This window comes from Zootoca vivipara, chromosome 2 (assembly GCF_963506605.1).
Source record: "Zootoca vivipara chromosome 2, rZooViv1.1, whole genome shotgun sequence".
NCBI classification, from domain to species: Eukaryota; Metazoa; Chordata; class Lepidosauria; order Squamata; family Lacertidae; genus Zootoca; species Zootoca vivipara.
In genome coordinates this window covers 90,821,010-90,942,910 of record NC_083277.1, presented here as the reverse complement: position 1 = coordinate 90,942,910, position 121,901 = coordinate 90,821,010, and the positions used below count along the sequence as shown (strand labels likewise).

General features: G+C 44.5%; 2 protein-coding genes across 7 annotated transcripts; both read right to left on the bottom strand.

Moving 5' to 3' along the window:
* Positions 1-20,482: 20,482 nt before the first annotated feature.
* On the bottom strand, positions 20,483-34,139 carry FOXJ1 (forkhead box J1). Of its 3 annotated transcripts, XM_060271834.1 has the most exons (4): positions 33,927-34,139; positions 33,712-33,796; positions 31,915-32,497; positions 20,483-24,600 (listed from the first exon to the last, which is right to left on the bottom strand). In XM_060271834.1, exons 3-4 carry the CDS (start codon positions 32,434-32,436, stop codon positions 23,782-23,784), a joined length of 1,341 nt encoding a protein of 446 aa, XP_060127817.1. In that variant the 5' UTR covers positions 32,437-32,497; positions 33,712-33,796; positions 33,927-34,139; the 3' UTR covers positions 20,483-23,781. The 3 variants fall into 3 exon arrangements, with proteins under 3 accessions (XP_060127817.1, XP_034960424.2, XP_060127816.1); XM_035104533.2 differs by having other exon boundaries at positions 33,712-34,139; XM_060271833.1 differs by lacking the exon at positions 33,712-33,796.
* A 4,153-nt stretch (positions 34,140-38,292) lies between these two features.
* RNF157 (ring finger protein 157) lies at positions 38,293-113,974 on the bottom strand. Of its 4 annotated transcripts, XM_035104536.2 has the most exons (20): positions 113,607-113,974; positions 88,316-88,434; positions 73,449-73,537; positions 68,814-68,960; positions 66,272-66,389; positions 65,863-65,929; positions 65,246-65,289; positions 64,242-64,289; positions 62,871-62,942; positions 62,403-62,562; positions 61,533-61,645; positions 59,066-59,304; positions 58,724-58,832; positions 58,012-58,123; positions 57,222-57,406; positions 56,309-56,374; positions 54,901-54,949; positions 51,325-51,435; positions 44,371-44,411; positions 41,346-41,456 (listed from the first exon to the last, which is right to left on the bottom strand). In XM_035104536.2, the coding sequence occupies exons 1-19, from the start codon at positions 113,692-113,694 to the stop codon at positions 44,371-44,373; spliced, it is 1,977 nt and encodes a 658-aa protein (XP_034960427.1). In that variant the 5' UTR covers positions 113,695-113,974; the 3' UTR covers positions 41,346-41,456. The 4 variants fall into 4 exon arrangements, with proteins under 4 accessions (XP_034960425.1, XP_034960426.1, XP_034960428.1 ...); XM_035104534.2 differs by lacking the exon at positions 44,371-44,411 and having other exon boundaries at positions 38,293-41,456; XM_035104535.2 differs by lacking the exons at positions 44,371-44,411; positions 113,607-113,974 and adding an exon at positions 113,202-113,444 and having other exon boundaries at positions 38,293-41,456.
* Between the last annotated feature and the right edge of the window lie 7,927 nt (positions 113,975-121,901).

Here is a 121,901-nt window from a genome sequence, read left to right as displayed (position 1 = left end):
AAATGTGGTGGCTATGATAATTATCATATATCATTCTAACACAATATAATCTTTTGAATCATGCTTCGCATGTCACACCAATGCCATCTAAGAACATGGGCTATTGCAACATAGTATGCAACCCAATACATTTTGCTGCCTGAGGCAAAGGACAAAATGGCGCCCCTCCACCATTCCATTTACAAAAGGAACCAGACAGTTGACACTTGTGGCAAGACACCGTCCTCTGCTGAGGGCATCAATCTCATTTTTAAATTTCAGAATTTATACGAACATAAGAAGAGTCTTCTGGATCAGGCCAGCAGGCCTCCAAGTCCAGCTTCCTGTTCTTATAGTGGCCAACCAGATGCCAAGAAAAGCCTGCAAGCAGGACTTGTGCACAACAGCACTCTTCCCCTTCCATAGTTTCCAGCAACTGGTATTCAGAAGCATTCTGCCTCTGACAGTGAAGGTGAAATATAGCCATCAGGGTTAGCAGCCGTTGATAGCCTTATCCCCCAAGAATTTCTCTAATCCTTTTTTAAAAGCTATACAAGTTGGTGGCCATCACTGCCTCTTGTGGGAGTGAATTCCATAGCTGCACTCTGTGAAGAATTTATTTCTTCTGTTCAGAATCTTCCAACATTCAGTTTCAATGGATGTCCCTGAGTCCTAGTGTTATGGTGGGGCACGGGGAGCCTTTCTCTATTCACTTTTTCCACACTGTACATATAAACTGCTCTGCAATCAGAGAATACCTGAGTAATGTACAGACACAGAATATAAAACGTAATACAGATCACAAAACTGTATTGAATCAAGAATGAAAAGCTGCAGAAATAAAATAGATTTAAATCAAATAAACAAGGAATTTTCGGTGTTATGTTGGAGGGGATGCCAGGAAACGGAATTATGTTCACATGTGGTGGGGGTGTAAATGTTATGACGTGGGGTTTGTGATTTCAGCTCTCTTGACAAAACATGCTGGAGACAGTTCTCTAGTAACAGCTCTTTATTAAAGTGAACAAGACTGACTGTGAGGGCAGGAAGGCTACATTTATAGGGACAGGGAACTAGCTAGAAGGGCATACATTTTGGAGGGAACAATATCAGGCAATCACAGTGCTGCCTTTTGGAGGGAACCAATAAGACAGAGGATCCAAATACAGCAGCTTAAATGAACCAATAGTAGCTGTACCCTCTGGAACCAAAAGGCAGTTACTTTATCCTAATGCAAATACAGACAATAATAATACAGAGATAAAATCCTTTGACTCAATACACAACAGTAAATATGTTCAATTTTTCTGGCAAAGGGTGTTTAAGGAGATAACAGAAATCACTGGGTTAAAGCTGACCGAAAGTCCAGAGGTAGCATTATTATCTATTTACGTTGTGATGAAAGGTTCACAAACTGTGAAGGACTTGCTCACAAATTTATTGACAGCTGCACAAATTACGATAGCTAGGAAGTGGAAGGGGCAAGCAGAATATAAAATGGAAGAATGGTATAAAGAGGTGTGGGATGTAGCTATTAATGATAAATTAACACGTGCCATTAAGGTAAGACGGGGAATATACACAGAAGAAATGATTTTGAGGAGATGTGGAAGGTGCTTGTAGAATATGTACTGTTAAAATGGAAAGGGGTCAAACCAACTCAAGAGGTGTTGAAATTTTTGGAGGTTGGATAGTTACAATGGAATAGTCTCGGTGGTGGGGTGCACATTTGTATTCTTGATTATTACTTTGTCAAAATAAAAAATAAATGGGGGGGAGGAGGGGAAATGGAAAAAAATAGATAACTGGGGAGACTTGCAAGAAAAGCTATCAACTGATGTCGAAAACGTAACAGCTCTGGGGCTTCCTTCACCAGAATTCCAGAGAATTCCAGAATTCCACAGCATCTTGGGTCTGAACTGCTTGCTTCATATTCAGTTTGATCCCAGTACGTCCATTTCTCCTCCTCCTTGTCGCTGCTGTCCTTATTTGCTCTCATGACTACCTTTCTCCCTCTAAGCAATGGTGAAGATTGGGCTCGGAGGGAGAGGAACAGTTGCTTCGTGCAGATGCCACCAATGGGAACAAGGAGAAGATAATCCCACTGAGAAAGTCTTGCTCAGGGAGACCCTTTCAGAACATGTTACCAGCTTGACAGCATCCAGAGCCTATGGCCTTGTCTACACACCCATAGCACTTCACAAATATCGGTAGGACCCTCTCTGCTTTCCCTCTGCCTCCAGTAAGCAGCCAAAGTGGTTTGGAGGGTCCAGAGGTTTTCAGAGGGCCATAAACACCCCACTGTGACACGCCCCAATGATGCCACGGGAATCACAATGGAGCCCAGAGGACGTGGATTCAGAACACGCCCTCTTTATATAAAAAACAACAACTATATATATTTAGGCGGAAACATTTCTCTAGAACCAGGCCTTTTAACATTATATGGCCTTTTAAAAGGTGCTTGCAGGAGGGGGGGGGTCTATTGGCTTGTTTTATTCTGTATTTTGTGTTCTCATTTTGTATGTTAATGTTATGAACTGCCAGGAGATCTTTCGATGAAGGGTGGGATACAAATTTAATAAATAATTATAATTTTATTCATTAGGCTCAAGGTTTTTAGAGGGAATATGAAAGTAGGGTGGAGCTTTTCAGTTCCTTTCACAGCATGAAGCGAATAAATTTGTTAGACCACCAGACAGCCTTACAGAGAGGCCAAAGCATACTTCATATTGTTTCAGAGAGCCAAGGAAGGGCATGCCTGATGAATATCTATTAGGGTGTGCCTGTACTTCTTTGGTTCTCATTCAAAGAGCAGCAGTTTCATTTGCCACCATGAGAAGTGAATTGTAGGCAAGTGTATTTGCATGCCACCACATCTATACAATGACTAGGGAACCTGTTTGTCAGTACTGTTTGGCCAAAAGGCACTGCGTTGTGCAAGAAAGAAAATAATATCGTTGGGGTGTTTACTGAGACTCTTGTCATTTGTGGGCGATGCTGCGTCTTCAGATCAGGATTGCGTGTGACGAATCCCCACATGTTGTCGGAGGACAAGGGGGCCTTTCTGGCTGACTCATTCACTTTGATCTTATGTGTGGCTAAAAATAGCCACAGTCATTTGATCCTCACATTTGGGATCCTATTTTGCTGCAAAATGAAATAATTATGGAGGCAAGATTTAATCAAGATAATTAGTAGATCAACTAAAGCATATAATCACAGATTGAGAATTTCCCCCAGTTAATTGACGCAGCTGAGATTGATGGGCACACAATGGTGAAGGCACAGCTGATATGTCACCGTATTCCACTTTGTTGTGACAAATAGAGTAATGCAGAAATTGAAAGATGCTTTCTTTGCCTTCCATTCCTATCCAAAGCTAGCAGATAACTTTGCATTTCAAGATGAAACCATAGCAGTTCATATCTGAAGCTGGGAATATTTAGATGAAACCAATGTCCACAAGTCATTTAGATCTGGGTCTTCCACAATACACAGGGTCCTGTTCTCTTCCTGTGCAACTAGCACCTAGAGCAGTTTTCTATCTCCCAACCTGTACGGTTGTCATTTTCTACCTCAGCTCTGCACATGGTCCAGGGCCCGGTCAAGACTTTTTGCTGCCTGAAACTTAGGGCATTTTAACTTATAGCTACAGCTTATACAGCAGAACCTTCGTTAATTGTCTTCTAACTTGTGAAAACCTAAATTGACCAGCATGCTCATTTGCTTTGCAAATGCCTCTTCCTCTTTTTGCATTAACAATGATTGGGCTTGACAAATAGGAGGGAGAGAAGCTCAAGAACTATTTAAACCTCACGTGGCTTAACACAAAATCACAAAACCTTCATTATTGGGCTGCAAGCAAGGACACATCAGTCTGCCTGCAATCCCCCCTCCTTGCGTGACCTCATGACGCCTCCCCCAGTGATACAAAGCGTGAGAACAGGCTGCCTGAGAGCCCACTGTGCCACATTCCCATCTCCCCCCCCCCATGCAATCTAATCTTATCCACCTCACCTGGGTCATCATCTTTTAGGGCAATTACTCTTTACCCAGAAAATCATGAGCTCAAGGTTTTCAAAACATTGGAAAATTTCAGTTCTTCTCTCCCATGTGGACAATAACAGCATCCCTGATTTAAGGGAGGGAAAAGAAACAAGGCTCAGAGTTCAAAAGCCACACCAATATAATACAGAATTTTATCCCTCTTGTTATGATAAATACTAGATCATCCTTCACCAGCCTGGTACACACTAAATGTTTTGGATAACAACTTGCAACAGAATGGGAAATACAAATGTTTATTGAACACTGGGGATTACGTTTGCTGGAGTTGTACTGTTTCTGTTGCTGGTCCTCCAGACTATCATGGAGAAATGGACAGAGCTGTCAAAACACCTAGCTTACAGAATCATATAATCTTAGAGTTGGACAGGGACCCTGGGGGTCATCTAGTCCAATCCTCTGCAATGCAAAAATCTCAACTAAAGCATCTCTTCAAAGAACCTCTTGCGGCATCTCTATTGTTCCAACTTGGTTCCACCAGTAAACTGCCATGCGGTGGGAAGTATTCCTGACAGCAGCCCACCTGCCCACATTAAACTCACTTGTTTGGGGTTTTTTTGTTCGTTTGTTTTGGAGAAAGTAGACAGAAGGAAGTTTTTCTCCCTCTCTTTTTTATAATTTTTTAAAAAATAATTTTCCGATTTTGCAATTTACAAACAATTGTCAACCAACCAAAACAGAAAAAATGGACAACTTGTATGAGTAAATGGATGATGATTGGTTGAGCATTTATTTACTGCACTGCGATATCTGCGTGCAATTTCCCCAGGTTTTTCCAGCTCGTGCCCTGCACAACCTGAGTGTGTGGCCAGATCATTCATAAATTGCGAATGGATCAAAGCAGATGCTCATCATATTCTGATACAGTGGAGCAAAGTGACCTTTGGATATTTATACACTCTTCCTTGTTAATGTGTCTCATGGCGAAAGTTGCCGCAGCAAGGCATTGCCTCCTGCAAACCAAGCAAATGAGGCATGCATGCCTTACAGATTCCTGTAGCCGAATCCCTGCAGTGACCCTCTATTGCACACTTATCCTTTGTCGGCTTTGCTAGTGAGCAGAGGAATAGGCACACTTACTCATTCACAGAGACCCCTCTTCAACCCCCTGCCTTAGAACAGGGGTGGGAACCAGTGGCTCTTCAGATGTTGTTGTATTCCAACTCCTGTCAGCCCCAGCCAGTATGGCCAATGGTCAGGAATGATGGAAACTGCACTCTGGCACCATGTGGACGACCATAAGTTTCACAAGTTGTGGCATCTCCTCATCCTTCAAACCCTGCATGAACTAAAAATGTCAGTTCACCATTTTCCTTCTGTATTCTCCATTGCTACTTACCCAGATAGCAAATGTTGGTAAATGTGTTTTGAGTGCCTGCTATTGTGTCATAAATACAAGCAGATCCACTGCAAGATTAAACATTCTTAAGAAAGTGCATGCATTTAAAGAGACTTCCTTTGGAAGCTGGTGAAGGTCAGGCAACATTGCAGATTAAATAAACACAGCATAAACCACGAGCCGAGAAGTGCCTTCAGCAACGTGTAACGCAGTGGGGGCTCAAGCAATAATCCTTGAAGTGAGAATACCAACACACACACAAGTGTTTCTATTTTCATCTTTGAAACCCTGCAGGGCAGATGTTAATACATCCATGCTGAGCATATAATAATGTACCAGAACCCATTTTGCGGGGTGTGTGGAAAGATAGGAACCACCAGCAAGCAGACTTTTTCACCTTGAGTGTTCCTCAATCTCAAGATGGGCAGTTCCAAAGAAAGTCCATCTTTCACACAAATTATCACATTTCATCTCTCTTTCGTTCTGGCATTCTATATGTAACACTCCTTTGGATCGTGGGGGGGGGGGCCTCCACGAGGAAGACCATTTGTCCTTTATGAAGAAGGGCCTTCCCATCTACAAATGCAGTGACAGACAGTGACGTCGGGGCACATTTTGGAAGTGGGGAAAATATTTTCCTGGGACTGGTGGTGAAAAATACTGTTCCAGAATTAACATTCACTAAAATTCAGTACTAATTTATCTGTCGGGTCAAAGGATTTCCTCCCTCGCCCCCTAGGAACTACCGTTATCCTGAAGGGGCACCCAGTAGACAGCTAACAGTTCTCACCATAGAACTGCTGAAAGTGGCTATACCACAAAGACAGAGTACAGACAGATTTAATGCATTCTTAGCGAGATGAGCGCTGCAACCCCAGAGTCGGACACGACTGGACCTGATGGTCAGGGGCCCCTTTACCTTATTGTTTTAACTTCGCATTTATTATTTCTCTTTTGGCATACCACCACAATATTTCAAAACAGTGGGCAGTTTATAAATCTCATAAGTAAATAAATGGAGGAACCCGTCAGGGTGTTGCCAGTGTACAAGGCAAGGGGGAGGGAGGGAGGGATAGCTTGAGACCCTCCTCTAGAGCAGGGGTAGGCAACCTAAGGGCCGCGTGCCAGATGTGGCCCAATCGCCGTCTCAATCTGGCCTGCGGACAGTCTGGGAATCAGCGTGTTTTTACATGAGTGGAATGTGTCTTTTTTAAAAAAAATGCATCTCTGGGTTATTTGTGGGGGATAGGAATTCGTTCATTATTATTTTTTTCAAAATATAGTCCAGCCCACCACATGGTCTGAGGGACGGTGGACCGGCCCACGGCTGAAAAAGGTTGCTGACCCCTGCTCTAGAGGATCTGATAATACACTGGCCGCCACACACACACCTACTGAGCCAACAGGTGCATGAGATGTTCACTACAACTGTGTCTACCAGGGTGTGGGCAGAGGGAGCTGAAGCTGACAGGAATTGTTCTTCTGGCATGCTGGCTGTGAAAGGGACAGGCTGCACCTGTGGCTTCAGGTCATTGGTAGCCTCATTCTCCCCAGCCCCTTCTTCCTTTCATGGGCATGCCCTGGCCTGCCAGCCTCATTGTGCCACACATTTGCCTCTGCCGAGAAGCACGTCGGGTGCCATGGATGTTGTTTATATTTGTTTACCTCTCTGGCCTCCCAAAGGTGCGCGGAAGGAAGGAGGCGAAGTAATTAAGGAGCCAGGCTCCCTAGGGCAGGTCACTCTGCAGGACGTGCATCACAACTACCGCCAAGCAGGCCAGCAGAGCACAGTGACGTGGCGGAACCTCACCTGGCTATCTGTCTCTCAACCCACCTTGGTTTTAGCCCCTACGCTCAGCAGTTGATGCAGGAAGCATTCGAGTCACATTTGCCCTTCACTTGTTGAATCCAGGGTGCTCACAAACAGACCATAAATAAGGAAGGCTGTGCGGCAGTGCTGAAAGTCTGCAAAGGATAATAATTACACTGGCGAATAGCATGAGAAGGCAGGTGCTATAATGGATACTTAGGAATGAGGGGCACCAAGAAGCCAATAACTTGAGTGGTTTTTATTTGCTATCGTGAACAGAAGGCCCCCTAGCCCCCTAGCCCTGAGTGTTGCCTCCCATGTATAATCAGAATACGGAATACAGCCAATGATAATCTACGTAGTTTGGTGTGCCACAAACAGGAGAGATCTCTCACAGGCTTGAAGGCAATACCTCCATATTGAGTTGCCAACAGTGGGGGGGGGGGAAGCTTCTGTGCTTTTAAAGAGGTTTGGTTTGCAGTCATTAGCAGGTACCGTAACTGTGCCTATCACTTGCCATGAATTTCTTTTCACCCACTTAAATGGTTTTTTTTTTTTTGCCATTGTCACAGGAGCAATCTTGCTGGGCCTTTTGGAAGTGTCTGGTGCTTTGTATTTGAATGGAGTGAACTTCTAGAGATGTCTTGCTGCCCATAAAAGTTAGCACTGCCCTTGGCTACGCAAGAGAACTTCAGTATAGGAAGCCTAGATGGTCCTAGACTGCCATCTGGGAATCAAAGGGCTAATGTCCTCTGGTGTTGCATAGAGACTGAGTTGGCAGAGCTAGGAACCAGACGGAGGTTCCCTGCATCCAGAGCCTATCAGCTCACAGCTGGCTTCTTTTCCAGAACACTGTCATGTATTAAATCCTAGATCAGGCTGTGACAGTAAATCAGTCTTGTCCTCTTCACTCTTTATGTCTATTTCTCCTCTGTTGGATGGCATTAACAAAATCTTCCTAACAAGAGGGATACTTTCCCAGTTGCTAGTTCCCACATAATATTACTTCTGTTGCAGCCTCTCAAGGGAACAATGGAAGTTCCTGATTTTCCACATGCACACATACCTGTTTATTTGCTTTAAATTGGCTCCATCCCCACTTCATACAAATTCAGGGGCAACCCATGACCTTACACAGTCTGTCACTAGTCCCAAAATCATAATAGAAGCCTTAGCCCCCCAAATGAGAAACCCCAACCTGATTCTTTTAAAATTCAGGTATGTATGCATGATAATTATTTTCCGACATCATGTTATACATGTATGTCTGAATGCTTACAATGGCCTCCACAGGTGCCCCATGCTGGTGGCATTTCATTTTAATTTGGCCCTTCAAATCAAAGCTACTAACCTGCAGCTTAGGTTCAAGTGTGCTTCAGATCTGCAGTTTACAGAGCCTAGCAAACTTGAGCACGAGAAATAACACCATCTGCTGTGGCAAGCGTGTGTGCTCGACCCAATCTCAACATCATTAGCTCAGAGCACTGTCTCCAGATAGGGAGTTTCCAACCCAGGGGATTTGCAGAGAACACACTGTGCCAGTGCTTGTGTGCTAGGCACTTTTTTGTCCCTATAGAGAGCAGTGTTTCGGGTCAAAGTATTTTCTCCAAAGCAGCTGTGGGACGTCTGATTTTGTTTTCCAATGCCCTGGATCAGTATGCGTATTTACAGCTATGATTTGAATCCTTCTTGGAGGAAAGAGGGCCTAGAAATTTTGAAGCTACCTATCTGAAAGGTTGCCAGCTGACCATACTGGTCTGTTCTCTGGTGCTTAACAGCTTTAACTGCAGAAATCAAAAGGTGACACTTTTCACAACACTATACGGATAAGCACCACCCCCTGCTGATATCTATACAGCAAGCTGCTGTTAAAGGCAAGGCAAGGGCAATTTAAAAGTTACTAACCCTACCCATGCATGTGTGTGCTCCATCTTCATTTTAATAGATGACTTGTTGTTTTAGGCTTCGGATGCATTGTAACAAAACAAGCTGCTATTTGGGCATATATCTTAACATGTCAAAAGAAAATAAAAAAATTCCTTCCAGTAGCACCTTAGAGACCAACTAAGTTTGTCATTGGTATGAGTTTTCGTGTGCATGCACACTTCCACACGAAAGCTCACACCAATGACAAACTTAGTTGGTCTCTAAGGTGCTACTGGAAGGAATTTTTTAATTTTGTTTTAACTACGGCAGACCAACACAGCTACCCACCTGTAATCTTAACATGTCATTAACCACCACCTTAAGCAATTGATAATAAAATAGAAAACACTAATAGATCCTTCCTAGATCCGCTCTCCAGCTCTGACAACAGTATGAATGGCCTGGGGAAGTCACGAGATCTTTTTCAGTGCTGGGTCTTTTTTAGAAGTGGCAGGATAATAAACATGGTTCAGTGGTAGATTATTTTCAAATCAGACACCAAGACAGGTCACTGAGGCTGCAACACTGCACACACTTGCCTGGGAGCAAACCCACTGAACTCTTAGGACTTGTACTTCTGAGTAGACAGACTTAGGATTGCACTGTCTGTCTCTTGCGCTAATTGTGTCACTTGCAAAGGTTGTGAGCTGATACAACACCGAAAATAAGTCAAATGTATGTTGTATCCGAGGCAAGCTATATTGTTGCTTTACAGACCCAGTTTCATTTTGTAGCTGTATGCTGTTCTATATCAAGTCAGATCATTGGTCCATCTTGCTCAGTAGACGAACTGGCAGCAGTTCTCCAGGGTTCCAGATCCAGACAGACGTCTTCCTCAGTCCTATCTGGAGATGCCAGGGAGGACTGAAGCTGGAACCAGGTGCATGCAAGGCATGGGCTCTACCACTGAGCTACAGGAGTTGGGGAAGATAGATTCCATTCGGACCCTGCCTCAGCTAGAGTCAACTAATGAGTCCCACTAGCAGAAGCCAATGCAAGGACTTCTCCTAGTGCAATGGGGCTTTCCCATCTCTTCTCCCACCCCTGCACTTTCCCATTGGCTCAGTGTATGGGTCAAGGAAACCCCCAGAACACAGCACGTGAGTAGACAGGAGATCATTCCGCTTGCAAGCTGAAATCCTTATGCTGGTGGAACAATCTCCTTAGTGCTAGGTTGGATTCCTTCCATAGCCACCTCCCCTAAGTTAAGATGTAACCAGTACATTATCTTGCAGGTGTACTTGTTGGGGAGTTCTGCCTGCAGCAATCTGTTGAGCACACATTTAGTGGCCAACCTGAGTTTGCTTCTGCGTAATGTGTGAAATGGCCTTCAGCTTCAGATATGAGAGCAATTCTTATCTAGTAAATCCTATGGCAGTTGCGGGCGGGCAGGCTGGGCTAGAACGCCCCACCAACCAAAATTGGTTGAGGAACAAAACTGAACAATGAAGCTATTAAGCTTCAACATTTCCCGTTTGATCCTGGATTAGAATTGTAGTCCAAGACACTTGCTGCTTTTTTAAAGAGCCTAAAATTTCGACTATCCAACGGATGAGAACAAGCATAAGTACTCCCAAAAAGAACAAAGGGGAATGAAGAAAAGAAAAGAGCCCATTCCCATGAAATCTCTGGCTTCGTTTTGCCAAGCAAAGGGGCATTTGAACAACATATCTGAATTTCTGGATTCTTCTCCGCATTGGAAGCTGGATTCCTCAACTTTGGACACTTCTTCATTACTATGCACCATGTGTCCAGCCCTTCTGCTCCCCTGCACCATTCCTTATTTTTTCCCACCCTAGTGAGTAATGTTAGAAGGGGACAAATTTTCAGGATGAGAAAAAAAAATGTAAAGGGGGGGGTAGGGGCTGGGGAACCATCAGCTGTGACCTGCTCAGAAGGCAAGGCGTCAAATCCTCCTGAAGGAAACAAAAGCTGGGCAGATTAGCATTTCCAAACTGAGCAAAGACTGGGCCCCATTGCAGAGCTGTTTATTCTAGGCGTTGATTTTCAATATTTAGAATGATTAGCAAGTGAAAGCAGGTTGTTGCCAAGATGGCTCTGTGCCAACCCCTGTACTCAATGGAAGAGAAAGAGCAACAAATAAAAGGACGGCAAGAACCAGAGAGGGGGAAAAGAGGAGGGCTTATGTGTATATATTTCCTCTGAAGGGGAGAGCAGTTTGAGGTGTTGCTGTTTGCCCAGCGAGAAAGGAAGATAGTTTGCAGGACAGCTGGGGGAATATGGTAAACAAACAACAAAAAAGTAATAATCATGCTGTTCCAAATGACGGGCCATTGTATTATGTTGAACCTTTGCTCCTCAATAGTCCTCTGCACGGTCATTATTTTCCCAAGAAGGAGCAAACCTCTGAAATGCTGTAGATTTGTTGCTGGCTCCAGAAAGAGCTACACAGCACTTGGATGGCACGAAATGAATCTTACAAAGGGAGCTATGAATTGGGGGGCCAGAGAGGGTTGTCCCTAATGCGTGCAATTCATACATGTTCAGATTTAAACCTCTTGTTACAGCTGCAGCAAGCTTTTATTTACGGCCATATTCAGATTTCTTACATCACTAAGATCAATAAATTTTGATTCTACAAATGCACTCTACCTCATGGACTGGGAAGTCCTTTAGATGTTGTTGACTCCAGTTCTGACCATCCCTGACAACTGGTCCTGCTGAGAGTTGGAACCCAACAACCAAGGGCGCACCTAGGGGTTGGTCAGGTTGGTACCTGCAAAGGGTGCAAGTCCAGGTGTGTGTGTGCAAAAAATAACTCTGGCTTGGAGTGGCTAGGAGCACACCAGCACGCTCCCTGGATCGCTCCTCCACTGCTCAGGACAGCCAGGGGAGGCATGCAGGCTCCTCTGAGCACCTCGCAGAGGAATGTGGCTGCTGATGTGGGCCGTTTCAGCAACCCTGCAGGGCCCCTCCCCAATCACCCAAGCGCCCATTGGGCCTCCAAGGGCACATGGGACGGCATGTGTGTTTGTGCCGGTACAGTTCCTTCCGTGCCAAGGATGCAAGGAAGCCATGGAACACCTCTGCCAACAACCTCTGGAGAGGCTCCCTCCCCATCCCTGATCTATCTTCTCCCCAGCTCACCATATAGACTGCATCCCAGGTCAGGTTTAGCCAATCTTCTGGCCCAGGCCCCTCCACAGATTTCCACTTACCAGCTAACTCAATTCTTGCAGCTATAATTAAGCCAGGTTGTTCGAAAGTGAATAAACCACACCCCGCTAAGCCTGTGGGCACCCAGATGACGACCAGGAATGGCCAAGTTTATCCTCATGTGATTCCATAAGTAATGCCACAGAATCCTGGAACCACATCTGGAGGAGTCCTGAACTACACAGACCAACCCCTTTGGGTTTCAGCCATTGCTAGTTGCTTAGGCAATGCCACCAGCCTGCTGAAAGGCGTGAATGGGCACCACTCCTGCAATGGTAGCGGTGAAAAGACGGAGAGCACTCAGGTGCTTCAGCAGTCTTCTGCAACCTGGTGGTGGCCTCTAGATGTTTGGGACTACAGCCATTCTGGCTAGGGATGAGAGGAGTCATAGCCCAAAACATACGGATGGCAGCACCAAGTTGGCAAAACTGTGCTACAATACTAAGAACAAAGAGAGGCATCCTTCCTGGCTAACAGGATCTTGCTAGTACATTAGTTGTCAGTCGGGGCACCGTTGAGAGACTTGAGCAGGCATCCCCAAACTTCGGCCCTCCAGATGTTTTGGACTACAATTCTCATCTTCCCAGACCACTGGTCCTGTTAGCTAGGGATCATGGGAGTTGTAGGCCAAAACATCTGGAGGGCCGCAGTTTGGGGATGCCTGGACTTGAGGAACATTCAAGGGAGCCCCTGGGGGGACATTGTTTCATTAACTTGCAGCCCATATCTTTCTGTATTATCTCTCTTCCTCTCCAAGGAACTTTCAGGGGAGCCGGTGGGGATAGAATGGGGCAGGGCGAGGGAATCCCCACTTACGCGCTGACCAGGAGTGATGGCGCCTTGGCCTGCCAGGAGCAGGATGCTGCCGGCCATGTAGAGAGCTACAGAGAGGTGAGGGAGTCCTGCCCAGGTATAGGGGGCAGTACAGAAGGGAGGGGGGAAAGACCTGGTGCCAGCCAGGCCCACGGAACTCCTCCACAACCATTGCCAGCGTTTGGCTTCTTGGGAACTGGCTTCCTTTTGAGAACTCTGGTGTTGCAATTCCTGCATTGCCAGGGGTTGGCCTAGATGGCCCTTAGGGTCCCTTCCAACGCTATAGTCTGTGATTCTTGTTTTTATGGAATCAAAGTGGCAGGTGCAGGGGTGTGAGAGAGGAGTGTGTCCCTCACCCCATAGGGCACCCCAGCCATTTTAAGGTGTTCTGGAGGCAGGAAGTGATTGCACGCGCACCACGACAAAACATTCTCATTTGTTGTTGGGGGAAATGCAATTTCTGCTAGCCGAGGCCCGTGGGAAAGATGCTCAGGGCCTCTACCAACAAGAAGCCTGCCTAATCCAAAGAAGCCTGCAACTAACCCATTGTCTAGAAGGGTTGAGTTTGCCTCAACTGGAGGCTGGGGAGCAAATTGCCCTAACCCTAATTAGCTGGGTTCTCCTGCACGGCTGTGGAAGAAAAAGCAGCAGCAAGCAGGGTCGATGGCCATTGCACAGTTTGCGTTGCACAATTCTTGTTTGATCTGCCAAACCGCAATGCATTTGCTCTGCTCGCGCACACAGGGAGGAAAAAAACCCCTCCCTTTCTTCCCCGCTTTGGAGAATAGCCCTCAACGCTTTTTGTGAAACTGACTGGCTTAAACAAACAAATAAGATTCCACCATGTCCCTCCCCCCCCCCTCGCTCGTGGTTTTGCAGTTAGGGAGGGAAGCGCGCCACTTCCCCCGGGAATGGAGCGAGGCCTTGAGGTGCCTGGGTGGGGAAGAGTCCTGCCCACAAGCTTTGGTGTTGGAAAACTCCTGCTTTTACCAGGCAAGCCCGGGCAGGCCGAGCAACGAAAGGGCCGTGACCTGCCTTTCTCGGTGCTTCTTCCCCCCCTTCTTTTTTTTCTCCCTGAGTACACATAGTGCTTTGTAAGAGGTGCTGTAGTCTCCCCCCAGCTCACGTTGGAGGGCAAAGTTGACAACCCAGGGGGAGAAAGTTTTATTGTCTCGCATTCTTTGCGCTCAATCTCCTCCTTGTTGGCTGCTGGAAAGCGTCAAGCTCGGAGGGAATAGAAGTTTAAAAATAATAAGAAAAAGAAGGAAAAGGGGAGGGAAAAAACAAGACCCCCGGCTTCAGTCCCCCCCCCACGCTCGTCCTGGTTACGCCACCGTTGTTCCCATCTACTCTCCCCGCCATCCCCGTTACAAATGCATCTTGCGGGCTGCTGTTGCACACAAATGTTTGAAAGGGTGGACCCAACCCAACCCCTCACTGGTGGGGTGGAAAACCACTCAGAAATTTGTTTCGTTTTTAAAACTGGACAAAAGGAGGTGATTTTTTTCTCTCTCTCTCCTTCTCTCTCTCCCCCTTTCCTCCTAAGCCTCGTATGACGATGCGGCTTTTATTTCGCTCTCCCTCCTGGGGCCTGGCTGACTCTTTGCTGCTGCAAAAGTCGTCAGAGGGTGGTTTTCTTTCACCCGCTTCCTTGTTTCCCTTTTATATTTCAAAGGGTTTCCATTTTGCAGGGGTGGGGGAGAAGCCGAAGAGAGTGGGCTGGAGGTGGGGGTCTTGCTTTAAAAAAAAAAAAAGGCGCTGCTTGGCACAGCTGTTTTTGACAACTGCCCGGGCTAAACAACACATAACTTGGGAGGCCTGCTGTTCCCCTGACAGACGGATTTGTACTTACTTAAAAGCCATGGGGGTTGAGAGCTGGAGCAGCATTGCTGGTGTGGGGAGGTGGTTGATCTGCCGGCAGTGCCACTTCCCCTCCCATTTAAACCTCCCCAAGCTCTTGGTGGCCCCATGGGAGCCAAAAAATATGCAGGTACCTAAGATTTCCCCAACCCCAGCAACTTCAAGGTGATGGAGGGGGTTTTATATTGTGAAAACAGAAGGGGGGGGGAGGAGGATGAACACACACACACACACACACACACACACACACACACACACACACACAAAAGGCTATCACAGGTTTCTCTCTTGTAACTGGGTAGTTTGGGCTGCGTACAACAAGGAGAGCTGAAATGTCCTATTGTGGGGGAATTGATGTCCTTTCTACCTCAGTTGATGCCTTTTCTGCATCAGTAGATTTGCTATGGAGCCCCCTGCACAATGTGCACACATGGCCTCTTGGATGCTGGCAAGTGAGATACCCCAGCTGTGGTACATAATAGGAAATAAAACGAAAGGGGTCTGAGCATCTCAGAATTCACTCAACAGTACTGTGGTCCACAATGATTATTATTTTTTTAAAGGATAGTTTGGAAGACACTTGTTGCGATGCCTCATGGATACCAGTCTCTCATCTGGTGAAAGGCTCTCTGTGGGAGTGGGAATACTAAGAGTTGGAGGGGAGAGAAGTTGAGGGTACAGGCAGGGGCCGGTAAATGGGTGAGGAGGGAGGAGATGCAGCACCCTTTGCTCATGTACAACAGGAGTGGGGAACCCCTTGGACTCCAACTCCCATCATTCCCAGACCACATGGCTAATAGGATGGTGCAGAGATGATGGGAACTGTAGTCCAGCAACATCTGGAGGGCCACAAAAAGTTCAGATAGATAGGTCAGATTGTTAGGAGTTGAGGCAGGCTGAATCCCTGTGCCCCCTTTTTAATTCTTGGGTTATCTGAGCTAGCTTCCTGGTGAGGTGTTGGGACATTAAGCGGAACAAAGGAAGGGGCTCTGTACGAGATACCACACCTCCATGAAATAATGGTTTTAAAGGTCTTGTGCTCCTCACTAGCTTCCAGGTTCCGCTTTCCCTATGGCTGTACCAAAGGTGAAGGTTTCCTGAACCAATGCAACTTCTCTAACATAAAGTTAAAGGGACCCCTGACCATTAGCTCCAGTCGTGACCGACTCTGGAGTTGCGGTGCTCATCTCACGTTATCGGCCGAGGGAGCTGGTGTACAGCTTCCAGGTCATGTGGCCAGCATGACAAAGCCGCTTCTGGTGAACCAGAGCAGCACACGGAAATTTCCGTTTACTTTCCTGCTGTAGCAGTACCTATTTATCTACTTGCACTTTGACATGCTTTTGAACTGCTACGGTAGGTTGGTAGGAGCTGGGACCGAACAACGGGAGCTCACCCCGTCGCGGGGATTCAAACCGCCAACCTTCTGATCGGCAAGCCCTAGACTCTGTGGCTTAACCCACAGCGCCACCCTAGCTTATGAGACCACTGGAACTCCCTTTTTAAAAAATACATGGATGCCCCCTATTTTGAAGCTGCCATGCCCCAATGAAGCATGGTGTTCCATAAGCTCATAATTTTGACCTCTCTACGTGGCTTGACCAGTGCGTGGCTGGCATTCTCTCCTGTACTGTTCCTCAAGTGCCTTTGTGCCATTCAAAGGTCATTAGTTCACCCTCCCTAACCTTTCATGTTCCCTTCCCCCTCCTTGCCTCCAACATCTTCACAGAAGCAATTGCTTCTGATCATAATTAGCCTCAAGTGGATTCATCTATTACTGTCTCTTTTGTGTGTGCTTCACTCCTGTGCTTTTCTCAGGGTACCTGGGCCATCTCTTCTCAACACCAGAGCTCTCTACCTTGGAGCGAGCACAAGATAGTTTCCACTACAGAAATGGACTGAATTTTCTTCATTTCATCAAGTCCCGCCCCCAGAAGGGGTGGGGGATCTTTTTCCAAATTAAGGGACACATTTCCTTCTGTGCAACCTTCCAGGGGCCACAGGCCACTGAGGCACCTGGCCAGAGGCAAAGGTGAGCAAAGGAACTACGTAAATCTCACCTCTGTACCATAAACTACTTTCTATACAAACACACACCTCTCTCTGTCCTCATCCAGAGGGCATTAGCAGAGCTCAAGGACACATTCCAAAGCAGGGCAGGTGAGGGGGGTGGCTGAGAAGGGGGGTGCAGCTTGGGGAGAGGGGTGTGGAGGGCCACAATCAGTCCCTAGGCCTAAGGTTCTCTACCTCTGCTCTAGAGTGTGAAGTGCTATCTCAGTCCTGAAAAGGAAAGGATACTAATACAGGATCTACGCAATACACCTTTTCAGCTATGCTAAATGTCTATATCTTGAACTAGTCCCATTTTTCAGGTACCATAAACCTTTATTTGGAACCCCACGGTGCAAAAAGAAGGGTGGGGGGGATGACTAAGAGCAGGAGCGAAGCGCCCCCCCCTCTCTCTCACACACACAGGCTGCTCCTGTCCTCCTGAGTGTCTTTTCCTTGCCTTGTCTTCATCCTGAGAGATAGCTCAGTTGGTAGAGCATGAGACTGTTGGTCTCAGGGGTGTGAGTTTGAGCCCCACGTTGGGTAAGAGATTCCTGCATTGCAGGGGGTTGGGCTAGATGGCCCTTGTGGTCCCTTCCAACTCTACACTTCTGTCCTGGGTTTGTTAAAGGGTCCGTCAGAGTAATGTAACATGCTTCTGCACGTGATATCTAATGTGATGCTAAAATACAGGGAGCAGCTTATCCTTCCCAAAGCAGAGTTTCCAGGCAGCTGGTGGTGCCTGCAAATCCCACTTTTAGTAGGGTCCTCTTGAATTCAACCTGGGCTGCCAGGGGGGGGGAATCATTGGCTTTCCTGCTGTCAAAGTGACACCAGGTGATTGACAGGTGGTGGCTCCATCCACCTGTCGAAGTGAACTTCAGGGGATGGGGAAATTCACCCTTGCCCTGAATCATTGAGGTCCAAAATGCTGCTTACTCCCTGTTTTTGGTCTTGCCTTCAGGTTGCCTAGTACGCCTGGGTCGTTCCTCTGCACTACTGTAGCTCTGTTCTTCTGCTGTCTGCTGCTTGTGGAATTACAGCTAAGGCTCCGCAAAGGAAGTAGACATTGCAGAGGAGGTTGCCTTGCTGGGAGGACGTGCAGGGAAATATAAGAAATGAAGTGCTGAGCCTCATGTCTCCCTAGTAGAAATCTCACTGGTTATATAACATAGTTCTGGAAAGCCCTTCCCATAACCCCAGGTCTGGTTGCATTGTGCATCATTGGTGCAAACTGCCCAAAGCCATTTCAGTCCCCAAAGTAGGCCTATACCAGTTTGAAATGAATCCAGATGTTCTGGGGAAGTGTCTGTAGCAAGCTCTGGCCATGTTTTATTGGATGAAGGTCAGTTGTTACAGTCTGGAGAAGCGAATAAGGCACTACAAGTGTGCTGACTACTATCACGTTGGCTTCACGTTTGTCTTTCATGGTTAATATTAAGTTGAATAGGATCTGGATCCATGTGGTGGGCAATGCCACTTTACAAGAGGAGGTCTTGAAAGAGCCAGCTTTAAGGTTTCACCTGGAAACTTCTTAGCACTATGTTGAATTATACCCAGTTCATCAGTAGTGCTAGAAAGCCCCAGTCTGGAAGCAGTCCATTTTCACTGTAGCGGTTTCCATTAAAGCACTCGTGGAATTCACATTTTGCATTGCTACAGATAATTTGTTTTTCAGAGCTTCTTGGTTGGAAGTTTAGCAAGTTTGACCATAACAGAGGCTTGGAAATAGTTTGTATTTGAAGTGTGTGCATTTTGAGAGATAGTTCCCACCTTGTTTTATAGCACAGCCTTTGCCAACCTTGTGGCCTCCAGATGTTTTGGGGCTACAACACACATCAGCCATAGCCTGGAGCTGCTCAGAGCAGTGGTCTAAAACATCTGGAGGGCAGAAGCCTGATGCAGCAATTGGGTTTTGTGAGTAACTTTATGCCATGTTCCTCCTTAGATCCTGCGATCAGCAGGTGGGCCCAGTTTGCCATAAAGAAGGAGGGGAAACGAGCATAATTTGATTTTGATACAGTATCTGGTAGGTTCACTAGGAGGCAAATTGGATTGATTCCATTCTCTCACAACTTGCCCTTTTGTGCGCAGATGAGTAGTTGGTCCAGTCCAGCCAGACACATTTGCCTCTCTTGTTAGAACTTCCATCTGCTGATTCTCCTCTAGACTTTGCTATGTTTTCTGAAGCCATTGATCTCTAGAATTACAGTGCGCTCCTGAAGCTTCCTGTATGGAGACTGGGACCACGCTTTCAGCAGCAGGCAGTCCAGAAATTCAAACCAACTTCCATAGACCTAAACTGATCTGTACCTCTTGAGAAAAGCTTGAACAAATTCACTATCCTAAACGTGCAAGACAAACATGAATTTAAAAACCTCCTGATGCTGGTCATCCTGATACTGGTCATTGACTGCAATAAAGCAACTTTACTCATTAGGAGAACACTGAAATTAGATTTGCAGCAGTATTAGGTTTTTAAAAAAATAAGTTGAAGCAAAGTCACTGACTGCAACCAGAACCCATTGAAATCAAGGACAAAAATCTCATTGATTTGTATGCTGAATATTACATTTAGGTTGTGAATCTAAGAGTACATATTTAGGTTTTTCAGATATATACCTGTGCTTCAAATGCCAAATCCCAAAATACAAAGAGGCATAACAAAAATCCATTGGATTTCTATTTAGTCCTACTGATTTTGGTGGAAGAGAGTTAAAGCGCAAACTTAATTCTTTCACTGAACAATAGGATTTTAAAATGCTGGACTCTGTATGCCTCGTGCCCATTGAAAGGTGAATTCCAAATCTGAGTGCACTGAATTAAAGTTCCAAATTTTAAATCCAGCAAATCACTCCGTTTTGCCTCGATTATTTGTTTCAAAACTGATGCTGAACACCTGGTCCATTTTGCATATAAATCCCCAGTTCATTTTAGTTCTGAAATATATGCTCTTCCATAATTTAAAATAAGGGCTTTTCTATTCCAGTAGTTACCCAAACTAATTTTTATTTTTCAATAAACAAGCAAAAAGGAGAGAGAGAGACATGTACACATATCTACGGACATGATTAAGGTTTCTAATATTGTTTCCAACAGCAACAGTTCCTAGCTTGCTATTTTTCATTAATCTAAACACACTCCAAATAAAATCTAGTATTTTAACTCACTGTAAATTAACAACATTTCCAACAGCAAAGGAGTGGATTAGAATCTGAATTGCTCTTATTTCAGTTCCATGTCGGTGGTACCCCACTTCCCCCATTATATTTAGGTGATCCATATGGTTCCCAGATACTCTTCTACACTCCCACTACAAATCAAATAGAGGGCTGAATCCTGCTCAGCTCCAGGAAGCTCTGTTGATTTTTATTAGCAATATTAATACCAGCTGGTCCCAGAATATGAACATACTTTGCCTTCCATTACTCTGCTTTTTCAGGTACTCATATGCTTGTGACTTTTCCAGGGTGTGTGTGTGTGTGTGTGTGTGTGTGTGTGTGTGTGTGTGTGTGTGTACCTCCAGAGCAGTCTTCTTACATTGACCTTTGGAGGCAATATATTTTAGACTAGAGATGGCCAGTCTTTGGGCCATGTGCTTTAGCACCCAAGTAATGAAGACTAGGCAGGTGGTGGCAGTTCATCTGTGAATGTCACGAGGCAGAACATTTTTACTACCCAGGAGGCGCGGCTCCATTCCCCTTTAGGAGTTCTAGTACTTGGCAGGGTGGGAGCTGTCCATGCTCTTGGGGAGTTTATTTTATCTGGGAATTTATGTCCTACATTCCTGCAGACGCTTCAAGGAATAAATGGCGTCCATCCCCATCCCAAATATGGGACTACCTTGGTGCTGCGCAGAACTCAAACTCTCGATTACACAAAAAAATCGTATCGGAGGTTGGATGTAAACCACAGGTTGTCCTTTCTAGACTGTGTGCACTCTGCATGTCCCAAGATAAAAATATATATATACATTTGGGTCAAGTGCTTGGAAAATAAAATGTGCAGCCGATGTGTGTAGACAGTGTGCAGCAACTCAGAACCAAATGCACATTTACTGCACATAAAAACACCCCAGGCCATTTGGAATGGCCTTCAGTCTTCTGCCTATAGAGAGATTCAATGGCCTACCTTTGAGGGATGGTGTGAGGATGATTGTAAAGCACACTGAATACTAAAAGTGCTAGGAAATAAAAATGCTTCATTGCCACATCTCTCCTTGCGCACTATTGTGAGCACAGGACTAATATTGGTGGCAGAAAGCAAAGAGCTATGCTTGGATTCTCTGCAGTTTCATCTGTGTCCATGATGCGGTGTTTTGTTTTTTTAAAACTGTGAATAAAGAGAATGTAGCATGGGAAGCAGCCATCTCTAGGTGTCAAATTATTGTCCCTGGAAGTCTAGCTCTTTTGTTAAAATAAACTGATGGGCGGGCAGAATACTCTGATGTGAACAGATGCGGTTCTAAAGAGGCATTTATCACAGTTCATCATATTTGTCACACAGAAACAGAAAGCCTGCACTTTTCTCCCCAGGTTGTAGCCTCTCCCCACTTAAAAATCATTGGGGTGGTCTGATTAAGGGGATGGAAACATTAACATTTCAAAACATAATGCACATGGGTGTACATTATTCAGGTAGGTGCAGAGAAGTAAAGGAAAAAAATGATTGATGTTTGCTCGATGAACGTTCTGTTTGTTTCTGAATCTGCTAAATGCAGACAGTAGAGCTTTACCATTCCAGTGAACCACTATATAGCTCTTTAGAAAGGTAAATACCTATAAAATATCATCATGTTCCAGACAAGACTGCCAGGTTCCCAGGGGGGATCTCCATAACTATTGGGAACATGCAGAGTTTACTTTATTTGAATGCACATAAACCTTAAGATGACTATTGGCTTAACATTAGCTGTGGGCTAAACACCTAGCTGGGTAGCAACTTCAGTTCTAGGATGAAAGCTAAATAAAAAGGCAGGGGGGAAGCTTTCATTTGCAGTTTCCACTGCATATACAGCCTTTGGCCTGTAACCATCCACTTAAGGCTATGGGCACACGTACGGTTTGAAATGCACAGGGCTTGCTATTCCACAGAGTGCTTTTGTACATAGCACTTTGCCATTGTACATAGCTTTGCACAGCAACGTTGCCTAAAGCGGGAGTTAGTCTCTGTGCTATCTGTACATACAGGTAGGAGGAGTGTTTAAGAAGCAGTGAACTACTTCCCTCCATTCACGTACTCTAGTCACACCCCCTAAGTGCTGAAATAAATGGTGCAACACCTCACTGCACTTGCACATGTGTAGTTCCTTCCTCACTTTGGGGGGAAAGTGCATTTTAAAAATATGCAGTGGGATGTTGTTGGTATGTATGGCACCTCAAAAGTGCACCTTCATCCAGCATTGAATACAAATTATCACACACTGTGTACATACCATGAGTCTAGAGCCACTGATTAACATGCCAATTCTGAGTTTTGTTTTAAACTCTCGCTGGCTAGAGACTCAAATATACGGAGACATTAACTAAAGCAGAGGAATATTTTAGAAGTACCCACCCAGGTCCGCTTGGCCAAAAGGAGAGGAAAATAATAGCCCTTCATTACTGATCAGTTGTGTTGGCAACTGATTTGTTGGAGTCTGTCTTTTAATCACACAAATTCCTTCATATCTTCCGGCTAGGAAAGGGTACAGCACTTTGTTAGTTGTTCAAGACTTTAGAGGGCCTGCCTGCCATGACTTCAAATGTCTAGGCTTTACAGTATACACAGTCAAGATTGCAAAAATGTAAAGAATTTAAGATACAAAAATAAGTAAAAAGGACCGTCTAGAGAATGCCAGGTCCCCATTCGTGGATTTTTAAAAATCCTCTACTGGCAGGAATTCCCACTTGCATATTTTATTACATTTCCCCTCTGTATAACAAATGCTTGATACACTTCAATCTTAATTAACATCATTACAAACAATCCTCATTTCCCACCCCCGCTGTAAATACTCTACTGATTGTGCCCTGTAGCTAAAAATATAGGTTTTGTAATAGATATATAGATATATAGTAGGCTCTCTATTTTATAAGCCTGAAAGTTCTTGCCTTGTTGATTCATTTCTGAATATACAGATGTCAACATCTAAACTAGTCCTAGATAGACTGGTGGTTGAAATTCATAGAATACAGATGGGAATTGTATTTGCCTGCTACGTAATTGTCCCATGTTTTACCGAGAAGAAATTTTCCCTGGGTAGAAACAATGCAAACACACTCACATCAAAGAGAGGGGTGGAGGGAGAAGCCAATGGACAAAAGAAGGAAGAGGAAATTACAGAAATCACAAATCTAACATGTTTTTAGTAATCAGAAAAGGCCAGCTCTTCCATCCTATTCCATTCTATTCAAATGTCATGCCCTCCCCTGCAAGGAAGATATGCCCTTTTCAATTCCCTCCACCCCCAAAGTAGAAAAATTCCATATTTCTTTAAAAGAACACAAAAATAAGTACTGTATTATTATTATTTTGTTGTCTTTTGGGGTACAGAGTTCCCCATGTGTTGCTTTCAGATACATCCTGCCAAATTCTCCAGATCTTTCCCTCCCCGCGCCCGACGCCTCTGTGATCCATGTGGTCCCAAGAATGAAGATGTCTTGTTTGCTAGAGGATTCTACTGTTAGTGTAAAGTCCCGCAGCACTGGGCCAATCTTGTTCATACAGCAGGTCAATCTGGGGTGATCTTGAGCCTTCCATCCAGGGCTCTTGTCACTCATTAAAGACACCCAGCATTGCTCCAGTCATTCATTTCCGTCTGCAACGAAGGATCGTTGAGTTCAAAGAGCGGATCTATGTTGACAGAACTTGAGAGGTAATCGTTTCTCCCTTCATCCCAGGGATGCTGAAGGAAAGAAGTGGCAATGAAGGTCTCATCAAAGTCCAAGCTGTTCTGGTTGGATTCGGTTAGGATGTAATCCTGCCCAGCAGGGCACCACTCCTGTGGGCAGTCAATATGTCTTCCATGCACAGTCAAGTCTACATCCCTGGTTATTGGGCTAATAGGAGGAGTGATCTCCAGATCCTCGAAGGTGGAGAAGTCACCATTTAAGGTGGTGTCGAAGATAGCTTCCCAGTCAAAGTCACCTTTCAGAGACCCAAGCTCTGTCTGCTCTTCCTGAGTGAGCAGAGGGGAGCTGGAGAGACGGGCTGTCTTGCACATCCGTTTGGGGAGTGGCTGCTTGCGTTTATGGCTCATTTTCCCATCTGCCGGGTTCCAGTTCTGGTCGCCAGTGGCTTCTTCAAACTCTTTGAGCAGCTGCTGAGACTCCATGTTGATTTTCAGGATGCTGTTGTTTTTCCAAGATGCTGCCACCTGCTGAGCCGATGAACTTGAGCCAGCATCCTGCTGGAGTCTTCCGGTGAAAGCTGGGTGGATTTGCACGGGGGGCATCCTGCGCTTCTTGAATGCTCCGTTCATCAGCCTGTCTGCATACTGGGGGTCGATCTTCCAGAATCCACCTTTCCCTGGTTCGTCCTTTTCTCGTGGCACCTTGATGAAGCACTTATTCAAGGACAGGTTGTGCCTAATGGAGTTCTGAAACCAGAATTAAACAAAATGGAGTTTTAATATAAGTAACCGCAAACATAAACCCACATTGTAGTGAATACAATGAAGGCGGCTGAATCAGCTGTAAGTGTGAAGGTCTTTTCAGCAAGGAAGAAGGCTGAAGTGGCTTGCCACAGTGAAACTGAATCTGGAATAGAATGATGCTTAAATGAGCCTCATGGCCAGGCATATTTCTACAGATAAATGACCATCCTCATTCCTATACAACTTTGAAATATATGGAGTCATGCCTCAACTCCCATCATGATATTTTAACCATCATGATCAACCAAGAACTTCATATCATGTCACATGAGCATTAAATTCATACAGGAGCGACATTCATGAACCAGAATATTTACTGGAAGTATTTTGTAAGAACCTTCATTTGAGATGGCCTATAGATGTCAATGGCAAGTGTGGAGAGATGAGGGGTGTTAGTACCCTGTCTGCTTTTTCTAGTGCATGCATTGCATACTGTTAGGGGACATTCAACACACATAACTTCCCAGAAAGAATCATGGGAACTGCAGTTAAGGTTGCTGGGAATTGTAGCTTTGTAAGGGGGAAACTACAGTTCCTGGGACTCTTTTGGGGAAGCCATGTATTGGATGTACTTTAAAATGTAGGGTGTGGATCTGCCCTTAGTTTCAAGGTTTGATTCTTTTAAAATATTCTAAGTTGCCCTGAGCTTTCAGGAAAAGATAGGTATCTTGTGCCATGTGTGTCTATACTACAAGTTTAAACAACTCTCAAAGCACAACCTGGCTTTCAAACTGCTGTTCTGTGCAGAAATCTCTAAGAAATAATTCTCAGCACTCTTGCAAAGCTACCATTTCCAAGGTGTTGTCAAGGAAGTCAAGAAGAGAGCTAAACAAGATTAAATCTGTTTAAATCTGAACTTAAAACTTTTCATAAATAATAATACTTAAAATGTGAAAAGGGTCTTTCATCTCCCTCATAGTACACAAACACTTGTTCTCTTATTGTCATACGTTTTCTAGTCTGCTGCCCTCCTTCCGTCACTCCTTTAAATAACAAACATGCTAGCAGAAGTGGAGCCAAGACTGAGCCACCGAGAAACTAGCGTAATTAGGGGGAATCCCAAAATTTCAGAAGTACAGGACGTCATTAAAAACAACAACTGATGTGGTTTTTTTTAAAAAAGGTGATACTAGATAACCAAAAAAAGTTTAGTTTTAGCTGGAAAAGAAAACCAAGGTGGAGTAGCCTGAAGACAGGTATGGATGGATGTACAAGATAATATAATGATCCAGTCCAGTGTTGGCATGAGAAAAAAAATATGAATGGTGGAAGAGAAAGTGCAAAGAGAGTTTTGATGGAGGCATACAGTATGTGGAAGATTAAGAGGAAAAGTGACCTCTGGACATAAGCCACCCCAACAATCTCTGCAGGTGCAGGGCAAAGAAAGAGAAGTAATTTTTAAGCAACCACATGCCCAGCCTTGCTGTCCTTTAGTGATGCTTAAGAAAAGACATATTCCCACAAGCTCCAGCTCATTCAGAATTACTGGAGGGGAATAACACCTTAATACAGGCATCCCCAAACTGTGGCCCTCCAGATGTTTTGGCCTACAACTCCCATGAGTCCTAGCTAACAGGACCAGTGGTTGGGGAAGATGGGAATTGTAGTCCAAAACATCTGGAGGGCCGAAGTTTGGGGATGCCTGCCTTAATATAAGGAAAAGCTAATGCAGATGCCCTCCATTTATACTGAGTGTCACTCATCATAAGATCAAGTGTCTCCTTTAATATGCCAATAATAATAATAATAATAATAATAATAATAATAATAATAATATACCCTGCCCATCTGGCTGGGTTCCCCCCAGCCCCAGTTACAATGAATAGTTTCTTTCAGTCTAAAAGACTGCATATTAGGTCTGGACCAGAACAGATTGTAATGCAGTGAAATAGTGTAGTAGAAATAGTGCCTTTTTTCCTTCCATGGTACTAGAAGAGACAGTTTCTGTTTTACTGGTTTTGGTCAGAAGTGTTCACAGAAACTTTCTGAACAGTGAGATGAAGAAGACAACCATCTCACAGCCTCAAAATCAGAAGAGAACAGACCTCCTCCTCAATGCTTCAGGAGACCAGAAAGTTAAGCCAGACATTTTATGACCCTCATAGTTGGATTGTTTTTAAACCCCATGCTAGCCGGAAAACTGATTTTGACCTGGCTGATGTGTCACTTAAAAAACCTATAGTTTAAAAGTGAACATGCAAGGTACTTTAGGCACTGTTAACATCTCAGCTGCTGTGCTCTTTCTTCCTCTGCTCATGCCAGGCTGCTAGGATTATGTCTAAACCTGGGCTCATTGTTTTTTTCCTCCCTCCAAACAAACCATAAACTGTAAATTACCTAAGTTTGTTCTTGGCTTCTGGCTTCTGGCTTGCTTGCACAAAACAAACAGTGAGCTCAGGTTCTTAAGTGTCACTAATCCAAACCATGGTTTCATTCCTGGCAGAAGTAGGGGAGGAATGAAGCAGCTGCGGTTTTTGCTCTGTGCCACCAGCACACTGCAGCCGGTGCACCTTTTAAAGCACAGCTAAGCTTCAAATAATGAGTGAACCAACATGTCTGATGCTCAAGGATTATCCCAGAAACCACAGCTATCATGGTACCCTATGGTGCTAAATACAACACCAACACTGTGAAAAAAACCACTTCATTTGACAGAAATGGAATAGGAGTCATAACATAACTCCGCCCCTTGCTCTGCACACTCACTGGCCTCCTTGGTATGGATTGCTTATATTTACACACCCATGTGAGACACACATTTGTGCACCCATGGAACATCCTTTGGCTGGAATGGACTTTTTAAAAAAAAATCAGAAAAGCTCTAGAAAAAATAGCAACAAAGAGAGAAACCAAAAGAAGGGGCATTTACTGTTCCCATAGAGCTACTCCTCTGAAGAATGAATGTGCGTGTCTAGAGTGATGTGCACAATCAGAAAGGAAACTCTGCTATTGGGTAAATAACAGCCTCTTATAAAGCACAAAGCCAGAGGAGGGTGTTAAGAGATTGGATATGGTAAAGGATTGTGTGCAAGAGTTTTTCTTTTCTTTTTTTCTTAAAAAAAAAAATGTTGCCTGGATATCTTTATGCTTATTCATCCATAATCCGTATTGCCAAAGAGCAAAAGCAAGGCTTGAATGCCTGTAGGGCTAAATAATAATAAGAAGCGATTCCTCTAGGCTGAAACTCCCTGGGCATCTTGGCTCCTTTCCAAAGCACACAGCTCCCACAGGAATCTCTCCCCATCCCCCCCACCCCCCTGCTTATGGGTGGCATGACATTTTGACTTTGTGTCTGCACTTACAGGAACTGGGGTTGACGAGGCGGGTGAGAACATGGGCACGATGGGAGAAAGGGGAAAGAAAGAAAGAAAGAAAGAAAGAAAGAAAGAAAGAAAGAAAGAAAGAAAGAAAGAAAGAAAGAAAGAAAGAAAGGAGAAAATAAAGAAATTCCTGTGAACGTGCTGGTCTCCAATGAGTCAGAATTTACTGTTTAATGAAATTTTACAAGGGTCAGAGAATAACCCTCTCCCCTGCTAGAGTCAGTTTAAATCTGCTGGGCTTGCCTACAAGCTGATTATTACCCAGCTAGTTAGCATATTTATCATTCTTCCCTGCAAGGATCCATCAAACCACCTGCATCACGATAAAGAGGGAATGAATACTGGGTTTTTGTTTTTTAAAAGGGGGGAAAGAAAGAACAGGAAAGTTTGCACCAACTACATCAATATGCAAGGGGTTTTCTTTCTTTCTTTTTGTACTTATTAATCCCCATGTTGTTGTTAATTCTGTAAAACATAAAATGTCCCAGTCTCATAGGAAGCCTAATGGATTTAGTTTTGGTCAATATCTTTACTAGGATTTAGGACCACTAGAATGTGAGAAAATAGTGAGCAAGCTTTTGAGTTCTCCAGAAGTCTTTATCAGGTTAGATGTTACACTTGTTTTATGCATTGTGACCATGGTAGGAATCAGAAACATCCACTACACTGAGCAGCGTCATTGTAGTGACTGTAAGCAATACTGTTTTGGCACATCAAGAGACCTGGTTGGTGATACAGTCTACCAGGAGGATTGGACACAAGCTTTGCTATGTGTAGTGGCAGCCTTTTGACAGGTGATGGAATGACAATAATACTATGTTATGTCACCACCATCATATCCAGCCACCCAGAATCTAACTCATTAACTAATCACTTTGGATGGAGAGGAAACTCTTTGTTTCACCTTAAGCCAACTTCAATAAAATACTGGAGGGCCCAGATAAGCCCCACCCCTCATGATTGATCACATGACATGGTGCACACACACCATTTGAATGGCAATGCCCATCAACTTAGTGGGGGGATGGTCCCCTCAATTTTTTGGGGGGGGGTGTCAATTGCCTTCAGCCCCTAGGAGTTGGCTCTTATGATCTTAAGGATGATGTGGCAAGGAACATCTCAACAGGGTTTTCCTCAAGGATTCAACACTAAAACTACCCATGAATATCAAACTGTCACATCAATTGTCAGAAACGAATGACATGTACTCATCATTTTCCTTTGACTGAGATGATGATGATTGTTATTATTTTTAGAAAACAGTGCTTCGAGAGCAGAAGGGAAAGTCCAAGGTATAGAAATAAGAGTGGATGCTTGAAATATGCTGACTTTTGGGTCTCCGTCTATTGGTATGGGGCTGAAGATTCACTGTCTTACCAGGACTATTTGAAGGACACAAAAAATTACAAGTCATATAGATGCTACAGTAATAGAGTCCAGTAAGTACCTTATAACCTGTTGAACAAATTTTATTTGGATTTTCCGAAAGGCAAAACTTTCCCTCTTTTTTCCTACCCAAACTCTTACTTGTCCAGCCTACCATTGACTCAAATATTTTTAAACCTCAAGGAGCCAAAGACACAAATGAGTTTACCATGTATCACACACATTGGGAATTGAAGGAGGTAGTGCTCAAGGACAGAGATTCCTCCTTGCACTGTGGTGTTTGCTAGGGGATGGAGAGAGCCTCAACATGCATTATTTCAATATTGTTGTTAACATGGTAACAAAAATGAATTTATTCTCATTACAGGCCACAGCCTTCATTGCAGGCTGATGTCTTATGTCCAAGGCTGTTCAGCTGGTGGTCATGAGACTTTGGCTCTTCATATGCTATTATTGGTATTCAACTCTCATTACCCTCAGCCAGCATGGCCATTGATCAAGGATAATGGGAAATGTAGTCTAGCAATATCTTGCAGGTTACTTACACCTCTCCAAGAGGTTAGTGAAAAGTTATAATATTTCTGTCTTTGACCATTTGAGGTACTGTATACTTCTGATCCAATATCCCAGCCATTCTACACTTAGATGCACCTCTTTCCTAATAACCTCTCTGAAATCTTTATTTTGCCTTCTTTCAAATGCTTCTCCACAGTCCATCTTGGAAAGCATCAGGTTGGGTGGAAAAGACACATCAATTTCTTTGGCACATGTGTTCCCTCCTCAATGGATCAAGGGGGGGGGGGAAGAGAAGTTTATAACCCTGACTTTTTCTCCTCTTTCTCCCTAGAAGTTGCTTGTTTTAAATCTCCATGCATGACACAAATTGGCCAAGTATCTCCCACATGTGTGACCAACTAAATTTTGGATACGAGAAGTTAAGCTTCCAGATAATGAATATGGAAGATAGTTCCATATTCAAAGGGCTGGTTTCCAAAGCCCTCCTAACAAGATTGTTCCCACTGAAATCTGGGGGGAGGGGGGGACAGAGACATTTCAGGGTGGAGCATTAAGATTTACAGCAAAGTGTAAGGCTTATTCTTGGGTATATTCAAGATAAAAATTATTTTAAAAAACTAAGCATCCTGAGAGCATTTGTTGTGGCTATTTTTTTCTACCTCATCGTAACCAGAAATATAAACACTTGTGGGGAATAATCACATGTTATCCACAATGAAGGATGGAGTGGGGTTGACTGCCCCCTTCCTTCTCTAAATGTTTCCCCTGCTTCCCAGTTGTGCAGTTAATTGACTCCAAATGCCCATTTATGACCGACTGGATTAGCAGCATTAAACATCCAATGAAATATTGGAGGAGAATCATCTCTAGGCAATGCAACCCGCCTCTTGGCTCCTACTCTTCCTATTGCCATCTTTACTTTTCTTTCGCCCTCCACCTGTTTCCTTCTCTCTTCCCCTTCACTGCCCCTCTGTTGTTTTTCTGTACTTTCTATGGCACTTCCTTTAGGTTTGTTGGATCCTCAAAAAAAGGACATTCTCTCAATCATCCACAGCCTTTGTTAGATAATTGCTACCTTCAAAAGGAGAAAATGCCTGTTTACATTGCTCTGCTTTCTCATTTACCACAACCTCCGTGTGCTACTAAGTGCTTACTCCAGGCAAAACACCTTGATAGGAAACATACCAAGCAACAGTAATTGCACCCTAGGGAGAAGGAAGCACAGAAAGGAGCTGCAGCATGAATATTACAAACACTTGGTTGCTTTCTAATGTTATGGAGGTTGACAGGAGATCTGTTCCTCATCTCGTGGCAAGAGGAACGTACAGCCACCTGACCACAGACATAGCTGGTTCTCCTGTAAGGTGGCACAAGTGACATTGATAGAACCTTACATTATGTATGTACAAGGAAAGATGATCCAGGAAAAAGGGTGCTAGTGTCTAAATTTGCACACCCACCGTACATTTAAAGCACATAACACACACACACCCTTATAATATTGGGAACTGTAGTTTGTTACAGCTGCTGGGGATTGCAGTTCTGTCTGGGTAAGCTACAGTTCCCAGGATTTATTTGGGGTGTAAATGCTTTGAATGTGCTCAAAAGGTATGGTGTGGTCCAGCTCCTGGTTGCAAACCGAACTCTACTTAGCTGGGAGTAAGTCCCATCAAATTCTATATGGACATGATTAGGACTGTGCTGTGTGTTAAGAATGTAGGGAGCGGTTTGCTGCTCTAGCCATGGCCATTTTTAAGGATTCTGGCCAAGTAGCTTTGATTTCCTTCATCAGCATATTAGGTGTACACAACACTTGCCTCACATGGAAATTATGAGAATTTAAATAGTGGTGAGACTGTCAGATAATGCAAGTCATAAAAGCATCAAGGTTGATTTGGGAAGATGGCTGGTCATGAACTGCAGTGGATAGCCAACAGAAAACATGGGGACAGTAGCAAGTGCACTATAACCTCACCCACATGACTGGGTGGCCAAAATGCAGAGAGGTATGGGCTGTCCCATCCTAGGCACCTACCTGCCATGTGGGGTCTGCATGGCGGAAATAGCAGAAATTATCTGTAATCCATTTATAGATGTCTGAGAGAGTGATTTTGGTTTTCTTGCTTGCTTCCATCGCCATGCAGATTAGCGTGGCATAGGAGTAAGGAGGCTTCACATGGGGATTAGTCTTGTAATCTATGTCTTCCAATGGCTGGCCTTGCAGGTGTGCAGTCCTGGATGTGGAAGAGGAGATTGGCTTGCCAGGGGTATGGGGCATCCCCATGCAAGCCGGGTCACCAGCTAGAGGGGAACACGGTGCAGCAGAGCCAGGGATCTTATGATAGCCGTGAGGATCTGTGCTGCAAGGGGAAGAGCTTGCCTTGCCCATGTTGGCGTTGATGATGGAAAATTCTTGAAGCCACTGTAGGCTGGTCAAGCTGTCGTCCAGGTTGCCCGAATCTGCCATGCCGCTTTCCTGACCTTTCTCTTCTTCAGACTGCACGTTCAGCCAGCTGTCAGTCATGTCAGGGGAAGCCAAAATAGGCAAATCCAACATTCAGGAATTGTGGGAGAGCAGGAAGGGGGAAGAAGGGGGAAGGGCAGGGGGGGTGACAATCCTGCAACAATAACACAAAGAAGTTCAAGGCCCCTAACAAATGGGCAGCTCACAAACAAACACTTGAGCAGGTTGTTTTCTAGCCAGACACTCTAAAAGCACTGGAGCCAAATATACCCTTGAGGTAATCCCAAAGAACTGAGCCATCCCTGGGTGTAGGATCCCCTTCTCAAACCAGCCTACTTAACTAGCCTGCTTTATGCAGACCACAGCCTAAGATGGGTGGAATTCACCCAAATGCCCTTTTTTTTCTTTTGTGGCAAGATTTTTCGCAAAACTGCCAAGAATCTAAGTAGCATTTGTTCCTATTGAAACACTTAAAACCCAGCTAGAAACATGCAACTGAAACGAACATGTTAGTATCTCCTTCTAGGTAAATAACAATTTATTCAGCTTCATAAATGCTTCGGCTTGCAAACCTGATAGTCCCTAACCCTTTTACTGATTCCATCTTAGTGATATGAAGTAGCCTCTGTTTTAAATCTGTCATTGATTCCTCACTAAATGTACAACACCACCAGTTTTTGTTTTTGTTTTCTTCAACAGTAGAGGTATGAATACTGCCATAAAAATGGTTAAGATGTTGGGAGTTTCATGCCATTTCATAATGCCTAGAATTTCCAAGGCTATCTTGGGGATAAACATGATTCATTGTGTTTTTTTTAAAGGAAAATCTACCTCCAGCAACACAATCCATAACTTGAAGCACTTTCATTAAGGCAAGTGGCACCCTAGTGCCAAACACATCATGTGATGTACTGTATATCCCATTGATTTCAATGGAACCTACCTTCAGGTAATGGGCTTAGGTTGCAAATTGCTCCCATTGATTTGGCAGGGAGCTAAATCAGTTTAAGCCTGACTGTTTTGGCTCAGCTGGTTCATAGAGCAGAGGTAAAATCACACCTAGGCTGCTCGGCTGTAATCCTGAACCCAGAGAGTAAGCCCCATTTACCTCAATGGGGCTTAATGCCCAGTATATTATGCACAGGATTGGGCTGCTTTGAAATCCTATGAATCTTGTATGCCGCATATGTAAGCATAATAAGACAGCGTTAAGGATGGAGAACCAGAAGAAGAGTGGCTGAGTACCTGTATTTAAGCTTTATGCCCCCTGAACTACTGGTAGTACATGAAGATTCATGCCAACCATCTGCACATGAAACACACAGAATTCAACCAAGCCCCTCAATGTAGTATACAGAAGGCTCTTACCATGAATTATTTCTTCCCGCTTTAAATGAAAGCTTTGTTACATTTGCGTTGATGGGTTCATGAGAGGGTCCCTCTGCATTCACGTCTGGCCAGAACCATAAAATAAAAATTGTGTGCTGGGGGGATTCCAGCCTCCCCAGGATAACGTGGCGGATAAATAAAGCTGGCCTGCCCTCCCCGCCTTATTAAGAAACAAATAATTCCGTTTATCTTACCTGTTCCTACGAAGGAACCCCACTACCGCCAAGTGTTTACTACTAAGCGCCGAATATTCAGTGGGGTGAAGTGTGTGGCGGGTGGGGGCCGGGTAGGGAAATAGGGTAGATTTCTACTGCTCTCCCGTTGGATGAATTATTACGCCCCTCGCTGCCAGAGCCCTTTTATTCCGGAGCCGCTGTGATTTGTAAGCAACAGAATGACTGTCAATAAGTAGCTGCTCCGAAAGGCTTCTCTGGATGCTATGGAGACGCTCCGCCCCTATAAACAGCTTCTGCCCCTCTCATTGGTCCTCAGATCTCCATGGAGAGCGCAATCACTTGACAGGGTCTCTCTCTCTCTCTCTCTCTCTCTCTCTCTCTCTCTCTCTCTCTCTCTCTCTCTCTCTCTCTCTCTCTCTCTCTCTCTCTCTCTCTCTCTCTCTCTCTCTCTCTGCGGTTCTGCTACTTTGCACAAACTTTGTTTTGCCCCCTATCCATCTCTCTCCCCCCTCCACATCGCACCCCCCCCACCTGCTTCATTTGCCACCAGTTAATTTTTAGTCACGGATCCTGGCGGCCGAGGTGGGAAAAGAGAAGCTTATGAAACCTTTAAAACCTAAGAGCTTTTAAATATCTAATGAAGCGCAATCGCACGCATTATTTGTTTTTTTAAAAAACCGACCTGGCCCGAGCGGGGTGGGGGGTCTTTTCAAAAGCGCGTGCTTGTGCGCGCGCGCCCCGTCGGCTGCTTTGCTTATAAGGGTGGCTCGGTTGGTATGTGGCCACTGCCCACACAGAGGGGAGTGGGGGCTTGGGAATTATTTGCTGTGAGTTTCATTAAGACAAATTAAAGTCCACTTGAAACAGCTCCCAGATGCCCATTATTCTTCGGGATACTAAAGGAAAGCTGGAGGTGTTGGGGGGGAGAGAGAGAACCCCTCTGCCAAGAAACAAACAACCCAGCAACCAGAAAGATTCCAGGCCTTGGAAAGAAAGGGAACGATTTCAACCGCCTGCTCCTTCCTTTCACTGGGGCGATTCTACCCCTCATCTCTTTAGCTTGGCGTTGCTTTTGTCCACTCTGATCAGCAGGACAGGGCAGTTGCTGACTCTTCCCCCACCTCCTTCAGCCCCCCCCCCCAAATCGACGAGGCATTACCTCTGCTTTGAAGTTATATTTGAGAGAAAAACGATGAAGAGTCATTGCTTGCAGTTGGAGGGGTGTGGAGGAGGAGAGGGCATTCATGTGCAAAGGTCTTGGCTCTCCTTGAACCTTGGCCATGGCTGAATTAATAGTTAGCCTTTCATGATGCTAAGAAATTCCGGGGGCCAAATTGACCCCACGTGCAGCTTGGGCCCAGCGAAGGCAGCCAGCATGACTTTTCCCTTCTGCTTACCTGCTTCAGTTCTGAAAAGTTTACCTTCTCCCCTTGACCTTTGTGTAACCCGAAGTAATTAGATGAAAGGGGATAGGGGGGAAATTTTGTGTGGGTAGAACTGCAGACCCTGCATCAAAAAGGTTGCTGGATGTGCCCCCCCCCTATTTAATTAAGAGGCTACAGTCGCAGCCCTATATAATAGGATGCCCCCTCCCTTCTTTCAGAAAAAAGGGATGATTGAAATGGATATTAGGTATTTATTACATGTTCATGTTGTTCTTCCTCCAAAGAGTTCATCGTAGGTTATATAACTCCCTGTCTTTTTATTCTTACAACAAGCCTGTGAGGTAGGCAAGGCTGAGAAGTACTAATGAGCTCAAGGGGAGCTTTATGGCTAAAGCACCATTCTGCCTACAATTCTCATTCTCTCTCTCTCTTTCTCCCCCCCCCCACTGAAATCAATTACATTTCCCACATGGAAATCTGTCTTAGAAATGGAAGGTGAGCCTACCTCATGCAGGTCAGCTGATGCTCTGAGGTGTGTTTTATTCTGGAGAGCTTCAGCAGAGTTTTGCTGGGCAGAATTGAACTGTGGTGACATCAACACACCTGGCTAGCAGTGTCCAAATATTTCTGTTAATCAGTCACTTCCCCTACAGTCTTTGAAAAATTAAAACTGTCTGCCGTTAGGTATGGGCAGGCAGGGGGGAAATGGACAGAAACCCTCCCCGTGTCAAAAGGACAGCAGAGATGTGAAACAGTTCTCAAAACCTTGTTTTGATTTTGCCCACAGCCCACCAAGACAAATGAGTCTTCTACCACAGCTGCTTTCGACTGTACCAGAGTGGTGGACTGGCTAGAGTCTCAGACTAGGACATGGTCAATCTTGGATTAGCCAGTCAGTATCCGTTAGCCTAAACTACCTCACAGGGTTGTCATGTGGATTGAATGAAGCAGTGTGCGTTGTGTGGAAATCAAGCACACTTCCTTGGGCTCCTCGGAGGAAAAGCAGGATACAAATGAGACCAGTATCACTCCTACACACATAAAGCCAATCTCTTGCCCTTAAAGATCTTTTCTCTCTCTCTCTCATATTGTTTATCTGACATTTACATTCCATTGCCCTCACAAAAGCATCAGACAATGCCCCGCTAAGACAGTTTACCCACTTTGGAAGCAGGCCCAGAGCCAACGGTAGAGGTTGCAACATACCAGTTGCTCACTCACAAAGAGTGGCGCGCATCGCGAGTTAAAGGGTGCTCTCTGCCGTTTACACTTCTGCTCTGCCAATCTCAGAATGGAAATTATATTGGCACAGTTCCTCCTCTAATGATTTTAAAGCACATTGTCTCCAGTGCACCACCCATTACCTACTGTCTCCAATCCCCCAGTTATCAACCGCCCTGTTAAAATGTTCATGCGGTTAGCGTTACCGCTGTGAAACCGAAACACACACATTAGGGTCCCCCCCCTCTTCCTGGCAAGTAGTTAATAGGGCACAGTTCTATTTGCTGGCAGAGTTAGAATTACATGGTGAGCATTGTTTAATTTTCAGTAGCAAATGAAATAGCTGGTACATGTGAGAATGTGGAAGGGTGAAGGACAGTTGCAATCTGAAAGGACAAACTTAGTTCTAATTCACGGTCAAGTTAATTTAACAATCTGTATTAGTTATTGTAAGAATAATTGTTGCAGCCATGTAGCTTGTTCTTGTAGAACAAAAACTGTCCTGTTTCATCATGACTATGCTCGTTTATAAAGGCAAGGGGTACAGAAAATGCTGGAAGTTGTCTTCCTTGAGCCCTTGAACCACTATTCAGGGGTTAGGGTCAGGGAGGTGTGACTCATGAGGTAAAAAACACAGCAACCCCAAACCTTTTTTTCCCTGTGCTATATCGGGGGATTTTAGGAGGGAGGAAAGTAACGGGGGCACTTTTTCTCTCTCTCTCACCCTCCAGAACATCTCTGTCCCCCAGTCTGCATAGTAACACAATGATTGGCATCCTGTCTAAACTTGAGCCCTAGAATCCACCATCCCAATATTTTGCCAGCAATGAGATACTATACATTTTGGAAACATTAAAAGAGTTTGCTATTTTTTAAGGAAAAGTTTTGATAAAGAAATAGGGGAGATGACAAGCATTCTGGAGCTCATCTTTATACACCGTGTTCATCACCCTACAAGAGAGTTACCCCTGTCTTGCAGGGACAGATGACGCTCCAATTCTAGAACTGAAGCACACATTTAACTCACAAAATCCAACTTGCAAAATCACAAGGCTGAAATTCATCATTCTGCAATATTTGGATTTGTAGTAACGGACGTTCTGGTAGTGGAATTCAAATTTGGGTAGCAGAGACATTCTGCTGGTCAGACCTTGTTTGTGACCAGACTATAATTTAGTACAGTGGTACCTCGGGTTAACAACTTAATTCACTCTGGAGGTCCGTTCTTAACCTGAAAGTGTTCATAACCTGAGGTACCACTTTAGCTAATGGGGTCTCCTGCCACCGTCACACAATTTTTCTCATCCTGAAGCAAAGTTCTTAACCCGAGGTACTATTTCTGGGTTAGCAGAGCCTATAACCTGAAGCATCTGTAACCCGAGGTGCCATTGTACTGGCAGATTTCTCCCAACCATTTCTTCTAAAAAAGCTTCTCATTCATGTAATTTCTAGCTCTTGTGTAATTTGCAAATCCCTTTCTCTGGGGTATTAAGAGTGTGTTTGGCTCTTGCATGCCATCTTCTGATTTTAAAGATTCACTACACCTCCCATACACTCTTATTCAACTCACTGGCCCTATGCTGTTGTTTTAAGTGACGCAAAGAATCGTTCCGGCTTCTATAGATCTGTTACTCAGTTCCAGGTACATTGATAAAAAGATGAACCCTTACCATTTTAAAAATGGCTTTTGTGTTGCTGAGATGTAGCTGTCTTAAGAGGAAGCAAATAGGACACTATGTCCTAAGGAATGTTAGAACACCCCCCCCCCGGCCCCCATCAAAATTCATTTTTAAACCAATGAGACTCTTTCCATTGACAGGCAAGCAGCAGCCTGCCCCTCAAATGACTTAAACTGCTGCCCATAATAGTGTGGCGGTAACACATCTTTTACCTCAGAAAATGACACACACAAACAATTCCAGGGAACAGCTGTCCATCCCTTGTAAACAGCTTTATTCACTCTTTTAAAGAGTCATGCAGTCATAAATACATATTGCATTGTTGCCACTGAGGTGCACACAAGCGTGTCTAGAAGGTTCCATAGTCCCATGTTGTGGCATGTGCACCCATTAAGAACAGTCTGACTGTACTCTTGCATGGGGCACAACTTGCTTCCCGGCTGCACGTGCCTGCTTCACAGTAACAAATTCAGATGGACACCATCCTGCACCTGCAATTTCTGTTGCCTTTGACTTTCCCCCACCCCTGTAAAGGGGGGGACGGACAAAAAGAAAATACATTTCTCCTCAATAACCCACCCCACCCCACATTCCATCCACGTTGCCACTATTACAATTTTCTGAGAAATCTCTGAAACAAACAATAGTTTGCTTCAGAGGGGTATGTGAGGGAACTGAGGAAAAACACACAACCATGCTGTCTATGCCAGTTCTATTTTTCTTGTTATTGCTTTCCCCAGTCTCCAGGTCTTGCTTCATACAGCGTTTTGAATGCTGAGGTAAATCTTGAGAAAATGCACTTTATCCTACAACAGGCTTACTGGTGGACCAGTGGGTGAGGAGAGCTTGATTAATTTAACTAAAGCTTGCAGAACAGCATTTCTGGTGTTCACCAACCCCACTATCCCTTGTAAGGACTCCCAAGAGCACACGGCCATTTCCCCAAGACTCCCATACTGAAAGCTCCTCCATGTGGTAATTGGCAGGTTAAAGGCTGTATCCAAGGTCTCCAGTTGTAGAGTTTTGTCATGACCACCAGTCAATTACAGTAAAGGCCAGAGCCACATGACAGGCATTTCACAGTGGAAGGTGTGTACACTTTGTCTCTTGTAAACAGATTACACAGAAAAACCTGACTGACCAGCTGGGGTGGGGGACAAAATAACTATGTGCACACTTGGGATGCAATACTTCTTTGTTGTTTCTAAAGACAAAACCAATGTTCTCCAGAAAAACTGAAGTGTCCAGCATTCTTCTTAATCCTCTCATTCCCCTCTTCAAGGAGAAACAAATAGTAGACAGGGAAATGGAATATGGAAGTGTGTGTTGTTGGTGAAGACAATGCAACACAATTGTTTTCTTGCTTGACCATCACAGGAAGATGCGACCGGAAGGCCTGAGACAAAGTCTTTGTCTTTGATGATGGGGGCCAGTTAACACAAAGCTAAAGGTGTGACCTGCTCTCCTCCTTCTGGAGGATCAAAGGAGTCTGCCCAGAAAGACTTGGGAAGCCATCTTTGTGCTACACCGTTAATTTTGCTCTACAGTAGGAAAGAGCTAAAGGAATGGAAGTGGTAGGAGGCGAGAGTAGTCAAGCCCAGCTCAAAAAACCCACCACCAATCTAACCTTACCTGACCTTCACTCATCCCCACTCCATCCCCCACAGTTGCAATTGCTCAAATGCCACTTTTTGTTCACTCTTATTCAAGAACAGCAAAACTTCCCATGGTTTTAGTGCAAATATTCCCAAACAGCAGGTTCTAAAACGACTGTGTTGGTGATTCACCAGACTGCTGGCAACTAGCCTGTGCATGGTAGGGGGAGGCTTCACAATGCAGCACAAGGAAGGATGAGAATTTGACTCAACAGGTGGGCCCCAACCAAAGACCAAATTCGACTGCTGGGATGGACAGCTTGTTAAAATGACTGGGGAACTGTTGGCTTCACCAGGACTTGCATACACTCATCACCAAGGAAACCAAGATCATTAACAGTGAAAAAATGCATAGTTAATGATGCATTTAAAAGGCCTTTATCACATAGGGGGAAGACTGCACTTTTATGTAATGCCATGCATGAAGTTTAAGGGACAGTCTGCCTTAATAATATCACTTTACAAGTGCACTTACTAATGCTCCTCTAACTTTGTGCCAGTTAATCTTTTCCCAATCATAAGACCGCATGCCTAACTTCACATGTTCTGTCATCTTCTGATGGGATCCAAAATTAGCAGAAAACAGCCACTAGGGCGGTGTTGTATTTTCACACAATGAATCTCTTTTGTCATTTTCTCTTGACTGGCTGTCTGCTTACCATTTCTCTCCCCCATTTTAAGATACAGCTGCTAGATGTTCCATATTTTAAAGGGGGGGGAACCCTTTGTATTAGATCTTGCCACTTCTATGCAGCATAGAATTCAGCCCAGCTCTTGAAGAATAATGGATATTACACACACCCAAATATTGATTGCTTAGTTGTGACCTGGAATCATTATCCGGGCAGCTCAAATGACTTCAGGGTGAGTGTAGAATGGGTGAAGGAACTATAATCTCATTTCTTCTGATATCAGGTCTGCTGCATGTATTAGGTGGCATCAAATACATGTCTTCCACACTGCGTGGATGTGATAGGTAGCTGTGCCAATACATTAGTTTGCAAGTATATATTTGTCCTCTACGTACATTACATTTTTACAGGTACACATTCTACATGCACCTGTTAAGAATTATAAATAAGTGAAGCAGCATTAATTCCTTGATTTTTTAAAAAAGGGAAACGGGTGTTATGGCAATCACCAAACAATTATTCGGTTACACCATAAAGACAAAGATCAGCAGAGAACAGGGAATGCTGAGTTGACAAGATGATAATAGGAGACAAAGCATCAAAGTTTATGGAGGTAACCATCATTTGAACCCTACTCAAGCCATTCAGCCAATCCTACTGTGTGTTCGTTTTAACATAGAATGATTACAAGGGTAATGTGGATTCTTGGCTACCAAGTGTGGTGTTTAAAACAATGTCACATCATCTGCAGGGTTTGACAGGGGTAATGCCCACAGCTTAGCTGCTTTAAGTGTTTTAGGGAAACGTGTTCAGTGCTGTGATTTCTCTCTCCACACAATGCAACATCATCGAGGACACAGAAGTCCCAGCATGCATTGCATATCTTCATCATACTCCAGGTTGATGCTGCTGGCAGAAAAGTGGCGCCTCAGGGTCTGGCTGTGATTCAGAAGATTGTCAGCTGACGCCTGGATACCTATGAGAAGAAAAGTAATGGATAATACTGTTGGGTAGAGCGTAGTGGGATAATAGGAAGCAGAATACCAGTGCCAAAGAAAGGAAAAACAAGAGGTTTGTGCTTTAAAATTTAGGCAAGTAATAGATGTAGTAGCCTACAGACTCTGGCAAGAGTACTGGAAGACTGGTTCCTAATAACGGCCAAAAACTAGGGGTGGCAGTTTTTACAGAACTCATTTTAGGTCCTCATTGAGCCCTGGGTTCATTCTATAACATTGACATTTGTTACAAGGTATATCTGAAGTTTGGTAAAACTAATTTATTTATTTATTTTAATGTATTTACCTTTTCCTACCTGCACTTAAAATATAGTAATGGAGGTTTGTCATAATTTCTTCTACCACTTTAACCATCCACTTAAAGAAAAGGAAACTTATCATGCTCTTAGGTCCTCCATGAAAAATTGGACAAGCCAGCCAACATAAATAGCTGTTTATAGTATCTTCACTGTAGGTTTGACAGGTTACCCATACAAGTGTGAATATGGAAGCTGCTGTTGTTGTTTCAAACAAAATGAAAGTTTCTGAAAGTACACAAAGCATGCCTACAAATGTCTTCCATATAAGAAACAGGCAGATGGTGTCTGGAAGTATCTTAGGTCCCTTCCTAAATTTAGCAGCCTCGCACTGTGAGAAGATCTTTAAATAGTTGCTGGATTTAGTAAAAAGAATTGCCCATAAGGCTCTTCATTCTAGGAACATTTTGATATCTTCCATTCAGTAAGAACAGCCCTATTGGCCCAGGCCAGTGTTCTGTGATCGCAGACGGACAGACTCAGGAAGTTGATAACATAACAGGACCATTTTAACAGAGTGCTGTACATCATTCCCTAAAACTCTAACTTATCTTAGTTTAGCTATAGCCCAGGCATCCCCAAACTTTGGCCCTCCAAATGTTTTGGACTACAATTCCCATCTTCCCAGACCACTGGTCCTGTTAGCTAGGTATCATGGGAGGGACCCAGGTGGCGCTGTGGGTTAAACCACTGAGCCAGGGCTTGCTGATCAGAAGGTTGGCGGTTCGAATCCCTGTGACAGGGTGAGCTCCCGTTGCTTGGTCCCAGCTCCTGCCAACCTAGCAGTTCAAAAGCACGTCAAAAAAATGCAAGTAGATAAATAGGAACCGCTACAGCGGGAAGGTAAACGGCGTTTCCATGTGCTGCTCTGGTTTGCCAGAAGCGGCTTTGTCATGCTGGCCACATGACCTGGAAGCTATACGCCGGCTCCCTCGGCCAATAATGCGAGATGAGCGTGCAACCCCAGAGTCGGTCACGACTGGACCTAATGGTCAGGGGTCCCTTTACCGTTTACCTATGGGAGTTGTAGGCCAAAACATCTGGAGGGCCACAGTTTGGGGATGCCTGCTATAGCCCAAGCATGAAAATAGCTGCCCTGGGCACAGCACAGCTATTTATATTCTCATCTTTGATGCAGTGAATAAAAAGTAGACATTTTAATTATTTGGCATCTATGGAGCCTACAGTCAAGAAATGCCATAAGTTATAAGCTGGGATTTTCATTTACTACAGGAAGCAACTAAGTACGTCTTTCATGTGCTTTAATTTGACCCCAAGGCATTATATTTGTACTAAACAAAAAAGAAAAAAGAAAAAAAAGAAAACCACTTGCCAGCCTACAGCATAGTTATATGTTAAATGAGGCAATTAACTCCTGCAAAACAGCTCTAAATCTCATACACTTTGCAGGGATTTCATTAGGAAATCATTGCTGTGTAGAGAGAAAGTGCAACTATTATATAGTAGCCAAATATCCAGCAACGGTTATCTCCCTCCCTCCTGGACTTAATCTTTGAAGTATGAGAACTCCCCCTTCATTCGGGAATGGGCCCTTGCTGAAATGTAAAGTTAATTGCGATGTGATAGCACAAGGAATGAAAGTCCATTGTTTACAGCAACCTTTTGAATAGTCAGATTTAGTCAATTCAGCAGCATTAGTCTTTTTGCACTCTTGCGAAGGAAACATTTTATGGGCACTTGCTAATCAAAGTGGCTGAGTGCCCAAGACAAAAACAGTAAATATATTTCTGTAGTCAGACAGATTAATAGATAGATATAACAGAGAGGGAATCTAGTTGATATTGTGCACTTGGACTTTCAAGAAGCTTTAGACAAGCAACCTCACCAGCAGTCACGGAATTAGAGAGGTCCTGTTATGGAGCAAGAAACAGGAAATAGAGAGCAGGGATAGAGGGATGTAGAAGCTAGAACCCCCCCCCCAAAGGATTGGTACTGGGACCTGTATTTTTTAGCAGCCTATCCTACGGCAAAAGAGAGTCAAGAGTTGTGGTGGGTAATAATTGCCTCAGTACATGTGAGCTAAAATCTATCCCAATACACCATTTGTAACATTTGTGGACTTAGTCCCTGAACATGAAATAGCCTGGGTATAGACACACCCATCTCACAAGCATGGTAACCAGTACATGGCTAGAAAAATGCACCCGGGCACTGGTCATGAATAGATACAAACGGTTTGCCTTACAGTGTAATCTTGTGCATGTCTCCTCAAAAGTCAGTTTCCCTGGGTTCAATGGCAATTACTTCTAGGTAAGCATGTGTAGGATTGCAGCCTCAGATTCTGTAGCTTGGCTTTTAAAAGTCATTTGCACCAATGAGTTAAGAAAGCCCATTCTGCAGTTGTGTTTCGGTACAAGAAGTGATAAGAATCACTTGCCCCTGCCAATATTTCATGCGCAAGAGGCAATCCTTCATATATATTTTTTTAAAAAAAGTGTGTAGGGGGTGGGGACTGTGTCGATCAAAACAAAGCCTTACAGAGAAAGATTATACTGCAAAATGAAATCTAGGTTTATTCAGACGAAGTGAGCAGCAGAGGACTTCGCAAATCTCATACCTATTCCTCAATGCTTATGGGGCAGGATTCCGGAACTGCAGCTGTTTAGTAGGAAAGACCAGAAGCAAATGGTGAACAAGAGAAAGGACAGACAACACAAATGCAAATGCATGCAACGGGGAGAGAGAGAGAGAGAGAGAGAGCACAAAAAAGGGACAAAACAAAAACTACCTTCTACATTGTAATCCCTAATGCCAATCTAGGAGATTTCACATAGAAGCCTGTGTGCTTCAGCACTCTTAGGAATCGTGTTCCAAGTCAGTGGCCATTTCCAAGCATGTCTTGGTTACTGTGAGCAGCCTATCACAAAGGGATGGAACCTAACCCAAGGTGTCTACAAGAAGCATGGGACAGAGCATAGGTTCAACTCAAAGTCTGTTTTATTCCACAGAAACATTTCTAAAGCAGATGGGATGGGAAGCAGGGGTCCTTGATTAATGGATGTTCAAGAGAGGGCTGGGTGCTCTAGAAGGGTGCTGCAGCAAGCTAATCCTTGCAGCCCAACTCAATTTGAGCTCTACCGCTTTAAAACAGCTCACATGCATCATAGATATTGTTGGTCCAGACCACAGTTTGGTGGCAAGCTAGGCCATTAAACCTGTGTAAAGCATGCCAAGAGGAGAGCCAACAATTCCACAGAGATTCCTTGCCTCTTGCATGGCCAATGATGTCACAATATAACATTGTTATACATTCTATAGCACAGAATTGGCAGCAGATTGCAGGGTGGGGGCACAATCCATCAGACATAGCCCCCAAAGGCAGACATGGGAAATAGCATTTTGAATGGGCAGAGCTAATTTTCACTGGGCTAAATGTTAGGTGGTACGGTTGATGCACAGAATACCTACTCTTTCCATGAGACCCCAGAATTATTCATTTAGTAGTAAAATCTATGCCCTATGTTCAAAAGGGATTCCCAAAGCAGCTTAAATTAATGTTGGGGAAACAAATTGCAAGACCAAAGTGTTACCATCCAAAATTTAAGGTCACTACACTTTGACTTTTGCACAGAACATAGGGCAGTTTTCAATAAGCATTATGTTTTAACTCAGAAAGAAGCAACAGCTAAGGTGTGTCTGTCTGGTCATAACTGGAAAGCACAGTTGTGTAGCCTCTAGAATGCAACAGATGTGCCTATACCCTGTTAACAATGGCTCAGGGGTGTCCATGTTAAGAGCTCAATAAACAATCCCCCCTGAGTATTCTGCCTGTAGCTGGGAGACTATCTCAGCAGAGCAAAATGCGTAGCTGGAGACACACAACAAACTATAAACATTTACCTATTACTGGGTACCAAAGGAACACTATTTGGCCCTGTGATAGCTGCAGCAGAATCCCTTGAGATGGGCCAACATGATCATTGCCAGCTAGCCATGCTCATCAAGCTGTCTGAGTGAATCACCACTTGCCCAGTTGCCAATTTACTTAAAGGCCCTGCTTGTACCACTTTTTTTTTTTTGCTACTTGGGGAACACAAAACATGCAGAGATTTTTGAGTAACAAATAGTACATGCATGGACTGGTTTGCTGCCTTCCACCTCCCATATATAAATGACCTTGGTGGATATTTAGAAGGGAAACACACAACAGTATTTGACACCATTTCTGTATTTTGCTCTCTGGCATGTACACCTGAAAGAAGTGGTTTTTATTCTCTTATACATCTCTTATGTTGTTTTTATCAACATTTGAGAATTATTTAGCCCCACAGCTGGGCCACTACATCTGGCTATTAACCATATCAGTAGGCATTCCCTTTTGAGTTTGTCCCTGCCTTCTAATTTGTTGGTTCTATTATGCCAATTAAGTGCCGATAGAGCATGTGCACAGAAAGCTGTGTGTCCACCTCATGTTTATTCCCCACCCAAGAAGTGTGCAAAAGTACTTAGTCAAACAATAGTAAATTTGCTTGTGCAGTTTTTCAGTTTGTGGAAATCTTGAGTGATCTAAATAATACATATATACATAGATGGCTAAGTTCCTGACACACCTTTATTGGCATGCTAGAAAAGAAATGAAGGCAATTGTAAATTCTCAAACACACACTTTTCAGATTGTAGCCCAATAAATCTGGTGTAGAGATTTTTAATGCAGTTTGCTTGTGCAGTTTTCTGGTTTTGGGCAAATCTGAAAAAATTGAAAAAATACTACCAGAAATGGTTACAAGCAAGGCCAGAAGAGAAATGAAAGCACTAAAGAAGTAGCGTGCATAGGAAGGGGAGTAGCAGAAAGTGACAACACAGAAACAAATGGTCTGTGACCCCAAGTTGAGTGGCTTGGAACCTGATTTCCCCCAACTTACTGGATTTATCCATGTATCAAATAAGCCAAAATTTATAAGGGAAAAGCATCAAGACTTGTGTTGTGTGAGGGCAATGTCATGTGCACTATATGCAAATCAATTGGGAACACAAACAGCCGCAAACCCACATTAAAACCCAGTGCGGACAAGCCCTAAGCCAACTATCGCACATTCAAAATTAATACTTTGCTTTTCCATCTCCCGTACTTACCTTTGTACCTATTCACTCTTTAAAAAGGGGAAGAGAACCCAGAGACTAAATGTCCTTAAAACAAAGAGAATGAGCTGGGGTGGGATTCCCCTCCTCAAATAAACTGAAGTGGAGTACCTAGAAGTGCTTCGTTTTTTTGTTTTTTTTAGGAGTTCGAACTTTGAGGTGAAGGAAATGGAGTGTGAGGGAAACAAGAGGACAACTTCAGAAACGCACCCCTGCCGTTAGATCAGCCAGGCACATCATTACTCCAGCCATATACCAAAAAGCTCAAGGGCGCAGCATCTGCGAATAAGCAACTCAAGAAGTCTCATTCCCCATTCTGTTTTACATATCTAGCTTGTGCACCATGGAAGCAGGTACATGCTGCTTCCTGACTGGCTGCAAAGCAAAGCACGGGTTTGCACAATAACACACTGCAGCTAGGGGAAAAAGAGGACTTGCCTTCGTCTGTTACATAGAGTGAAGGGTGGGGGATCTGCAAAAGATTCCTGCAAGCAGCAAAGGGTATGCAAGCCAGAGGAGGTGATGACACCTCTAGTGACTGTATAGTAATTTATTCCACAGGCCTCCTGATGCCCAGCTTCCATTCCTACAGTTAAATAAGCACTGCAGGCAACGCTAGGGAATACTTCCTATGTCAAGCAGATAACAGCTGGGATGTGATAAAGATGTGATCTTTCATTCAATGCAATTCTTGAATTTAGCCAAGGTTCTGGGTTTGGAAGCTTATGTACAACCAGGTATGCTAGGGAGTAAGTTCCACTACAACACATTTAGAGAAATATCTCATAATGCAGTTATGTGATGAAATAACGAGACAGGAAGAATAAGAGACACTGCTATATTAAGTTGGTCAGTAGCAAACTCATTGACTACTGCCATACAGTAAGGTAAAGGGACTCCTGACGATTAGGTCCAGTCGTGACCGACTCTGGGGTTGTGGTGCTCATCTCGTGTTATTGGCCAAGGGAGCCGGCATACAGCTTCCAGGTCATGTGGCCAGCATGACAAAGCTGCTTCTGGCGAACCAGAGTAGTGCACGGAAATGCTGTTTACCTTCCCGCTGGAGCGGTCCCTATTTATCTACTTGCACTTTGACGTGCTTTCGAACTGCTAGGTTGGCAGGAGCTGGGACTGAGCAATGGGAGCACACCGCGTCGCAGGGATTCGAACTGCCGACCTTCTGATCGGCAAGCCCTAGGCTCTGTGGTTTAACCCACAGCGCCACCCGCTACTGCCATAGTATATGCCTTTAAATATGAGAAAGTTTTGCTTTCCTAAAAGTTTCCTGAAAAGCAAAACCAAAAGTTTTGCTTTCCTAAAAGTAAAACAAAAACAATCAAAAAACCTGACAACAAGCGTTATGGGGATTTATCTGCAATGATGGACTTTTTGGAGGTGGCAAGAGGAAGGATTTGCTAAAAGTAATATTTTGCATGATAGTTCATATGCTATCATTAATGCACACTGTTCTTCACTTTAAAAGCACAGAGATGCATTACAAAGCCGTTTTTTTTACCAGTTTGCACCATATTGCACAGTATATATTAGCTACTGTTCTATAGGTGAAACTCGGAAAAGTAGAATATCGTCAAAAAGTGCATTTATTTCAGTAACACAACTTAAAAGGTGAAACCAATATACGAGATAGATGCATGACATGCAAAGCAAGATATGTCAAGCCTTTATTTGTTGTAATTGTAATTATTTGTCATTAGGCGGGTCAATTATAAATGGAATGTAATTAATGAAATGTAATAGCGATGTTTATTTTTGCATTATTGTAACTATTTGTTTTATTACTGTGGAATTTCCAAAAGAAAGCATTTGTAAAAATTAAAAGGAAAATAAAAAATAATAATAAGTTGCGTTACTGAAATAAGTGCACTTTTCGACGATATTCTAATTTTCCGAGTTTCAGCTGTATATCTTTCCTTATTCAAAAACCCATTGACAAGCCTGCTACTTCACAGGTTCTAGGCAACTTTAAATAGCTCAACTGTGGAATATGTTGTGGAACATGTCATTCCTCCTCCCCACTTCTTGTTCTTCTGATAGAACTGCAACCACTGTTCTGAAACCTGATGCTATATTTGGAACACTTATCCACTACACCAGGTATGCAGTTTTCCTGAAAGTCAAGGACATTCTTCACATCCATACTGGTGACTTTATTGAATAAGATGGGTTGCATGTGTCAGCCTCTGTTCTCTGGTTCCTCACTGCCCAATAGCCATTTTAAGACCCCTGGGGGGAAAATGTGCCAGTGATTTATTTTACTGCCCTCCAATAGCTTGCTTGACTGAAGCAGGATTTCCCAGTTTAAAAGATCACAGTTTGAAGGGTTATGGATAAGCACTAAATTGTACTTAGCAAGGCATTTGGTTAAGATTTTGCTCGGGTCTGGGCTTATACACAGAGCCATGATGGCTTGAAGGTACCAACACTGCAAGGACATAATATGGTGCAATATTTTAATCTCGTAACTATAAATGACCTTGCATGTGGCTGTGTTCAAACAATTCCCGCCCCAGAAGAAAGATGGCATTTGCCACTATTGTTAGAGGGTCTCTTATCTGCGGGCACATATGCTTTTGCAGAGCAAAGCTTGGATTAACTGCAGAATTTCCCAAGTGAAATAAATTACACAGAGGGACAGCACAACAGAGGAAGTAAGCTAGCTTGCTAGCAGCTATGTGAGAAAGCTCTCCCTCTCCGAAGCAGTGAATTAGACCAACCAAGAAAGATTCTTTCAGGTATCTCAAGTTTACAGCCTTGAAAGCTTTAGCGAAAGGCAAAATAAGCAAGGGATGGGTTGCTATGGTGTTACAAATGACAACAAATTTACTGACATGGGAGGATGGGTCTGATGCACCTGCACTTAAAAGATTTGGGGCATAAGCCAGAAGAGGTTTGGAACACTTAAATCCTATTAAAATAAACAGAAATGAAAAAACACACACTAGGTAAGTGTTCCAAGTCCTCTCTGGGTGGGACACATGAATGCAATCCATCAAGGGCAGAGGTGCACAAGTCCCTTATATTTCAATGGACCAGCACAGAATTGTGCCGATGGTTTCCAACCATTGGAAATAAAAACCAACAAATCTTTAATTTTCATTAATCCTGGACCAGGCAAGGCCAATTTGCTCAACTATAATGAATGATTCTATTCGCCCCCCTATTCAGTTTTGTCCAGACCCCTAAAGGTCAGTCAGTAAAATTTACAGCCATTTCAGCAACCCGGAGAAATGGAAAGGGTGGAAGCATGGGCTAAGAAAAGAAAAACAAGAAATTTGCTGGCGTAGAGTGAACATGAACTTTCACACTGATGAAACCCAGTGGGGCAAAAGGATCAATGAAACAGCAAAGAGACACACAAGACATACCCGGGATTAGTAACAAAAAGTAAGGTGGGGAATGTGATACCAGGGCTAAGCCAAGGAATTTTTAAGCATGTCTCTAACCTGCTTTTTCATTATGTCACTAACCAGGCTAGCTATGTGTAAAGAAAATAATTAAATCTGAAGGACCTTTACATATTGGTTAGAAATAGAATGAGATTGGGGGCGATGGCTGGATCTTATTTTAGTGCAGGAAGAAGTCCCCCAATAGAGCATCTTTTCCATGGAGTCACTAAATTACATATCATGGAAGAAGTGTGGTTCCTTCTGTACCCAACAGATCTAACCAACGCTTTGACTTCTATAAGCATATCTAGGAGCTGACAATTTATTCTGCCACTATGAATCTTGCCTGGAAGAACTCTGCACGCTGAATCTTGGGCTCAACTTTAAAACTTGACCCTATTTCCTTATGCCAGGTGTACGTGAACGTATCTAAACTGCACACTTAAAACTGCTTTCACTGCCGTGGCTGAAGGAGCTTGGGCACTGGTCCTCAACAGGTGGATGAGGACACCCAGGTGGGTTACAACCCAACCAAAAGTGGGCTGCACCAGCAGTGCTTTCATTTCCTTTCCACCCCTGGCTTCAAAAAGTTTTAAAGATGCGAAAAAAAATGTGGAGGGGGAGAGAGTAGAACACAGAAGGAGAAAGAAGGGGATGAAAATATTCAGTAAGAAATAAGAGTGGGCACCACGCTACACATTGAATTAAATGTGGCTCCCGTGTCTTATGGGCTATTAAAAACTTGCCTTATGTTAGGAAACCTAAAAATGATCTCTATATTGTAGTGCGATGCAGGGCTGGTCAGGGAAGGTAAGTGGGCATGGTTTAAAATACCTGGAAGATGCCATAGCTGAGCACCTTTATTTTTGCCTGTTTCAACGTGGAGTATAGCTATATGTACATGCAAGTGTTACGTTATGGCTTCTGGCGACAGGTGACAGGGTGGGGTGGGGGGGCTATGTAAGAGGCTCCCCTCCCACCTCCACACACCCACAAAAGTTCATGTTCAGCAGACTGCCACTCACCAGGTAAGCAGGCCTCAGAGCACAGCTTATTGTCCAGTGCTTTCACGCTTGCGTTGCCAATGTCATTGTTATTGTCACACTCCATACCTAGGTATGCGCCTGTCCTTTGGCCTGTAAGGGAGTTAACGTAGTTAGAGAGGGGATGGGGCTGCGCTTTGACATGCGTATTCTTTCTCCTTAAAATATCGGAAGGCACAAACAGTTCGTATCAGGAGTTGGGGAAGAAAACCTCAACAGCAGCCCATGGGGGCATTGAGAGTGGACAATAAGGCGTTTGACTGGGATGCGTCTGCAACTCTGCATTAAGCCATCTTGGCAGGTTTCCTCAACCACTTCCATTTCTATCCTGGTTTTCCAAGAAAAAAAAATATTGCCAGTGAGGAAGGGTACAGGCACAGGAGGATATTTAACCTTTTCTGCAAAGGCAATACATAAGCAGGCACAGAAAGGAAGATTACAGAGCAGCAGGGGGAAAGCTAAATGAACAGCAGAGAAGGCCATCACCAGCTCATGCTTTTGCAGGTCTCTGGCTGGTGTCTGAAGCCTTGTGGAGGAAGCTATATGAATGCTTCAAAAACCAAAACCTTCCCCCAACTTGTTACCTCCCCGGCAAACACAACACAACAGGAACCTCAGTTGGTTGCACAAAGAAAGCACTATTAATTTTGTATCACAAATGAGCACCGTTGGACAGATCCCTCTCTTTGGGTAGCTCTGGGAATGGTAGTTCTTTGTGACAGGGGTGGGGAACTTGACGCCCTCCCGATGTTCCTGGACTCCATCTCCCATAGTCCCAGACCACTGGCCATGCTGGCTGGGGCTGATGGGAGCTGGAGTTCAACAATGTCACCTGGAGTTCAATGAGTTCCCGTTTCCTGTTCTGTTGAGTGGGTGCTAGGGATTTCTAACAGAATTCTTAGCCCCTTCACAAGAACGACAGTTCCTTGAATGATGCCTTGCACTGGTATAAAACAGATACAGAAAAGTCTGCAGCATAGATTTGCTTTGACACAGCTTAATGTTGGAAAGCAAAAACTGTGATTGCCTTAGGCTACCTTTTTCACATTTCTCCAGTAATATTCTAAGAGGTGCTCACACATATCATAATTATTGCGGTGAGTTTTCATTTTTAACAGTTAAATGAGAAGACTAAACTGAGTCAAAGGTCTGTTTAAATGGGGGCATCTTCTTTTAGCTGAAGTTCTCAAGAACAATAAGTGATGCATTACTTCTGAAAATGCCCCAACGTAACCAACAATGGCATCTGTTTTAACAAGATCTGGCTATACCCCTCTCCATATCTTACAAAAGCCCTTAGGCTTATTCATTATTTTTCCTTGCAATATTCCAGATTATATTTAGACTGCGTGGGTACTATTTCATTTTTTGTTTTGTTTTTGTTTTGTTTTTTTAAAAAAGACAGACACATATATGCGGTAAAGGAAGAAATTTACAGGACTTCCATATATTAACTCTGGAAAAGTTAATAGAAATCTTGCCATTTGGTTTTTTAAAAAAGCAAAAGACATTGCAAGAGGAAATCTTTTCCATTGTTTTCTGGACAAGTGGTTTTGGGGGCTGGAGCAGAAGACTATGTTTTAAAAAGTCTTTCTGTGACAACTCTCTGAAGCCCTGAAAGAAAAGTATTCCACACAATAATGTGGGTGGTTCTTTACTTAATCAACCACACAGACTATCCATCGTACTCTGGACTCCCTGCTGGTTGGATGCGCAAGTGTGCAAAAACTCGCAAGTCCTAAGAACACCAGAAGAGCATTCCTGGACGTCTAAATAAGAGTGCTATTTAAAAGGCCTCCTGCTATTTCAAGCTTCAAAATAAAGTAAGTATTTATGGTGACAGAATCCATCAAAGCCGCTTTGGTTGACATGCTAAGAAGCAAAACTGACGCACAGTCAAGTACTCCGGCATGGCTGGTTTATGGAGTGGGCTGCTGGGCATGTGCTACATGACTGCTGTACAAGGCAAGCATGCAATCTCACTGAAATCCCAGAAGCGCAGCTGGCACTAAAGCAGAAGCCCCAGCCATGGGAGGGGGGAAAGGGAATGGCACCTGCTGACCCATGGAAAAGCCACCAGGTTTTGGTGAACACGGCCATTATACTGCTATTTAAGAATGGGTTCTCTGCCTTGCTGGTGCTTACTGAGGGTGTGAGAAGTGTTGCGCATGAAAGAGAAAAAGATCACATGATCTGTCACCCTCCCCATCATCCAGAACCAGTGGCATGCCACAGAGTTTAACTGAGTTACAATTTGCTCCAGTTATTGGTAAACTTGGCCCAACTCCTGCTGCAGCTTTCAAGTTAACCCTCAAATGTTAGCAAAAACACAGTAGCATGAAACATTCTGCAAGCATACCAGAAGCCCGAGGCTAATTGGCATGTTCCATTGAAAGTGATCTATACATATGCTTTGTGGATGCCAACTTCCAGAATCATAATACACATGTGGGTTTAAGTTTTGCTTTAACCTTCCAATTATTAAGCATGCCTTTGCGGTATTTTCAAGCTTGTCTCCTTGCTGCTGACCACGAGCACCTGAAACTTGCCTTTTAAAAATGAGATGCTCAGAGTTCACAAGGAAAGTCCATGAGTCAACTAAAAGCTATTTTACTTGGGGAGGGTTGTGTATGGAAACTCTAACAATGTTTATTACAAAGTTTTACAAAGCGGGTTGATTTCTAATCAGCCAAACACACCAAGGAAGAAGAGGAAGCCCATTTTACCTGGCTTCTCTTCCCACCACAGTGAGAGCTTGTCTCTCCATCTTCCGAAAGTACCAAAGAGGGGTGTCGTCATCTGGGGTTACGGAAGTGTCACAGATCCCTTACTTTTGGGGGAGCAGTCTTCCATCAGGGTCCCTATGTCAGTGGCCCAAGACCTAGCTCCCAACACGTGATACTTTGCACTGACCTATACTTTGCTGCTGCAAAGTTCTGGTGTCAATAGCCCTCTAAGTAGCTAAAGACTGAACCTAGTTGGTCATTATCTGCAACAGTGAAGATTCCCCCTTCAGTTTTGCAATTTTGCACCAGAACATCCACTGCTAAGGGCATTGCCAAAGATGCTCCAGCTATCTGAAGATTGCTCTCTGCTTCACCCTTCCCTCCCTGCTCCATTTTCCAGAGAAGTGTTTGGAATTGCTATTGCTTTAGTAAGGGACCCTGGCATTTTGAAACTGAAGACTTTTCATTTATGTCTCTACCTTGCAACATTTTTATAATTTGACTTGTGAGCGGCATTACTGAAACTCCTGAAACCTGTTTTACACTACTTTGCAAAAACTAGACCTCATATTTTGGCATCAAAAACACATTAACCCACAATATACAGGAAAAGCCATCAAGTAGCTTTATATTACAATCCCCCCCAACACCTCCAAACTCTTTAGACCATCCATCTGCTACTACAAGATAAACAAGGCTGAGCTTGTCCAGAAGTCCCACCCCCGCTTAGCCTTGCTTTTCCTTATCCACCACTGTGAACACTGCCAGCTGGATGTGATGAAACATAGCCAAAAAAATATGGGGAAAGGAGTAATGGTCTGTTCTCCGTTACCATCTTCTTGTGTGGGGGAGCCAGCCTCTTCCTCCATGACGTCATTCCCCTGCCACAAAAGATGACAAGGTGCGAATGTTAAAAGTGAAGGACTTGCAATGCAAAGAGGAAGACACAAAAGCTCAGTCATCAGAGCTTGGTTCCCTCCTAAAAAGGGTGTCAAGAGAAGTATTCTCCTATGTATTTTCTCCACAGATGAAACCTGAAATTGGCTTGATCAAATGAACTGAGCTAGAGGCTCCCTGTGAAACCTAGTGCGGTGGTGCTTTGACCGATCGGAAAGCCATGGATAGATATGAAGTTTAGTTTGCTTGTTTCTAGAGCTGGAGTCCCAGTCATATGGGCACACTAGGTTTCACAGGGAGCCTCTGGCTGAGCAGCTGCTTTGGCTGGGCAGCAAGGAATAGAAAAGTAAGAGAATATGCTTAGCTAACAGCAATCCACAAAGACTCAGATTAGCCAGAAGAACCTGTTCCCTCACCGATCCAGAGTATTTCCTCCCCCCCCCCCTTTTTTATAACTTTATTTTTTTTGGCAAAGTTATAATAAATAAATAATAAATATTAAAATGTGCACCCCACCCCGAGACCATTCCATTGTAACTATCCAACCTCCAAAAATTTCAACACCTCTTGCGATGGTTTGACCCCTTTCCGTTTAAACAGCACAAATTCTACAAATACCTTCCATATCTCCTCAAAATTATTTCTCCTGCATATTCCCCTGTCTTACCCTAATAGCACCTGTTAATTTATCATTAATAGCTACATCCCACACCTCTTTATACCATTCCTCCATTTTATATTCACCTTGCCCCTTCCACTTCCTAGCTATAATAACTCGTGCAGCTGTCAATAAATTTGTGAGCAAGTCCTTCATAGCCTGTGAACCTTCCACCCCATTGTAAACTGATAATAATGCTACCTCTGGACTGGTCAGCTTTAATCCAGTGATTTCTGTTATCTACTTAAACACCCTTTGCCAAAAAAGTTGTATGTCACTTTGTGCTGAGCTACAAACTGCATCACAGACAGAGGGCCTTCTTGGTAGTGGCACCCGCCCTGTTCCAACAGATGTCAAGGCAATAAGCAGCTATCCTATTTTTAAAAGGACATCTGAAGGGAGCCCTGTTTAGGGAAGTTTTTAATATTTAATGCTGTACTGGTTTAATATTCGATTGGGAGCCGCCCAGAGTGGCTGGGGAGACTCAGCCAGATGGGAGGGTTCAAATAATAATTATTATTATTATATTATTATTATCACTGAGCGGTTCTCAGCTTCCCCTTTATCAACTACACAATTTACAGCATTTTCCATCTACAGTATTTCACTTTTTTTGGCTTTTACCTCCTATCATCCCTCCCCTTCAACCCCCGTGTTTAATAGGCTTTCAAAGATGGAACTTTACCTCTGCGTCTCGTTCCTCTGCTGACATACTGACAAAATTTTCATCTGGAGATTCAACAGGGGTTGACTAAGGGAAGAGAAAGGGGAAAGGGCAGGACTTGGACTTAATGGTGCAATTCTTGTAGGGGCAGGTCACGATCACTGGCAAATTGCATCGGTGGTATCAACCCCAACACACGTTGTGAATTTTTTTAATGTCTCGCTGGCTTTCCACCTATTCTCAAATGAGTTTTTGCAACAAGGTACATCTGGCCAGTGCTTTTTTTTCCTAAAAAAAGGTTTAGGGGTACTCTCATTTTGACTCAAGAAAATCACCATTTTATAGTTCAAATTGGGGGAAATGAATACAGTAAATGGACAAAAGTACGACGATTCACAAAATGTTTAGGAGTCTGCATCCCCCCAGAAAAAGAGCACTGCACCTGGCCGCCATATTGGTCAATTTCTGCCACACCTAGGCGATGGCTGCTTAGCCACAACCTACAGTGTTGTGTGTTTGCTGCCATATTATTATTATTATTATTATTATTATTATTATTAGAAATTAATGAACCTGACTTAACCATGTTCATTAATTTCAATGGGTCTAATCTGATTAAAACAGTTGAATCTCTCTCTCTCTTGGTTTGAGAATTTTAAAAAGGGGGTCTTGCATTATATGAAGTGCTTTGCCTGCCCCGATGGTGAACACATCCCTCAGAGTAGGGATGGGGAACATGTAACTCTCCAGTTATTGTTGAACCATAACCCCATCATCTCTGGCTGGGAGTGATGAGTGTTGAAGTTCCACCACATCCAGAAGGCCACAGGTTTCCCACCCCTGCCTTTACAAGGGCGGCTGTCGTAATAGAAATGAACTATCCCGCATCACAGTTTCTGCTGCTTGGTCATCTGAATAGGCTTGCCATACTTACATCTCCTTCTGAAGGTACCCCACTGGCAACAGCAGGCGATGGGATCATGTCCCCCTCTTCCTCAGTGCCAGGAGCTATATAGGAGCCTGACATTGAAGACATGGTGTCAGTGCTGATCTCAGAGTGCTGGCTTTGAGAGGAAGCCATGGACATGACCGACTGGGCCAGGCTGCTGCTAACAGGATCTAAGGAAAGAGAGGAGGGCGCAGGCAAGACATTGCCAGGGAGGCTGGTTATAAAGGGACACACAATAAACTAGCTGAGATACGAGTTTAGCAAAAATATATATTAAAAAACAAGCTTTTTAAGAGCGTCCAAGATCCAACCCGAGTCTCAGTCCTGTGCCAGGAAATGGTCCAATCTGCTATGCTCTTAACTCATCACACATTTTCCTTACTGCATCCGGCTCCTGATCACGTGTCTTTTATGAGCTGCCTCTTCTAGCTCAAATCCTATGATAAAGCTACTCACTGATCTGCCTGCTTTCCAATTGTATAGCAGCAGCATGGGTTAATCAACCCATTAGTTAATCAACACAATATCCATAAAAGCAAGGAGGCCAAAAGGTGGCACATCGACAAAACCTTTTTTTTTAATTTTAAAGCCAAGGTTGTGCATTTTGTGGTCTATCCCTGTGCACTGGTGTTCAGCCTATGTCCTCTGCCAAGGCGTACAAAAAGGTGGTATGGGGGGAGAAGTGTGGGATTGAGGAAAACCACGAATATGCTTGCCAAAGGGTCTTTTGAAGATGTGCCCCCAGAATCAAAGCAAGTCAGCTTTCCTTCTATACCTTCTGGAGAAGAGATGGTAGAAGAGAGAGGTGTCCCTGTACATGAAGACTGGTCTATTGCTCCTGAGGAGGATAAGGTAAGGTTTTCACTTTCTGGCGTCACACCACATTCCTGAAAAAAATGCATCAGATGTTAAGAGGGAAACATTATTTCCAGTGATGGAACTACTGCCATAAATTGTGTGCTTAGCCTTGTCATTACAGATAAGCAAACTCCCCCAAACCTGCAGACATAAGAGTTGAGGTCTTCTGAAAACAAATGAGAAAGCTCTCAGATCATTTTACCAAGGCAACCAAAGTTCCAGAAAAATTAGCCCCTTAAAACAGGAAGTGATCTAGTTCCTTGGCAGTGTTCCCACAATCTCTGGTCAAGAAACACTTTGCTCAATCTCTCCTGGCCTAGCAAAGCATTTAGCAACAAGGGAAGCCAGTCATTCTTCCCTGGCTCTGGATTTCAATCTGAGCCAGAGGAGAATTCCTGAGTTAGCAAAGCTCACTTCCTCTTTGAGGTGGACTTTTCCAAGCCAAACCTGAACTTTCCTAAACCAGGTTCAGGAGAACTCCGCCAGCACGCTTGCTTAGCATGAGCAACAAAGACATCAGGGTTTAACTCCTGGGATCTCTGGCAGGAAAACACTATAACCCTTCTGTTCCCAGGAAGCAGAGGTGGTTTATTTAATATAAACCCAAGACCTTTCAAACAAACAATCACCTCTTCCTGAGGACGAGGAGACTTCCTCCTGGAAATCCTGATTTCAGATTCACTGCCGGTCTTCTCATCCTCTTCTTCATGTAGTACTGAGGAATTCTGGGATATTGACCTGGTGGAAAACAAACCACTTAAATAGTGACTTCTTTCTACTAGAAACCAAAGGAAAGGGGGGCTCTAAAGAGCTACAAGCTGACAACAGAAGACACATCCACACGCAGCTAGATACATCTGCAAGGCAGCAGAAACATCAAGAGACAGCAGACAGGTGCCAGCGATTGTAGCTTAGCCATTGCAATTTGGGAACAGCCACTGCAGGGCAGGAGACATCAGCAAGCTACTTACTTGGACAGGCTCTTCTTCAACTTGAGTCCTTGGCTGCCGCAATCCGACAAGCGGTCAAGGGGAGACAGGGTCCGGGCGGGAGGCAGGTGGCCGTCACTGCCATATGAGGGCAGCATGCCCGACACGTGGCTGTCCCCAAGTACGTGGAGCGGAAGAGCTGCTGGGGATGGAGTGAGAGGCCCATTAAGGGCTTCCAGAAGGGAGACCACCTCATAGCCCGGAGGGATGTTCTCTGAAGACTAGAGGAACCAGGGAGACAGGTGTGAGAAGAACACTCTCCTCTGTATCAAAGATAGCTTTTACAAGAGAGCTCAGCACAGAGGAGTAAGCTCCACCCCCTCCAAAGTAATCTGGCTCATACATAAAAGGAGCAAGAGCAGGCATAGGCAACCTTGGCTCTCCAGATGTTTTGGAACTACAACTCCCATGATCCCTGACCACTGGCCCTGTTAGCTAGGGATCATGGGAGTTGTAGTTCCAAAACATCTGGAGAGCCAAGGTTGCCTATGCCTGAGCAAGAGAGAGAGAGAGAGAGAGAGAGAGAGAGAGAGAGAGAGAGAGAGAGAGAGAGAGAGAGAGAGAGAGACTGAGATCACCGATGGGAGACTTGCTTATTTCACATAAAGTTGCTAATATTTGCATGCTTTATTCTGGACCAGATCGCTTGGATTTCTTAGCCTGAAATCTTTTAGCTAGAAGAAGTTGCGACCGTGTGACTGTAAAATGGGCAGAGGAACACCCTTGAGTGCTGGAGCCATTCAGGACACAGAGCCACACAGAGAGAAAGTGAGGAAAGGGGGGGGGGGGCGGCGGCGGACTAACACACAGGAATCATCCAACACACAACCTGCTACTATTCTAACAAACTTTCATAGTCAAGAGGATACGGTGCACACTTTTCTGTTCTAAGCTTGACATTTCAGGCCTAGTTCCCTGACGTTGCAGGGCTCAGATCTCTTCAGACTGCTCACTGTGTGGGAAAAATCACGTTGTTAAAATAATTTATCCATTGGGTGGTGGTGGAAGTCCACATGCACTCAAAACTGAGGTATTGGGGGAGAAGACTAGCATTCTGCTCTTCTCCCCAGTATCTAGTTTTCTAAATGCAAAGCTGTTTAAAAAGAAACCAGTGAAAAAGGAGGAGAAATTGATATTACCTTCCTCTTGCAGTCTGAAGCACTATTTCCTAGAAACCTTAAATCTACTCTGCATGTGGACCTAGAATGAATCCCAGCTCTCCCTTAGATTGATACCAGATCTGCACTAAATTATGGACATGCAGACTGGCAGGAGGTGAACAACTCACTCTATGTGGGTGCTGCTGGGGCAGAGTACCGTATTTCTCACTCCATAAGACACACTTTTTTCCTCCTAAAAAGTAAGAGGAAATGTCTGTGTGTCTTATGGAGCGAATGCATGGTCCCTGGAGCCGGATTGCCCAGGGGCGAAAAGCATTTTGTGCTTTTTTTTTTTTAGGAAGAGCTAAAGGCTAACAAGAGGGAAAGAGGGAGTTAAAAGAACCCGCTCGGCAGCTAATTGCAAGAGATTGGGGAGGGAGATAAGGGAAGCTAGCTCCCTTCCAGGCGCCGCCCCCTTGCCCAGGCCTCCATTGTTGAATGTTCTGCAGAGGGAGGCTGCAGCGACATGTGACTGGCTGATTAGATTATCTGTCTGAAAACTGTAGAAATGGCTCCCTTTCCTTTCCTAAAGAAAATGCAGAACTGTGAGTTGAAGTCCATAAAAACAGGATTTTTTCCCTTTGCAAGGTAAGCTCAGCAAATTTGAGCTGATCCTCAAAAATGGAGCTTTCCCCCTTTGCAAAAAAGCTGCAAAACTGTGAGCTGATCCCCGCCCCAATGGGGCTTTTCCCAATTGCAAAAGAAGCTGCTCAACTTTGAGCTAATGCTCAAAAAAATGGAGCTTTCCCCCTTTGCAAAAAAGCTGCACAACTCAGCTGATCCACCCCAAAATGGGGCTTTTCCCATTTGCACAACTTTGAGCTGATGCTAAAAAAACCAGGGCTTTCCCCCTTTCCCCCTCTAAAAAATTAGGTGCGTCTTTTGGTCAGGTGCATCTTATGGAGCGAAAAATGCAGTAAATTGCTGTAAGGCACAAGTGCCTCATTTGCCAAGAAAGCTTCCAGATCCCCAGCTCCTCTGTCTTCGACCCATGGCTTCTGGCTCAAGGCTGATTCGCTTGATTTTGCATGGAATTTCCTGCCACGCTACCTGAATCATCTTGAGGAAAGCTGGTTGCCTTTGTCATCAGTGGCACCTTTTCCTTGGCCCCCCAAAGCCACTGGCTATATAGCTGTCCTGCAACAGGCTCTGTGCATACGATACTACAGGAAAGGTTTTTAAAGAAGCCTTCTCTGTGCCCGACTCTTCTTCGGCCCGCAAGACCTGCTCAGCAAAGACAGCAGGGCAGTGTCAACATTGGGACCATCAGCACACCTATACGTACTAACCGAGTGCTCCTCTGAGTCAGATGTCTGGGAGGCGATGATAGGGTTGAAGTTGGTCGGGGAAAGGGGTCCAAGCTTTTTTCTCATGGCTCGGATCTGTAGCAAAGCCCGAAATGCTGCAGGGCAAGAGATGAAAGGTAGGAGGAATAAAAAACAGCTTCCAGCAACAAATATTAAGGATGCTCACTGCCAGACAGGAACTCCTCATGCACACAATTTTGTGTGGTTTCCACAAAACTCCAGAACGCAATCCCATAAATTGAATCCAGATTTACCCTTACTGGGTGAAATTTGATTTGGAAACCCCTGTTATAATAATAATAATAATTTATTATTTATACCCCGCCCATCCATAGCTGCCAAGTTTTCCCTTTTCTCACGAGGAAGCCTATTCAGCATAAGGGAATTTCCCTTAAAAAAAGGGATAACTTGGCAGTTATGCGCCCATCTGGCCGGGTCTCCCCAGCCACTCTGGGCGGCTTCCAACAGAAAAATAAAACACAATAATCTATTAAACATTAAAAGCATCCCTAAACAGGGCTGCCTTCAGATGTCTCCTAAAAGTCTGGTAGTTGTTTTCATCCCATACGAGATATTTGAATGACTCTTTATAATAATAAGCCCCTGCCTGGAAGCTCCCTCAGAAGACAGGTGCAATATAACAACATACGCTATAATTTGCCCGTGATGACAAAAAAAATTAAAAAATTAAAAAATAAGATACTGCATGCAAAATCTGACAGGATTTTGTCAACAATTTAAAAAATGAATGTTAACTTTCCAAAGTCAGAGGAACAAATAGGATAAGCCCCAGATTTTTCCAGAAATGGCTACCTCTAATTTGGACAAACATCAAGATGTAAAGAAGCTTACGCAGCCTGCAGATGGGGCAGTTGTTGGCTTGGTAACGCAAGGTGTCAGCGCAGGTATTGCAGAGGCAAAGGTGGCGGCAAGGTAAGATCAAGGTGTCCCGGACATCAGAGAGGCAGACCACACATTCTGCACTATTGTCGCTCACCTCATCTTCTGCCACCTGGAAAGCAAAGCAAAGCAAAATACAAAACAGGTAGGTGAAATATGATGTTCAAATATTTCCTTAATGAGTTTGAATAACTGGGAATGCTGTTTTGCTGTGTTTGCACAGATGTATTAGAGGGGGGAGAGAAGAGAACTGTGAATATTGGGCAGTAACTAAATGTTAAGAGGTCCTCCCCTTTTAAATTTTAAAATTTCTGCCACAGCAGCTTTCCAAGGCGAATTCTCTCATACGAAAACAAACCCTTCTTGAGTCTGTTTCATGTGTATTTTTACTTGCCCTGCAACCTCTGCTTCAGTACTCACCTTGGAATCCTGTGTATTGTATTTGTTTTCTATCCCATAGATCTCTTGAAGGAGGTAGCTCACTCCATCCACCTACATGGGCAGGGAAGGAGAATCAACACATAAGTAATTGGAGGTAGGTAAGAGTAAAAAAGGGGACGCGGGTGGCGCTGTGGGTTAAACCACTGAGCCTAGGGCTTGCCAATCAAAAGGTCGGCGGTTTGAATCCCCGCGACGGGGTCGGTCCAAGCTCCTGCCAACCTAGCAGTTCGAAAGCACGTCAAAGTGCAAGTAGATAAATAGGTACTGCTACAGTGGGAAGGTAAACGGCATTTCCGTGCGCTGCTCTGGTTCACCAGAAGCAGCTTAGTCATGCTGGCCACATGACCTGGAAGCTGTAAGCCGGCTCCCTTGGCCAATAACACGAGATGAACACCACAACCCCAGAGTTGGGCACGACTGGACCTAATCGTCAGGAGTCCCTTTACCTTTACCTTTAAGAGTAAAAAAATGGGCTCCTTCGGGAGGAGAGGGAGGACTACAGACAGCTTCTATGAGAAATAAGAACTTCTCTAATCCAAAGATACCAGTCTGCTTCAGCCCACCTAAACACACATACACTAGCCCATATTGTGGGGAAGCAAACTCCATGCTTCTCTGCAATACTTAAATGCTATGGGTGACTTGGGCATGCTGAATTTTTCAAATTTCAAATTCCCAAAAGGAGGGTGCTAAAAAGTTGTAACATGACTTGGGAAATCAAAAGATATTTTGGTTAAATTCATATAATTTAGTTTTGTTTGGTAAGTAAAATGTGTGTAAAATTGCATAGAATTTTTTTAAAAAACGATTGCCAAATTCTTGTGGTTTTATTATATGTTAGCATTGCCTGACATTTTTGGAAGGTAAAATTAAAAAAAATTCTGAAAGCAGATTATGTGCTTCTTCATCAGATGTAAGCTTCCAAATACATAGTTTTATGACCCCCCCCCATGGAAGAAATTTGCAAAAATTAAGTTTCATTCCTAAAATGACATGTCCTAATGGCGGATCATCCATTGGTTCTAAACCATCCTCTAATTTTTCCTAATCCATGGCTTCCCCGTGCCTTTTATCTAAATGCTCTCTGCAATAGGCACGGATGGTTGACCCCAACTCATATACCCCCTTCCAAAAAAATTGGGCAATATCCAACTTAAGAGGTAGCCCACTGAAATAGATGGGCTTAAAATGGATCTACTCTGAGTATGACTATATGTTAGCTATCACCCAAATATACTTGTGTCTCAGGGGTCTTCAGTGATTCTAGGCAGCTTCCCCAGAAAAGTAACCAGGGACACACCTGAACTAAAGCAGCAGGCGGCCACCACCAAGCACCAACCACACACTCACCACTTGCTTCTGTTTGAGGGGCTTCACACAAAAGCTGCCGTCGGCATGCTGGGAGAAAAACATAAACGATCAGATAGGGCTTTAGTCTGTCAAAAGAGGCTTCACAGAATACATTTGTGATGAAACAGAATTCGCCTACTGAAGGGCATCCGCTTTAAAAAAAGAACGCGTCCGCCTTGTAGCAGAATGCAGAAGGAATGCATCCTATTCATGTTGTGCCTTGTGCCTCAGGAATCTTCTAAGACTCACTCCCCTTTTAACTCTCCTAGCACTCTTCTTTACTATTCAAACGCTCACAAAAGATTGCTATAGTTCAAAAGCAGCCTCTAATCCATTATATTTATTTCGCTGTGTAGTCACGTGAATATTTTTTACATTCACTCAGCCTGCGTACAAGGTGTGTGTGTTAAATTTAATTAACTGAAGGAATTGGGGGGGGGGTGCTTGAGTTGTTCTGGTATAAGCGAGTTTGGGTTGTTTCCACAGGCATGTCTTCTGATTATATCCCTGTTGAACATTAATGCCCCTCTTCTTTGGTGTTTGGGCGTACGGCGAATGGACAGTGCTACCAATATCACTGTGTAGCAGAGTGTCAAACAAACAGTGTGCAAAGCCTTCAACCTCAGGTGCTCAGTAGGATCAACATCCTTAGATCCCCTCCGATTCCATGAAATCCTGTTATATAGAAGAGGGCCCAAAACTTCTCTTATTCTACCAAAAAGGCCAACATTGTTCAGAGATCATGGCTGCTTCTTGGAAGCTTGGGCAGCTCTCCAAGCCATTCCTCATGATACAAAGCCAAGTAACTTGGAGAATGTGGTGGGAAGCAGAGGCTGGAGAAGTCTACGGAGCTTGCCCCTTGCCAATTTACCCAAGTGGCTCAGCAGTCTTCCTAACCCATTGACCATGGACTTGCTTTCAGAGCAAGTCCCACATTTGGGAGCCCAGATTTCTGGGCATAAAAGCTAGCTTGGACAAGAAGTCAAGAGAAAGACCACACTCACCTTCTCAAACGTTGCCAGGAGTACATGACAATGGCCTATATGCTCTGCAAGGCAACAGGCAAGAATGAGAGTGATTGACACACACATGCAGAAGCCTGTATATAGATGCTAGAGGTCAGGGATGGCCTATTTATTCATTCATTTATTTATTTATTTATTTATTTATTTATTTATTTATTCATTTTACCCTGCCCATCTGGCTGGGTTTCTCACAGAATACACAGACACAGTTGCACTTCAGCTCTCATCACCTCTAGCCAGAAAGGCCAGGGATGATGCCGGCTGCAGTTTGCCAACACGTGGAGGATGATAGGTTTGTCACCCCTGGCACAGGTTTTCTGCAATTGCAGGTGTCCACTGACGAACACAATTCAAGTTGGTAAAACCTACAAACAGATCAATTAAATGTGTACTAATAGCTCGTTACAGGCAGTTTTCAGAGTGTACTTGTTTCCTAATGTCACTCAGCAGGGCATCTGATGGATAGCTGGAATGTGGTTTTCTAAATAGAAGCTGGGTTGCAAAAAGTACAGTTACAGCTTGCCCGGCAAAAATCATTTGAGCATCCTTGTTAACTCAGTGCCAAAAAGAATCCAAACCTTAAGAGCAACGCTTACCGTCTCCCTCATCTACCACTGCAAGAACCACCATGGGGTAGACTTCACGGTCCAGATCAAAGGCCAGCTGCAAAGAACAAGGAGGAAGAAAGGAATATATACAGTGGTGGGCGAAGTTTGCAGGGGCATTGGTCCCTAGGAACACCTAGAGTTGCTAAGTGTTTCCGTATCAATACTGCATTTTTAAAAGAGATGAATGGACTCAGATTCCCTCTATACCACAGTATAGCCTGCTTGCATCTTTTCTGTTTGTAAATTCCCATAGGGCAGTATCCTGCCACATTAGTATTATCAGGGTGGGTCCTTACAACTTGGTACTAAGGACTCCTTAATTATTATGCCTCCCCTCCAGTGCTGAAAATATCCCTTAAAACTCCCTTCCCACATTTCCAAACCCACTTCGCCTTACCTCCTCTTCCGTCCATTCTGAGGGATCAACAGTGTGGGAGGGGAGGCAAAACTGCTGGCACACCCCTCGCTTGTAGTGGACAGTCTCCGATTGCAAACTGTTGTCTTTGGGGATGTAACTACCATGGAAAGGGGAGACAACAAAGAGTGAACAGCCACAGAACGTGTGCTAATTCTCCTTGAATCCCAATGTTATAAGAATTTTGAGGTCATATATATATATATAATAATTGTTCATAAAACATGTACATGAATGTACAGAAACATGTCTGAAGCAGCACAGGAAGACAGGACTGACTGACACCATTTTGACTCTCTCAGACCTGGCGTTCCTCTGCAAGGAAGAAGGGGGGGGGAACCTTCTCATTGTCTCAGGAATTAAAGTGATAATCCTAGGCATCCTGATACCTGGGTGCCAGACAAAAGGGTGTGATTAACTTGGCTGGGAAACGGAAATGTAAATATCTCTTTTTTGTTGATTAGGTTTTGGGGGCAGGGTCCAGGATGCTCAGATTACTGCCACCAGACCTCCCCTTTCATGATGTACCTATGATGAATCTAGGGAGGGCGGTCTTGGGCTACACCCCTTCTGTGACATATGGATGATGCTTCTGGGGGGTGGGCTGAAACCAATTTCAAATTTCTTTTTAAGGGCAAGACACCTCTGTTTGGGGTTCCTTCCTTGTTCTCCTGCGTGAGAGGAAGGACCCTGTTGCAACAGCGAAAATAAAAGTGCCTTGCTTCGTACGTCCTGGTTTGGTCTCTGTTATTTGGTGGGCAGGAGACGCTTAAATTCGTCTGCTTGCCTGGATCCTTGGGCTCTCCCTGGGTCAGGATCCATTTCTCTTGGTTCATAGGAACCAGCTTAAATTTTACTACACCAACATGTAGCATTCCCCAAATGCACTCCAAGACAAAGCTCTTCCTCCATGCAGCAAACCAGCTTTATCTCTAAACAGGCACATTCTAGTTCAAAGGGATTTCAGGTCTGCATTGTATTAATATCCCCCCACAGCCACTTCCTCATTATCCAGACTATCAAGCCTCCAATCAAGATTCTCTAATGGTATCCTCAAGGCCTATTTCCAGAACAACCCCAGCATGTGGCAGCCCATGCTGACATCGATCCAAGGTGAGTCACTCATCTACATCCTGATACCATCTACATAATTCAACTCAGATTGGCTTCGGCATGCCACTGAAATATTGCCTTTTCTGCAAATATGCAGAGATGCATCAGACGCCATATTACTCTTGATTCTGTGGATGTTGTCAAATGCTGTTCTAGGGTGAATTCTTCCTTGCTACAGGCTGACATTGATTCCAAGATTCCATAGCTCAAACTGCAACACACAGACCCTTTCAGGTAATCTTTCTGCCCATCCATTAACTTGTGTCTAGTTGGATTCTTCCCCCTGCACATATAGCAACCTCAACACAGGGCCCTTATAACAAACCACTTCGCTTTTTGTTGCTGTTTAGGTGCTTTTAATCTATTCTGCTTCTGGGCCCAATGTGTATGGCCATTTCTCTGGTCACCTGCCCTTGCTCTTCCAGAATGATTTACACATGTTGGCTCCCTGCCTGAACCTACAGTGATTTGCAGCCTCGTCCCTTCGGTACTCTGCCAACTCAGCTTTACAGTAGCATACAAGAGAACTGCAAACTACATGCATTTTATACTAGTGTTTGCTCTATCCCAGAATGGATGTTTCAATTAGCTTAGCAATGTCAGGATGTTTGTGTTATCATTCACACTGCTTTGAGAATGGTCACTGCACTTATTTTACATGCTTATGCTGTAAAGCAATTCCCGTTTTCTTATTTTCTTGTATTTCCTTATGGCCTCACTGCTAACATTTTCTCTCCCTTTCCACCTATATGTATACAAAAACACTCATTAACTAAGGATACCACCACACATCTGATGAAGTGGACCCTGGCCCACAAAAGAGTACACCATAATTAACCGTGTTAGCTTTAAGGTGCCACTCAAAATACCCAGAGTTCTATTAATTCCTAGCCATTGGCAGATTAATTCATTTTGCACTATGTGCAGCTGTTTCCCAGGAGTTAATGCTTCTGAATACCAGTTGCTAGAAACCAAAGGAAGGGAGAGTACTTTTGTGCTTGGGTCCTAGTTGAGAGTTTTCCACAGGCATCTGGTTGGCCACTGTGAGCACAGGATCCTAGACTAGACATGGCACTGGCCTGATCCAGCAGGCTATTCTTATGTTTAAACCAACATCTAACACCAAGGTGGGACTGGGGGAAATGGTGCAGGCTTCCCAACTGTATGGAAAGCCCATGTGCTTTCCTATGCACATGTGAATAGGCTCCCCTTTCAAATGTTGCGCTGAACATACGGATGCTGTTGGCAGAGCCAGGAGGTGCAGTCCACCTCCTGCCTCCATTCACTGGTGGTGCAAAAAATTCGGACACCCTGTCTGAGTATGCAAGAAAAATTTCAGAAATACTATTATTAAGCCGTCTTGATTCTGTGGGAAGCAAACGCTCCCCAACCCAGCTTTCGTTATATTTACCTCACTACTCCATTTTGGAATTCTTCAGTAGCCTGGTAATAAATTGTTATAGCCACGCGGGCGTCAGTGTCAAATGTGAATTCCACATTGTAATGGACTTTGGCTTTGCTGACTTCTTCCCCTGGAGTCTTCACTTCCTCCGCACACCTGGCAGATAAAGATGCAGGCAAAGAAATTAGTCTAGCTCTAGACCAGGCACAGGCAAACTCAGCCCTCCAGATGTTTTGCGACTACAACTCCCATCATCCCTTACCACTGGTCCTGTTAGTTAGGGATTATGGGAGCTGTAGTCCTAAGATACCTGGAGGGCCGAGTTTGCCTATGCCTGCTCTAGACCTTGCAACAAACAGAAAGGACCCAACTCAAAATGCCCAAGAAGTGACTTGACCTCTCTTCTGCTAAAACAGGTGTAGCCCTCCAGATGTTGTTGGAATACGACACCCATCAGTCCCAGCAGGCATGGCCAGCATTCAAGGACGGTGAGTCCAACAACAAATGCATGGTGCTACATTGGCTACCACTATGCTAAAGTAAACATTAAGAAAGTAAATGGCTTGTGCTGCAAGGACACATGCAGCAGAACTTTAAAACATTTAACCCCTGGAGGCAACTGTATGCATGCAGCCCATCTAGCATTGACACAAACTCCAGGTCCTCGATTAATTAATCCTGAAGCATCCCATTTGCTAAGCCTGGCCGGACGTCCGCACCCTCCTGCCACAGTAAGACAACAGAATTCCAGACACCCATTTCATCCCTGCTACATCAAGTGTATCAAAACAAACCTCTACCCAAAGCTGATGCTCCTGGCCACAGCCCTCTGGGGCAAGGGGCTGAGCTGGACCCTGAAGGTAACTATTTTGGAAATGAAATCCTGTGTTTCTGTGGGGCTTTGGTGCCCCATGCTATGTTTGCAGAGTCAGTAAGTGTGGCAAGAGAAACCCAGTGTTCTTGCTGTTTTATTATTATTATTATTTTGTTTTAAATGGATTACTATGCTGTGGGTCAATATTATCGGAAATGAAGTTGCCGGATGTGTGAAATTGATTGTAGCAAGCAGTGCAATGAGTTAAAAGGTGGGTGGGAGTCAGATAAAGAACTGAGGGTTTCGGCTGTGGGTAGAAGTACAGCATCATCTAGATGCCAGGACGACCATGTTGAGAAACGACAGAGGGGTCACGTCCGAGCCAAACATTTAAAGCACTCTTTAACAGTTATTGCTTCCTACATACACACCTACAGACACATGGGAACTGTAGTTTGTTAAGGGTGCTGACCTGACAATTCCCCTCCCCCAAAACCACAGTGCCCAGGATTCTCTCTGACTGTGAAAGTGGTATCACAGTGCTTTAAATATATAGTACCGTGTTTCCCCTTTTTTAAGACGTAGTCATAAAGTAAGCCATGGCAGGAGTTTTAAGTATTTGCGAAATTTAAGACATACCCCGAAAATAAGGCATACCTTGTTGCTTTCCTTTAGAGCCTCAGAGAGGCTTGAGACCAGGTGGGAGTGGGGTGCATGAATTGAGCGCGTCGCCAGGCAAGCCGCGCTAGGAGGACTCCCCCCCCCGCTCTTCCCAGGACTTTTTTCCACTCCGGCGGAGCGCCTGGATGGGGAAACCCCTTGGTGTCGGGAGGCCTGCTAGCCCCTTCCGTGCCGCCGGAGCGTAGTGGGCTGCATGGCCCAAAGCTGAGCGGCGGTGGGAGTCCCGCGGGCCCTTCCGCGCCGCCGGGGCGACGGATGGTGATGGGAGCGCTGCTGGCCCATTCCGCGCCGCTGGAGTGTCGTGGGAAGCATGGCCCGAGGCAGAGCGGCGGCGGGAGGCCTGCAGGCCCTTCCGCGCCACCGGGGCGACAGATGGTGGCGGGAGCGCTGCTGGCCCCTTCTGTGCCACCAGAACGTCGTGGGCTGCATGGGCCAAGGCCCGCGCGATGGACGGCGGAGGGAGCACTGCTGGCCCCTTCTGCGGGCGAGTTGGCGGCTGATTGACAGACGGCCTCGCCAATGCCTGGAGGGAGAAGGGCGGCGAGGAGCAAGCAAGGGAACCCCCACCTTGCTCCGCCCGCTAATGGAAACGGCCCGGGGTGGGGAGGCGGGAGTGCCTCAGGGAGCGCGGCTACGGCGCTGCTAGCTGTGCCTCAGGCGCCGTCGCCGCTTTGCCCAAAAAACCCACGGGGGTGCTCGTCGGGTGGGCCACGACGAACTCGCCCCGTTCCCTCTGGAGTCAGGGTGCCACCGCCGGCGCCTCCTCCTGGGGCAACTCCGCGGGACTTCAGTGTATCAGTGTAAAAAAGCGTGTTTCCTCAGAGATGTAGCGCGCGCGGGGGCTGGCTGGCTGGCTACTCGACCTCCTGAGTTTAAGGGCGTAGAGGAATCCCGAAGGGGGTCCCTGCGCGCACACCTCGCCCGCCTCCGTGCGCGCTCAAGCGGGAAAGGAAGTTTAGCTCCTCGAGCTGCCGCCCCTTATGAATGCGTGTTTCGGTGGTGTGGACAAGGTGTGGACACGGGTCTCGTTTCCCCCTCACGGTACACAGGCATCTTTCAGACGACCTGCTTCGCGTCTCTCTCATCTCTCCCCCCCCCCGCTCTCCCGCCTCGATTTCGTGCCCCTCGGCTCCCATGTTAGCGATGGGATGGATGGCAGCACCCTGAGCCAGTAAGGTACCGGACTGTAATAAAAACCTAATAAAAAATTAAGACATCCCCTGAAAATAAGACACCTTGTGTTTTTTTGAGGAAAAAAGTTATAAGACGGTGTCTTAAAAAAGGGGAAACACGGTACGGATGTGGCTCTTGAGTACTAGTCTCTCAGAGATAAGGTTACCAGATCTACCAGAAATGGCAGACCAATTCTGCAGTGCTAAATTATGTATCCTTGTTTGTTTTTGTATTTGGAGTATTTACTTGATACCCACCCACTGTCGGGGAGGGAACTACCTCTGGACACCCATGCACACAGCCACTGGCAGCGGTGGTGGGGGAAGGGCTACCAAAAGGCTTCCTCTCCCCCCACTTTCTTTCCGCTGCCTTTTCTGTATGCCTGACTTCCCAGGCCTTGGCAACATCCCTCTGAAAATAGCTGAAAACACAAATGCAAATTGAATCCAGAATGCAGGCAAGGAAGGGGTGATCTTAGTAACCAAATTCACAGCATGTTAAACTGGTAGAGAACATCCCTTCACCCAGGCCTGTTTCATTACTGCCGCTATACTGCCCCCAGTCTTTGCTAGGTCAGTCCCTCTCCGTTCCCGGCAACCCCTCAGGTCCTGAGCTCTAAACTGCTGGATTTTATTTGGCTCTGATTTTAGCCCAGCAACAGGAGTGAATTCAACTCCGTCTAAATCCTGTTGTCACCTGCAGTGACCCTGAAAGCCAAGCGGAGAAGACAGAGATATAAAGGCGCAAACAGCCTGTCTCCGTTGTCTTACAGGGCATCTGTGTAACTCCTCCTCCAAAACAGCCAGATAATCTCTGCACTAATCTTGAGGAGCTACAAACGGATCTCCCCTGCTGTACTGCAGCTGATGGGATTGCTTCCAGCAGACCATTATCAAAACGGAGCAAACAGACTTACTGTACCTAAATTCAAGCGTTGCTTTTTGAAGTCAAGTTCAAAAGAGGGGGGGAGCTAAAGGAGCAAAACGACGCATGACACTCTCATCTGTGGATGGCATGTGTGTTCTGAGCACCTGAGTTTGCCCAAGTATGCGGGACGCTGGGGGAAGGATGATCCTTTCATGTTTAATGAGAAGCAAAGACCTGCGCATTTAAAAGTACTAACCGAAACTGGGAAAAGGATCAAGCCTCTGCTTCTTCAATTGAAGGGAAGCCCGCTCATTTAGACACATATGCAGCATTCATAACTGGCACACCATGCATGCTTTCTGACACCTAAATGCAGTAATTTTGTGCCCAGGAAATTAAGAAAAACCAGCTCTCAGGCATCTAACAGAGGGCACCCTTTGTCAGAATGAATAACTGCAAAGGCACACAGCACTCACGGTGTATAACACCCCATCTATCCTATTAGACAATTGCTCATGGTGCATGAATATATTTGAAAACACTGCAGAGATATTTTTTATTTAGGAAGGCCAAGGTATGTTTGGCACCTTAAAAAAATAATTTATGCCTGAAGATGCTTTTACAGAGTTATCTGATGAAGTGGGGGAAGGGAAGGGGCATAGCTCATGGGCAGAACATACATGCTCTCCATGCAGAAGATCCCAGATTCATTTCATCACATATCCACTCAAAAGGATTTCTGGTAGCAAGGCTGAAAAAGACCCAATCCTTGCAGAATCTTTGGGCTCACCAAGGTTGACAGCAGCTGCCTGGTTTACACATCACGTTAAACCGTAGTTTAAAACAACAAGCAGCTTGTTAGTGCACGCTGCTCGAAAGTTCCCAGGTTGCTCCTTCCCCACTTCTGCCTGGGACATAACAGGAGGGAAAGCAACCAGAGGTTGGCTTCACGTTACATGCAAACCAGAGCTCATGGTTTGTCCCCACAACCAACGAAATTGTGATTGGGAAGTTATAAGGTCAGCTCCTTGAGTTAAACCAGTTCAAAATAAATTATGGTTTAACATCAGAGTGCTACAAACCCCTGTTGTGAAGCAACAGCGACTTACTTGACTAGGCGCAATGTGTCCTTTCGGACATTGATCAGGCTTCGCAGTGTCTTCACTGGCTCCTGGGGCGGTGGGGCAGCATACGGAAACTAGACAGAGAGGAAAGAAAGAGAATTTGACATTTTAAGATGACACTCGGTCTCTAAGGCGCCATCTGCACTAGTGACTGGCACAAGCCTAACCTCTATGTTCACTCAGTATTGCATGGGGAATAGGATCCAGACAGACACATTGCTTGCCCTGGAAAATGAAGGGAAGCAGAGACTTTTATAAGGATCACTAGGAACAATCACTAGAAACAAGCCACATACATTTTGAATCATGGCAACTGAAAGAGTCCCGCAACTGGAAGTGCAGTGGAACTTAAAACTGTTGTTCCTGAACCTTTGGAAGCCTCCTCTCTGGGGTCATCCACACCTCTGTTTGCCCCATTACTCCCCCCCCCCCGGGGAAACCCAGAGGTTACCTCTGAGGACCAAACAGCAACTGGATTTTCTGCAGACTGCCGCTTGTTCTAAATCAGCAGTTAAAAATGTGTTTCCCATAGGAATGTTGCAGGGCAAATGCAAAACCACTCAGGTGCATGCTTAAAAAGCAGAGGACAAGTGGAAAACCATTCAGCCCCATGCTTTTTAGGTTTGGGATAAGTACAGATGAGCCTGTTTGTTTGTTTGTTTGTTTCCGTCTGCTTGTCCATTTGCCTGTTCTCAACACGACAAGTTCAGGCCTATCTGGTAATGTAAAGGATGCTACAGTCAGAAAAGCACCTCCAGGTCTGTGAACAGCAGCAGCCTCTTGACTTGAAGTCAGGAGTTGCATTTTAGGAACACAGAGATGTAATGCTTCTTATGCAGATGGCCTAGAACACTTGAAAGAGGCACCAGTAAAATTGTTGTTGTTGTTGTTGTTGTTGTTGTTGTTGTTGTTGTTGTTGTTGTTGTTGTTGCTGCTGCTGCTGCTGCTGCTGCTGCTAAGAATCCTGAAACACAACAGCGGCTAAACCTGCCTGGCAAATTATGAGAGGCTCCACATGTGCATACTGAGCATCTCAAGGGGTGTCATTGGGGCAGGGGACAGCTCTTAAGGCACATGCCCCCTCGGGGCACAAGGGAGACTCTGTAGCTCCCTGCAACAACTGAGATGGAGAAGAAGAAAGTGGAGGTGGCAGGCAAAGCAGGGCAACAGCTTGGAATCCGAGGACTGAGCTCCCTCCTTGGGCTGCAGCAACCAGCAGGCCCAGTAAGTTAGTGAATGGACATTTACTTCCTGTGAAGGGCACAGCCAAGCTTTTCTCTCTCTCTCTTGGGGATGTGTGTGCGGTATTCTCTAAAAACGGCTTGGTAAAAATTCTGCTCCGTGTGACACCTGTGTCACATCTACGCTGTACATTTACATAGAATTGTAGCGTTGGAAGGGACCACAAGGGTCATCTAGTCCAATCCCCTGCATTGCAGGAATCTTTTGCCCAAAGTGGGGCTTGAACCCATGTCCCCGAGAGTAAGAGTCTCATCCTTTTCTGACTGGGCTATCCCAGAGAGATTTTAAAGCACGTGGCTTCCACCAAAGAATCGTGGGAACTGTACTTTTTTTAGGGTGCTGGAAATTGTAGCTCTAGGGGGGATCAACGACAGTTTCCAGGATTCTTTGTGGGGGCGGGGAACAGCCACGTGCTTTAAATGTATGGCATGGATGAGACCCCAGACTGGTACAGCTGTGGTTTATCCCTCCCTTGCTGGAAGAGTGGTCACTTTGAAAGATCGGGAATACAGCACATTTTCCCTCTATGCCTGCTGAGACTGTGAAAACCTCCCAAGCAGCAGAAAACATCCCATGCATGCACTATGGACACATTACAGCTGCCTTGGGAACCTTTGTTCCAAGTTGTTATTCATTTATTTAGAGCAAAAGACTGTTTCCATCACAGTCTTAAAACAGATAGCAACACAAGCCATTAACTGCATCGAGATTCAGTATATATACACATATACAGGTGTATATATCGAGATTCAGTATATATACACATATACAGGTGAGAAGGTGGAAACTGCTTTGGCACTACTTCTGCAGCCCCTTTCATGCTTTGCTTGCCTCCTCCCTGTTTTCCTATTGCTCTCGTAGAAGTCTACCGTGCCCAGTGCAGTAAACAGAGGGGATATTTTTAGCTTGCTGATGCAGCAAAATGCCGATTTAGATCAGTGTCTGGAGGTGGGTGCAGAGATTATTCTCTGCCTGCCTGTCACGGAATGACTACAGATTTGCCTATTTAACCAGCTGTGCTCCAGAAGCAGAAAAGGGATTATTTACGCCTGCTTGATATTAGTCAAGCGAAGCATATAAAAAAGTGGGGGAAGAGAAAGAGAGTTAAGCAAGACAGTTTCCCTAGAAGGAAAGGAAATGAGCACGACAGACAGTTAGCACAGCATTGTGCAACCCATGCAGGGGGTATCAATGCTGGGAAGAAAGCAGCTAAAATAGATGTAGTCGAGTTATTAGTCTTGGGGTTTGTCCACATCAGAGCAAAATGTGGACCCCCATCCCAGCGTTGTTTGAGACCTTTCTAATTTCAAATGTGCCGGTTTTAAATCCTAATGGCTTTGGACTTTCCAAAGATTAAAAGCAAGCAAGCAAGCCCACATTTCAAAGGGGACCAGTCCATGGCAACACTGGGATGGGGAGGATGTCATGTTGTTGATGCCGCAGCATTAATGGGGAGACAGGCCCGTGCAAATCCACCATCTGCTCATGTGGACAAGCCCTTGGATCGCTGAAGCACTCTTGATAAAGAGTATTTCAAATTTAAAGGACAGATTTCAAGGCAGAATTAGGATTCATTTCAAAAGGGTTTGGTGCTATCTGAAGAAGACCTCTGTCACACACATGGCCACTCCCAAGGCCTTATCCACAGTTCCCTTTCCTCCGCCATGGGCGTAGGCAGGGAGGGGCAGGAGGGGGCAATTGCCCCCCCCTAGAAGCAGGGCCACTGGCCAGCCTGCCCCACTGCCCGCCCGTTGCCGTCTCCCTTCTCCCTGGCTGGCTGTGGGGCGGGCGGCGGGAAAGCACCAGAGCCGCGCAAAGCGTTTGGCTGGCTTTCCCTCCCTCCGCCCCACAGCCAGAAAGGGAGAAGGGAGACGTCCCTTCTAGCCGGCTGGCTGTGGGGCGGGCGGAGGGAAAGCCAGGCAACCGCTTTGCGCGGCTCTGGGGCTTTCCCTCCACCTGCCCCAGCGATTGCAGAGGGGGAGGAGGGGATCGGAGCAGCCCGATTTCGGGCTGATCCTGGCTCCCCCTCGTCCCTTCCGATCGCGGAGGGGGAGGAGGGAGTCGGAGCAGCCCGATTTCGGGCTGATCCTGGCTCCCCCTCGTCCCTTCCTATCGCGGAGGGGGAGGAGGGAGTCGGAGCAGCCCGATTTCGGGCTGATCCTGGCTCCCCCTCGTCCCTTCCTATCGCGGAGGGGGAGGAGGGAGTCGGAGCAGCCCGATCTTGGGCTGATCCTGGCTCCCCCTCATCCCTTCCGATCGCGGAGGGGGAGGAGGGAGTCGGAGCAGCCCGATTTCGGGCTGCTCCGGTGTGGCCCCGCCCCCGCCCCTTGGCCCCGCCCCTTGCTCCCCGCCCCTTGCCCCCCCTGATTTTCATCCTGGCTACGCCCCTGTCCTCCGCTCTTTTTTGGCAGGGTCCAAGCTTTAAAGCTCTGTGTCAGAGCAACTTTTGTTTTGCTCCAGAGCTTTCCCTGTGAAAACCCCAAATTGACATTTGGTCCGATTCAGCTTTAAAGAGTGTTAAAGCATGGACCTTTGCCTGGAGAGAGCTGGACAAAAGGGTAAGAGTGCATAAGCCCTCAGTCTTCTGTCTGGTGTGGCTCCAGTGTTGAGAATACTGTATATTTATGGTGTTTCAAACCCTAGCATGTTGGAATGCTTGTAACAAATGAACTATATGCTTCATTCTTGCCTATTTTCACATTTGGTTGAGTGTTCGCTTGTCCTTTCTCTTTTTTCCTTTGAAGAACCCCTGTTATTCATTGTGACACTTTCCTGTTGGAACATGCACTGTGTTAACCAATTTGTAAATTTTCTAGATCTATTGATATAATTACAGTATACAACACATAATACAATAGACCCGTGGGTCCTAATTTGGATGAATGTTGCCTTTTCATACCATGTTAATATTGTTTTGTTGTTTACTAAAGGTAATGTTGCATGTAAAAACTTTCCTTTTGTTCAGTGAAGCAGCAGATCCTGGCAGCTATGCAGACCAATCTGTCTTGTGCATGTTCCATTAAGCGCCTGCTTGGCGCTGTGGGTTAAACCACAGAGCCTAGGGCTTGCCGATCAGAAGGTCGGCGGTTCGAATCCCCGTGACGGGGTGAGCTCCCGTTGCTCGGTCCCAGCTCCTGCCAACCTAGCAGTTCAATAGTACGTCAAAGTGCAAGTAGATAAATAGGTACCGCTACAGCGGGAAGGTAAATGGCGTTTCCATGTGCTGCTCTGGTTCACCAGAAGCGGCTTTGTCATGCTGGCCACATGAACTGGAAGCCGTACACTGACTCCGTCAGCCAATAATGCGAGATGAGTACCGCAACCGCAGAGTTGGTCATGACTGGACCTAATGGTCAGGGGTCCCTTTACCTTTACCTAATTCCTGCAGAATTTCTATTCAAGAGTTGAATAATGAATTTAAATACCTTTAAAAAAATTCTGAAACATTTATACTCTGCTGTTCAAAATTGAACATTGTTTAACAGAAAATTTAAAATAAATTAACAAAATCAGATACAAATCATAGAAAAAACTGTGGATTAAAAACCAACATCAATCACGACTGAAACCCTGCTGATAAAATATCAGTGTGCACTGTACCTATTCCCCAAGTCCTCAAAACAAACAAACAAACAACTAACAGCTTATCAGAAAAGCTAGGTATGGGGGCAGAACCAAGCCAGAGGATAAGCCTCAAAAGGGTCATTCAGACTGGATTTGTGTTTGAGCTCCCATTTGGACTTGTCACAGCTGTGATATACGGTACTCATCCATAGCTTATGGATGCTACATTGCTCCATGACAAATCCTTTCATTTTGAGTCAACAGCTTCTGGCTGACATAAGCAACTACAACACAGCATAAAGAACGCCCAGAAATAATGAACTGTTAAAAGCATTCAGCCTTGCTCTACCAGATGTGGAACACAGGCATCATGACAATCCCAACACCGTAGACACAGAAATGTAGGTTTTGTAGCCAATCAAGCGATGGCAGGGTCCAGTCCTAGAAGGGCCACTGATGTCAGGCCACACAAGTTCATGTGGAAGTTGATTGGCTGGAGCCAAACAATGCTCTCCACTGCAGAACACCAAGTTACATCGTACAGCACACAATACCGGCTCTGCTTTGTTCCGAGATGTTAGGAACACTATAAATAGAATACTCAGATTGCTGACATATCAACCCCCAATTCACAAAGAAAGGAAGCCTAGCTGGTTGAAGTGCTACATACTGCAATGCAAACAAGGAGTCTTATGTCAAGCCTTTTGGTGCCACCAAGTGGTGATGTTTTGTTGTTACTTAAGCAGAGAGAGGCACACAGGAAGAGGAAATAGGATAGGATAGGGTGATGCCAATTAAAATCAAGCCAAAGCACCAAGCGCTCTCACTGCAGGCAGTGAGGAGACTTGTACCAATTCTTGTATTTGTAGACAAATAAAGAGCTGAAATCTTCCCAGCTTCTTGCAGGGGAAACTTCCTCCGGAAGCTGTTATACTCCTACCATCCCTAACCATGGGCCACACACTGGCTAGAGTTGAGAGTCCAGCCATGCCCACAGAGCCAAAGATCCCCCATCCTTATGTCTAATGCATTAGTTCTTCTGAGACTTTTATCCAGAGAGCCAGTCATTGGCCTGGTTCCCAAATAACACCAAGACAGATTATGGCTTTGCATGATTGGGCAAGCATGCTGGTGCGCAGTGAGAAACTCAAGGGCACTTTGCTCCTCCTCTACCCCAACCACACTACAGGGAGCCAAGTCATGGTTTGGGGCTTGATGATACATCCAAACCTGGATTGTTTCCATGGGATGCCCCAAATCTCACAAAACTACCGAAAGTAATCTAGACTCATCTACGTCTGGAAGCACCAAGCAAATTTGACTTCTTAAAACCACAATGTGTGCATAAATCAATGCTAAACTCCTTTAAACCGATTATTAGTGGGAATGCTGCTTAAAGAAATTAAAGCAATGAACATGGATAATTTTGAATTCTGCTGCAAAACCAAACAAAAAAACCCCTTTTTATTAAAGATTTTCTTGATCTACAGAAATATGTGCAATGTCTCTCGTAACATTTTTGCAAATCAGTTTCATTTGTTGAGACATTGGGAAGAAAAGGGGGAAAGATGTAGATGGGGACGGGTGGGGTGGGGTGGGGTGGGAAAAACCCCTAATTTTAAGAGGGAGAAAGAGTTATGTTAAATGACATCCAACATCTATGTTGAGCCTTAAAGTATAATCTGGATAGAATGGGCAATCGCATCTAGGATTACCCAAACAGAGGACTTGGCCTCACTGCAGGGAATTTTCCAATCCTACAGCTGGATAATAATAATAATAATAATAATAATAATAATAATAATAATAATAATTTATTATTTATACCCCGCCCATCTGGCTGGGTTTCCCCAGCCACTCTGGGCAGATTCCAACCGAAAAATAAAACACACTAAACATTAAAAGCCTCCCTAAACAGGGCTGCCTTCAGATGTCTTCTAAAAGTCTGGTAGTTGTTTTCCTCTTTGAAATCTGTTGGGAGGGCGTTCCACAGGGCAGGCACCACCACCGAGAAGGCCCTCTGCCTAGTTCAGTTGGTTACAGTGTGGTGCTGATAATGCCAAGGTTGCAAGTTCAATCTCTGTGTGGGACAACTGTATATGCCTACATTGGAGGGCATTGGACTAGATGATCCTCGGGGGTCACTTCAAACTCTACAATCCTAAGATTCACAACCTCTGTAGCATTTTGTATTTTAACACGACACTAAACGTAACCGGCTCATTATCACAATACTAATATTATCATATTCTGTAATCACCTTAACATGAGACACACATAACGCCCAAATCAGTCACATAATATAAAAGTCTTATAAAGTTTTTTAAAGTCCAAACCATATACCGTATATATGTAGAATATTATGTGACTGATTTGGGCATTATGTGTGTCTCATGTTAAGGTAATTACAGAATAAAGTGATACCTCGCTAGACGAATGCCTCACAAGACAAATTTTTTGCAAGACGAATGCGTTTTGCGATTTCAATGGAGACTCGCAAGACGAAGTTTCCTATGGCGCGCTTCTCAAGACGAATTTTTTTTTGTCCCATAGGGTGCCTCGCAAGACTTCAATGCGTTCCTATGGGAGCCGCTTCACAAAATGATTTTTTCGCTATACGAAGCGACTCACGGGACGAATTAAATTCGTCTTGCAAGGCACCACTGTATGATATATTAGTATTGTGATAATCAGCCGATTACGTTGAGTGTGGTGTGAAAATATTGTGTACGTAGCCTAGGTTCATTGTTGTGCATTTTGTATTTTGCCACCCTTTAACCTTCTCCCTTGACAAACAGAATACATTTCTCCAAAAACCTGGATTTTTTTTGAATAATAAAGAAATTGTGTAAAGCAGGTAAATGCATGCACATTGACTTTTCTCATGGCTCTGTGGGTTCTAGGTCCATCACAGTCTATTTTCTAGACCATGGGGTCTAGGGTATACAAGGCAGGAAATTCATTGCTGTCGCCGATGGTACACACTATCAAGACACTTGAAGCAGATAATATTCTAATCCAGTTGAATGTCAGCAAGCACAATCGGACTTCCTAGAAATTGCGCTCTAGGTGCATGCCCACGCTTAGATGGATTTCAGCCTGAGTTCTATAGTGATTCATCTATCTCTGCCTCCAGTGTGGCTGGGTGGATTCTACCTTACAATCTGCTGTGTCGGCAGAACACTGGAAAAAATGCATTGATCTTCAAGTGCTGCCAAAAATAATTCAACAGCAAGGGCAAAAGGGGGGAGGGTATCAAGTCACTCCTTGGCCAAATGGCTTTGACGCAAAAAAGGGGGGAAAAGGATGTGAATGCTGAATGCCGTTACCACAAATATGCACTTAGGTGCGCATAGACTTGGGAAAGAGCCCTCAAACTGCTTTATTTATTCAAAGGAGTGCAGTGCTGCTTCTATGCTTCTAACCATACTACCAGGGATTTTCAAGATGTGCAGATCTGAACCGTGGCTGGGAACTCCTTATATTAGTGGGATGCCTAGCAGGAAACAGGGCAGTGTTTGTGTATGCCCAAGAGGCTTACTATGTCCTTCGGAAACCTCTGCACTGGGTCTATTGCTCTTGGAAAAGCGCAAAAAACAAATTACCGTAGCAGGTACCTGGTCCAGGGAAAAGCAATCTCCCTTAGGGAACTAGAATATGGACACTTGTCTCTGCCTTGAGGGGAAGCAAAGACCAATTGCTGTTCTACTAGTAAACTGCCATGTAATGATTAAATGAAGCTGTATTGGAGACAGAAATCTGGAGGATCCCGTATGTGTATGTGTATAGCTACATTTCGGCTTCCTATAACCGCACAGATACCAAACAAGTCCATTAGACTTGACTCCTGACGTCATCCGCCTTCTTCATCTACCTTCTACCACAAATAAATCCTTTAACTCTTTTGATCAATGCCTTTAGAACAAGAGTACAAAGTGGCAAAGTTTATTTTTCTTTCTGTGATGTTTGGTTTCACATTGCATGAAACTTCGTGGTGAAACCAAACATTAGCCATTGACTCAGTCAGTAGAGCATGAGACTCTTGATCTCAGGGTCATGGGTTTGTGCCCCACATTGGACAAAATATTCCTGCAATGCAGGGGATTGGACAAGATGACTCTCACGGTCCCTTCCAACTCTGCAATTCTATGCTCCTATCTCTAACAGACTGAATGTTCAATTATTATTTCATTCTCTCATGTTTACATGAACAGCAAGAGTGCATAAAAACAGGCTTTTAAAATATATTTAGAAACGTTAATATACTCAGGATAATATTGACTGAAGTTGTGTGCTAACGATTGTAGCAAGCAATTAGTGCTTTGGTCTGAATTCCTAAGTAGAACAGCTGATTTCAAATCATTCTACTTCTCTTGGCAATTTAACAAATACCAATTAATCCACCTACTCTGATTAATGGGGTTTGGTGGCTGGTGTGGCTGATATCTAGCCTGTTTAATTCAACTCTACCTTTTATAAAACCGTTGGTGTCCTATAATAGGGGTTGCAAACCTTTTGGGGCAAATGGGCACATTTGGAATTTTGAGAGAGCCTGTGGGTGCCAGTCACAAAATGGCTGCTGTGGGCATATGGCATAACACGAAATGGGCTGCAATATGGACATGGGATCATGACTGCCACATCCAAAAGAGCAGAAGAGGAGATAGGAACACAAAATGGTGCAGGCATGCCTCTTCATTAGCTGCCCAATCATTCTAGTCCAACCCTCTGCAATGCAGGAATCTTCACCCAACATCAAACTTGAACCCACAGCCCTGAGATGAAGCGTCTCCTGTTCTACCAACTGAGCTATCCCTTGGGGTGCCCACATAACAGATGGTATCTATTTAAACATTTTAATAAATAAACAATTTGTGGGACTGGTAGGCAGAAATCGATACCAATCCACTCACACCATGAAAGATTTCCATGAGTGGATTAAAAAAGCGGACAGACAGTATGCACTTGTAACTTGTAACACAGTTTGTGTTGGCCCTGCCAAGCCAGAGAAAATCATTTTGAATCCAGCCCTGGGCTGTGACGAGACTAATCACTACAATGTGCTCAGCAAGCGATGCTCAGCAAGAGCGGGCTTCTTCACAGGCAAGCGAAAACATTATGTAGGCCAAATGCTTTGCTAGGAGGAAATGCCCCCATTACTGAGTAAATGGGGGCCATTTAGAATACAAAACAAGGAAGTGGTGCCTGTCAGAGGTCGGAGGGAGTAGGCATCTCTGCAGAAAAAGTATCACCCTCTGTCTTGACTGAGAAGCGGCACATGTATAGCTTATGATGCCCCTATCCCTGCCACAGAAAGAAGCCCTCTGTATTCCACTGGATCAGGACAATCAATGGGTCAAGTATAATGAAAAGTGAACAGGGGGTGGGGGAGGAAGAGAGCATGAATAAACAGCACCCAGCATGGTCAGGAAGTTAAAGGAACAAAGAATGCTATGGTATTATTTGCCAGCTCCATTTCTTAATGCTCACTTGCTCCAATATGTGTCCTAAAACCGAGACACCAGCTCAACTTTCTGTTTCCCGGCCCGGAAAGTTTAGGAATGCCTCAGAACAGCAATTTTGTTTTAAATAAACGTTGCGCTCTATTAGAGGGACCCTGCAGAGAAGCTGATCTCAGTAGTTACTGGGTGGGTGGGAAGTACATTTGGATGAAGATTTCCTTTCCTAGGCTTTTTAGTTCTTTGGTAAAGCTGCAGGTAGTAACACAAGTTGTTTTTTTTAATGTGCTGCTACTTTTAGCTATGCTACTAGTCTTTCTGCTGTGAAAACTACATTGAGCATTATTTTAAACAAAATGAGAAGTGAAATATAATTGCATCACAAATCAAAACTAAGTTCCACTGCAGAGGTTTTCAGGTTCAAGGTTGATGTGACGGGGGCTGAGAATACATGGCAGAATTTTGAATTCCAGGTGATAAGATACTGTATTACACCATACAGAACAGGTTATGTGCATAAACGATGCATAGATGCAGGAAATGTTATGGGCACAAGCACTGTACACCTGGATCTCCAACGGGGAGGGGGGAACTGCCCTCTCACTGTATAGCACTATTGGGACTGGGGTGGGCACTTAGATCGAGTAATAAATTACAGCGAACCTAGTGGATATCCCCATAGCTGGGCAGGACTCAACATAAGGCTTTTCTGGAAGCAGATTTAGGCCAGGAATATTTTCAGATCATGTGGCTAGATGGTTAACTGGGTAGGGCAAAAGAGAGGGGTGGCAGGTGTATCACAGCTAGTAGCAAATCAATAGCTTGCCTTCGTCTTCTTTCAGTTATTATTTAATGTACATTGTAAGAAACAGGTTGCCTGATTTGAAGAATCTGAAAGTGGCAAAGCATCACATTTACATGCAAAAGCTCTATAGCCAAAAGGCAAACAAACAAACACAGGGAGATTGTGAGAGACGTAGAGGAAGCTGTATCTTGGAAAGAAATCCTGCAGGATGTTTACTAATGCACGTGACCAAATTGGCCCAGGGAAAATGCCTCAGACAAGGTTATAGTGCTGCTGAAATACAAGGACAAATTGGGCTGCTTGTTCCTTGTTTTCAGCTACTTTCTCAATTTAAAGATGCAGATATTCCCCAAATGATGACCTGGAGTTTACTGGCTCAACACTACTGCCTTTGAACCCCCTTTATATTTGCACCACCAACAGAGAACTGTCTCCTGCTGGTATCCTGTGCGAAGGTCTAGTGGAGGGATAGGCGACCACCTCACAGGCCTAATTTGCCCTAGTATGGGTTCCAGTTTTGGCCTGCAAGGCTGTTTTTCCCACACCATGCCCACCTGCCCCACACCTGATGTCACATGTGGTGCTATGACTATAGATTACAGAATTGTAGAGTTGGAAGGGACCACGAGGGTCAGCTACTCCAACCCCCTTGCAATGCAGGAATCATTCACCCCGTGTGGGGCTCAAACCCAGGACCCTGTGATTAAGAGTCTCATGCTCTAGTGAGCTATCCCTCCTGAGGAAGTCTGCAGCCAGCCAGTCCTTGAAGGGGCTTGCAAAGAGCCCTGCATGGCACCTCGAATAGCTGCCAATAGGCAGCACTTCAAACAACAATACAGGGCTATCTGTTTTTACTCTGAAGTCTCAATGATCATAGGGGCTTCAATGACCCCATCTGATGTCCCTGTGGCATCAAGCGATAGACTGGCAAAGGGCCACAACCACCTGTCAAGTTTGCCCATGAGGAAGCAGAAAGTCCCATGGTTCAAATCTTACCTCTGCCATAAACTTCCTAATCTTAGGAAGGCCACTCTTTCCCAGCTTCGGTACCCCAGATGCAAGATGGAGCACAATAACACCAACTTACCTTACAGGGCTATTGTAGTGTTACAATTGGATGGTGCCATCTGAATAAGTTTGAACACATGAGTAGTTCTAAGCAAACATTAAGCATTGCTAATAATAATAATAATTTTATTATTTATACCCCGCCCATCTGGCTGGGTTTCCAGTAGCAGCCACTCTTAAAGTGGGTGGCCCCACCTGTCACGCTGTAAGTGTGATCGTCTTCCAAAGCAACTACTCTATTCTGAACTTAAAAATGGAAAGCATAATGCTGGTGGTCAACAAAAGAGGTTTAAAGACTGTCTCAAGCCAAATCTAAAAAAACGTAGTATAAACACTGACAACTGGGAAACCCTGGCCTGCGAGTGCTCCATGTGGAGAACAGCCTTTATCAAAAGTGTCATGGGCTTTGAAGACACTCGATCTCAGGACGCAAGGGAGAAACGTGATAAGAGGAAGGCATGCTTGGCAAATCCACACCATGATCAACTCCCGCCTGGAAACCAATGTCCCCACTGTGGAAGGATGTGTGGATCCAGAGTTGGACTCCACAGTCACTTATGGACCCATTGTTAAAACTGTGTTTATGGAAGACAATCTTACTCGGATACAAGTGATCGCCAAAGAAGAAGAAGCAGAGTACTAAAAAAGATCAGGGATTTAAATCACCCTGCTAATACAAATAGTCTTTGGACACCCTCCTGCAAGGTGCCTTTTACTCCTCTAGGATAGCTGCACTGTTTTGGAAAGTCCAGCTAACGAATCTTCGTTCTCCAAAACCTGAACAAGGAAAGAACTGAGCAGCAATAAAAGTGTTCCACCACAGTCGTGCCCCCCTTACTCTAGCCCCCCTTCACTCCTAGGTAAAAGCCCTACTCATGAATTTATCATGGGTATGCCTAGAACCATAGCCCTCTCCCTACACATGAGCAACTCTACAGGCAAGTCAGGGTGTGAGTACAGCAAAAGGTTCTGTTAAACTGAAAAGCTGTTCTGCTTCTTCCATCCATCTCATCGAACACCACTTCTGGACACAGTAGAAATGCACCTCCCCATCTTATCGTTTCACACAAAGGACAACGTTCTGAATGTGACAGGGAAGAAGGATAGAAGACCCTCTGTCCATAATTAATGTCTTGCACATCCTGGAGGTCTGAAACACGGTCTGACATTTAACGCTTTGCTGAGCTAGCAGGCAATAAAGCAAGGCTTCAGCCTGAGAAATAGGATCAGGGACACTTTGTGGCTGCTCTTTAGAACAAACACATCAAGACACACAGACCCAAGCGGAGGAATGAAGGGTGGGGAGTGGGGATGGAAAAAGAGCAAAAGCTTGTCCAGAATACTCTGCATCAAAATGTCAGGCTTCTCTTGGAAATAGTGGAAGGGAAGCTAAGAATTAACTACTTAAGACACAGGAGCATATAGGAAATGCTGAACTGCTTGGAACCTCAAGTGTGTGAAGAACACCCTTAGGCATAGCTGCCAAGTTTTCCCTTTTCTCGCGAGGAAGCCTATTCAGCATAAGGGAAAATCCCTGTAAAAAAGGGATAACTTGGCAGCTATGCCCTTAGGTGACAAGATATAGGTGGATCATTCGGCAACTTAATCCACAAGAGATGCTTGTACAGTCCTCAGACACACCATTCTTAGACACACGAATCACAAAGTTAATTAAACCAAATAATGGCAGTTCCTCCTCAATTCTCTGTAAAAGCACTTTGTGCCATACATAAACACACAAAGTCTATACACTTTTTTTTTAATTATTTGCAATGTTTATTCAGTATTGCACACATTGGATTCCTGCAAATTCTAACACGGACTTGCTCTCTGTTTAAGAGTTGTTTGTTTAAGGAAGCACACTCTACAGTGCTGAGAAGGACACAAGTCTCCTTATCATAGGGGAAAAGCAAAGCTCTACACATCCTCTCAAACCCTTCCACATCAACAAGCAATCTTATTCTTATTCTTTTCATTTATTAAATGTGTAACTGCCCTTCATCTATAGATCTCAGGCAGATGCACAATAAAAATATTACAATACAAAAGATACAAAATGCACAATATTTCCTGCAGCAAAGCCATCCCTCCTACACAGTTCATGCTAACTAGATATTCCACATTTGCTTTTGAACAGAGACTCAGGGGAATATTGTATAAGGGATAACATGTGGCTGAGGGATGTTTCAGGCAGCCTTCTAGATAAAGCACCCAATACTGCCTCCTGGTACCCTCAGAGAAGCGCTTGATTATGTGAATCATTGCAAATCATGCATTTCTGAGTAGTCACCAATTTGCATCTGGGTTGCCCATGTCACCAAATGGACAGCACTTCAGAACCAATGGACATTCACAGCTAGATTTAAGAGCAGTGAAGAGCTACCTAGGCATGTTAAGAACCCTATTGTGTTATTAGGGATCTTGAATTGGATTCTGAAACAGTTCTAATATAAAAATGCCTTCCCATCAGACTGCATATAACATCTTACTTATTGTTATACTTATATCCCAACTTTCCTCCAAAGAGTTCGAAGTGGTGTACATAGTCCTCCCATTTTATACATACAGCAACCCTGCGAGGTAGGTAGAGTGAGGATGCATGCAAAACAAAACAAAAACTCCTAAAAAGGAATATTTGTTCCATGTCCACTTATACCGCCCAAAGCTACAAATCCAACTTTATTAAAATTGGATTTTTTTTTCCCCCTCCTTACCGCTACAGGCCTGTTCCCAAGGAAGTTGAGATCACTGTTTTCTCCAAAAAGGTAGCCCTCGGGATGTGTAGAATCAAACTTCTCACCTCCCATGATGAAGTGACTGGCAAAGTAGCTTCCTGAAAGAGAGAGGGGAGCAAAGAGGCTGGTTAGAATTAGAAGCAGAGAAAGGGGTTCAGTATACTGTACTGTACTATGAAGGAAGGGAAGCACCACAGAGGTTCTAATTATCAACACGGACACAGACAGTACAATGCATTGTGGAATAACGCGTGGAAACGAATGCTTCAATTTTAAAATAACAGTAAGCTCCTAGCCCTCATGGTTGCGGAGATATTTACTTGTTTCATTCAAAACTCCAAAACCAGAAGAGGTGAGTCAGTAGCAAACATTTTATTTTCCCGTCCCTCCTTGCAGCCTGCTACCTCTACAAATGTACAGTATGCCTGCCTCCAAGCCATATGATGTTTCTCTTCCAACATATGATGTTTCTCTTCCATTTCCTGGCAGAGTTTCCAAATTTGCAAACTGAAAAAGGAAAGGAAAAACGGGGTTTCTGGCACTTTTATAGTGCTTTTAACTGTTATGTGTATTGAACTTCACATAAATAAATCGACTTCCTGATTTGTAGCTCAGCCGCTTACCGGTAGCCACTAGGCTTAAATTTACATTATTTGTTAATAACTACATTTTATAAGTCATTGGTTGCGTGGGTAACTGTTATAGATTCCACACCATATTTTTACAGCCCAGTACAGCATTTTTCACAGGTGTGCACTTAAGCCTCTCCCACAATTGTAAACCATGAATAATAATGATGCTGAGAAACAGTCCAAAGGCTATCACTTAAGGAGACTGCAACACTTGCAGAGACAACACGAGGTCTGTTGCCGGAGTAACACATACATTTCCCCATAGTAGGGTTTAGCAGCATTGTTCAGGTTAGCTGAACCCCTGTGATTGGTTTTATTCTCTCTTATAGGATTCAAAACAGACAGACGTGTGCTGAATTTATTTGACATCTCTACCAGAGATACACTCTGCCCACCGAAGGAGCAAATATGTATAGGAGTACTCTTTGATACCTGGAAGTCCTAGCTGGTCTTTGGGCAGTAGGTTCACCAGCTACAGCCATTCCTATATACAAGTAGGCTTGCCATGGTAACCTATGCTCTGATAAACCCGGATTGCCGCAATGCACTGAGTGGTTGCCATTTCAAGATGACTTACGGTAGATGCTACAGCTAGTACCAGCTCCTAGTTTGCCGAGTGGAGCTGCTAGCTTGAGCTACATGACTCTGGTTTCGAAAGGAACCACACCGACTGCCAATATATTTCCTGTCCAAATTCCAAGACGTCAGCAATAACTTTAAAAAGCCCTAGACAGCCTCAGACAGAGACATTCGAAGGAGGCACCTCTCCCTCTGTTGTCTTGCCTAAGCATTAAATTCTTCTGGAGAGGCCCTTCTCTGCATCCCACCTCTGAGAGTCGTACATTACGTGCTTCTTCTTCTTTGGCGATCTCTTGTAGCCGAGTAAGATTGTCTTCCATATACACGGTTTTAACAATGAGTCTAAGTGACTGTGGAGGCCAACTCTGGATCCACACATCCTTCCACAGTGGGGACATTGGTTTCTGGGTGGGAGTTGATCACGGTGTGGATTTGCCAACCGTGCCTTCCTCTTAGCATGTTTCTCCCTTGCGTCCTGAGTTCGAGTGTCTTCAAAGTCTGTTACTGTACACCTTTGGTAAAAGCTGTTCTCCACTTGGAGCACTCGCAGGCAAGTGTTTCCCAATTGTTGGTGCTTATACTACATTTTTTTTAGATTTGCCTTGAGACAGTCTTTAAACCTCTTTTGTTGACCACCAGCATTACACTTTCCATTTTTAAATTCGGAACAACCTAGGGGTTGGGTCAGGTTGGCTCCTGCAAACGGGGCAGACCCAGGGGGTGGGACGCAAAATCACTCCTATCCAGACTCAGATTGGCTAGGAATCCACCTACCCATGTGCACACATCCTGGGCCGCTCCTCTGGGCAGCCAGTATTTCCTTGTCAAGAGTGCAAGGGACTGTGGGGCACCAATATAGCTCCTTGCCAAGGGCGCAAGGAAGCCTAGGTACACCTCTGATTATGTAGCAATGGAAGAGGAAGGTCCTTCTCTGTTGTGGCACCCTGTCTGTGGTATGGCCATTCCTCTGAGGTCCAGCTGGCACCAACTTTGGCTCTGTTCTGGTACCACGTTAGTACTTGGTTCCTCAAGCATGTATGAACTAGTATTAATCTTGCAGCCTAATGTTACAGCTTTAAGATGAATATTTTATAGACCATTTTACTCGCTCTTGGTTTTGTTGATGCCGTGTCGTCTGCACAAATTGTGAACCCCGCAATGTGATATAGGACAGGGTATATAAATAAGTTATTAAATGCACAAATGATACATTCCTAGAAGTTTGAAGTTTTCTGCAGAGAAATAAAGCCATGGAAATTTTTTCAGCCCATGTTTAAAAAAAGCCTTGAGGTCATCTCACTGAGGCACTATGTTCCATATTGAAAAAGTGGCTTTATGGATCACATCCAAAGTTAGTCACAGTCATGAGCACACCCACTGAAATCAATGGACTTAAGAATATGACAAATTCTGTGTATCACCCAGTGCATGTTTTTTTTAAAAAAACGGTTTGAGGTACCACCAAAAAAAGAACATTTGAACAAAAATGGAAATCTTGCAATTGCTCTCCTCAGATTGTGATCGACTTCCACAGCAGTGGAATTTGAGACTACCCTGCCACATAAAAATAATAGGATATGGCAACACTTGGAAAACTCTGTATGGAATTTAAACAAGAGGGTAACAAACTTCTCTCTTTACAGCTCACACTACAGCTTCCTTCAGATCTCTTTTATTGACTGTTCGTTTGAACATCTTAGAATAGAACCACTCACAGCAGGCTTGCAATTTGTTTACATACACTTACCCATGCCCCCTCTAATGCACTTTTATCCCAACTACGGATTTGGCAAAAAGGTCAAATGCACTTTTAACAATCTAGTATTACAATGCTAGCGGTAATAGATAGGCCTTTGCTTTTAAAGAAAACGAGGATAAGAGCTTTCCCCTGCATAGCGGTTTCATTTGTTGTCCATTCCACAACAGCTTGGTTAACCTTGAAGGTATTACACAGAGCATACCTTGCCATTACAAACTTTTACATGACTGCTCTCCTGAAACTGCAAATTATTCAAGCTTTGCCCGTCCTCTGATCCAAACGAGCAAAACCACATCACCGCTACTGCCATAGTAATGCTTTTATAGAACAGGCCATAGAAGTAAGAATTACACACTCATCTTTAAGAAGGAATATATAAACATTCCTATTTCACAAGCTATTTTCCAGTTGGGTGGGTTGAGGGCCGTTATTAAAAGCCACACGCTGCAACAGTTAATTCAAAACGTGCTCTCTTCACTCCTCTGCTGTCCTCACCTTGAGGTGAAGATTGGTAGAACTATACAAAAGTCAGCTGAATCATCACTTGATAGGTTACAGAAATGTGTAATGACAATTACTCCTAGTAATTGCTTCCGTAGCACATTTTAATCTGGTGAGGGACATTATTTTATTTTAAAAATATTTATAGCCCACCCTTTCACCCGTAAAACTTTCAAGGTGACTTTATAGACTATTACGTTTGGCCACGCAATGACTCTTTTGGGTGGGTTACTACGGCTCCTAATTTACAGATGGGGAACCAAGGCTTATGGTATATAAAGAAACTTCAGCTTGGGTAACAAGCCTGCACAATGAGTCAATATCAGAAAGATGGATCTTAAACCGGGCCAGAAACTCTAGAAGACCAAACTTCCTCTTCAGTTCTCATAATATTTTGTACATGGCTTTGCACATATTGAACCAGTCTCTAGCCAGCATGATTTATCTTCATCTTCTTCTATTTTCCAGACACAACCACAACATTTACAATGTTTTTTCCCCTTTTTGTGTGTATGCAAGCTGCCCGAGGTATTACCCGCTGCAGAAAGGGAATATACACATTTTTAAATGAATAAACGAACAATCCATTTCACAGTGCTTTTCCTCTATCTGTTCACATCAACAAGGCTTCATGAGTGTCAGATTCTTTGTGGGGGGCACTGATGGAGTGGGGATGTGTTTACCCCCATGCAAAGACATTTACACCTTGGCTAGAGACAAATTAGGAATGGTCTTGTGATAAGAAACAGCAGCATCAAGCAGTAGTATCCCACAACCAAGTACAGAATATAAATGCATTTTGCATGACGTTGTCGTGTGAACACGGATTAACAACTCTGCCCTGGAAACACAGTGATTGCACAGTAAACGGATGTGTGAACACAGTCGCTATCTTAGCAGGACTCTGCTTCAAATCTGTTGACCATCATCCACTCGACAACTGCATCGAGCCACTGGTTCAGCCTGAGTCTCTCCTGACTCAGATCTGATAGCAAAGCAGAGCCAAGTGTCATCAGGATACTGACACTGTACCCCAAACCTCCTATTGGTTTGCTCCAAACAGATTCATATAGATGTTATGTAGCATTGGGATAAGAAGAGTATCATGGTTAAATTGCCAAAACCTAGATGTGTAGCCCCCCCCCCCAGCCGCTGTAGGGTTGCACTCTGCCACCTCTCCCTCGAAGGAGGTCATTTGTTAGGGCAACCAAGGCCAATTCCGTGCCAAGCCCAGGCCTGAAGCCAGACTGAAATGGGTGCAGTTAAAACAACTGCATGTATAACAACCATTTCAAAACTAATACAGATACCAAGCAGATTAAAAATAAAATCTCCATTTAGGAGGCTTGAACATATTTGCCATTGACCTAGTAGCTGCCATTTCATTCTGAATTTTAAGTTTAACACACTCCTTTTTTGTGTGTACACTGCCTTTTCATGGTGTCTGAAAGGCAGTGCAGAATGTTTCAAAAGAAATGAAAATATAAAGGCAACAGTTCAAAATGAAACAGAGCTCTCTTTTACAAAACATCTCCTGAAAAACCTGAAGCATCCCCTTGCAAGCGTCGATACTGTATATTTGTCAGCAAAAACAGCCCTATACAATTGTTTCCAAACAAGAACACCAGGCACCTCCACAGACGCCAAGATGCAGCTCATCATTTAGGAAGGTTCTGCAATCAATTATTGATGCCTGCTGCTTTCTGGCCCCATTTTTTCCATGTACATAATTTATAGGGAAACAAGAGTTGGGGGGGGGGAGAGAGAGGCAGACAGACAGACATTTGAAAGAACCCCAGAGCTCACCAAAACCAATGCAGGCACATGACGGAGGGGCAAGAGAAAAGGAATGCAGTTTGACCAGAGAGTGAATCTAGCCTTCTAATGAAACATGGAGGAAGCTGAGAGATGCAGGAACTCATTTAAAAGTCAGCATAGTTAAACCCTTGCAACATTCTTCAAAACCGGATGCAGAATCACAGCAAGCCACACATTTAGGTGACCAGATGCAATGGAGGTCAGGATTCAGTTGAGCAGAAGAAAGCTGAGCCTGGCAGGGGCTGCAGGAGTGTGCATATAAGGTTGCCATATTCCAGAAAGTAAAAATGTTGCTGAGCTTTTTGCCATACTTTTTTTTTGCCATTTTCCACCCAGAAACTGCTTCCAACTGCAGTATTCTGGGCATGTCCGGGAATTCCATGTACAACCTTAGACCTGTACTTATCAAAAATCCCTCCTCTTGCCCCTCTGTTAGTCTATGAGCTTCCAGTTCATCTTGTCTACACATTATTACCTCACCCTGCACACGTGGCTTTAGATCCTGGTCTCCAAAGAATCCATTATGAAGTGCTGAAGAGATCTTATTTGATATTTTGCAGCAAAGCAACCTGTCCACAAAAAAGGTCTATGGGAGGGAGCATAATGGCCAAATGGCTCCGAGTTCAAGTTTGCTTTTCAATGCTTTAATATGCAAGGGAGTGTAGCACACACTCCCATAATCAAGGCTAAGAGACTCAGCTGTGAACTACGCAGTCCCCAGTTTGAGCCTCCCCTCAGCTGCCACCAGAAGAACAAAATTCACCTATGCTCCCTGACAGCCCAGCAAGCTGCTTGTTGTTTCCCAGTGACAAAAGCACACAGCAACAACCAAGTGTCAGGCAGCAACAGCAGAACTACACTTTTAGAAAACAACTGGTTAGACCCCACACAGCCGTGTGCCTTACGGATAGTGAGTGGTAGCTTTATATTTTTTATCTTTCCAAAATTAATCTCAGGGGTCAACTGGCTGCTTTAATTACAAAGACCTCTCCAGAGAGACTAGTCTTCGTTACCCTGGTGTACAGACACTTATTAGCAAGTCAGAACCCACAAAAGTTTGCATCATCCTAGAAGCAAAGTGGGGAAGCCTGGAGAGAACATGGCAAAGCACCTTAATATCACTTCTGTGTAAGCAGTAAGGATATTCTGCAGTCCAACCTATTGTGATTAGAACCTAAGGCCCATGGGCCAGAAGCAGCCCACGGAGCCGTTTAACCGGCCCATGAGCTGCCCCCGAACCGAGCTGCCCGCTCAGTGAGTCCCCACACGCTGCGCTAAACCAGCACAGCGCGGGGACTCTCTTCCGTGTCTCGGAAATCGCTTCTGCGCATGCCCAGATGCCGAAAACCGGTTTTGTGCAGGCATGATTTCCGGCATTTGGGCATGCGCAGAAGCGATTTTAGGTGCCCTGGACATGCACAGACACGATTTCCAGCATTGCACTGCGCTGGCCCATGGAGGATCTCCGCAGGAGTGATCTGGCCCATGCCCGGTAAGTCTTGCCGACCCCTGCTCTACTTTCTCAGTAGCTTTGGTAAGTGGGGAATCCTGATGTTAGGTTCACTTTGGAGGGTAAGCAGGAATCAACCTTGTCTTGGAATTGTAGAGTTGGAAAGGACCACAAGGGTCCAACCCCTTGCAATGCAGGAATATTTTTGCCCAACATTGAGCTTGAACTCATGACCCTGAGATTAAAAGCCCCGTGCTCTACCGACTGAGCTATCCCAGTTTTAGATGTCTTCTGAAAACTACATTATCCAGGCCTTTGCAATATGTATTTGTTTCCTTTCAAATCAACCAGTATTTACTGATGTTTTATTTGTGTCTTTCCTGATGCCTTTACTGATTTTATTGTAATCCTGTATTGCTACTGTCAGGGGACCTTCCTACAGGGAACCTCCCCCCATCCATCCTGCTGACCAACACTTTGCCCAGTGAGAGCAGCAGCAACGGGTCACGTGGGAGGAATGAGGAAGTTAGCGGGATGGAAGAGACAAGACTCAGTGATGTGGGAGAGCCCTTGCTTGACCAACAGTTAGAGGGGAACACGCAGCCCCTTCTGGCGCCCGAATTCAGGCGCACCACTAAACGTAAGGTCGAGAGGAGGCGTTTTCGGGGTGCCCAATCTCTTATGCTGGTCACGCAACAGGAAACGTCCACTCCCGGATTCAGCGAGTGACTAGGAGGTCATGTTTTCTGCTATCTCTGCACTGTAAATATTATGCACAATAAAACCGTTAAAAGACAAGCACGGACTTGGGCGTCTTTACTCGAGAGTAGCCGCAGCAACACCATTACAGCTACATACTGCTGCATTATGCCTTTATGAAAGTGCAGACTTATACATATTTGAATAAATAAATGAACCATCACATTCTGCCAGTGCACGGATTTCTGCTTGTGCCATGGGACTTTCCACCCCTTGCACCCTCTGCAAAGCTGCTCCAGGTGGTTGGGGGGACCTTTAGAACCAATTTAATGGGGGCACTGGGAGGAGGATAGGGGAGAGCATTCTGTTTCACAATGATAAATCCTTGTGCTGATGGAACAAGAAGCTCAGAGCTACATTAAAATCCACCCTAAATAAATAAAAGAAGAAGAATCCTTAGGTTTTAGAGCTTTCATACTTAGGGTGCATGAGCAAATTTTAAAAACAGATCTTTCTGATTTTTGTGTTTGTGCGCTAGAGATAAAGAGATGATGATAAAGTGTACCGCACTTTAACGGGTTCAAAATGCTTCCTATATTCACTCACTACTTTCTACATCAAACCTGCTAGTTGGAACATGTTTACTATTGCTCCCATACAGACCAACCAGAAGTTCAATAAATAAGGCTTAAAAATCACTTGTTACATACAAAGCTAATGAATTCCCGCCAGTTGCATGCATACTCGATCACTGCAGCAACAAGCATAGCAAGTGTCCAGATTAATAACAGATGCACCTTTCCTAATGACTTGCTATATATGCAGAAAACACTCTATTCATCAAAGGTGTACAGCCACTTCATATACTTCTAAGCCCCCTGCCACCTGGCAAAGCCATCCGCACACCTCATCAGGAAACCGCAGATCAACCTAATGCAATATAACTGTGTCAGGAGCATAGGGGGAAAGCTGGAATCACTTGCAGATCCTATAACTGAAACAGGTGAGCCAAGCTGCAGAACACCTATCAGATCACATATATGTAGCTGATAAAACACTTAACACGCTTTCCAAAAAAGCATTTACTCATGTTACAAATTACAAATGCCCTTGGGTGGTATTTACAATTATGATTTTAGAAGCTCTTAACCTCAGTCTATAACAAAAGATCTCAAAACACAAGCAAGCAGATCACTTAGGGAAGTAAGCCAAGCCACAGAATACAACTGAAGCCCCAATATGCACTCTTAATGTCAAGGAATTGCACACCGTCACTGACTGCTACTCAACCTAACTCAAAAACACTGCCTTGCACCTCTATACATACAGTATATTGTTAGAGGTTTGAAGGGTTGCTCTGGAAGATACTAGTGGGTTGCTTCCATGCATGTATTTCTGTAACCGTGAGATTAGAACAGGGGTCGGCAAGCTACGGCCCACGGACCGAATCTGGCCCAATAGCCCTCTGGATCCGGCCCACAAACAGTTCTGCAATCGGCGCGATCGCCATTTTTTCTTTGGGGGGCATTTTTTTTGCAGTTTGCCCCCCGGACTACATCTCCCAGCATACTCCGAGGTTGCTCAGACTTCCGCGATGCTGGCCAATCCGAAGCCTTAGCAACCTCAGCCCCCCCTTCCATTGGCCGGTTTCACGCAAGCCGTAGGCCAATGGCGACCCTTCCCGAGATTCGCTGCTCCAATCGGGGTGAGGCGCAGGGCAGGGCGCCTTGTTGACGTCTAGCTCCAAGAAGGGAGGAGGAGAAGCGAAGGGGCGGGAAGAAGCGGGAGCAGAGAGCCCGCAAGGAGGGAAGAGGGGGAGGAGGAGAAGGAGGAGGACTCTTCTGTGCTGCTCGGCAGTGGCACATTATCAGCACGGTCATGGACACCCCAGGGTAGGGGCCCTTCCCGGAGGGGTGGCTGCGGCCCCTCCACACAAGCCGAGGCCCAGCGCTGGTGGGGCGCCCCCTCCCCAGCCCAGCTCTGTCTCCAAGAGAAGGAGGGAAGACGTGTGTATGTGTGTGTGTGTGCTCGCGGTCTGGCCCGCCACAAGTTCTGAGGGACAGTGAACCGGCCCCCGCAGAAAAAGTTTGCTGACCCCTGGATTAGAACCTACAAGAGGAAATGTGCTGAACTGGCCAAACCAGTCTCTCTGCAAACTAATGGTCTTAGCTGGCCAGTTAAGTACTGTCATCAGCATCTTCAAAAGCGTGCCATGTTGCCATAGCAACACTAAGTGGAGATGCTTCCAGGATCAGCTACCACCACTACTTCTAACTAGCCTTCTACTTGCTATTTGCCTTTTTAAATTAATTGTGTGGAAGAAGTCACACATCATTTCCAGGTCTTCTCCAAGTGCTCATTTTCCTTCACTGACATGCATACCGTAGCTGCATTAAGCTGCCCATCGACTAAAATGGCCACTTTTAAAGCTGACTTTAAAAACCACACAATGGATTGGCACCAGACCAATGAAATGGATCCTCTATTGGTATATCCGATTGTTAAAAACAACAACAACAATTTCAGTCTCCAACATGGCAACTTTTAAGGGATCTGTTTGGTAAGGGGGGGGGGGAGATGCTGGCAACAAAAACCACCTACTCTTCAAGCCACAATTTTTAACTTGCTGTAAACCCAGACATTTTTTAACTAACATTTCTGAAAAAATTTAATTTGATTTGCTTATAGAGAGAGATCCTCCACATTGATTTTACAAGGAACAAAATTTGCATGCTTTGTAATGGCAGAAAAATCAAAGTAGACTCTGCCTTCAAACCTCAGATATGCAATTGTGGCTCTATAATCATCGCAGTTCTTCCTCAAAGATTTTTTTAAAAAATAGAACAGCAGAACAGATAAGCTGGAAAAACCTCATTCTAAAAATGAAAAGGGTATTGCTGAGACTTGTTTCTTTGTCTGGCTCGTAGTCAGTGAAGGATCTATAAAACTGACTAGATATTCACTGACTGGAGAGAGGAAATCTCTTTGAGGCATATAGCGCCTTCTACTTCACTTGCTGCATAATCATTTGGACACCAGCAACTAAATACAGATAAAGCTCTGGATCAATGTGTGCCTTTGAGAGTTCCCTCCCCTCTTCAGGGTTACATAAAAGATAGAGGAAGGCAATTTGTGTGCCCTAGTAGCTATACTCCGAAACTGCCCACCCACCCATCACTGCCCATCTGTGAAACTATGGCTGGAAGTCTTAATGCATTAATCACTGATTAAAAGCAGGGCTTTCGGTCTAATCAGATTTTGATTCGAGTAGTAAGAGATGTTTAGCATTTCTGTTTGTCACCCAACCTATGTGAAATGCCACTACTAAAACAGCATTTCCTCCCATCTCCACTTCCAAAGGTCCTGGTCCTAGAAGACAGATATATTATTTCTTATATTATATTATATTATTAGAAAGAAAGGCTTGAAGGAGAGGGAAACCTCTACCTCAAGAAATAGGAACCAAATTACAGCTGTTTAACAGACACCTGCCCCAAGAGGACTAAAACCTCATTAAAGACTGTTAAATTGTTGTGGGAAATGCAGTCCTCCTCAAGAAATCTGCAACTTCCGAGGTCACAAAGAAAATGGGGACATAGTTGGTTGGTTAGTTAATTAGTTAGTTAGTTAGTTTATTCAACAAGGTTTATATACTGCTTAATCATCCATAACCTCTCTAAGCAGTTTACATGGAACATGACCAAGGTTTCTATAACGTAGAAGCAAACGCCTGCAAATACAGACATGAAGCCAAACCCAGACCAACCAGGGGCGAAGGAGAAATATATTTGCTTGCATACCGTTCAATCCTAATTATGCTCCCAATGATGCTTGTTTTGTGGGTTAACATTGTGTTGAAGGCCCAGAAGGTGGAAAGCCTAAGGAAAAAAATCGCAGTTGTGCCCTGGACAGAACAGCAGGCTAATTAGCTGCCTACTTTTGCCCTGGTTTGTTGTTTTGTTTTTTTATTTAAGGTAGAAACATTTTATACAGATGCTTACAGAAAGGGAAGGGCTTGTGAACCGGTAAAGCACTAGGCAGCATTTATACCGGAGCCATTTATGCATCAACAAGGGAAACAGACAGCCCTTGTGCTGCTGGCAGTTCAGATAATCCACTTAAGTGCAGAAATCCTCCTTTCCCAAGAGCCCCTTACTGCTCTCGACTGGTCTTACTGGATAGTGTCTAGAGAAACTGAAGAAGATACGTATGATGCAAGTTTGGTGGTGGGGTTAGGGGGGGGAATGTCTTGTCTATTTTTCAGTTTGGAGATTTGTTTAGCTGTGCACGGAGCAGAACAGTCCTGGTCAGCCAGGCCCAAGTGTCTGTCTAACGTGAAAGCGCTGAAAAAGATCCCCCAGCTCTGCTGGACATGATCTAGTTAACTAACCAGATTTAATGAAAAACCTGGAAGGCCTCGACAAGGTCAGCAATTTCTGCTTCAGCCAGAATTAGTTTGTGATATATTGTAATAGGTGTTTTAACTAAAATATACCTCAAGCGTTATTGTAAGGAAATTAATAGATATTTCACAATATGCTCGAGGTTCTAATAAGCCAGGTCTCGGTTTAACACAAGCGAGTTTCCATTCATATTCATGATTTATAGCCACATAAAAGAGTACCAGATCATGCACATTCCCTCATTCTAAGGGAGAAGTGATACAGCCATTTTACTGAAGCTAAGCCAGCCCGAGTCTGGAGCCTCACAATGTAAAGTGGGAAATAAAATGTGCTAAATAAAACAATGATGCACCTAATGCAGGTGTGGGAAACTGTTGGCCCTCCAGATGTTGCTGGACTACAGCTCCCATCATCCCTGGCCATTGGCCAGGCTTGATGGGAGTTGTAGTTCAGCAACATCTAGCAAACCAAAGGTTCCCTACTCTTCATCTTATGTGTTCACAATACAGTGAGTATTATATTGTAATGGTTTGATTGCTCGGCATAATTCTTACTATGTATATTTTTCCATTTCAATGCATGCTTAAATGCTTTCTTTCTTTTAAACACCTCCTCTAAACTGTCTCTCCAGGGGCGTAGGAAGATAGGGGCGGTAGGGGTGGGCCGCCCTGAGCGGCGGGCTCCAAGGGGTGCCATTGCGGGCGCCCACCACACCCCCGGAACGCGAGCCACGCCTCTCCGGGAGGCGCGCCCCGCCCCTGGAACACATGGTCCTCCCCTCCGGGAGGCATGCCCCACCCCCACCCCCGGAGCATGAAGCTCCGCCACTGTGTCTCTCCAATACATTAGTTTACATTTGGGTTTCTTCTCGTAAGGGCACATTTAAACATACAAAAGCCCACCCAGGTCCAAACCAGTAGAGCCTGAAATGGCCTAATCCAGGAAAAGTTTTATGACTTAATTATGTCAATTGTATTAAATTGGTGAGAAATAAAAAGCAGCACACAGGCTTGTGAATCATCCACCCCAAGGGGTTCCAAAATCTGGTCTGTAGGCCACATTGAGGTGGTCTGCAGTGTGTGTGTGTGTGTATCTGTTTGAAGATGGTACATTTATTGCATTAAATATTCATACGAGCTTTTATTGTGTTCTATTTTATTTATTATATTGCATTTTATTGTATTACAGCTTGAATTCTATGGAATTAAAATTTCAGTACAATAAACTGCAAGATACAGGGTGAGTCTTTTAAAAGAGGCCCCGTGGAACATGTGTACTCTGTATCCACGGGGCATCTTTTAAAGAAATCACCCTGTATAAGAAAGAAAAGCAGCAACAAAAATGAAGTTTAAAATCACACAGTATCTAGCACTGCACACTACGATCGCTACAACAGGAAGAAATATCATTATATGGTCCACCAAGACCCTCAACAATTTTCAAATGGAAAAGGTTTGGGAACCACCAAAATGTTTTTAGGTTGAGGGGTTAGGCTTCCATTGAACAGTAAGTACTGTATAGCACTCAAAGCTAGATGATTATAAGGAACCTTATGAAAGGGTATGTTTCCTAACTCACGCTTTCTCCTCTGCCACACTGACACGCAGAAGTGGGCAATATAATCACATTTAAATAGAGTGTCAAGGTGTCTTTTCCCACCTGAATCCTGCCACACCTTCAAACTGTTCCACCTCCTGATCAGATTATCAGTATTCCCCCCCTCCCTATTTTCCTGCACATGGGGCCAAAAAAAGGGCTCCTACGTTTCATAAAGGAACCAGCAAGGCCAGGAGTGAGTTTGGGAATTTCCAGGGAAAAAACCCCGATCGTAGCAGGAAGCTCCATGTATCTGGAGACTTATTTGAAGAAGTATTTAGTATGAATGGTCAATAAACCCAAGCAGCACTTCCTTTTCTCCACAGTAAGCAGCTGATCTGCTGTGACAGAATAAGCCTATGCATTTACCAGAACTAGCTGACTGCCTCCTTCCATGGGCGCCAGTGCAAAATGGAGTGGGGGGGGGGTCGTATCTCTTGAGAAATCTATTGCATTACTATAAATTCAAGCCCGTTTCACAATTTCTGAACGCATACAGCCGATAGGTATTCCACACAAGTAATTTTCAGTCCTGGACTGAGATTTAATTACAGTCAAGTCCACCTACCAGTTTTTCTTCTCACTCGTAAAACGTCTGTCATGTTAACCCAAACCTACTCTGCTGAAAATATACAACCCTATTTCATGTTAAAAGAACTGACCAGGTATCTATAGATCACACCATGTGTCAAGAACTACTGTACTCATATCCAAACCTTGGTCAGTGAACTGAAGCTGCAACTGAGCAGCAGGGTTACAATCAGTAAGATAGGTATTCCAGCACAGTCTTAAAATTTTGCTCTGATAAGATTTTGTATGGTGCTGCTAGAACTCTGCATTCTTCTTTTTAAAAACAAAAAATCAAGAAAGTCATGAGTAATCAAGATTGTCCACCTCCAACTATACGAAAAGTCTAACTTCCAAAACGCTGGCACTATGCAACACTGCTATATACAGTTGGAGGCAGAACAGTTGGCGTGACAGGGCCTTTTCAGGGGTGGCACCTCATATGTGGAATGCCCCCCTGGTGAACTGCTTCTGTCCCCGTTATTAACATTCAGGAGGAATGTTAAAACATTTCTGTTCACCAAGGCACTTGATGGCTGAAAGACCGTACAGTATTCCTTGCAGCCTTGACATTATAAGCTGTGAGGATACGCGACAATTCACAGATTATTTAAATCTTTTTAGATATTCCTAAAGTTCAAGTGCTTATATTTTATTTGTTGATGCATTGTTTTGCTGCTTTGTTATCTGCCATCTTTTGGAGCAAGGGCAGAATAGAAATGTAAAATCACCACCATCCCAAGAGTAGTTTATGTATCTCCATTAGCCTTGCCAGCAACTATCAGAAACATGGAAGAGTAGCAAGGAGACTCACATTGTGGTCGCGCAGATCCACACAGCACTCATTACGGCCAGTAATCACTTGCCACAAGGTGAACCATATTTTTGGCAGCATCCATGTGGTGGTTCTGACATGTGCTCTGGCCTACTTAAGGATCTTTACGGAGATTAAGTACATCTGTCTGTATTCTTGTCCAAGAAACCCCACAGTCACAACAGCTGAATGAACATCATACAGCCATTAATAAAGCAGCATATCCACAACATGCACTCTCTGGAACAGGCACCATAGAGCTTATTTATATCTGCTGCTGACAGGAGCCCAGGAACAAAAGCCAAACTTTGGGGGAGACTAGTTGGTGAGCTTGAACCTATCTCTACATACTTTTAATTGCAGCCATAACCAGTGAAGCCCTCCAGACATTGGACTACAATGCCCATCATCCCCAACATTTGACAAGACTGGTTGGGACCAAGAGGAGTTGCCAGTCAAAAATGTCTGGAGGGCACCAACTGGGGACCCGCTGCTTTTACCCCGTACTTCAATCAAAATATTTTCAGGTTTTCCCACTTATAAGGGAACTGTCTGGAAAAATGCAGGGTGCGGTGGCTTTAGGAAGTTTAGAAGGCTTTGCCAGGGAAACGAGCTACGGTAGTTGCTTTGATCTTGGACAGCTGGAATCTAGCCCTGCTTTTCCCCAGCAGTTTGTGAGCAGGTTGGACTGAGGAGTGCTGGGTGCAGTGGTTTGGAGCCTTTTAAAAAGTTATTGCTTTGGTGAATCCCAGGTCCTGTCCCATCTAGGCTGCAAGAATAAGTGAGAGGGCGATGGCAGCAACTACCAGAGAGCAGGACCTGCTGACAGCACTGCAGGGCTGTTGTGTTACAGTTGGACAGGCTTCCTTGGGGGTTCCCCACCCTTTGTCACACTCTTCTCTCCCCTGTGTCCCTTCCCTACGAGTATGAATGACAATGTCCACTGTTGCTTTGGCAGAGAGCACATGGTTCAGCAGGAGGCCACTGACTGAACAGAGATGCTCAATGTTCTAGCACCGTGACAGAAAGCACTGCTGTCCAAGCAGCCAAATAAAATTATAATATTCACTAAGGCAAGAGTCAAGTATGTACAAAGTTTTTAACCTTAGATGCTTCTACTTCTTCCTCACAACATTATTCTGCTTTGAGGTAAGAAATACACAGTGCATCCTCTTAGTTTGCCATAGCATATTTCAACAAAATGTTTCCCAACAAAAATGAATCAAGAGGGGGGGAAATCTAAGGCAAACTCCACATTTAAATATAAAACAATACTGTACTATTAATAAACAATTCCACACTTTAAGGAACACAATGAATCAATAGCTCTCTGAACGATGTACAAAAGAAGTAAAAGAACCACCAAAGCAAAACATACACAAATCAAAATAAATAGAGTTACAAAAATAATTCCATTATGTATCATGAAAGTATCATAAATTCACTAGACTCCCCTTACTCTGATGCCATCCTGTTTGCCGCCCTAACAAGTGCCACCAATTAATTGCACAATCTATTTCTTCCTTTAATTTCTTCCCACTTAACATAGTTGACCACATTTAGCAACAACTACTGAAATACAGCAGTTTCCCCACAGGCAGACACCGACTGTTGCGCCATGACAGCCAGCTGAATCTTCATATTTAGAGGCAGTGTGAGCGTCATAGCAGCCTAACAGCTGAAGGGAAACAATTTCCAGTGGAAGCAAAGAGGTGACACAGGAGAGACAAGTCTCTCCTAAACGAGAAAGCAGTTTGGTCGATTTACAGCAGTGGAAACAGCAAGAGTGGAAAGGAGTTAAGAACCCCTCCCTCTCACCACCTAAGCTGCATCAACAGAAGTCTAGTGTCCTGATCAAGGGAAGTACAGTAATAGTACTACTCTATTCTGCCCTGGTCAGACCACACCTGGAGTACTGCATCAAGTTCTGGGCACTACAATTTAAGAAGGATATTGACAAGCTGGAACGTGTGCAGAGGAGGGCAACCAAGATGATCAGAGGTCTGGAAACCAAGACTTAAGATGGACAGTTGAGGGAATTGGGTAAGTTTAGCCTAGTAAACAGGAGACTGATACTGTATAAGATGTGATAGCCATCTTCAAATATCTAAAGGGCTGTCACATGGAGGATGGAGCAAGCTTGTGTTCTCCTGCTCTAGAAGCTAGGACCCAAAGCAATGCATTCAAGTTACAAGAATGGAGATTCTGACTAAACATCAGGAAGAACTTTCTGACAGTAGGAGCTTTTCTACAGTGGAACAGATTCCCGCAAGAGGTGGTGGACTCTCCTTCCTTGGAGGTTTTTAAGCAGAAGTTGAATGACCATCTGTCATGTACGATTTAGTTGAGATTCCTGCATTGCAGGGGATTGCACTAAATAATAAAATAAAATAATAATAATAATAATAATAATAATAATAATAATAATGATAATTTATTTATACCCCGCCTATCCGGCTGGGTTTCCCTAGCCACTCTGGGCAGCTTCCAACAGAATATTAAAATTCAATGGTCTGTTAAACATTAAAAGCTTCCCTAAACAGGGTTGCCTTCAGATGTCTTCTAAAAGCCTGGTAGTTGTTTTTCTCTTTGACATCTGGTGGGAGGGCGTTCCACAGGGCGGGTGCCACTACCGAGAAGGCCCTCTGCCTGGTTCCCTGTAACTTGGCTTCTCACAGCGAGGGAACCGCCAGAAGGCCCTCAGCACTGTGACCCTTGGTGGACACTGGGGGGTGGAGACTGCATGCCACAAAGGGGAGGGCAAAAGTAACTGTTGTCACCTTGTTCTCTTTCATAAGCATGCATGACCACCTTCTCAGCCAATCTGTGCCCCTCCTTGCTGATATATGATAGATCTGGAAGATGCCAAGCTGATATACCCCAATGCTTTATCTATTCACTTTCTCTTTTTGCCACCATCATCAATCTTGGTGGATCTTGAGATGTGCAGAGAAGCGTGCTTAGAATCCTGGGTCAGAATTTCTCAATTAAATAATGGACATTGTCATGTTTAAAATGTTTACGGTAAAAAACCAAAAAGGCATATAAGGTAAGAGTCAAGTATGTACAAAGTTTTTAATATGTTTCTACTTCTTCCTCTTGATCTTCATTTACTAGCACAAATTACTTTATGGTGCCTCACAACATTATTCTGCTTTGAGGTAAGAAATACACAGTGCATCCTCTTAGTTTGCCATAGCATATTTCAACAAAATGTTTCCCCACAAAAATGAATCAAGAGGGGGGGGGATCTAAGGCAAACTTCACATTTAAATATAAAACAATACTGTACTACTAATAAACAATTCTACACTTTAAGGAACACAATGAATCAATAGCTCTCTGAACGATGTACAAAAGAAGTAAAAGAACCACCAAAGCAAAACATACACAAATCAAAATAAATAGAGTTACAAAAATAATTTCATTATGTATCATGAAAGTATCATAAATATTACAAATGCATACATAATCACCAAAATCATTCACATAACACATTCTAAAAAACAGAACCCCCCCCAAACAAGCATACTTTCCTTATACCCACATCACTTCAGCCACTCAACTCTGACCTCAATAAAACACCCAAATGTTTAACCAACCTATAATCATGCACAGAAAAATAGGTCCACTCAATAAAACAACAGCAGGGAGAAAAACACCACTCATTCCCACCTGAGGCAATACAGACACCTTCTCCCCACCTGTCATCTAGGGAGATTAAACTCTCCTCTGCCAACAATCCCACATCCTGTGGGGAGTTAGGCACAGCCAGCCATCAGCACACCTGATGCTCAGCACCTCACGGACAACGTCCCACCCTGTAGAGTAAATTAAAAACACCTCCCTTTAAAACAATGCTCCCTAAATAAACCTCACCCTCGTGGCTTCACAGTCAGACTAGACGGGAGAGGGCTGTGGGTAATGGTAGGTAGCAGTCCTTCCCCACTCTGCCTTGAAGCACCTGAAGCATCTTGATTTAGCACACAGCCTGGGCAGAGGTGGGGAACTTTTTTTTTAGCTTGAGGGCTGTGTTACCTAGAGGGCAGCCTTGACGGGGGTGAAGGGGGGGTGCTAGAGGAAAAAGCGGGCAGGGCCACAGGCAAAAGAAGTGGACGGGGGCCAAGGCAGAGACCTTCGCACAGTAGGCTACATTGCAGACATGCAGAAGGCAAAGGTTTCTACCTAGCTCAGTCGACAGAGCACAAGACTCTTAATCTCAAGGTCGCCGGTTCGAGCCCCATGTTGGGCAAAAGATTCCTGCATTGCAGGGGGTTGAACTAGATTACCCTTGTGGTCCTTTCCAACTCTACGGTTCTGTGATACCCACCACAATACACACACCTCTCCAGCCTTCATCCAGACAAGCATGAGGCACTATCACAATTCAAGGATGCCTTCCAGCAACCAAAAACATTCTAGGAGGGTGTGGATCAGGGCCAGAGAAGGATGCAGGTTGGAAGGGGTGCGGTCCCAGGTGTCCCAAGGGCCAGGTAAGCAGGCCTGGAGAGCCACACTCCCCTGGTGTAAAGGCTCATGTGTTCTTGGTTGATGTGTTAGTAACCCATCACAGACACAGCTTCTGGGCAGGAACTGTGTGCAGCCTGTGTTTTATACAGCACCTAGCACACTGTAGGTCTGTTCACTTGGCATGCTTATTCATGAGTCCGAATGAATCTCCCCACACCAAAGGTTCTTTCTTTCAAGAGGTAGCTGCTGCTGAAAAGCTTTCTGTTATAAAAATAAGCTAGTCACAAATAAGAAAGCGACCAGCAGCCGTTAAAGAGATTGATGGCCCAAAGGAAAAGCCATTCCCACCACACTCAGCCCATCAAGGACACGGCATAACTCCACAGAAAGGGCACCATACCAATGTGTGGCCATTTTTTTAAAAAAGAATCTTAAAGGAAAGCATCATCTGTTTATGCTTATGAATCTTTCAGAAAACACTTTCTTGTCCCAATTGGTGGAAGAAAAGTTGCTAAATGCCAACAGCCAGGCGGATATTTTAGCAAACCGATTCCAGCTGCTCTGCCTACTGAAAAAGCCAGGCATGTATTCTCAATACAGAAACCGAGTTTATGTTAACAATGCTATATGCTATCAGTGCTCCCAGCTATGTACGTGACACCACAGATTTTCTGAGGAAAATACAATATTTGAACAATCTTCCTAACAATACTATACTAGCCACTATGGATGTGGAATCTCTATATACCAACATCCCACACAATGATGGTTTACAAGCCATAAGGAACACCATTTCAGATAAAACCACAGCGGACTTTGCTACCAAACTCTGCCACTTTGTCCTTACCCACAACCACTTCAAATTTGGTGATGACCTGTTCCTCCAGATCAGCGGCACAGCCATGGGCACCCGCATGGCCCCACAGTATGCCAACATCTTCATGGCAGATTTAGAACAACGTTTCCTTAACTCCTACCCACTCAAACCTCTCCTGTACCTGCGATACATTGACGATATTTTTATTATCTGGACACATGGACAACAGACCCTGGAAACCTTCCACCAGACATTCAATGACTTTCACCCCACCATCAACCTAACAATGAACCAATCTATGCAAGAAATACATTTTTTGGACACTACTATAAAAATACAGGATGGACGTATAGACACCACCTTATACAGAAAACCAACTGACCGACAAACATATCTACATGCTTCTAGCTACCATCCCAAACATACCAAACAATCCATCGTATACAGCCAGGCCTTACGTTACAACCGCATCTGTTCCAACTCTACAGACAGAGAATCTCACCTAAGAGATCTACAGCAAACCTTTTTAGAACTAAAATATCCACCTGATGAAGTTAAACAACAGATCAACAGAGCCAGACGGATACCTAGAGAGAACCTGCTGCAAGACAGACCCAAAAAAGAAAATAACAGAACACCACTAGTCATCACATACAGCTCCCAAGCTAAAACAGTACAACGCATCATCAGAGATCTACAGCCTCTCCTGGACAATGACCGCTCCCTTTCTCAAGCTCTGGGAGGAAGACCTTTCATTGCCTACAGACAGCCACCCAATCTTAAACAACTCCTCACCCACAATAATACAACCACCAGACTTAACATGGACACTGGTACCAGAGCCTGCAATAAACCCAGATGCCAACTTTGCTGCCACATACACCCAGACAACACCATTACTGGCCCCAACAACATCCAACATACCATCTCAGGACTATTTAATTGCTCATCCTCTAACATTGTGTATGCCATCAAATGCCAACAGTGCCCTTCAGCTCTCTATATTGGACAAACAGGCCAAACCCTACGCCAAAGGATAAATGGACATAAATCTGACATCAGGAACCAGAAGACAGAAAAACCAGTAGGAGAACACTTCAATCTCCCAGGACATTCTATACAAGATCTCAAAGTAGCTGTCTTACTACAAAAGAATTTCAGAAATAGACTGGAAAGAGAAGTTGCTGAATTGCAACTTATCACCAAGCTCAAAACCATGGAGGGACCTGGTTTGAACAGAGATATCGGGTTCTTATCTCATTATACATGATAAGCGATCTTCAGCCATCTCAACCCTTGCTTTTTCATGCAAAACCATTTGCAGTCGTTTGCGGTCATCAACAGCTATCAGTCAGTCAATCACCCATTTCCACCACCCTTCTGAGTGATCCCCCCTCCCCATCCCCACCCCTCCCCACCCCTTCTCTACATAAGTGCCTGGAAACTTCCATCTCACTGTATCTGAAGAAGTGTGCATGCACACGAAAGCTCATACCAAAATAAAAACTTAGTTGGTCTTTAAGGTGCTACTGAAGGAATTTTTTTATTATGTTAACAATGACTCTGCAAAGATCCTTGCTGGTAATCAGCAAGTAATCTGGGCAATGGAGACATCATTAAGGACCCTTTTATTTCTACCTTAGCTTGATAACTAACTGCTTAACAAAATTACCACCTATTGTTAACAATCTCCAGTGCCGAACAAATCATTTCCAAGTGTAAACACAACCTTACGTCCCCCCTCTTTTTAAAAGGTCATGAAGTTGCGATTTGAAAATTTCCGGACTTCTGTGTTACTCTAACGGAAGAGAAATCCTCCCTATAAACAATGAAGTGAGCAGTGGTTAAAAACCCTTCATGAAACAACAATAATCCTCGACATATCAAGGTAGGCCTGGGACAATACAGTGGTACCTCTGGTTACGAACTTAATTCGTTCCGGAGATCCGTTCTTAACCTGAGGTACCACTTTAGCTAATGGGGCCTCCCGCTCCGCCACACGATTTCTGTTCTCATCCTGAGGTAAAGTTCTTAACCCGAGGTACTACTTCTGGGTTAGCAGAGTCTGTAACCTGAAGTGTTTGTAACCCAAGGTACCACTGTACTGAGGTAGCTGGACCAATGGTCTGACTCAATATAAGGCAGGTTCTGATATTTTCAGCAGCTATTAAATGACAGCTAGGATCAGGGAAACAGACAGAAAGCTGTGGTCATGCAACCCAATCCTAGACATGTTGACTTGGAAGTAAATCCTGCCACAATGAATGTAGCTTACTCCCGGTTAAGTGTGCATATAAATTCAAACTAAGTCTGCAATTCTGTAGAAGCTTACACGGGAGTAAGCCCTATTGAACATAGTAGGGCTTACAACACAACCCTACTATCAATGTTTACTCAGAAGTAAGTCAAGCATGATATCTTGAAAGCTAAGGTCACAACTTCTGCAAACATGCACTCCATATGAGGTCTTGGGTGTCAACTAAACTGAGAAATGATAAACGAAAGCAACTATTACCCAGACCTTGACAAGTGAACTCGAGAATTTCAGACAATGTGGGGCTTAAGCAAGAAGCGGTTATGATGAGGCCTCAATAGATTGCATCTTCCTTAGGCATGTCCCCTGGCCTCTACACCAGCCCCCTGGTACTGCCATACACAGTCACTACTCATTCCTAACAATATACATGGTGCAGAGCTTCAACAAGAACTCTGGAATCACATAGACTCCAAAGATTGCTCACTAGGGACTAGAAACAAAAGGGTTAGAATAGATAGATGCCCTTCTGAGTATCTGAAGGCACCAAACCCCTTTTGTTTTGAATTACACTGTCCCAATGGGAGTTAAATCTTCAAAACACACAATTAAAAATAATTAATAGAAACATGACCTCAAGGAAACTTTATGTGCTACACTAGTATTAGTAAAAATACACAGCTCCCTTTCTAAAAAATTCCAGCAATAAATATGGGAAATAGCTAAAAAAAGACCACACCCTTCATTTATCATTAGTAAGATATCAATAGTTTTCGTGGCACCTTCATTCTAAAATACATGTATTCAGATGCATGCCCCAATGACTGAAACAGGAGTTAATCTTAAGTAATCAATGCGAGTTTTACTCAAAAGTTAAGTCCCGCTGAGGTCCACGGGATGGGTTTCTAAGTGTGCACAGGATTGCATTCAGAATGCTGATAGCTGAATAAGAAAAGAAACTATCAATTAGTGTAGTGCAGTGTCTCAATGCAACTACTACAAGTTACTAGGATGCGCAGTACAGTTTTGCCCCCATTTTTGCAAAGTATTCTCCTCTGTAATTAACGACAGGAAGGGTCCACAACCTTTTGGGACTAACAGCCGTTTTAAAAAAACATACCCATTTAACACGAGGAAAAGCTGGTGATGCTCAGAATGCCCCTGAGCAGGCAAGGCATTTACACTCACCCCAAAACAAATGAGCTAGCAAAAAGAAGGCAGCACCCACTCAAACAGGCAAGCCCCTCCACCCAACCAAATGCAACAAAAAAGCCATCAGGAAGGGAGGGCAGAGGAGCCTTGGCAGGTACATTGGGGACCCCAGAACCAGAATGATCAGATGCAAAGAGTATAAACCTTTAAAAGGCAGGATGAAGAGTATTTGGCACTTACATGTTTCCCCAACTCCTGCATGGCTAATACTACCTGCTCAAATCCTCTCTTATGCACAATAGCTCCTAGGGCTTGGCGATCAGAAGGTCGGCGGTTCAAATCCCCGTGATGGGGTGAGCTCCCGTTGCTCGGTCCCAGCTCCTGCCAACCTAGCAGTTCGAAAGCACATCAAAGTGCAAGTAGATAAATAGGTACCGCTACAGTGGGAAGGTAAACGGCGTTTCCGTGTGCTGCTCTGGTTCGCCAGAAGCGGCTTTGTCATGCTGGCCACATGACCTGGAAGCTGTACGCCGGCTCCCTCGGCCAATAACACGAGATGAGCGCCGCAACCCCAGAGTTGGACATGACTGGACCTAATGGTCAGGGGTCCCTTTACCTTTACCTTACTTTGCACATGGCCTCTTTCCTTTAATAGCTGCCTGACAAAAAATGGAGCAGGAAAACTTTTTTTAAAAAAAATGGAAATCAACCTGTCATAACTTCTGCATGCCTGGCTACTGTTAAAGGCACAGGAACAGTGTCAAGAAAACAAGCAGCTACCCAACACATTGCATGCAAGCTAAATTCTAATCCCATTGTATCCTGTCTCTCCTAGCTACCATTACCTTAAAAAAAAGAGAGGAAACTTACAAGCAGACTACGAAGTTCTACACCTATATGTAGGAGAGTGAGAAAAGTACAGTAGTGTACTTTGATTTCAACCCACCTTAAGGCTACATGTGTTGCTTCGGTAACCCAGTATCCCTGTCCCATTAATACTGCAAAACATTCCATCGTGAGCAACAGCGTAAAAACTGTTAGACAGCAGGATGGATGGGATATTTCCAAACAGCAATTAGCATATAAACAAGCATGTGAAAATGTCAATGCAGGTACTAAATACGCAAACCACATTCCAAGGGGTGGCATAGGACACACAGATATTTTAGGGGGAATTCTTTCCTCTTCTGAAAAAAAAAACTCGATTCAGGACCACAATGAGTTTTTTGCTCAAGTAAAGGCAGAGAGAACAGCTAGCCAAAAGGAACTGCAATCATTTAGGTATTGGATTTGGGCTCGGCTTTTTAAAAAACAACAACACAGAATTCTTAGTATTTTTTTAAAGGTCCTTTACCAACAAGCATGATGCCATGAATGTTGCTATCTCAATTCAGATGCCACCGTGAGCGCTTTAGAGGAGGTCGACCCAGGCGAAAGAAACCCGCATTCTCTGCCGCCAGACCTTCTCCAGCTACTTGCATGGGAGACCTTCTTCGACTGACAGCAAAACTCTCCAAAAACTCGTTGGCTGCCAAAGAAGCAGCTTCAGTGCGGTAAAAGGCAAATCCTGCTTTTCACCAACCCCCGTCCCAGGCAGCTTGTGCAAAGCCGAAATCCAGCGACTTCCCCCCCCCCCGGCTACCGCCTAGAGTTCAACTGTCCTGCAGCCCTTGCTTCGTCACACTGCTAGTTCCCCGATCGCTTCCCCTCCTCGCCTCTACCAGCTGCTGCTCCTCCTCCCATCCCGACTAAGCCTTACCGGATTTAGGAGGATATCTGTAGATGGAATTAGACGGGATGTCCACCTCTTCCACTCCTGCGTTCTGCCGGCTGGTTAGCGCTCCCATGCTTGAGACGTAGTACAGTATTAGAGGGCATCCGGGGAGGAGGCGGTAGGGGGCTGGGGGTTGGAGAGAGACGCCTTCCTAGCCCGCACCTTTGCAAAGCGAGAGGAGAGGCGCGGAAAGGCAGCAAGGCACTCAGGTCAGCCTGCAACTGCGCTGCTGGTCCCTCACTGGAGAAGCTGCCGCATTGACTTGCTTGCTGCTGCCCCCAGGGGGGTGGCGGTGCCTGCTGCTGCTGCTACCGAGCAGGGGACAGAGGCAGCCATTCCCCCCATCCCCTTCTTTCCGCCCCCTCTCCTCCTCCGTCGCCCCCCCCCCTCCAGCGAAAGGAGTGAATCAACCTGGGGACCGTTTAGGCGAGCTGGCTGGGCTAACGGGAATCCCTTATAGCAGTGCAGCTGGGATGGGGCGGGAAGAAGCCGGCGCTGCATGCATCATCATGCACACAGCCCAAGCTGCGGGCTGCGGCCGCTGCTGCTACAAGTGCAGAAGGCAACCTCGGCAACACCAGCAGCATCTCATCTCTCCTCTCGCTGCAACTGCAGGAGCGGCGGAGGCAGCTTTGCAAAGGAGCTGGGCGCCGCCTTGACGTGAGCGGCAGCCCTGCTCTCCAGCCAATGGAGGCCGCCTGCTAAGCAGCCAGCGGCGCCTCCTCTCGCGGCCCCAGCAGCTCCCTGGCACATGGCCCGATGGGGAAGGGAAGGGAAGAAGGGAAGGGAGAGCGGCAGCAACAACCGCGGTGTTGGTGGCCGTGTGGACTCCGCCGCCGGCCAGCTGCCCAAGTTCACCTTGGTAGGAGCTGGAATAAAAGGCGGTGCTTCATAGAGGCATTCAGTCACCACACAGGCCGGCCTGCTGCAAGGGAAGGGAAAAGTTTTGCAAGGGTGCGAACACCCGCCTGCTTGGCTGCCTCCCATCTTTTTCTGCTTCAACTTTGCAAATTTGTTTTTCAAGATGCGCCACTCTTGCCTGGGAGCGGTGGGCCGCGAGGCTGCAAGGCCCCTTCAGCCTACAGCTGGAGCCCATCTAGCCTTGTTTACTCTTAAAAGAAGCCCGGCGGTGGCGCTGTGAATGTCTTACATACATACACTTATTTCCCAATCGTAGGCTGCTGCTGCCAGTTCATTTCCGGGCCCATTTCAAGTTGCCCTCTAACATTTCCTCAATGAAAACAGTGACGTCCTATTATTATTAATTATTATTATTATTATTATTATTATTATTATTATTATTATTATTATTATTATTTCTGGGCAGCTTACAGCATATATAAAAGCATAATAAAACATTAAACACCAAAAAACTGCTGCCTTCAGATGTCTTCTAAAGGTTGTATAGTTACTTATCTCCTTGGGTGAGGAGGCCGCATAATTCCAGACCCTCCAACATTTCTCTGATGGAAAAGCGGGGCATTCTGGGATCAAATCAGAAATTGGGATGGCTTCTGTAAATCCAGGACTGTCCCTGGGAAATTGAGACACATGCATGAAGGGTCTGTAAAGGCCCAAATGACATTAAGCATGCCCCCCCCACTCCACCTTATTTCTGAAAGACCATCTCCTTCCCTACAGACCCTCCCCAGTGTTAAGCTTAGCATGGGAGGAGAGGGTTGGTAGCCCCACCTCCCTCAGAAACAATGGGTTGGTGGTGAAGGTGAGGGCCTTTTCCGTGGCAGCCCCCTAAGTTGTGGAATTCCCTCACCACAGAGGGGCATCTGCCTGCTTCAGCTTTCGTAGAATGCAGAAGATGCACCTCTTTACAGCTTTGACACCTGGGACGCATGTTTTCAGGGCCCCTCCCTATTCCTGTACAGTAAGTGTGATCTGTTTTTAACTGCTTTTAAATTTGAGGTTTAAATCGTAGCCCACCCTGGGACCTACTGTTGAAAGCGGGGTAATAAATTGAATTATGATAATAATCTACTTACTGCAGAAGGGTAAGCCAGTCCTGCTAAATTTTGGGGCCTTCCTCATCGTCCTGTTGAGGGGAAGTCCTAGACTTCTGCCCCAAAGTCCTGCCCTAACTACAACACTGGCCACACCCCATTGGACCAATGGGACTTGCATTTTAAGCAAGATTGCTTGGAATTTGGTGGTTATTTCCCCTAAGCCGCAGAGGCCAATGCATACTCACTCAGAAAGGCACACTTTATTTCATTTGGACTTGCTTTCTAGTATGTATTCTTAAGGTAAAGGTAAAAAGTAAAGGATCCCTGGATGGTTAAGTCCAGTCAAAGGTGACTATGGGGCTACGGCGCTCATCTCGCTTTCAGGCCGAGGGAGCCAGCATTTGTCCGCAGACAGCTTTCTGGGTCATGTGGCCAGCATGACTAAACCGCTTCAGGCACATGGAGGAGAAGAAGAAGAAAAAGAAGAGTTTGGATTTGATATCTCACTTTATCACTACTTGAAGGAGTCTCAAAGCGGCTAACAATCTCCTTTTCCCTTCCTCCCCCACAACAAACACTCTGTGAGGTGAGTGGGGCTGCGAGACTTCAAAGAAGTGTGACTAGCCCAAGGTCACCCAGCAGCTGCATGTGGAGGAGCGGAGACGCGAACCCGGTTCCCCAGATTACAAGTCTACCGCTCTTAACCACAACACCACACTGGGGGACCATGACGAGTGGCAGAGCACACGGAAACACCGTTTACCTTCCTGCCGCAGCGGTACCTATTTATCTACTTGCCCTGCTTTGCTTTCTAACAGCTAAGTTGGCAGAAGCTGGGACAGAGCAACAGGAGCTCACCCTGAACTGCCAACCTTCCAATCGGCAAGACCAAGAGGCTCAGTGGTTTAGACCACAGCGCCACCCGCGTCCTTTTATGTGTACAGTGGTACCTCGCTAGACGAATGCCCTACTAGACGAATTTTTCGCTGGACGAATGGGTTTTGCGATCGAAGGTTGCCTCGCAAGACAAATTCGTTTTGTGAAAAATTCGTCTAGCGAATCGCGGTTTCCCATAGGAATACATTGAAATTCAATCAATGCGTTCCTATGGGCAAAAAAATAATAATCAATGCATTCCTATGGGATTCACAAGACGAATTTTTCGCAAAACGAATTGACTCACAGAATGAATTAAATTCGTCTTGCGAGGCACCACTGTACTTAAGAGTGTAGTGTAAGGTGGCCAACATTTAATCTGGCCAGACTTTTTATCAGCAGGGCTGCAAGCCAGACTCAAGAAATGGGGGCACCCTGGGACTGCTCCCTTTCCCCTTGAGTCCACACAAAGTCAATGTGTGCGAATCGGCACACAAATAAAGGAGCATGGCCATTAGTATTTTAAATCTTGATTGGGATAAGAACATGCTGGAATTAGAAGGCAAAGATGGGCAATCAGGATTTCTGTTGCCTTAAAGTTGTTACCTTCTTTCAAAGAAAGGCTTCCTGTGCCTTTAAATGTATGCACACAAAGTGTGCTTTGTACTTACATTACTATGTTTCAAACCATTCACCTATTGAATTTCTGCCTGCCGTAAAGTTGCATTTGTATGACAAACACTGTATTTCATAAACCGCAGCAATAACAAACCTTCCATGCCACGATGCTGATTCCATTATACCATGAATGGGTGCCCTTTCTGATATTGACTGATCAACAAAAGGCAACACGTGGGCTAATAATGTATTGACAATATTGATGAAACACTATCAATTGTTTCTTAATTCATAAACAAAAGCCATATAATTCGTGCAAGAAGTCACGAACTAATAGTCAAATAAATATTCCATCAACAGGAATGCTTAGAATGGCGTGTAACCAGAAAGAAACACTGAAGTTGAGGCATAAAGCCTTTTCACAGTTCATATCTATATCAAAGTTTGGTTGAGAATAAACTGGAGCCGGTTGGCATCCGGTTGGTCGCTATGAGTACAGGATGCTGGACTAGAAAGGCCATTGGCCTGATCCAGCAGGCTCTTGCGTGTTAACACTATGGTGTTAAACAATACATAAAACAGCTACCAGATTTTTAGAAGACTTCTGAAGGCAGCCCTGTTTAGGGAGGCTTTTAACATTTAATCGATTATTCTATTTTATTTTTCTGTTGGAAGCCGCCCAGAGTGGTTGGGGAAACCCAGCCAAATGGGCGGGGTATAAATAATAAATTATTTTTAATTATTATTTATTAATTCTTGAAAGAAATGAATAAAATTTCTACCTTTGTGCCAGTTCAAACACTGGCAGCAGCCCTTCTTTAATAGCGTCTATAGTTGGATGCCAATAAGTCCCTCCTCTCCGCCACACCATTAGAAGATTAATAAGTAACGTTTTAGTCACTCTGTTTAACACCCATCCTCTGGGCAACTCAGCAATGATAATCCATCAGATTTCAATGTCACCTCTGTCATTTGATAAATAATTTGGAACTATTTGGCATGAGTAGAGTTGAATACAAAACATTTCTGCTTTTGGAGAAGCCCAATAACCTTGACAGGAAGGGAGGAAAGTGGCAGCCTTAACTGTGCTACTTCTCTAGCCATGTCTCACAACTGCTACCCATTTAAGCTGCTGCTAACTAAACCACAAGGGACAAGACAGGACAGGCTGGGTTGAGGTTTGTTTGTTTTGAATCTGGCCATTTAGGAAGCCTAGTAGACAGACTAGAGCAGCATAATGCCAGGAAGGGTAGATAGACTCTACTTGTCACAGCAAGTGCTGCATTCTCAGGGGTAACATCACCATAAGCTGTTCATTTTTATATTATATTTCAATCCTGTCCTTTGTTCAGGAAGTTCAGAGCAGTGTACGGTGGGAGCTGCTAGGTAGCAGGTCTCCCAGCCCCCTATCCTCACCCTGCTGAGACTTGCTTAGCTTTCACAATGAATCAAAATAATTTATCTCTGGTCATGTGCTGGGCGATTCTTAAGCTCATTTTCAAATCTGGAAGTAAAGCTATCCCTTAATGGAAATGATTTGTGGATACAGATTTGCTTTGCAGCTGATCTTTACCCCAAAGTAAAACCCTATTGAATTCAATGTAGCTTAACTTTAAAGGAGCGAGTGCAGCTCTAGCTGATAACTGGACTGTGTGCACACATTAAACCAAAGGTAGAATTCAGCCATACACCTAGCATGTTCAAAGGAGAAATGGGAACAAAGAGAGATGTTTTAGCTTCTCTGATCTTTTTCTAAAAATGGAGCTAGCTGTTTCGGTTTTCACATCGTTTTGCCAGTTAGCGAGGCCTCATTGAAAGAACTACAATAGTCTCTCCCTATCCATGGAAGAAAGTCGAGTTTTTGTCATTCTTTGAAGGAATCGGCCTCTTAACTAAAAGTCTTATGCACTTGCTGAAATTTACTAGCAGGTATAATCCTACTGAAACCAATGTATATGAGATTATATGTTTTAGAAGCGAGCCTATAATAAGGTAGATCCCGGCTGCAGTTCAATATACGGTACCTGGCTGAGAGCAAGTCCCATTGACCTCAAGCAGCCCTAGGTCTGGTGTCCAGAGGAGGGCAACCAAAATGGTCAAAGGCCTGGAAACAATGCCTTATGAGGAACGGCTTAGGGAGCTGGGTATGTTTAGCCTGGAGAAGAGAAGGTTAAGGGGTGATATGATAGCCATGTTCAAATATATAAAAGGATGCCATATAGAGGAGGGTGAAAGGTTGTTTTCTGCTGCTCCAGAGAAGCGGACACGAAGCAATGGATTCAAACTACAAGAAAGAAGATTCCACCTAAACATTAGGAAGAACGTCCTGACAGTAAGAGCTGTTCGACAGTGGGATTTGCTGCCAAGGAGTGTGGTGGAGTCTCCTTCTTTGGAGGTCTTTAAGCAGAGGCTTGACAGCCATATGTCAAGAATGCTTTGATGGTGTTTCCTGCTTGGCAGGGGGGTGGACTGGATGGCCCTTGTGGTCTCTTCCAACTCTATGATTCTATGAAAGTACCCTTCTGGCTGGCGCCTTCCTCTCAAGTGGGCAAATAGGTTGGCAGCAGGTGCTTGAGAGCTGCCATTTAAATTCACTACAATGCCCCAGAATAATACTGCATTGGACACATTGTGGGAAATTTTAATGGTAGCTAGACCCAACTACACAAAGCATCGGGTTAGGAAAATAGTGGGCCCTGCCGGAGCAATGTATTCCTGACAGCTGTCCAAGTGTGCCAAATGGTGACACCAGCACTATCATTTATTTATACCTCATAGCTACTATAGTGATTTTATTAGTACAGGCCAAACAGTATTCTCTTTTTTTGAGCAAAACAATTTGAGCCTTTATCACCAAGGGATGGGCTGAAAAACCTCAGAACATAAATTTCTGGTAAGTTACTAAATTCTTTTTCTGGCTCCTGCCAAACTGTTGGAGAATTTCAAACTAATCCGCCCTTAAAAAGTAAGTGAAATTCCTTCCCTCATTCTCCTCCCACGAACAAAGTGGTGCAGCTGTGGATCCAGTTTTAAATTACTACATAACAGTAATATAAATTACTACATACTCAGTGCTTTTTCCCCCTTAAAATAAAAATAAACATGTTTAGGTATTCTTTTACTTATATTGAAATACTGCCCCACAATGAGGCCAAACTTAGATTCACAAAATGTTTAGGGGTATGCGTACCCCTGCGTCACCCCAGAAAAAAGCACTGTACATACCACAGTGTAGTTTTAAATTACAGTACTACTTAACAATATGTTAACATTGTTGAAAGGAAGAAAGGGTTTGGTCCCTACTTCTAGTCCTCCACTCCTAGCCTATTCCTTCCTTGGTCCACCAGTATGAATTTATAACATAATTTCATTCTGTATTAACTGAGCCATACTGTTTTGAGAATTACGCGTGCACACACAGAGAAAGAGAGAGAAACAGACCGACATATATTTTTCAGCCATCCCAAGCTGTTGGAGAATTTCACTTGCACACCAGAGAATATTCAGTAATTTTTTCAATTTCATCACCCACAGTTATGATGGACAATTTGGTGGGCAAATTTTCACACAGCCTGAGGATGTATACCCATTTAAGCACTTCTGGCACTTTGTGATTTGTTGTGATATTTTAAAATGAGATTTTAGATTGTTTTCATGGTTGAGTAGGTATTATGCGTTCTCCATGTTGGAACCTGTTCTGGGTTTTATTTTAATGAAGAGCAGGCAAAGAGGGGCTCAAATAAATAAACAGTCTGCATACAAAGCCATTGTATCTGAGGATACAATGGGTGATCAAACATGGGTGCATCTGTGGAATCACCGCATGTAGTCTGAAACACCCCCTGAATTCTAAGGCTGGATGCACATTCCTGTTTATTCTGCATGCACTGCCCTCTGGTTTGGGAAGCAGTGTACAGTACACATATTTGCCACAATCCATATCTATATTGTGTCATTTTTAATGAAATACTGCATTAAAATAATTTTTTTACTTTTCAGTTTACAACAAACACAAAGCATATATTTTAATTATTCCACACATCATATTTTCATTTCCCCCCCCTTTTTATGGTTTCTTATTTTTATTCTACTTTTTACTGCATTTCCAAGTTAACCCTATTCATCCCAAATAGCCATTATAAGTTTTCTGTTACTGCATGTTTTTGTTGCAATCCTGCAAATGCCTTAACTTGTTTATAATAGTGTTGCAAATAACCGGTTTCCATTCTATATTTAAAAGTTTATCATCTTGGCTTCTTATTCTTCCAGTAAGGTAAAGGTAAAGGGACCCCTGACCATTAGGTCCAGTCATGACCGACTCTGGGGTTGCGCGCTCATCTCGCGTTATTGGCCAAGGGAGCCGGCGTACAGCTTCCAGGTCATGTGGCCAGCATGACAAAGCCGCTTCTGGCGAACCAGAGCAGCACATGGAAACGCCGTTTACCTTCCCGCTGTAGCAGTACCTATTTATCTACTTGCATTTTGACGTGCTTTCGAACTGCTAGGTTGGCAGGAACTGGAACCGAGCAATGGGAGCTCACCCCGTCGCAGGGATTCGAACCACCGATTGGCAAGCCCTAGGCTCTGTGGTTTAACCCACAGCGCCATCCGCATCCCTGCTATTCTTCCAGTAAGCTTTGCCATTTCTGAGTATTCTAATGATTTCTGTTGCCATTTTTTGGTCGGGACATTTTCTTCTTTCCATCTTGGGCAAAAGCAGTGGTCGCATACATAAATAAATTTTTATATTGCTTAGGTAACCCTAGTCCCAGAATTCCCAAAAGAAATACTGCATGTTGATGCATTCCCACCCAAAACTAGTTTCAAT

Excerpts from the sequence above, each read along its gene's own strand:
- FOXJ1 (XM_035104533.2), bottom strand. The coding sequence starts at position 32,436 with ATGTTGGATTTGCCTATTTTGGCTTCCCCTGACATGACTGACAGCTGG. Across the intron at positions 24,601-31,914 it reads ATGCAGACCCCACATGGCAG|AACTCCATTAGGCACAACCT; the intron begins GTAGGTGCCTAG and ends TTCTGGTTTCAG.
- RNF157 (XM_035104534.2), bottom strand. The coding sequence starts at position 113,694 with ATGGGAGCGCTAACCAGCCGGCAGAACGCAGGAGTGGAAGAGGTGGAC. Across the intron at positions 66,390-68,813 it reads TTCCAAAATGGAGTAGTGAG|TTACATCCCCAAAGACAACA; the intron begins GTAAATATAACG and ends TTTCCATGGTAG. Across the intron at positions 56,375-57,221 it reads GGGTACCTTCAGAAGGAGAT|TCAACCCCTGTTGAATCTCC; the intron begins GTAAGTATGGCA and ends CTCTTCCCTTAG.